The sequence below is a fragment of the Castor canadensis genome, chromosome 1 (assembly GCF_047511655.1).
Source record: "Castor canadensis chromosome 1, mCasCan1.hap1v2, whole genome shotgun sequence".
Classification (NCBI taxonomy): domain Eukaryota; kingdom Metazoa; phylum Chordata; class Mammalia; order Rodentia; family Castoridae; genus Castor; species Castor canadensis.
The window spans coordinates 27,022,967-27,143,120 of NC_133386.1; the positions used below are offsets into that span (position 1 = coordinate 27,022,967).

The 120,154-nt window shown below is 39.7% G+C and overlaps 1 protein-coding gene, 2 long non-coding RNA genes and 1 pseudogene across 5 annotated transcripts; 2 read left to right on the forward strand and 2 right to left on the reverse strand.

The window, feature by feature from the left end:
• Positions 1–62,877: 62,877 nt before the first annotated feature.
• Il20ra (interleukin 20 receptor subunit alpha) lies at positions 62,878–100,942 on the forward strand. 3 transcript variants are annotated; one of them, XM_074073683.1, is made up of 8 exons: positions 62,878–63,017; positions 63,107–63,567; positions 83,665–83,800; positions 89,461–89,639; positions 91,364–91,539; positions 92,313–92,457; positions 94,310–94,449; positions 96,877–100,942. In XM_074073683.1, the coding sequence occupies exons 2-8, from the start codon at positions 63,465–63,467 to the stop codon at positions 97,675–97,677; spliced, it is 1,680 nt and encodes a 559-aa protein (XP_073929784.1). In that variant the 5' UTR covers positions 62,878–63,017; positions 63,107–63,464; the 3' UTR covers positions 97,678–100,942. The 3 variants fall into 3 exon arrangements, with proteins under 3 accessions (XP_073929784.1, XP_020035992.2, XP_073929787.1); XM_020180403.2 differs by lacking the exon at positions 62,878–63,017 and having other exon boundaries at positions 63,051–63,567; XM_074073686.1 differs by lacking the exons at positions 62,878–63,017; positions 63,107–63,567 and adding an exon at positions 89,244–89,342 and having other exon boundaries at positions 83,679–83,800.
• On the reverse strand, positions 64,202–70,213 carry LOC141423286 (uncharacterized). The gene is made up of 3 exons (XR_012448017.1): positions 69,924–70,213; positions 65,155–65,282; positions 64,202–64,326 (listed from the first exon to the last, which is right to left on the reverse strand). It is a non-coding gene; the product is annotated as an uncharacterized lncRNA (long non-coding RNA).
• On the forward strand, positions 99,115–100,941 carry LOC109697039 (cytochrome c oxidase subunit 7C, mitochondrial pseudogene; annotated as a pseudogene).
• Positions 100,943–115,356: 14,414 nt separating the features above from the next.
• Positions 115,357–118,909, reverse strand: LOC141420684 (uncharacterized). The gene is made up of 3 exons (XR_012445213.1): positions 118,808–118,909; positions 118,543–118,621; positions 115,357–115,545 (listed from the first exon to the last, which is right to left on the reverse strand). It is a non-coding gene; the product is annotated as an uncharacterized lncRNA (long non-coding RNA).
• Between the last annotated feature and the right edge of the window lie 1,245 nt (positions 118,910–120,154).

Genomic DNA, 120,154 nt, shown 5'->3' on the forward strand with positions numbered 1-120,154 from the left:
CTTACTTTACTTTGACTTGAATTTCTATCGCTTTCAACCAAAAGATCCTTGACTAACAGAACAAAGGAACGAGTGATTATGACATGCATTATGTTTTGCAGTAACCAAAGTAAACTTTTTCTATGTCTCTATAGCCTTCAAATACTAAGAAGGACTCTTCTGGAAAGTGTTTCTTTCTGCAAATGACACAGTTAATGCAGTCTGAGCACCAGAAAGTCCTACAGAAATTTGTGTGGTTATTCTGGTCAGGGCTTTACCAGATATGGTATAAGCCAAGGTCTTGTGTTTTCAGAAAATTCTCATCTTGGTTATAACACTTGGTCCAATTTTAAGCTTTCTTGGCACTGAACACAAGTGGTATTTCATTTCTGCACATTTTAACAATAACTCAAGGTCCCATGTGATATACTTCAGAGGCCTTAGGGTTATATGAATATTATAACCAAAGGACTAGTATCTTTCTATTTTTTTACTCTGCTAATATAATCTTCAAGGTTGAAGCAGTTTTATTTTTGTTTTGTTTTGTTTTGATTGAGACAAGGTGTCACTATGTAGCCCAGGCTGGTCTTGGATTCACAATCTTCCTGCCTCAGCCTCCCAAGTGCTGAGGTGTCTGCCACCACACTCAGTTCAAAAGTCATTTATTTTCAATGTTCCAGTTCAGATCAGAGATTGTACTGACATCCTAATATATGGTCAAGATAGTGCTACTTAGGTGTACCATACCTATAATGTCCTCAGTACCTGGTTCAAATGCTTCCTTCCCTCTTCCTCTCTCCTTCTCCCTCTCCTCCCCCCTCCCCTTTCCCCTCTCTCCCAAAGGCACCTGCACCCACTACTGTACACTCCTAGCACACATCTCTATTGTTTTGAGAACAAGACCTTGTGAAGAAGTGGCTCTGCTTCATCTTCTTCTTTTTTTTTCTTTTTGAAAGTTTTAGCAGAGATTTAGTTTAGTATAATAGGATAAAGTATAGGCAAGGGGGGAGGGAGAGGAAAAGAGAAACATTTCTTATTCCCCGCACAGGAAACGGGAGCAAAGACTTCGTAGCTTGCTTTTTAATGTGGAGTTGCAGACTGATTGTTTCTCTGGATGATGCCTTAATCTATCTGCCCACTATGACTAGGTTTCCTTTCCTGCCTCAAGTCCAGCCAATGCCTGACTCCACTTCCTGCATATTGTGCAAACAACATTTTGCATTGTTTACAATTCATCTGATATTTTTTTTTGCCTTCTCAAAACAACTCTGGAAACAACTGGAAGCCATCAGTGATTTTGCAGTAATGGGAAGAATGGAGCTATGGAGGCAAGTTGCTGACAGGTAGCTGAGGCTTCCCCAAGCTGGCACCATGGCTACTAATAAGGGTAGTATTCTCGTGGTTCAAATTCATAAATAACACATCTCTGTCTTTAAAGAAAATGTAGTTGAGAGCATTGCTTTTATTTTTCACAAGTGTATAAAAAGACAAGTGAACCAACATCAGTCTGGAAGGAAAAGAACTTCTCAGACACTAACATCTGAAACTAATCTTTCAGCAACTGTGCTCTAGATGGACATGGAAACAAATTCTTTTTTTTCCTGGAACTGAGTGAAGAACAACAACAAGCCTAATGGGAATCAGCCACAAGAGATTTTTTCACCACCAACACAGCAACTAGGGTAGCATGGGCATGCCATAAATCTGTGTTGACTCATTGAATTATCCCTCCTATAAGAGCATTTGTTGTTCTTACAGGAGAGGTAATTTGGTATCCCAGGATGGCCTTGAACTCATATTTATCCCAGGCTTCAAATTTGAGATTCTCCTGCCTCTGCCTCCTGGCAAGTATCACCAGACCCAGTTCCAGAACTTCCTTCTAATGTTTGAAGAATTCCCCCAGTTTATGACAAAGTGGCAGATGTCCTCTCCCAAGCTTCCTTACAACTTACAAGGGGGCCAGTATGTGGGCCAGGTGGCAGGTGAGAGAACCTCCCAGCAAGTGACAGAGACAGCTGTGACTGCAGTTTTAGCATCAGAACCAGACATCGGATGTTGGAGCTCTAAGGGTGTGAGTTGCAATGGCTGTGAACAGTGGCACCATGAGGGTCTTCAAAAAAACCACTCTGTGGCACAAGTGGGACATTGTTTTTGATTATTCTAACTCTAAATCTGGTCCTCTGTGCTCCCAAAAGTCCTGTAAGTTACCCCAAATGCATTTATTTTCTTTTTAAACTAAGTTGTAATTCACATGTAGAAAAGCATGTAAGTCTTAAGAACATAAGGGAAGAATATTTTCCCTACATAGTTCCCTGTGTAACCCTGCCTAGATGAAGATACGGTAGCCCCCCCTTATCCATGGAAATATTTACCAAATACCTATAAATGTGGGCAAATTACTGTCCAATTTCTCAAAAATCTAAAAGCCTGGGCCTTCTAGGAAGTGATTTTTTTCTTACCCTGTAAAGCTGGATCTTTGTAAACCACAGACCCACTTCCTGGGAAGTATTTGAGGCATTTGTTCTGCATGGCAAATACATTCTTGTCCTTTAATGGTAGGTTTTCCATATTTATTTAAATAAATTTGTCGGCACTAAAAAAAAACCAATTTGGTTGTAGCATCAATTTTGTAAATTATACTTTAATTATTGTTATTGAATCTATGCAAATAGCCACATTGTTACTCCAGAGAAGGATAGTAAAAAAAAAAATATTATTTCTGAGTAATGAAGAGTCAGTGAAAATAAGGTACACTTTTTTCAAATGTTCCAGCAAATTAGAATTAGAGATAAAAGAGTTAGGGATAGATTAAGTTCCATTATGGATACTATATCTCTCAAATGTAATATTGTAACTAATACTAACATTATTTCAATCAAGAATCACAGTTCAGTGTTTTGCATCAGTTTGTTGCAATTTCTTAATTAACTCTTGTTCAAACTTAGAGATAAGGGAATAGTCCAGTTTCATGAATTGTCATTTAAAGAGTCATCATAACTCTCTACCAACATGTCCCTGATGTGTAAAGCAACTGTCATGAGGGTATAAGTTGTATAAGTATAAGTTTTTAAGGAATGAGAGTTCTTTTTTTGTTTCAAACTAGAGAAAAGGAGCAATGATACAATATTTCTCCTTTGCCCCAAGCTGAAATGCTTCCAGAAATAGTATTGTGTATTAAAATGATACAATTCTATCCACTCTCTTAATTTAATCAACATCAAAAAAGAGAGGGAAAAAAACCTTATCTTTATATCAGATATTTGAAGAATGTGTGGGAGTGTGTGTTAGCTTTTCATTGCTATGACAAATACTTGAGAAAAATAGTTTCAAGGAAAGATTTTGGTTCACAGTTTCAGATACGGCCAGCTGGATTCATTGGTTTGGGCCTGAATCGAGTAGAGTAAGTGTCACGGTGGTATGAGTACTTGTCAGAGGTTGCTCACCTCATGGCCAAAAAGGAGAGAGACAGGAAGGGACCAGAGACAGATACAACCTCAGCAGCCTACTTCCTTCAACCATGCCTGACGCTTACTAGTCTATTCAGCTATGATTTCATGAATGGGTTAATCCATTGATGAAGTTAGTGTCCATGTATTCCAGTCACTGTCAGTGACTGGATCCACAGCTGGCTATCAAGAAAGCTTCATATCCAAAACATAACAAAGGGTCATGTGTATCTTAAGCCTCAGACAATCTCCCTCCTCTCATCCCTAAACACCATTCATGAATACACACACACACACACATACGCACCACATATACACATATTATCATGTACAGACAACCACATGCACACATTATACACCACCTCATGCATACACACTACATACACAATACACTGTACCACACATATACACACATACCACAGAGACATTCACCACAAGCCCTCCATACTACACCCACACACCACTAGACCATTTAACATACACCCCACACACTACATATCACACCACACACACACACAGCCTAATGACATTATAGCCTTCTTAGTTCATTTAAGTGAGATCTATGATATTTATACGATATACACTTTTTCAGAGTATGTCCTACTGATACACAGAACTCTTCAAAGAGTCCATATGACAAAAAATAAAATCGGGTTAAATCTTGAGCATACTATTTTTTTTTATAAAATATCAGGGCAGAACTAAAAAAGCCAAGCAGAAGGCAGATTAAGGAGTTTCTCAACAGCCAAGTTATGCCAATTTGACAATGGGATTTTTTTAAAAGCCCAAAGGAGACAAATCAGCATAAAAATTGGTAGTAATATCAAACAAAATGAAAAGGTTATTTTAATTTTACTCACTTTTTAAATATACACAACTGGTAATATTTATGAAGGTATCTTTTCTTCACTTGACCTAAAGTATACCAATTTCAAAATGTGTGTATGTATTTGTTTCTATAAACAGAAAAATGTGAACAAAAGTGTATGATGAGCCACACAGTCCCAGGATCGTAGGAACTATACCAAGGACAGAACAGTGTGACCAGGCTGCATCAATTTCCTATAACAGTCATCAAGAGAGGACCTGGCACTTACCAGCACCTGTGGCTACTCAGGAAGGTCAACTACAAAGTCAGCAGGAGTTTCCAAAAAGATAGAGTCACCAAATGTCCTAAAAGAAGAAAGCTACCCAATCTCCCATTCTCCAGGAAAGGGAAACTACAACCCATTATAGTTACTGATTTTAATAAAATACTGAAAATAAATAATTGTATTATAAAAAATGTCAGCAGTGTGTATCTACATAATAAAATGAATAGCTACTCTCACGAAACTTTAAGGATACTCCATTTGAAAAAATACATTGTACTAGAACAGCCCAGTACCAATGTTTGAAAACAGGTTTCAAGGTGTTAGGAAGCCAAAGAAAAGAAGCATCTATATCCATGATTGCACAAAGTGCATTTTACTGGGTACTTGCTGATGAAAGCCTCATCCCAGGTAGCAGAACCAAGACTGTGATGCAAGACCAGTGGAATTCCTAAAATTTGGGTCAGAAGAAGGGACACATATAATGGTTAGGAAAAAAGTGATTTAATCCACGTTAAAATATACCTGGCTTATTTCAAGCTAATATCACATGTCAGCACTTCCTGGCTCTGATGGCATCAGATTACAGTCCTAAACACCACATATTGCTCCAATGGTTTTGTTTATTGATAGTATGTGAGGAAACTATATAGGGAAACCAATCAAGCACTCAGGGCAGCACAGTGGTTACAACACAGGATGGCTGAATCCATATAGACATATTTCAAAAACAGAATCTTCATCTAACACATGACCTCAGAGTTCTATGATGAAACAAATGAAAATGGTTTCATAAACCAGGCTCAGCCTGTAATCAACACTTGGGTTTGAATTGCTCTTGATGGCGCAATCCAAAAGCCTGCAACGTCAGCTGGCCTGCAAAGGGCTTCATTTTTCTTAGGCCTGATCAAGTTACTGCAAATAAGCAATAAAACAGTGACTGGGAAGATCATGAAAACCTCCAGAATATGTAAAAAATGGAATATGAAGGATAAAATGGAAAGTAATGTTTAATTTATACTATTTATAATCATTTTGATATAACAGCTTTAATCAGTTTTGTAAACTTCACAATATTATGTATTTGGTGTATCTCATGAGATTTATGGTGTTTGAGTCTACATTTTGAAAGGCCTTTGATTAAATTTTTAATAGATTTTGAATTTGTGAATAAATCTAATGGGTTGAACTCATAAGATTTCTTATTACTCATGTAAGTACTATGCAGTTATTTAAGAAAATATATTTTTAAGAATGTCAGTTGATTAATAAATTTAAAACATTTATTAGTTGGACATTAAAGCATTTACAATCATTAAAAACATTTTCTTCATACGCTGAAGCTCCTTCAACATTAAAAAAAACCATATATGAACTTCCTTCTGCTCCCTTCTGGCCTCAGTTACATGGCTAAAGATTCTGAGATTCATTAAAAACATATCAAACATGTTTTGTGTATCACATCCAATGTGTTGATGGTATAACCCCTATCTAAAACTTCTACTCCCTTGACCAACATCATTCAGACCACAGTGAAATGCTTCCCCACATTTCTTGCACTATAGCTAAAAACAAAATAGGGTACAAATGATAGGCTCTGCTACTAAGTAGTAAACCCAAGGAAGACCTGAGATGTGCTTAGTAAATGGCAAACTAGTTTGCTAAATCTTTCCTTTTCCACAGCATTAAAGTGACAAATGTTTGCATCACAAAGTATCATTTTCCAAAAATATCCATTTTCTTGCTTCTGTCCATGCTCCTAAAGGCATGAACAAAAACTAATGTGGGATATAGAGCTGTTACACATAGTAGTTAAGAAATCTCTTATGATATTGAACAATTAACTTTGTTTTCTTAAACTGCATCCAATATGTCTATATGAAATATCATGAACAGGAATACCAGCTGCTTACCTAGACAACTAAAAGGAGATGGAACACTAGACTTGTGAATTGTGTTATTTTTATTAATGTATGTAGTAAGTGGACCAAAAACCTTAGTATAAGGCCTGAAACTTTGAAACTAATGCAGCAAAACATAGGGACTACACTGGAACATATAGACATAGGCAACAACTTCCTAAACAGAATTCCAGTGGTTCAGCAACTACAAGAAAGTACTGACAAGTGGGACTGCATGTGCTAAAGAACTTCTGCACAGCAAAGGAAAGGTCACCAGACTGAAGAGGCAGCCCACAGAATAGGAGAAACTCTGCCGACTATACATTTGACACACACGAAGCTCAAAAACTGAACTCCCGAAGAATCAGCATCCCAATGAAAAATGGGTAAATGAACTGAACAGAGCTTTTTCAAAGGAAGAAATGCAAATGGCCAAGAAACACATGAATAAATGCTCACCATCCCTGGCCATAAAAGAAATACAAATCAAAACCACATTAAGATTCTACCTCACTCCTGTCTGAATAGCTATCATCAAGAACACCACCAACAACAAATGCTGGTAAGGATGTGGGGGAAAAAGAGCCCTCATACACTGCTGGTGGGAATATAAGCTAGTGCAACCACTCTGGAAAACAGTATGGCGCTTCCTCACAAAACTAAAAATAGATCTGCAGTATGATCCAGCATTCCATTACTAGGCATGTACCCGAAGGACTATAAGTCAAGAAACATTAAAGATACTTGCCTGCTTATGTTTATTGCCATATTATTCACAATAGCACACTATGGAAACAGCTTGGATGCCCTACAATTGAGAAATGGATTAAGAGAATGTGATGCGCACACACACACACACACACACACACACACACACACACATATTCAGCCATGAAGAAGAATGAAATTTTGTCATTCACAAGTAAATGGATAGAACTGGAGAACGTCATCTTAAGTGATATTAGCCAGGTTCAGAAAGACAAAGGTCACATATTCTCTCTCATATGCAGAAGATAGATGCAATACAAATATAAGCATTGCCATAAACACATATAAATATACAGAGCTTATTTCCAAAAGTGGTACTATTTGAGGAGACTAGGGAGGAGACAAGGAATGGTAGAGTGAATAATGGTGAAATACATCACATCTGTGTAGGAACAAGACACAGTGAAACACACTGAAAGCTGTTGAACAATACAAGGTAGAGGAAAAGGGTGAGAAGAGTAGTGTGTGGAGGGGGTAGATTGATTTAAGCACAATATATTTACAGGTAAAATAACAAGGCAAAAATCCCCACTGAACAAGGAACAGATAACTTAAACAATGAAAGACAGGAATGTAAAACAGCTCATGTTAAGGGGAAGGTACAAGTAGGAGCAGAAGGGTAAATGAAGAGGACAAAGGAGGAGGGCGATATGGTAGGTGTACCATCTATACAGGTACAAACATGAAACACTGAAACCTGTTGATGCTGTTTTTAAGAAGGGGAACGGGGTAGGAGAGAGAATAGTAGAGGGGATGAACCAAACTGGCGTAAAATATATGCGTATATGGAAATGTCACAGCAAAACCCCCTGTATAACTTTCATGTACTAATAAAAATGTTTTAAATATAAAATATGTAATAAGACTTAATTATAATTTCAAAACAGTGAAGTTTCAGCTAAATTTAAATCATCTTAACTTTAAAGCTTCATTAATTATAAATACGATTTTATTAATTATACAATAGTTAGTAATTATAATTTTATTTTACCTTTTATTTTAATAAGATATTCTGAATATTTGGGTGAAGTAACTTTTTCTTTCTTTCTTTTTCTTTCATGAGGCTGGAAGGGGAACCCAGGCCCTCACACATGCTAGGCAAGGGCTCTACCATTGAGCTACATCCATAGGCCAAGAAGTAACTTTTTGAAGATAATACTAAAATAATTCTTACGTATTTTGTGTTAACATTTATCTTATATACTTTAATATAATTTTCTTACCTGGCTGAAGATGGAACAACTTGATGGAACACATATCAAAGGAGGGAAAGGTAAAAGGAAATGATAAGAATATCTTCAAAGAAATTATTAGCTTAAACTTTTAGGGTGTTTTGGTAGCACTGGAGTTTGAACTCAGGGCTCCATGCTTCCTAGGCAGGTACATAGCTTAAATTTTAAAATCAGGTAAAAAGGAAAGTAACAAGACTTGACAAATTCTTCAATAAAAATATAATTAAGGTGAAATCAATGAAAATGAGAAAGAAAAATATTCTCATCAAACGCATGACTTAACTGGTTCAGTCAGAATCCCTGTGGCTTCTTCTTCATTACTAAATGAAGATTTAATTTTTGACCATAAACCATCATTTGCCCACATGCATTTATTAAGTTGAAAAGAACAAGTAAACAGCCATCAATAGGACTTGAGAAAGGAAATAGAGAACACCAACTGATATTCTTAAAAGAGGAAGACAGAGGTTGAAGGTGTGGCTCAAGTAGTGGAGTGTCTGCTTTCCTTTCCCACCAAAGGAAAAAAAAAAGAGTAATACATGCCTACTTATTCAAGTATAATGATGTTTATCAGGAATAATAGCAATCTTTTTAAGCAGTGGGAAATTTCTAAGCTCTGTAGAAATTGCTTTCAAAATTAGTGGCTCAATATGTAATAGTTTTTAAATACAAAAAGTTTTTTTTTTTGATTGGGCTTGGTAGCACACACATGTAATCCCAGCTATTCAGGAGGCACAGATTGGGAGGATCACAGTTCAAGGGCAGCCTAGGCAAAAAGTTAGTGAAACCCTCCTCTCAGCAAAGCAAGCTGGGCATGGTGGTGCACATCTGTAATCCCAGTCATGTGGGAGGCATAAGAAGAAGGACTGCAGTCTGAGGCTGACCCTAGACAAAAAGCAGGAGACCTAATCTAAAAAAAATAACTGAAGCAAAAAAGGGTTGGAAGTGTGGCCCAAGTGGAAGAGTGCCTGCCTCAGAAATGTGAGGCCCTGAGTTCAAATCCTAATATCACAAAAAGTATTCCTTTTTAAGGTAGAAAACTCAAACTAAGATAATTAACTAAATGGCCAATAAAAAGAACATGAATCAGACGTGACAACTGAAAAGGTAAATACAATAAGATTACCTGCAGCAAGGACAAAAGACATAGTAACAACAGACATTTATCGTGCATATTACTGAGTGAACAGACAAAGCAATCCAGGAAGTTGAAATTCATAATTAAATTATTTCATACCTATTACAAAAACTTACAAGTTTGAACTAAAAATATTTTTAACTAGAAATTTTAGTCACTATTTTAAAGATTATAAATAAGAAGCCTGTGTTAGTCAGCTTTTTGTTGATGTGACAAAATACCTGACATAAACAGCTTAAAAGGAGAAAAGCTAAGTTTGGCTTTCAGTTTTCACAGGTTTCAGTCCATGGTTGGTGGGCTCCACTGCATTTAGGGGAGGCAGAACATCATGCAGAGAGCGTGTGTTGGAGCAAAGCAGCTCACCTTATGGTAGCCAGAAAGCTGAGAGAAGGAAGACCCAAGATAAGGTTCACCCTTCCAGGGCATGCCCAGTGATCCATCCCCTCCAGCGAGCCTCTGCCTCCCAGTTTCAACCAAGCCCCATAACGACATCAAACTAGATTAGTAATCCATTGATTAGGTCAGAACCACATGATCCTATCACTTCCCCAAAGCCCCAGCTCTGAAATTTCACTGGGAACCAAGCCTTCAACACATAAGTTTTAGGGGGACATTTGATATCCAAGCCATACAAAGTCTATATGGCATTAGCACGGTTCTTAACGAACCTGGTAACACCTAGAACTTCGGCAAAGCATTTTGATGTACTCTCTGTGCAATATGTGAGAGGAGAATCAGGAAACAAAGCCAAATTGGGTCAATAGCAGTGACATTCTTTGGAATAACTTAGGTATTTCAGCAAATGTTTTCATCTGCCTAAAGACAAAGTGACTTGTTAAAACACCTATCATACTTGACCTATAAACCACTTTTGGACAAAAGAACGAGAGTAATGGGGAAGTGCTGTTAAATTGTTTGGTTTTTAATATAAACGAAATGTAAGAGGCCCTAAAAGAGTAGAATGAACCAATGAAGATCTCCAAAGAGCAAATCAAGCTCACTGGTGAGAAATAAATTAATTTTGAAATTTGATTCTCTACAGTTATTTGGCATGATGCATTGTACGCTCACAAAAGCTTCTAAAAACAAAACAAAGACAACACCAGCAATCTAAGTTTGGTTATTTCACTTTTTCAAAGAAATTCATAGGCCTCATCAGAGCAAATTTCTCCAACTTGAAATCAGTAAAACACTAAGAATTGTAAGCACAGTAAGAAGATGTTTAATTCATTTAATTTGTCATTATTGTCAGTGGAAACAAAATAAGTGAAAATCTTGATTAAAACAACATGACTAGTAATTGTGAAAAGAATTAGACATAAAGACATAAATAACGAATGTTATGAAGTAACTCCTATTAGTATTATATTAGTAGATATTGTGTTGATGAAGAGATGATATCATATTGATTATATGCATCTTGAGCTTCTCATCTAAAGAACATTGGTCCATTAATAGAAAACATAACATATTGATAACAATTACAGTCAGTCATCTTTGATAGTTGGCCAACTTGCAGTCACATTAAAAGTATAGTTTTAAAATTTCTGGTTAAGAAGTCACATTTATCAAGGTTGCAGAATAGGACATAACTGATTTAACAACTAGTCTGCTTTAAATGTTCAGGTACATGAAACATGGCATCATCAATGTGTTCTCCTGCCTCACTTCCTGTAAACGTTGAGAACAGGTCTGCTCATGGAACACAGGGCAGCACCAAGGGCCTCTGTCACACCAACCCTTACTTCCTTTCAACACACACCTAACATGAAGTGGAATGAGACTTCTCCCACGCTTGAGCATTGATGCATGGATGGATACCTCCATATTCTAAAGCAGAAGGTAAGGGTGCATTGAAAAGAGAGAAATTCCTGGTCGGGGTCAGGATGCTTCTGTCACCATGAAAGCTGAGGGGCACACCACACGTGATGGGAGACTGATGTCCCACTTGTCCTTTGTGACTTGCTCAGCTGCCAGAATGCATGGACTCACTCATGCTCCAGAGAGTTGGTTGGTGAGTGAACTTTTGCAAGAGTGCAGAGTTCTTGGCCCATGGGAGAAACTGGAATATTCCCAGACTCATAGACATGCATACGCATGCACACATATGGTGCCTACCTTCCTCCTGAAGAATTCTGAAAGCAGAAGCTAAAACAGCTCAGGAGGGCAGCACAGGGGAGAGGGAAGAAGCAGCGTGAATCTGTGCGTCTAGCACTCAGCATGGCAAGGAAGATGGGTTTCTCATGAGACAAGTGTGGTTCCAGCTATGTTGAAAAGACTCAGCGTGACCAAACTCCTGGAGGTAGAGGTCTCCAGGAGTAACTTGATGTAGGATGGTCTCCTGAGGGCTGAAACAAGTGTGACAGCCAAATTTCAATACTGTCCCCCAGAATCCCAGCCTCCTATAATTCACACCCGAGGTAATTCCTTCCCATATTATCATTATAGCAGAAGTGAGAGTACACCACTTTGAGAGTGGGTTATGAGAGATATTATATATTTATATCTGCAACTATTCTCTGTCTCTTTGATCAGTCTTCTAAGGAAAGCCAGTTGCTATGTCACAAACCGTCCCATAGAGAAACCCAGTGGTGATGAACTGAGGCCTCCCCACAATGGCCACTTGAATGGAACCTTGGGACAACAGCTAGACTGCTTCATGAGACATCCCGATCTCAAACCACCCAGCTGATCCATTCTAAATTCTTAACTCTCAACAACAACAGAAAACAAACGTTTGCTGTCTTAAGTTGCCAAGTTTGGGGATTATTTGCTATGCTGCAGTAGATAACTAGAACAGCCAGAGAAGGCACTGCTTGCATTGCTTCCCCCAAGGAATTGTGCACCGTGGACAGCCTCACAGACGCAAAAGAGAAATCACTAACTGAGCCTTACAAATGATAAGTGTTTGGAGGCCTGCCATGTGATTTTCATGGCAGTAAACACGAGAATAATAAATAGTCCCAACTTAGCAAAGACAAACTTGTCTTTTCAGTCTCTTTGTCTGAGCCCTGGCCTTGGAAAGCCCAGTATAAGAATCCAGGAAGAAAGAGAAACAAACAGAATCCAGGCCCCTTGATTGCTACAGGTGCTTGAGCCTCTGTTTGGTTCAGGGAAGCCAAGAGGAGGCAATGGGGTAGCGTAGGAGAAGCTTTGGATTCCATGAGGTTGTGGTTTAGTCTAGACTGGAGAGTTTGGATTTTATTTAAAATGGTAAAATACACATAGCAGGACTTACCATCTTAACTTTTTTTAAGTGTATAATTCACATCCACATTACTCTAACTGGAATTCTATACCCACTAAACAGCAACTGCTCACTTCCCCCATCCTTCTCCCCCTCACAGCCACCACTCTACTTTCTGCTTCTGAGTTGGAAGACTTTAGGTACATTATGGAAAGAGAATCACGCAATGCTTGTCTTTCTCTAACTGGCCAATTTCACTAACCATAATGTCCTGCAGAATTTCCTTCCTTCTTAATGTTGAAAAATAATTATATACACTTACCACATTTTTTTTATCTGTCGATGGACACTTGGGTTACTTCCATTTTTTTGACTGTACAAATAATACAGCCTTGAACATGGGTATACAATACTCCTTAAGGTGCTGCTTTAAGTTCTGGACAGAAACCCAGAAAAGGGATTGCTAGGTCATATGGGAATTCTGTTTAATTCTTTGAGGAACCACCAAACTCTTTTCCATAGAGGCTGCGCTCTGTGTCACTTTTCCTAATAGGCACAAAGGCTCCAATAGCTCACATCCTCATCAATGGTTATTATTTGGCAGGGGGTTGGGGGAGGGTAATAGAAGCCATCCTAAGGAGTGCAAGGAAGTCTCTTATGGTTTCGACTTGCATTTCTTTGATGATTAGTGATTGTATGTATCTTTTCGTGTGCTTATTGGTTGTTTGTGTATACTTAGAGAAATATCTACTCAAACTCTTTACTCATTTTTTAATCTAGTTGCGTTTTGTTTGTGTTGATGTAGTTCCTTATGTCTTCTGGATATTAATTCAGATTGGAAGCTACACCATTGTCTTCCCGGTTCTCAGGTCTACTGCTCCAGGATGAATTATACCACCAGATTTCCTGATACTTTGCTTGAAGATATTACAGTAAAGGACTTCTTAGTCTCCACAATCATAATAAATCTGCATTTGTCCATCTCTGTATGTCCTATTGATTTTGTTTTGCTAGAGAACTCTAGCAAATATAGTTTGCTATAGTTGAATATACTAGTATAGTTTAAAAATCTTTAAAATTTTAAGGTTCTCATTGCTCATTCCATTCAGTGTAGCTTGGTTGACTGATTCAGTTCATCCTTGGGTTTTAATAAGTTTATTTCATCATTAAGAACAATTTTTCTCACACATGCAAGTTACCGTATTTTGGTGATGTGTATGAGACAGAGACAAAAATAAAAATGATCTTTCCAGAGGACCTCATAAGGTCATGAAGTCATGTGGAGAACTAAGGGAAAGTAGCATAGTTCAGATTCATCCTTCAACTTTGAAGTAAAAGCTTCAGTTGCTGAGCGGTTATTTCCTTGCTGATAAATGCTTGTAGGTAGTTTTGTTCTTTGGGTCATCTATCAGAAAAAAGAGGCTGAAATGTCTATAGCAAACATGGGTTCGATCCAAAGTAACACATTTATTATGTATGTATGTCTGAGTGTCTCTGTGTTATGGTACAGGCACATCAGTATGCAAACGTATGTACATTTGTGAACTTTGCACAACCCAATTATTTGTTAATAAGAACTATTTTCTTTTTTGAAATATAAGAAATGTCAATCTGATTTTGCTTAAAATTTTTATTGTTTAAAGTTTAATAACAAATGCTGGCCAGGCACCAGTGGCTCATGCCTGTAATCTTAGCTAGTCAGGAGGCAGAGATCAGGCAGATCGCAGCTTGAAGCCAGTCTAAGCAAATAGTTCATGAGACCCTATCTTGAAAAAAAACCCATCACAAAAAAAAGACTGGTAGAATGGCACAAGAGGTAAGCCCTGTGTTCAAACCCCAGTACCACACACACACACACACAAAAGTGCTGGTGAGGATGTGGGAGAAAAAGGAACACTTTTAGACTGTTGCTGGGAATGTAAATTAATCCTGCCAGCAAGGAAATGAGTGTGAAGGTTCCTCAAAATCTAAAAATAGAACTAGCATATGCCACAGCTATGCCACTCCTGAGCGTCCCTGTGAAGGAATCAAAGTCAGCACATACTGCAGCACCATTCACAATAGCCAAGGTATGGAAACAGAGTAGATACCCGTTAACTAATGAACTGATAAAGAAAATATGGTATGTATACACAGTAGAGTGTTATTAAACCATATAGGAGAATGAAATAATGTCATTTTCAGGAAAATGGATGGAACTGGAGATCATCATGTTAAGCAAAATAAGCCAGACTGAGAAAGACAAGTACTGCATTTGTAGAATTTAGAGTTGCTTTTTAAAAAAAAAGACATGGAGGGGGATTATTTCAGAAGAGGAAGGGGACCAGTGGGAGGGGAAGGGGGACAAGAGAGAGTAATGGGGTGAATGTGATCAAAGTACACTATGTGCATTATACATACATGAAAATCTCATAATGAAATCCATTATTTTGTACAACAAAAAAATCCATGCATGAGTGCCGTGTAATTTAGGCCTAGCATCAATAGGTAAAGTCACCAGTCTTACCCTAGTGGATAATTTCTCCATATGTGCCCATTGATGGCATAGCGTGTTCTCACGGTAATGAACCTTGGGAGACTTAGGGGAAGTTGGACATGGGAAGCTTTGTATTAATGGGACTTAGAGTTTCTGTGTCTCTTCTAAATCTGAGATTTTCACTGACTGTGTATATACCATTCAGAACCTAGCAGTTAGAAGAAGAAAACTGTGAACAACTGCTGCTTTAGTGTGAAAAGGTTACTATTTAATTTGGATTTGGAATTTTCACCTAAGGTTTATGTATCTAAGACTTAGTCTCCAGCTCCATGGAGCTATTGGAGATGCTGAAATTTTAGGAGGTGGCATCTAGTGGTGTGAAGTTAGGTCATTAGGGATGTGACCTGGAAGGGACTCCGGGACCCCAGCCTCCTCCTCTTCTCTTTGTTTCCTGGCTGCCATCAGGTGATTACCTTCCTCTGCCACAGGCTTCCTCTCAGATGTGCTGCCTCAGCACAGACCCCAAAGCAATGAGGCCAACTCAACAAACACTGAAACCTGAGAAGCTGTGAGCAAAAATAAATCTTTCCTCCTTTAACAATAAATAAATAAGCAAACAATAACGTTTGTTGCACCTAAGGAATCTTGCAGAGCCTGGGTAACCAGACACATGTATTTGGAAAGCCCCTATGTGTTCCTCTCAAGACTTTGGTTTTGAGGTGGTTGGATGTGGAGGAAAAGGGGAGAGAAATGAAGAAGAGGTGAGAAGGAGCTGTGGGAAATGACCGTGCTGCTCTCTGCTCCTGGCTGAACTGCTCCTTCAGCTTCTGTAACCTTAAAAACCCCAGGAGCTTTTCCAAGCAATAGCTGTGCAGCCGCCAGCACTGGGGATTTTTTCAGAGGGTCTGGCTGGGACTAGAAAAACTTCTTTTTGTAACAACTTGAAAATAAGTAGTTTAGGCTCAAGGTCATATAATATTTGTCAAAACAGCTCAGCCTGGCCACTGTTGAGCCACAGACAATATGTAAAGACCTGAGGATGCTTATATTCCAATAAAACTTCATTTACAGGGCAAATGTGGCTGCCAAACCATAGCTTTCCCGCCGCTGGTATAGAAGGAGGCACAGGAATACTATATTTGGAAAGGTATTATGCATCTATAATGTGTTCACAAAAATTTATAATGAAAAACCAATAATCCAACAAAAATGGCAAAGATTTATAATAGGCAGTTTCCAAAAAGTATACTTTTATGAAGAAAGGGGAAAATTTTGAACACAAAGAAATGCAAACTAAAGCAAGACATCACCTTATGCCTAATAAAGTGGCCAAAACTGAAAAGTTCAATAAGATGCATTTTTGTGAAGCTATGGGAAGCAGGCACACGCCACACCCTCAGTGTGAGGATGAATTAGTTCATCTTCAGAAGGCAGATTGGACACAACCATCAAAAATTACAAGATGCAAACTGGGCATGGTTGCTCATGCCTATAATCTTGGAGCTTAGAAGAGATAGGAGGATTGATGTTCAAGATCAGTTCAGGCAAAAAGTTAGTGAGATCCCATCTCAACCAACAAGCTGGGTGTGGTTGTGCATGCCTGAAATCCCAGTTATGCATCCAGGGCAAAAGCACAAAACCCTGCCCCAAAAATAAAGCAAGAAGGACACAGGGTGTGGCCTAAGAAGTAGAGCACCTGTCTAGCATGAAGCTCTGATTTTACACCCTAATGTCAAAAAATTACAAGGTGTAATCGTTAAGTAAGGCTATGTATAATTCATGCACTATGTGTCATATATATATATAGTGTATATATAGTGTATATACATATATAGTGTAGAGTATAGATATACACATATGTGTAGTATAAGAGGCCTTACAATAGCAATAAATTGAAAATCTTAAACTCTCCAGAAATGCCATGGGTTGCCAGCAGATTTATTGGGTTATACACTACACAAATGTTGTACAGAGTAAGGTGCAACTGTGTGCTGACATGACAGACTAGTGGTCAGCCCCCCAGATCATCCTTTGGAATTGTCTTTCCTGTTCTTATTTCTGCAGCAGCCAGGGAGCCACCTGGAGACGATCCCGTCTTCTCTCAAATGGACTGTGCATCCACTGCCGAGGCTTGCTACCGACTTCCTGTTTGGTCTCTTGCCTAGTGTTGTCTCCTCCCGTCTAATATTCATACATAGCCAGGGGATCTTTCTACAACTAAAATCTGATCACTAATTCATTTCACCACAATCCTTTCAAGCATTTTTAATAAGCACCAAGTATGTGCCAGGTCTAGATCTTGAGGATTCAGCAAAGACCAAGGCAGAGGGCCCTGGAGAAGACTTCTTTCACTGAATCTTCAAAATAGGAGGTTGCCTCCCAATAGTCTTAAGGAGCACTACTCCCACACTGATGCTGAAAATTCCATTATTACATGTTAAATATCTTATTTTAAATTGGGTGCAGTGGCTACACCCATAATTCTAGCTACTTGGGAAGCTGAGATTGGGAGACTCTCAGTTCGAGGCCAGTCCAGGCAAAGTTCATGAGACCCTATCTCAACCAATCAAAGGCATGGTGGCTTGCATCTGTGATCTCTGCTATGCAGGAAGCATAAATAGGAGGCTCTTGGTCCAGGCCAACCTGGCATTAACACACAACCTTATTGGAAAATACCTACAGCAAAAAGTGATATAACGCCTGCCTGCCTAGGAAGTGCAAGGCCCTAATGTCAAACCCAGTACCTCCAAAAAACAATTCTTTTGGAGGATGCTACAATTTTTTAAGTTAATACTTTATGAGAGTTATAAATCCAAGCCCTTTGAATTTTTAAGTTCAACACATAAAACTTATTACTCTGCTAATATATCTGGGGGCGTTTACAATCACTTGTAATTGTAATTACAATTAAAGCCAGGCATGGTGGTGCATGCCTATAATTCCAGCTACTCAAGAGGTAGAGATAGGAGGTTCATGAGTTCAAGCCAGCCCAAGAAAAGGTACCTGAGAGATCCTGTCTCAAAAACAATACTAAAAAACCAAAATGACTGGGGCATGGACAAGTGGCTGGGAACTTGCCTAGCATGTACAAGGCATTGGGTTCAATTCCCCAATACTGAAAATAAAAAAAGAGATCTAGAAGAAAAAGAAGAAGGGGAAGGAGAAGAAGAATGAAAGAAAGCCTTTATAATTTAATTGAATTTTTAAAATATTTATGATGTTGGTATATTTCATATCATTTTTAATACTTCCATTGAATAACAAGAAAGTTATTCAGCACCGTAAGCGAGCTGATCTTTTACCATACTTGGAAGCTAGCTGATTTGCTGGGAAAATGCTGGGGATGTCAGAGATCAAGATACAAGCCTTTAATCATCAATATTAAAGCCAGAGAATCAGTGTTCTACATCAGCTCACTGTTCAACAAGTCTGGGAAGTACCCAAATACTACGTGATAACAAAACTTAACGTGGTATCCTAAATGTTACCCAGAAACAGGAAAAGGCCATTAGGTAAAAACTAAGGACACTTGAATTAAAAAAAAAAAAAAAAGATTAAGCCAGTGTAGTGGCTCATGCCTGTAACCCCAATTACTCAGAGGCAAAGCTCAAGAGGTTCATAGTTCAGGCCAGCCCAGGCAAAAAGTTATCAAAGACCCATCTCAACAAGTATTCAAGACATTGTGGTATGCACCTGTAATCCAGCTGTGAGGGAGCCACAAGTAGGAGGACCACAGTCCAAGGCCAGCCCTGGGCCAACACAAGACCCTATCCAAAAAATACCTAAAGCAAAAAGGGCTGGAGGAATGGCCCAAGTGGTAGAGCACCTGCCTAGGAAGTGCGAGGCCTTGAGTTCAAGTCCCAGCACTGCCCCACCCCCTGCAAAAAAAAACCAGCTCACTGTTCAACAGAACTTGGCAGTACCCAAATACAATGTGATGACGGAATTTAATGTGGTGCCCTAAATGGTACCCAGAAACAGGAAAAGACATTAGGTAAAAACTAAGGACACTTGAATTTAAGAAAAGACTTTAAGCCAGTGTACACTGGCTCACACCTGTAACCCCAACTACTTGGAGGCAAAGATCAAGAGGTTCACAGTTCCTCTGAATTAATTATTATTAATAAGAATATACCAATCTTAGGTTATTAATTATGAAAATTGCACCTAATAATGTACAATAGGGCAGTGTGGGCTATATAGGAGCTCTCTGTACTATCTTCCCAAATATCTTTGCTAATTGAAAACTATTGTAAAGTAGTTTCTTTTAAAAAACTGAGTAAATTAAAAATATGAAGCAAATACTAGCACATATTGCACTTGAATACTGGAACCATTATGAAAATTGTGGCCAAATTTCCAAGTTTGGCATGCTATGATGAGTGAAACAGCAATAGCTGAACTGTCGGCTGACCCCTCGTTCTTTCCCAGCCGTGTGACAGGAAGATGTGCGATTAACCCACAGCTGTGTCTGCCCACAGGTGACCATCACAGATGATCCTTCTGTGGTGCTAGTTAAAAGAATCTGACACCCACCACCCTGAGAATGAGTGGGGCTAACCACCAAAAGCAGAGCTGAAACTATCTGGGGTGTGAAGCTTGGTCCTCCCTAGAGGGAACTGGGGCTTCTTGGTGGCTGGGTTCTCAGGGGATTTCTTAGATGGAGAGTCACTATTAACATCCGAGCCCTGGTTTACCACAGGGTGTGGCTTTTCAGAAGCCTGTGGCAAACCTGAGCCTTTGTCTACAGACAAGACCCCTGGCTCTGGAGGCAAGAGAGGGGTTGAGAACCACACACTGAGGCCAGATCCTCAATAGCCTCTTTCCACCTGACTCCCTACGCTGTTCATAATCGCCTGGGGCTTACAGCACTGAACCCTCCTGACCCCAACATCCAAGGTCCCACAGTGAGCAAAAGGGTGCCAACATTCCTCATCCAGAAGACGAGAGGCAACAGGAAAGGGTTAGACCAGTGGTTCTGGAATCTTAGCCAAAATAAAGCACTTATTACCAACACAGGCAGCTGGGCCCCCCTCTGGGCTTCCTGTTGATCAAAGCCATAATTTGCCTTTCTATCAAGAACCCAGGTGATGCCCTCTGCAGTCACATTTGAAAACGACTAGTCTAAGTGATCACACTTTCTACTTTCATATTTATTAAATCCATGTGTCTCTGACTCGTGATCGTAAGAGTCATCCAGGTGTGCTTGGGCAAATACACGGGTTGGCAGGTCCCACCTGAAACTGCCTGACTCAGACCACCGCGTGAATACCCCAGATGACTCTTGTAACGAGAGGAGTTTGGAGAACTTCATTATTCCAAAACCCAGGGCACCTTCGATGAATGTGGTCTGAGAGCAGGATGTGATGGAGACATCAAGGAGTTCAAAACAATTCTGCAGGCCCCAGAAGGGCAAGGTTGGAGGACAGGGTAAGAAGGGGCCAATAGGGCAAAGTTTTGCCCCAACCCTGCCTGCTACCTGCACAACATTACAGACACCATCGCCACCACTCAGCATGAGCCTTTGCTACACCACTACCAGTACCCCTGGCAAAAGGCTCAAGGGAATATAAAGGATTGACATGTTTCTGGGTCAAGGGCAACACTGGAAGGCCACTGAATGCAACTTGAAAAGCACTGAGCATTTTCAATGTGCTTGGTTTGCTCAAATCCTTAATATACTGATGAAAATGCCTTTATGATTTTTGCATCCTCTCTTAGGGGTTCAGTGGTGTTCAAAGACAAAGCTGACATAATGACACGTGGCTTTGTCAACCTGAATGACAATCATAGAAAGATTCCCTACAGAATAAAGACACTTACTTTGGGAATGCAATGGTACTGAAGTGCAAATGTATGCACCATGAGTGTATTTGAAGAGGTGTCAGTGAGGGGATGTATAAAAGGTGAGATGAGAAGGAAGACATAAGATGTTTAGAAACAATGACCCTTGGCTACCAGGATTACTAACATGGATGTGTCAGGCCGAGGATGGACAGACAGTTGCTAGGCAGGGGTCCTTGCTGAAGAAGTACTTTTTATAAAAGGTTGTGGTGGCCTCTGTGAAAGGTCATGGTTCTGGCGGTGTCATTTGTGACAGTTACTTACTAGACAGTCATGGCCAGAATCCTTCCTTCATGATGTCCCAGCTCTATTTGGTTTTGTTACTCTTATTAGGGCTCACATAAGCAACTCCATTTTAATTCTGACAGCATCTAGCACCTTCTATAGCCAAGGAAACCAATATGTCCAGGTTTTCCTCAGTTAACTTACTTTCCTCAGTCTTCACTTTCTTCTTTCTCAAAAATGTCTTGGTTTGGATGATAATTATAAGATCACCTTACTTATAGCCCCAATATTCTACATGTCCATAAAGATCCAATGGCAGCTACTAATAACTGAACCATGTCTTATTTCCTAAGAGTGTTTTATACAGTGAGCTGGAGGTCCCCACTGTGAAGCTCTGGGAGCAGGCTCAGAGAGGCTAAGTGACATGACCAAAGTGACATGACATCACAACTGTAACCCAGAAAATGAAATCCCACCATTATTACTATTTTTATTCCTTTGAGACTTTTAACATCAGTTTTACAAGTCACTTTTTAAAGTAAAACTATTCTAAGCCTCCATCAATTTAATGAGGTTAAACAGAGAGATAATAGACAGCTGAGCCTAGTCTAGTAGATAATGAAAGCCATGACTCCACCATAACCTCAGGAAGGAGAAAGAAATGGAAGGAAAGTCTAATGATCAGAGACAGGCCTCTCAGCAGATTAGGGGAGGGCGGGTTTTAAGGCTAAGAGGGAGCCATAGGTCCTGTCCCCGTTTAAGCACTAGTTGACTTGAATTTAACAGAAATTAATAGTGACTCTACCTGAAGGCGATGTGAGACGTTAGTTTAATTAAAATTCTTCTCTTACAGATTAAGGGGCAGAGAGAAACTTCTCTTTGTAAAGAAAGACCTTATCCAGGTGGGCAGCCCAGAATGCTCCATGTGAAAGCGTGATTTCAGACTATCTCTAGCCAAAAGAGGAGGTTGAATCAGGGAGAGACCAAGAATCAGGCCTTTCTCCCCTTTCTTCTCTGACGGGCAGTATTCTGGACCATGTCACTTTTCTCTGAGGGTGACCCTCCCTTCTTTCCTGCACTATCGTGGGAGCTGCTTCCTTACACAAGCAGCTCATGGATAAGGCTGCTAGAGAATTGGAAAGAGAGGCAGCGGGACGGCAGATGCTCCTGCCTTATAAATTAGGAGAAGATTATGCATAGCCAGCTGGACCATATAAATGCCCAGTTTTTATACCACACCATGATCCTCTGTGTTCATCATATGGTCTAGCATCTGGTCAGATCTGCCCCAACTGCTATATATCTATTCAGCTCAAGCATTGGCTGGGGATTTATTCCTGTATGTGCCTCATGCTCTATCAGGATCCCCTCCTGAGGTCTCAACTTTCAGTGTGGCAGGGAATTAAGCCACCAAGTCCTTTATGTCATAACTGTATGTGCCTCACCCACCTGGAGGTAATCATTTTATTTGCTCTAGGTTTAGGAGGTGAGTGAATAGCCAAGTGAGAAATGTATGTATTGTAGAGGGAGGGACAGGGAGAGATTGAAAGACAGAGAGAGAGAGAGAGAGAGAGAGAGAGAGAGAACAAAAGAACTCAAAGTCTGTATGTACCAAGAGAAATTCTCTGAAAGAAGGTAAAAGTAATATATTCTTTGTTTTGTATAATTAAGAAAAAAGAAAAGAGACTTGCCTTTATTTTTTAAAAAATCTTGAACTTAACCTGATTTAAAAAAAAATCATGAGTTTCCTAAGTGTCGTTGCTTTGTAAAGATAGTGTTTTCAAGAACAGAATACATTTATTGATTTCCTGCCCCAGGGGTTTTACCTTAAGTATCTCTATTACTTTATTCTCATGGGGATGCAGGTGTCTTGTGGGCAGTCAAGGAAAATACCCTTCCTCCTCTCGTACTGTATATCAAAACAGATCCTAGATTGACCAAAGAATCAAATTGAAAATAGTAATACTAAAAATAAACTGAAAAGAGAGCTCTTTTTTTTTCTGATTCCAGAAAGCAAAGGGATTTTAGAGCATAAAAACAATGACTGAAGTCAGAGTGGAAAAAGAGGTATATATTTTGCTCCACGACACTTTCAATTTTCTAAATCATAAAATTTAACATAAGCTGAATTAAGAGACAGTAAAGTTAGAATTTTTGAAAGGATAATAAGCAAAGAGTCAATTCTTAATATGTGAAGAGTTCTTATGGATCAACAAGAAAAATACCAAAATAATATATAAATAGGAAAAAGACAAATAGTTCTCAAAAGAGGAAATACAAATTGTCAGTAATTTTTATGTTCAATTCATTAGCAGTTTTTGAACCTGAAATTAAAACAAAATGCCATTCTAGACCTACCAACTAGAAACAAATATTAAATTATAATATTCATTTTGGCAAGGATGACATGGGGTCAATAAATTAGAGAAACCAATTTGGAAAGCAAGTTAGCTTTACAATGTTCACATCATTTAACTCGTAATAGTATTTCTGGGCTTCTACAAAAATTTAAGTGCAGATAGAAATTCAACACAATGATATTCACTATCGTGTATAATATTACAGATCAAAAATATTACTTTATAATTATTATAACTACATTATTAATAATAATAACAAAGCAAACAAAAGTGAAAATACTCTCAGTATATAGTGAAGTGGTAAAGTACATGGGCATGTCCATTAGGCAATGATGGTCTCATTCTTAGAAGAATTTGTAATGGGGTATGGATGGAGATATAAATTCACATTTCTCTGGCCTAATTCATGACCTGCAATCTGTTACATGTGACCTGTGTGATGTAAGTCTATGTAAAGTTCTTAGACAGTGCTTGGCATGTGGGAATTGGTTCATGAATCTTAGGTATTATTAGCATTCTCACTTGGTGTTTGAAATCATTCTGTGATTTTGACATTGTTTGCCAATTACACCAGAGTCTGAGGTTCTATGAGTTCAAGTTCAAGGACACTTATCTGAGGTGCAATTTGAGCTCAGAATGGCCAACCTGTGCTGTCCACTTCTTCCCAACGCATTGTGCTGTCACAGGCTGGTGGATTCGAGAGTCCATGCCCAACTCAGCTTCACAAAAGCTATCTCCAGCTCTTTGGAGGGTTGCATTTTTGAACTTCATGATAGCTGTGGAAAGAGGCTGCTATCTACAGCTCTGTCATGAAGGGAACATTTTAAGATCTTAGTGTAATTCCTTATAAGAAAGAAGTATCATGCTGATAGGATTACTTTACTTGCAAAAGAGTTAAAAAGGAAAAATAGGTTTAGTACTTCTTTACCTTGTTTTGTTTTTCCTATTTAAAAGTTTTCTGATATCTGGAAGCAAGTGTGTCTATAAATTGCTTATCAGAAAACCCAAACCTGGCCTCTGAATTATTACAGAGAGGGATGCTATAAAAGTGCCCCAGCTGTTTACCTCACAGGCTACAAACAGAGGAGTTTCAAAATGGCTCACCAAGTGACTTGTAAATATCAATCATGCAAGAAAGAGTAGCTGGTTTTTGTACTATACCATGATGGTAACTGCATCATCTTTATTAGATTTTGTTGCCTACATTTTCCCTTTGTTTCGTGTCGAACTATCACATCATTTTTACCACCCTGCACGCATCATTAGGATGGAGGTTTGAGTGTTATTGTTGGTTAAGAGAAAGTGCTCTAAGATCTGTCTCTGCCATAGAACGGAACCAGTTCAAATTGTGAAGTGAGTTTGGAAATGTCCAGGAATTAAGAGGAAAAACTATTAGGCAAAAAAGCATTATTTTAAGTTCAAAGAGAGGGTTGAAGAAGCAAATAAGGTTGGGCTTCCTCCTTTATTCAAAGATTTTATTTCATTTTCATTTTTTTCTTCTACTCTGGGTTTAAACATATCTGTAAACATTACAAATTTGAAATCATACCTTTTGAATTTGAAGTGTCTTATTGAACAGAACACTGTAAATGTGATCACAGCTATTTCCTCACATGCTTCAAGACAGATGTCCCAACATGGTTGGTCAAGTGGCTTTTAAATATTGATGATGCAAGAAAAATCATCTTGGTTTTATGTAATTGAACGCCACTGAGATTTTGCAAGGCTTCAGATTTTACTGGTAGTTAAACTATAAATTGAATCTTCCCTCACCACCTATCTCTTTGTCTCAGACTTGCCCCCAAACCCTATTTTTCCAACATGATAAAACAGTTGAACCTCAGCATAATTAATCAGTTTTATAATATGGTTTTATTGTCAACCTTAAGTACAGATGATACAGATGTCTTTTTGTAATACAGGGTGAGAGGCTCATGTTGATAAATATGTATAAGCTGATCACTTTCCCTGACCATTTCCTTCCCAGACAAGGTTTGGGGGACACAAGTGGAAAGGATTTAGATGCTCTCTCACCAAGAAAATTGTCCTGGGGAGTGTAAAATCAAACAGTAAGGTCAGTTTGGAGAAGCAAAGACTGGTGGTTGGGCTCATTGTTGTCATTTTTGGTGGTGGTTTACTGTTAGTTATAGGCTTTCAGGCATAATGAAACTTCTCAAAAATAGATGACATTTAACTTTAGACAGTGAGCAAGTGATCCTTCTAATATCATCTGAAATCTTTACCTTCTGACACAATGGTCAGTAGCCACACAGTACTCTTGCATGACTTACGTTTAGGAACCTGAGTTTTAATGCAGAAGCATGTCTGTACATACACATGCAAATACACTATTCCTACCATTCTCTTTTCAGGGGATTTCAGAGGTGCTTATGGTTAGTGTCACTTAAGTTCTGGCCAGTGGGAGTCTAAGGGAGGAAGTGCCATTGGAGACCGAGCTTCCGTGCAGCCTCTCAAGCTGGAAGAAGGGGAAGCCACTGAGGACCTGGTTAACAAATCCAGGCTGTGGCCATGAGCACCTCCAGCCATTCTCAGACAACCTTGCTGCATGGCTTACAACTGCAGCACGATTGAATGCCTGCCCCTGACCTAGGAAATATTATTCCCATTGTCATGTCAAAAAAACAAAAACAAACCCTAGCCCTTTGTTGAATTATCTAAGTTTTCTTTTACAATCATTATTGTATTATGGAATAAAACTCAGGAGAAACTCTACAATCCACCAGCCAGAATCCTTCTTTAACCAGTAATTTTGCATATTTACTGTAAGCTTTAAGTTGAAATACTGACTCCTTTGTGTTTTGAGTTACCAAAAACAATAGCTTTTCTGGTTAATTATAATAAAACACGAATTTGTTAGAAAGATAGGCATGAGCTCCAGAGGTGTTGGAAGAACTAGGCTTACTTAGGCAGAAACTAAGGTAAGGGAAAGTCTCACAACATCCTGCTGGATTTTTCTGATCCCCGGGGCTTGTCATAGTGCCATAGCCACATACGAGCATCAAATAATATCCACATGGCCTGAGCCTTTGCCAAGCCCAACCCAGAAGGACCATCAGACTGTGCTGATAGAGCACAAAGAACTCTGACTCCCTTTGACTTTGACAGATAGGGAACTAGCCCTGTCTTCCACCCATCTTTGGATTCTCCTCAAATGAAGGATCCTGGGCACGTACCCACATTTTCTCAGTTAATAACAAGAACTTACTTATTTTTCACTTATGAAAACCTTAAAGATGAGAAGTCCAGGCTACAAGAAAATAAGCAACAGCCCACAGAAATGAGATCCAAGATGTTGAAGTGCCCTTCCAAACGTCAAAGAAATCTAAAACTCTGTTTAACATTCCAATGTTAGATTTTCTAACATTTTCAATGTTAGATTTTCTAACATTTTCAATGTTAGATTTTCTAACATTTTCAATGTTAGATTCCAATGTTAGTATATTTTCTTTGAAAAGTAACGATTTAAGTGTGATCAGTAACACTCTTAGCCAAAACATAAAAACACCCATTTCCTCAAACACACTGGTACCGTCGTATGTACAGAGTCTTAGATGTTTGCGCCCATTCCATTTACAAGCTAAAAGCACACATTCTTCAAGGCAACCTGTCAATGTATCTGGACATATGGAGGGAATAATGTTCTCCTAGTTTAGAACTGTGGATTTATGGATTAAAGCTACATTGAGGGGGCTCAGTTTTTTAACTTCTTGTAGCACACAGCACACTACTGACCTTTTGTGGCAATAGAGCAAGGGGCCACCTTCCAGTCTGTTCAGAAGACATGAATGACAGCAACTGCAGCAGAGGTCCCCTGGGTACTCTTGATCCAGATGTGCCATCATTGGAAAACTAGTTGCTATTGTACTCAGATGTGGAACCACTGAACTAATAAGTTCAATTTCGCTGTGCTTAATGGTTTGTCCAAGTCTTTGCCATAACATAACTTCTGTATGTATATATTTATTCATATATTTCTTTACATCTATTTTTTATGTATATTAAGCATAATTTAAGATTTTTTGATGCTTGGGACGGCACTTTAAGATCTTTGATAAATCTCTGTGGTCAGTTGCTTTTCCTCTTGCAGTGTGGATGTCTTGTCTTTAAGATAAAATAGTCATTAAGCGTTTATTTTGTTTGGACATCTGACAGGCACTTTGCCTACAGATCTCATTTAGTCATCACAATAATTAAATTAGCTCCATCTTTACAAAAGAGGAATTAAAGCTCAAGGATCAATAACTTTCCCAAAATCATGTGCACCAAAAGAGGTTTTGAAAAAAGGATTCAAATCCCACTCCATGTCCATCTTTTTCTGACATCTCCAATGAAGGCTTCTATGACTACTTTGCACACAGAAATATCACCTCCTCAGGACTATAATACTTAGCATATACTGCTTCATATTATTTTTATATGCATAGTAACAACCTTGGTCACTGGTCAGATGGAAGGAGAGTTGGTTTGAAAATCTCAAACAAACAAAAAAAATCTCTTCAGGCTCAGGATCTCTAATGTGGTGGGAGAGGGTGATGGTGATGGGTGACATTTACCCACACTTGCTGGGTACCACGGATGTCTCAAGTGCTTTGTTTGTTCTTAATAACTGAATCTTTGCTCCAACTCTGCAGTGCAGATTCTATCATTATCCCTGTTCTATCGGTAAGAAAACTGAGGCCCTGAGAAGTTATTTCAGTTATCTCATAGGTTGATGTGTGTCTCCCCAAACTCATATGTTGAAGTCCTAACCCCCAGTACCTCAAAATGTGACTTTATTTGGAAAAAAGTTTGTTGTTAATGAAATTAGTTAAGATGAGGCCATACTGAGAATGGTAGGCCCCTAATCCAATATGACTACTATTCTTATCAAATGAATGCTATGTGAACACACACACACACACACACACACACATACAAAAACACACACACACACACATACGCACACAGATATCACCATGTAAAGACTGGAATTTTGCTGCTACAAGCCAAGGAATGTCAAAGATTGTCAACAAACCACCAAAGAATAGGACAGAGAGTCTCCCTCATGGCCTCCAGGAGAAAATAACCATGCTGACACTGTGTCTGAGACTTTCAGCCTCCAGAATGGTGAGACAATAAGTTTCTGTTGTCCCACTCCTTGTCCACCCTGTTTGTGGTATTTTCATTACAGAAGCCTGAGGAAGACGATGTGTTTGTGTAACGTCACGCAGATACCAAGTAGGGAAGCCAGAAAGTATACTTGGGCAATGTGACTTGCAAGTCCCTGATTGTCACCACCTCTCTGTGCAGTTTCGGGAGAAGAGGAGGAAAAGGAAATAAAGACAAAAGAACAGGCTACAGGAGGGCTGCCAATACCTATACCAGGAGGAAAGGATCTTTGATAAAGAGCCCCACACGGTGGCTTCAGTTATTCTGTCCCCAGTCTCTCATTTGTACTTTTACCATGAGGATCCCCAGGGGGCCATGGGAGTAGCAACAACAGGGCAGCGGTGGCTGCCATGCCATCCTTGATTTCTAAGTTAGGCCTGGCTACCAGCTGTCACACACACATACCCACAGCAATAAAGACTAGTGAGTTTTTTGAGCTTAATGGATTTATTGGTACATAGTTGGCACATAATAAGCTATAGATATATGCAGTAGACAATTTGATAAGTTATGATATATGTTGCTATCCGGTAAACCATCACTGAAACCCAGATAAATGAATAATCTGCCAGCTACAATTCTCACGCCTTGTCTAAAGTCTCCCTCCACTCTCCCCTTCTCACCTATTGAACACAGGGCTGCTTCTCCTTAGGATCGTGGGGTTAACTGGGAGCTGTGGCTCCTCGGACTCATCTGTTGCCCGCTTCTTTTTTTAAGAAATTTATTATTGTTCTATTGGGGGTACATTGTGACATTTACAGAAGTTCTTACAATATATCACAGTTGAGTGTTCCCCTCTTCTTAAACTCAGAGGGCACCTGCATCAGGCCTGACTGTGCCCTTCCCAATCTACAATACCAAGTGGAATATACAGAAATAAGCTACTAAATCATATTTTGAACTTCCAGAGGGCATGTTCCAAAATAAAAGAAGAAAGGTATTTGGAGGAGAATGAAAGATGAAGAAATCACTTTAAAGAGAGAGAGAGAAGGCTGGGGATAGATCAGGGGATGGCTCAGTGGAGAGCACTTGCCTAGCAGGCATGAGGCCCCTCAGCATCACAAAATATAAAAGCAAAGCATAAATGCAGCTTTTAAAGGGAGACAAGGGCTGGTGGAGTGGCTCAAGTGGTAGTGCACCTGCCTGGCAAGCGTGAGGCTCTGGGTTCAAGCCCAAGGACTGAAAAAAAAAAAATTAAAGGGAGACAATTCTGTCACTGATGTTAATAGGAAGTACTTCCCTGGGAACTGGATACTGACTTCCTATAAAGCAATGCAGCTTGAGGCTAGCTCTAACCCTTCTACTAACTGATCATTCAATAGGAAGAATAACCAGGCATTATTTCCTCTTGGAAAGGAGCTAGCCTAAGCGAGCTGGAGCTGCCTTCTGTTTTCTAGCTAGAGGTCTCCTTAGGCCAGCATTGCCTGGGCAGGGGAGGTGAATGGCCTGGTGGTGGCTCAGAGAGCAAGCCCATTTGGCTCTCATGCCAAGCTACCTCCTTCACCTTAAACTCCCATCAGTAATGAAGGTGACACCTTTGCTTCAGTATTTACCTTTTCTTTTGTTTTCCAGATAGTTTAGGTAGTTTTCAGATAGTTTAGAACTCATGCACAGAGAGAGGATCGCAACACCTGAAACCATGATACAGTCTGTAGTCTTTTCTGCCTGCTCACTGTTGCATAGCCTCTGCCCACTACTCACAGTGAGGTGTGCAGAAAACGACTTGGGTATTTTCCAGGTGCTGTGAGAAATGCACAGCATCAGACTCTACCCTACACCTAGAGAGATGGAATCTGCATTTTAATAAGATCAGGTGATTTGTAAGTATATTAAAATTTGAGTAGCAAGGTGCAAGACAGCTAGTAAAAAATGCTAAAAAGAAAGTCAAGTATTGGGATTGGTGAAGTGGCTCAAGTGGTAGAGCACCTGCCTAGTAAGCGTGAGGCCCTGAGTTCAAACCCCAGTGCTACCAAAAAAAAGTATTGCTCTCTCAACTCAATCTGTCAGAGTAAGTTTAGCTTGTAGTGATTTGAGCAATTTTTATCATTTCATTTACCTTACTAATTATTTTTATGTAGTATTTTACAACAAATGTCACAAACTTTTGCAATAGTAATAAAATTGTATCAATACAAGCCATTTTCAAGTACTTATCACAGTTTCTATTTTAAAAGAAGGGCAAAAGAAAAACATTTTTATAAAAATATATTTTATATAGCAACAAATAAACTATATTAAACACATTCGTGTTTATTTCTGCAGTAACAAAGTTCAGAATCCTGGCCATCAGAGCACCTGTTCATGGAATAAACACCTTCATCCCAGTCTTTATGACAGCCTTGCTGTCTCTTTTGACCAGTGATTCACCAATTTCGACAGAAGCGGGTGAGAGGCAGATGAAGATGTGACTCATTTATTTCAGCAGAGTGTCAGCCTGGGTCTCACTGCGCACATTTCAAATCACACCACTGTGAGATAATAATACCTTACAGACGTGCAGTAAGCTACCATTAGCAGGTGCCTTCCTGGGAATTATCTCGTCTCTTCCTCCCACTGGCTGGCAAGGCAGTGGCATTACGCTTCTCCTGCTGAGGGGCAGAGCCAGGCACACTGAGACTGGCTTGCCTGGGATTACAGTAGTGCCCTTTATGTGAGGGGCTCACATCCTAAGACCCCCAGTAGATGCCTAAAATCACAGACAGTACCAAACCCTATGTATGCTTTGTATTTCCTATACAGACAAATATACCTATGATAAAACTTAATTTATACATTAGGCACAGTTAAGTGTTAGGAATAATGACTAATAACGACAATTATAACACTATACTGTGATAAAGTTGGGTGAATGTGAGGGTTCTCTCTCTCACACACACACCTACACAATTAGATTGAACGTTCAGCTTGTCATTTAAAGGAAGCATTTTGCAGCTTCTGCTTGGCATATCCAAATTGCCAGCGTCACTAGTCTTGCTTTGGGGCTGTTATTAAGTAAACTAAATGTTACTTGAACACAAGCACTGTGATATTGTGACAGTCAGTCTCATAACCAAACAACACCTAAGAGACTAACAGTCAGGTAGCACGCACAGAATGGATTCATTGAACACCTGCCTGGAGGAACAGAGCAGAATGGAGTGCGAGTCTGTCACTCTACTCAGAACAGCATGCAGCTTAAAACTTACAAATTATCTATTTCTGGAACTTTCTACTTAACAAACTGTAGGAAGCCAAAGTGTGATGAGGGGGCAGAGACTACCATACATGGTAAAGGGAAGAACTAAGAAGGACAGTCTGTTCCCCTGACTCTCCAAGCCACTGTTATCTCCACATAGACTCTACATGGGATTTATCCAAAGGCGCTCTATTCCACAGAATGACTCTGGATGTTAATATTAATAGAGACAATAATTATTATGATAATAATTTTAGTCTATTAATATTAACATTGATGGAATAATTAGCCTGTGTTGGGTACTACTATGAATTGCTTACCATTGAAATTTTAATGAAAATTTACATTCACTGATATCCCACAATAAGCCAATAATTGTGTTATTTTTATTACTCTCCTTATATGATCTGCATTTATACATGCCCTTGGCTTCAGCTTCTAAGAAACTTTATTGATATCATGTCAAAAATTGTCTTCTATGAAATTATAAAACCCAAGTGTTTTTTTTTTTTAAAGTAGGAGAGATACATCAGCTTTGGTGCTGGATAACTTCAGACATGAAATAACACACATTCAGTGGTGTACTGCTAAATGTCTCAAAAGCAGCTTTTTTTTTCTTTTTTTTTTTTGCAGTACTGGGCCTTGAACTCAGAGCCTCATGCTTACTACACAGGTTCTCTACCACTTGAGCCACTCTGCCAGCTGCTTTTGAGAGAGAAAACAATGTGATATATAGATTTGCTGATTTCTCCAATGTAAATATTTCTATTATGGTTGACTTAAGGTTATTGCCTTGACATCACTAAACTTGGAGTAGGGAAGTGATGTGTAGAATTCGCTGTTACACATTTTGATCCATGGACATCTGCAACTTCTTTTTAGGTTGGTGTTCTTCATATGGATCAATAAGCCCAGACTGCTTTATTAAATTTTAAGAACATTTTACAATAATTATGACAAGTTTTTCTGAATTACTGGTAATTAATTTTTTCAAACTTTTTTCTAGCATGGATTCTGCAAATAGTCTCTAGCCAGCATAGACAAGACAGTACATGAGATTCTAGACCAAGGGTTGACACACTTTTTTTGTAAAGGAAGGCACAGTAAGTATTTTAGGTTCTGAGGACCACATACTGTGTTGCATGTTTTACTTTGCTTTTACAATCCTTTAAAATATAAAAAAAAATTTTTAAGCCATAGGCAATTCAAGAACAACCCACTGGCTGTTGTCTGTTAACCCTTGCTCCCAAACCTTGAGAAGGCAAGTAAGGGAGAAAAATGAGAATGGTATGTGGTCAGACATTCCTGTCCTTTCCAGTTTATATGACATTGGCTGGTCATAGCCTTCTCCCCTATAGGAGTAAGAGGGTTTGATTAATCAATCCCCATGAAAGCTGTTTGTAAAGTACCACGTTTTAATAACCATTGAGTTTCCATCCTAGTATTATCTTAGATTGCCTATGAACAACTGCAACTATAATCCCAGTTTAATTAAAACCCCTACCAGAGCAGAAAATACCAGATCTTTAAATACCTGAAGTCTAGCAGCAGAAGTGGACTGAAACAAGCTCAGGCCATCATTCTAAGACTTCTTATCTGTTCTAAGCCACTCCCAGACCTCATTATTTACAAGTGCCTTATAATAATTTATCAATCAAGTATGTATTATGACTAAGTATTATAGAGCACTTAAAAACAAAGATTAATTACTCCAGAGCTTACAAAAGGTGGAGGCGCAATAAATGACTCATTAAACTTGTGGTGTGGGAGGCTTTACCCATCTCACAGATGGAAAGTCCACAGCACTGGGGGCTCAGGAAAGGTCACCCAAGAATTCACAAGCAGAATTGAAATTAGAATGAGTAGACTTTTGCTTCTTTACAAAAATATCATAGCTACGAAAATTTCTTTTCAATTTTATAACTTTTAAAAATGATTTCTATTTGAATTTTAAATCTTATTGTGCTAGTTAAAATCCATTTCTCTCAAATCTACAGTACAGCCTCAGAAAGCTTTCACCTCTCTACTGGGGTATGAGCTGGGACTCTCTTTTTAACTTCAGATAGGAATGTTTTCATCTATCTGAACGGTGTCTCTAATTTATCTTTTAAGGAAAGACAATGTATTAAGAATGATAAAGAAAGGTAGATTTAAGAATCTAGCTTCAGAAAAGAAAGCAAATTTTTTTTCAGATGCCAGAGAGAGGGAAAAAGTACAACTCCTTATAGCTCTAACTTCTATCAGTAAATCAGGAAAAAGAAGTTGGCAATGAATTACATGTGTTAGAGTCTGAAGAGACACCAGGAAGTCTCAGGAAATAGAGGAGCTAGAGTCAGTAGGAAATGGGTACTGACATCCACAGAAAGAAATCTTGATAGACCAATTCCACCTGGTCCTTAAGTTTTTACAGAGTTATGAAATCATGCGGTATTCAGTTAGATACCACTTTTACTCATCTCCAGTGAAGCCAAATTTGAACCAGGACATTCAATACCAGTAAAAGAAGGACAGAAATGTTACAAACTAATGATATTTAAGACAAATGAGGAATAAAGAAAATTTTAGACTAGCTCTGGTGGGCTGAAAGAATGAAACCAAAATGATTCTAATGTTACATAATTGATTCTAAAAGAGCTAAGAACTGATCCAGGTAGCCAAGTCTCACAATGGGTAAAAAAACTACCCTAGAGGTTGTCTTCCCCACGCCATTATGAAATTAAACCACAGTAACTGACAACTCCCAATAGCTTTGTCCTGTGATTAGCCATTTTGTGGATTATCCATTGCAACACTTTCCAGACCCACTTCTTTCTCTTCTGTTCTACACATTAGGAGGCATCTTCCCTGTTCATTAAGTTTTCTATATTGATTAAAAATTAAAATGATAATGTTTTGGATACATCAAATTAAATCAGTATTTTAGAAGTTTTCAGTCCATAGCTACATTGCAAAGCTAGACTGTAGAATAACACACATAGACACACACGATGCTAGGCCCCAGGGTTTACCAAGTCACGTGCTACTTCACACACCTTCCATATCACCATAATGACTCTCTCCTCCAGTCAGGATTGTTTTTTAAGATAAACTCTTTGGAGTTCTTTGAGCTTAAGTGAAAATTAGACTCCAGTCTTTATTTGGAAATTAGTACTGCTTTAAAAATGGAGTAGTCACATATCTAAACAAGATAAGAAATATGGGTATGTCTAAAAAAAATAGAATAAAGGCGCAAAAAGTGATTTTTTTTAAATGTCAGCTTTGGAGATATAGAATAGTTTTTGGACCAAATAAAGACATTATAATTATAACTGTTTCTCCACATTTTTTTGTTCAAAACACCAATAGGCAATTGTTGAAAATGACCAGAAATAGAAGAGAAGAAAGTGATGAGAGATAGCTATTGAATTCTACACTATTTCTTTCTGACAACAAAATAATAATGAAAAAAAAAACCACATCTGGGGAAAAGCTAAGAAAAGGTTGATTGTTATCATTTCCCTTCCCTTGTTCTCACAGCGTCCAGAAGTCATCAGACATGGACCCACTACGATTGTAACCCCAAGGTTCTTGGTGAAATCATTTTATGTCTGTCTCAACCACTTGAGTGTTGTCCTCATAAGAGGAAGTCCTGGGTCTGCTCTTTGCCCTCTGTGTCCTGAAGACTACCACAGTGCCAGCACTTAATGGGCATCAATAAAACATTGAGAAAGGAAAAAAGAAATTGATTGCTAGGTCCAGAGTATTGATGGATGTACACTCTCTTGCCATGGTCCAAGTGTAATCTGTGACCATGAAACAGGAAATAATTAGCTTGATAGGCATTAATCACACCATTGCTTTCATTCACACTGCATTCTAATCAGCCTTTGCAATAGAACAACTCATATTTTGAGAGAATTAAAAATGTAACTTTTTTTTTTTTCATTTTTCTTTTATTATTCATATGTGCATACAAGGCTTGGTTTATTTCTCCCCCCTGCCCCCACCCCCTCCCTTACCACCCACTCCACCCCCTCCTGCTCCCCCCCTCAATACCCAGCAGAAACTATTTTGCCCTTATCTCTAATTTTGTTGTAGAGAGAGTATAAGCAATAATAGGAAGGAACAAGGGGTTTTGCTGGTTGAGATAAGGATAGCTATACAGGGCATTGACTCACATTGATTTCCTGTGCGTGGGTGTTACCTTCTAGGTTAATTCTTTTTAATCTAACCTTTTCTCTAGTTCCTGGTCCCCTTTTCCTATTGGCCTCAGTTGCTTTAAGGTATCTGCTTTAGTTTCTCTGCATTAAGGGCAACAAATGCTAGCTAGTTTTTTAGGTGTCTTACCTATCCTCACCCCTCCCTTGTGTGCTCTCGCTTTTATCATGTGCTCAAAGTCCAATCCCCTTGTTGTGTTTGCCCTTGATCTAATGTCCACATATGAGGGAGAACATACGATTTTTGGTCTTTTGAGCCAGGCTAACCTCACTCAGAATGATGTTCTCCAATTCCATCCATTTACCAGCGAATGATAACATTTCGTTCTTCTTCATGGCTGCATAAAATTCCATTGTGTATAGATACCACATTTTCTTAATCCATTCGTCAGTGCTGGGACATCTTGGCTGTTTCCATAACTTGGCTATTGTGAATAGTGCCGCAATAAACATGGATGTGCAGGTGCCTCTGGAGTAACAGTCTTTTGGGTATATCCCCAAGAGTGGTATTGCTGGATCAAATGGTAGATCGATGTCCAGCTTTTTAAGTAGCCTCCAAATTTTTTTCCAGAGTGGTTGTACTAGTCTACATTCCCACCAACAGTGTAAGAGGGTTCCTTTTTCCCCGCATCCTCGCCAGCACCTGTTGTTGGTGGTGTTGCTGATGATGGCTATTCTAACAGGGGTGAGGTGGAATCTTAGTGTGGTTTTAATTTGCATTTCCTTTATTGCTAGAGATGGTGAGCATTTTTTCATGTGTTTTCTGGCCATTTGAATTTCTTCTTTTGAGAAAGTTCTGTTTAGTTCACCTGCCCATTTCTTTATTGGTTCATTAGTTTTGGGAGAATTTAGTTTTTTAAGTTCCCTGTATATTCTGGTTATCAGTCCTTTGTCTGATGTATAGTTGGCAAATATTTTCTCCCACTCTGTGGGTGTTCTCTTCAGTTTAGAGACCATTTCTTTTGATGAACAGAAGCTTTTTAGTTTTATGAGGTCCCATTTATCTATGCTATCTCTTAGTTGCTGTGCTGCTGGGGTTTCATTGAGAAAGTTCTTACCTATACCTACTAACTCCAGAGTATTTCCTACTCTTTCTTGTATCAACTTAAGAGTTTGGGGTCTGATATTAAGATCCTTGATCCATTTTGAGTTAATCTTGGTATAGGGTGATATACATGGATCTAGTTTCAGTTTTTTGCAGACTGCTAACCAGTTTTCCCAGCAGTTTTTGTTGAAGAGGCTGCTATTTCTCCATCGTATATTTTTAGCTCCTTTGTCAAAGATAAGTTGCTTATAGTTGTGTGGCTTCATATCTGGATCCTCTATTCTGTTCCACTGGTCTTCATGTCTGTTTTTGTGCCAGTACCATGCTGTTTTTATTATTATTGCTTTGTAATATAGTTTGAAGTCAGGTATTGTGATACCTCCTGCATTGTTCTTTTGACTGAGTATTGCCTTGGCTATTCGTGGCCTCTTGTGTTTCCATATAAATTTAACAGTAGATTTTTCAATCTCTTTGATGAATGTCATTGGAATTTTGATGGGAATTGCATTAAACATGTAGATTACTTTTGGGAGTATCAACATTTTTACTATGTTGATTCTACCAATCCATGAGCATGGGAGATCTCTCCACTTTCTATAGTCTTCCTCAATCTCTTTCTTCAGAAGTGTATAGTTTTCCTTGTAGAGGTTTTTCACATCTTTTGTTAGGTTTACACCTAGGTATTTGATTTTGTTTGAGGCTATTGTAAATGGAATTGTTTTCATACATTCTTTTTCCGTTTGCTCATTGTTAGTGTATAGAAATGCTAATGATTTTTCTATGTTGATTTTATATCCTGCTACCTTGCTATAGCTATTGATGATGTCTAGAAGCTTCTGAGTAGAGTTTTTTGGGTCTTTAAGGTATAGGATCATGTCGTCTGCAAATAGGGATATTTTGACAGTTTCTTTACCTATTTGTATTCCTTTTATTCCTTCTTCTTGCCTAATTGCTCTGGCTAGGAATTCCAGTACTATGTTGAATAGGAGTGGAGATAGTGGGCATCCTTGTCTGGTTCCTGATTTTAGAGGGAATGGTTTCAGTTTTTCTCCGTTAAGTATAATGCTGGCTGTAGGTTTGTCATATATAGCTTTTATAATGTTGAGGAACTTTCCTTCTATTCCTAGTTTTCTTAGAGCTTTTATCATGAAATGATGTTGGATCTTATCAAAGGCTTTTTCTGCATCTATTGAGATGATCAAGTGGTTTTTGTCTTTGCTTCTGTTAATGTGGTTTATTACGTTTATTGATTTTCGTATGTTGAACCACCCCTGCATCCCTGGGATGAAGCCTACCTGGTCGTGGTGAATAATCTTTTTGATGTGTTGCTGAATTCGATTTGCCATTATTTTGTTGAGGATTTTTGCATCAATGTTCATTAAGGAGATTGGCCTATAGTTCTCCTTTTTGGAGGTGTCTTTGCCTGGTTTTGGGATAAGTGTAATAGTGGCTTCATAAAATGTGTTTGGCAGTTTTCCTTCCCTTTCTATTTCATGGAACAGTTTAAGGAGGGTTGGTATCAGTTCTTCTTTAAAGGTCTGATAGAATTCAGCAGAGAATCCATCAGGTCCTGGACTTTTCTTTTTGGGGAGACTCTTGATTGCTGCTTCAATTTCATTTTGTGTTATAGGTCTATTCAGGTGATTAATTTCCTCTTGGTTCAGTTTTGGATGATCATATGTATCTAGAAATCTGTCCATTTCTTTTAGATTTTCAAATTTATTTGAATATAGGTTCTCAAAGTAGTCTCTGATGATTTCCTGGACTTCCATGGTGTTTGTTGTTATCTCCCCTTTTGCATTCCTGATTCTACTAATTTGGGTTTTTTCTCTCCTCATTTTAGTCAGGTTTGCCAGGGGTCTATCGATCTTGTTTATTTTTTCAAAGAACCAACTTTTTGTTTCATTAATTCTTTGTATGGTTTTTTTGGTTTCTATTTCGTTGATTTCAGCTCTTATTTTTATTATTTCTCTCCTTCTATTTGTTTTGGGATTTGCTTGTTCTTGTTTTTCTAGGAGTTTGAGATGTATCATTAGGTCATTGATTTGGGATCTTTCAATCTTTTTAATATATGCACTCATGGCTATAAACTTTCCTCTCAAGACTGCCTTAGCTGTGTCCCATAGGTTCTGGTAGGTTGTGTTTTCATTTTCATTGACTTCTAGGAACTTTTTAATTTCCTCTTTTATTGCATCGATGATCCATTCTTCATTAAGTAATGAGTTATTTAGTTTCCAGCTGTTTGCATGTTTTTTGTCTTTACTTTTGTTGTTGAGTTCTACTTTTACTGCATTGTGGTCAGATAGTATGCATGGTATTATTTCTATTTTCTTATATTTGCTGAGGCTTGCTTTGTGCCCTAGGATATGATCTATTTTGGAGAAGGTTCCATGGGCTGCTGAGAAGAATGTATATTGTGTAGAGGTTGGATGAAATGTTCTGTAGACATCTACTAGGTCCACTTGATCTATTGCATATTTTAGATCTTGGATTTCTTTATTGAGTTTTTGTTTGGATGACCTATCTATTGATGATAATGGAGTGTTAAAGTCTCCCACAACCACTGTGTTGGCGTTTATATATGCTTTTAGGTCTTTCAGGGTATGTTTGATGAAATTGGGTGCATTGACATTGGGTGCGTACAGATTGATGATTATTATTTCCTTTTGGTCTATTTCCCCTTTTATTAGTATGGAATGTCCTTCTTTATCTCGTTTGATCAATGTAGGTTTGAAGTCTACTTTGTCAGAGATAAGTATTGCTACTCCTGCTTGTTTTTGGGGGCCATTGGCTTGGTAAATCTTCTTCCAGCCTTTCATCCTAAGCATATGCTTATTTCTGTCGGTGAGATGAGTCTCCTGTAAGCAACAAATTGTTGGATCTTCTTTTTTAATCCATTTTGTCAAACGGTGTCTTTTGATGGGTGAATTAAGTCCATTAACATTAAGTGTTAGTACTGATAGGTATGTGGTGATTCCTGCCATTTAGTTATCTTAGTTGTTTGAAGGTTTGATTGTGTGTACCTAACTTGATGTTACTCTCTACTGTCTTGCTTTTTCTTATCCTGTGGTTTGGTGCTGCCTGCCTTTTCATGGTTAAGTTGGGTGTCACTTTCTGTGTGCAAGATCCCTTGCAGAATCTTTTGTAATGGTGGCTTTGTGGTCACATATTGTTTTAGTTTCTGCTTATCATGGAAGACTTTTATTGCTCCATCTATTTTGAATGATAGCTTTGCTGGGTAGAGTATCCTGGGGTTGAAGTTATTTTCATTCAGTGCCCGGAAGATCTCACCCCACGCTCTTCTTGCTTTTAATGTTTCTGTTGAGAAGTCTGCTGTGATTTTGATGGGTTTACCTTTGTATGTTACTTGTTTTTTCTCTCTTGCAGCCTTCAATATTCTTTCCTTAGTTTCTGAACTTGTTGTTTTAATGATGATATGTCGTGGAGTAGTTCTATTTTGATCTGGTCTGTTTGGTGTCCTGGAGGCCTCTTGCATTTGTATGGGAATATCTTTCTCTAGATTTGGGAAATTTTCCGTTATTATTTTGTTGAATATATTACGCATTCCCTTCGCTTGCACCTCTTCTCCTTCTTCGATGCCCATGATTCTCAAGTTTGGTCTTTTGATGGAGTCAGTGAGTTCTTGCATTTTCTTTTCACAGGTCTTGAGTTGTTTAATTAGTAGTTCTTCAGTTTTTCCTTTAATTACCATTTCATCTTCAAGTTCTGAGATTCTGTCTTCTGTTTGTTCTATTCTGCTGGATTGGCCTTCCGTTTTGTTTTGCAGTTCTGTTTCGTTCTTTTTTCTGAGGTTTTCCATATCCTGGCTGTTTTCTTCTTTATTGTTGTCTATTTTTGTCCTGAGTTCATTTATCCATTTATTCATTGTGTTCTCTCTTTCACTTTGGTGTTTATACAGTGCTTCTATGGTTTCCTTTATTTCTTCTTTTGCTTTTTCAAATTCTCTATTTTTATTGTCTTGGAATTTCTTGAGTGTCTCCTGTACATTTTGGTTGACCCTATCCAGTATCATCTCTATAAAATTCTCATTGAGTACTTGTAGTATGTCTTCTTTTAAATTATTCTTGTAGGCTTCATTGGGTCCTTTGGCATAGTTTATCTTCATTTTGTTGGAGTCTGGCTCTGAGTTTCTGTTCTCTTCGTTCCCCTCTGGTTCCTGTACTAATTTTTTGCTGTGGGGAAACTGGTTTCCTTGTTTTTTCTGTCTTCCTGTCATTGTCCTTGGTGTTGTTACTGTCCCTGTACTGTGTGTAATTAAGTATTTTCTAGCTTGTAATAATAACAATGGTAATATTGAGAATGGAAGAGTGAGCTGAGATGGAAAGCAAGAAGTTAAAGAAAAGGGGAAAACAAATATACAGACAAGAGGGAGAAAGCAGAACAAGGTATCAGACAAGAGAGTTTCAAAGGTATAAACAGGGAGTGTTAGTGTACTAATCGACAGTAAGCTGGTCCGCGTCTTCCCAAGCCGTATGGGCGCCGGCCACTGGCGGCCCCGGGGGCCTCCTCGGTTCTCCGTTTAACGTGAAGTGGAGATTCTCTGCGCCGGCTGGAGGTGTGGAGGAGTCAAAGTTATGCCTTTTCTCGGTGATTATGCCTGCAAAGTGTGTCTCCAGCGTCTCTCCAAGATTTCACTATAGGAGGGTCGCTTTCTGCTTCCTACCTCTAGCCGCCATCTTGGAATCTAAAAATGTAACTTTTAAGTGGAATTCATCTGTTTTTTATACAGAGTTGTATGGCCATATGAGGCCATTTGAGAAAAGCAACGGAGTGAGATGAGTTGAAATGTGGTGTTTTTTTATTTGTTTGCATGGAACTAAGAAATTCAAATTTGATTATCAGGGAAGAGCATAAAGGATGCTGCTTATTCTGGCTCACACTTCCCCTTTCTTTGTCCACGACCAGGTGGCCCACAAGAGATGCTGTATATTTTTCTTTTCTTTTTTTTAAAGAAAGACATGTGCATAGCTTTATTCATTGACTTAGATCTAACCTTTGCTTGGAACTTTGGCAAAATCAAGAGCTTTTCTAAAATGTATTGACCCGAAGCTTTTCAGTTGCAGGAGATAACAAAGAAAATAACAAGTCACATTAGGGAGAGTTCGGAGCTTTTTTTAATGATGAGAACCAAACAGCTTATTATTTTGAGACAATTGTTGCAGACATAAATTTTTAAAATTTTCTAAGCAAGGTAATTTAACAAAAATCTAAAAGTCAGAAGAGCCAATAACTTAGGTCAAAGCTCACACAGAACCTCAAATTAACATGGACCTCATCCTCTCCCTACATTTTGCAAACGACACTTTGGTAACACTACAGTGTTTGGAAGTTTCAAAGCATGAAAGCAATGGTGTCATCACATTGCTCGAAGAAGGTGCTGAGTGAGAAGGAAAAGGAGTGAAGAATCCTTTTTACTATTTCCACTACAGATCAGAACTAACAGACTGAAAAACAAAAAAGAAGCAATCCAAATATGTCAGTCACTTCCCAGCCTATTAAATAGTTCTGGTTGAGACTATCAATAACTTTAAACAGAGCCCCAGTCCCACAACTGGAACAGCTTGTCACACTGCATGAAAATGAGTGAGGTTGGGGGGTGAGGGGTGAGGTGTCACAAATAATGTATACATGTAAGTAATGTAAAAATGATAAAATAAAAGGAAAAAAAGAATGTACAAGCCACCATATTAACACATGAAACATGAAATGTTTGTTGCAGTTACGCACACAGAGCTTGCCATGGTTTTGTAAATATTAGAAGCAATTTTCAGGAGAAAATTTACTAAAGCTTATTTATACTGTTGTAGATGTTTAACTTTAAAGGCTATATTGCCATTTTGAAACGTTATCATGTATATTAGGTAATCAATTTTTGTATATACATAGTATGAACGTGAATTACTTTATATTGGGATAAATTAAATATAATTGCTCAAACATGGTGCTAAGACTGAATTAAATTTGGTTTTAAATATTAAAAAAATGAGTGAGGCGATAAGAACATTGACTAGCTCAAACATTACTACATGGCTTTTCCAAAATTTTCTAATATGCATGTTAGACACAGTGATACAAAAATAGATCTCTGGCCAACAAATATATTAAATAAGCAATTTTTGGCTCTGCAATATTGACATCAAAATATAACCAGAAAACTTTGGACCACATACTATTCTCATAGTCCACCATCTCATTTCGTGTCTCCCCCTCCCCCATTATTTTGGGTTCCACCTCCTTCACACTTGGATATGCACTTGAGAAATGATCTTTCCTTTTCTTAAGTAGCATTCCTACTGTACCTCAGTTTACTATAGTAAATATGCTGAGAAGCAGAAGAGTTAGGAGCTGTGATTGAATTTACTAAATCTCACTGGTTCGGGACAGCATCACGTCCTTTGTATACAAATTAAAAATAAGTCCCCAACTTATATAGTAGATGTATATACCAGTACTGATACATATATATATATATATATATGTAATGTTATTTATATTATATCATATATATTAGTAATGGGATTTGCGCTCAGGCGTCGTGCTTGCAAAGCAGACGCTCTACCACTTGAATCATACCTTCAATCCTTGTTTGGTTCTGGTTATTTTGGAGATGGGGGGGTCTCACAAACTGCTGGCGTCAATCTTCCTGATCTCAGCCTCCAAAGCAGCTAGGATTGCAGGTGTGAGCCATTGACATCCAACAACAATTATTTTCTTTCTAAAAGCTTAGCAACAAATCAATACCTCTACTTCAAGTCACTCTTCCAAATTCTTTTTAGACAGATTTGAGCTAAAATTTAAAATACTTTCTGGAGTAGAAGACATTTCCCTGTGATTTTGCTAAATGTGAAAACTGAAATTCAGTAGAAAGTATGACAGGATACAGAGCAGCAAGCACTGATGTATTGTTAACTGGCACACTGTATGGGATCACTGGAATATTCTCATAGAACAGGAGGCAGATACCTGTTCAAATACATTCCTACGCTGATCAATTTGAAGAAAGGAAAGTCACAAATGGACACACTTTTCATTATAACGCTCAGCAGAGTACAAAAAACAGTGCTGCTTCACTGAAGGTCTCAGATACTCTCAATATTTCTTCTCTGAGCCTGGGCTTGAGCAGGGCCGTTGCATCTGATTGTAATTCCTGTAGGTAAGCAGATGGTCAGGCAGCACGCCAAGAATTATAATAATCTTTGTAGGATGTTCCTAAGACATGAGTTAATGCTTTCAAACCCATAAAGCTTGGGAGTTTATGGAGATAAGTCACATTATAGACCCACGTGCAAGCGTGTGCTCATCAAAATTACCTCAGCTCAATCAGCAGCTCAGCGCATTTGTACCTTCAAACCTTCCAGAACTGACCTGCAAGATGCATCCTCAAACCTGTTTCCCGTTTTTAAGGTTTCAAATTAGATATAGAAAAATGCACGTCCCTACCTGTGCTCATGTGTACCTTAGGGTTCAGATTCCTTGATGTGAAACAATCATGGGGGACAAGGTAAATTAAATTTTAAATTGCATTTTAAAGAGATGGAAAGAACAAATGTGGACGACTCACCATTGAAAACTGATTTTCACCAATTACTCACATTAATAGAGTCAATTTTGGTACTGTGGAAAGAAGGTAGGGCTTCGAATCCAAAGAACAAGGTGTGAATTATGACTTGGATACTTACTCATTGTATTAGTTGGCTTCCCATCATTATAAGGAAATACTTCACGTAACTACTTATGAAGTAAAGACAGGTTTATTTTGGCTCATGGTTCTGGAGTTTCTAGTGCAAGATAAGACAGCCCCATTGGTTTGGCATCTACTGAGGAGCACAGAGGGGCACACATCATGGCAGAAGCATGTGTTGTCTCAAGTCAAGAAGTCAGACAGAATCCAAATCCAAACCCAAGCATTACCATCTATACACACATATATAGCATGTGTTTCCAACAGTGGAACTATCGAAGGAGACTAGGGGAGGAGGGAAAGGAGTGAGCAGAGAATGATAGAATGTGAATAATATTGAAATGCATCACATCTGTGTAGGAATAAGACACAACAAAACACACTGAGAGCTGTTGAACAATGTAGGGTAGTGGAAAAAGAGTGAGGAAGAGTAGTAAAGGGGTTTAGACTGACTAAATTTTTGTCTACAGGTGAGCCACCAAGACAAATCCCTCTGCACAATGAACACAACGTAACAACGGAGGACAGGATTGTAAAACACCTCATGTTAAGGAGAGGATACTAGTGGAGGTGAGGGTAAATGAAGAGAGTACGGGAGGGTGAATATGTTTATGTATTTCTACAAATGTATGAATATGGGACATTGAAATCTGTGGAAGTCATTTTAAGAAGGAGGGGAAGAGGGAGAATAATGGAGGGGATGAACCAAACTGGGGCACAGCGTATGAATATGTGGAAATGTTACAGTGAAACCCCCTGTACAACTACTATATACAAATAAAAAGGTTATAAAAAGAAGAAGCCAGACGGAGACCGAGAGGCCAAAGGCCCCACCTCTTAAAGACCCATAGCACCTGACACTACCACCACTCTGCAGACCAAGCCTTTACCGATGGACCTTAAAGAGATACACAGTTAAATCATAATGCCAGTTGACAGCATCAAGAAGTTACTTAACCTTTCAACCTCAGAGCCCTTATCCTTCAGATGGGGATAGTAATATCTGCCTCAGAGCACAGCTGTGAAATAACCTCAATAAAATACCAGGCACCCAGTCCATAGCCAGAAAACATTTTTTTCTTTTCTTGCTTTTCATATTTTTCTTCTTTAGTAACAATACTTCTTTTCAAACATCTTACTGTTTTCAAAGCTTTTCCATATAGATTTTCTTAACTGATTTCGCAGCAACATATGACATGAACATCAATTCTGTTTCATACATGAGAAAACTGAAGCTTATTCTAGAACACGGGCTATTTACTTCTAGTGCTGTGCTAGTCCTGGTAGACTGAATATTGTGATGGCTGAAATCATATGAGGAAATAGGTCAAAATGGTGAGCAGATTCTAAGATAAAAATGTAAACACCTAAGTTTTTAAAGATGATATTAGGTTGAATAGACAATGGCAATGCAGGTAATGTCATTTCACTTTGTACTATACGCTGGAGACCACAGAGACTAGAAATAAACATCTCATTACGAATTACAGGGCACATGATGTAGAGGTTGGCAAGCTTGTAGAACATTATGAAGTAATTCCTTTAAAAATTCATTCTTAGCCGGGCGCCACTGGCTCATGCCTATAATCCTAGCTACTCAGGAGGCAGAGATCAGGAGGATCTCAGTTCTAAACCAGTCCAGGCAAATAATTCACGAGACCCTATCTTGAAAATACCCGACACATAAAAGGGTTGCCAGAGTGACTCAAGATGTAGGCTCCTGAGTTCAGACCCTAGCACTGCAAAAGAAAAAAAAAAATCATTCTTGGTGAAATGGCTGAAATGGTAGAGCACCTGCTTACCAAGTGGGAGGCCCTGAGTTCAAGCCCCATAATGCCAAATAAATAAATAAATATTCATTCTTGGACTGGGGCATGGCTCAAGTGGTAGAGAACCTGCCTAGCAACCATAGCACCTTAAGCTTAAATCCCAGTATGCCCCCAAGAAAAATTCATTCTTGTCAGCAGTGATTGTTTGAAGAAATCCAGTGACTTTCTATCTCTCTCTCTCTCTCTCTCTCTCTCTCTCCATATATATATATATATATATATATATATATATATATATATATGCGTAAATATGAAAGACATTTATTTGCAGCTCTGGCTGTGGCAAATTTACCCTTAACTAAGAAGCATGCATCAGCTTTAACAACCTAATCATAATAGTAATATGGTAAGCACTACTAGGGAAATATTTTTTGGGGGTTTTATCTTTTTTTTTTAATTTCACTCTCACAGTATCCATGCACACTATCACTAGAAGTCTTCATTTTAAAATGACACTTTATGGTAATCTCAGAAATACAAAGGTGTCACAAAGAAATAAAATTCAAGATTTCAACCCATGTTGGAAGTGAACAGGAATGAAGGTTAACATTTGGAAGGAGGCCCACATAAAATGTCCAGCACCTGTTTGTAAACATTAGGCTTTTAGCGAAGTTTTCCTTTTCTGCTAGGTGAAGATATCCAGAAGAACAAAAAGCAGAGATAACGAGTTGAAAAAAATTAAATCTCAAAGCAGAGAGAAAAGCAAAGTAGGGCAGGGTACCAGGTTCAGGTTTTACAGAAATAAAGACCCCGTGAATAATTTCTTGAAAACCTGCTGTGTGGAAGCCTGGCTGGGTTGTCTACAGCTGCTCACTGCACCGCCCAAATCCACTTCGGACTGAGAAGTATCCAATTCCCAGCAGCCCCTGCGCTGACTGCCCATGGCTGTGTCCTTCTCAAGGTCTGCCTAAGGGGAAGGGAGCTGTCTCACCACAGCCATGTTCCCCTTTCTAGGGGCATTGATGGTAAATGCAGGCTCGCCAGGCCCTGTAACCCTTCCCCTCAACCTGGACAACTCTGAAGGGCCAACCCAGCTCTAAGTCCCCTGTGAGATTGGCCAAAGCTTCTTTGCGACGTTAGCATAGCTCAACCTCTCTGCAGAAAGTCTTCTCTCACTCCCTTACCAGCGCTGGTCCTCGCAGCAAGAAACTACTGCCAATAAACTACTGCCCATAATCCTCTGCGTCAGAGCTGTTTTCAGGGGACCCAGTCAAAGACACTTGATTCCAGAAATGGTCCTAGGAAGCAGGGATTTTGAAGACAGAGAGCTTGCTGATCCGTTAGCAATGAGGGTCCCCCTCCCAGGGTGCTGTGTGAACACTGAGAACCTGCCAGGTTCTAGGGGTCAAAGGTGAAAGTTGTTCAGCCATGGTGAACTGTAAGAGGACAGTAATGAAGGGGAAGAGAGACACGGTGGACACCAATGCCACAGGGGCCATAATGGGAGAAACCTGGTTAATCCAGGGGACAGGCTTCATTGCAGAAGTGACTGGAGTTCAAGCTGCACTAAAGAGTGAGTGTGCCTGTGCAGGAGAGGGAGAAATGGTTGCAAAAGAGCCTTCCAGTCAGAGGACCCAGCATGGGCTCTCTCTCTCACTGTCTTTCTCTCTGCCTAGGTAGCCCAGGCTGGCCTCAAACTCATGATCATCCTGCCTCAGCCTCTCAAGTGCTGGGATTACAATCAGGCACCACCACATTCAGATGACAGTGAATCTCTTGAAAGGAGAAATGAAGTAAGAAAAAGAATGATGCCACATGCATCTGGAGAAATAGGCAGGGACCAAATTACAACCATGGTAGAATTTTTGTGGTCATCTTAAGGGCAATGCCAAACCATTGAAGGGTCTGAAGATAGAAGCTACAGAGTGAGATTTGACTTTTAAAAACATCTCTTTGGCTATTTGTGCACTTACTAGAGAGAGCAAAAAAATCGAATGGAGAATGCACCTCTCAAAGGCTGACACAAGCCCAGACACAGAGCCTGTTCTCTGACTTACTAAACCACTTTCTTGATAGTGGGAAGGCCAAACCCACTTGCTCTCACTGGTGACACCTACCACATCTGGCTGGTTTGGTTTAAGACTTAAAGACTGGAAGACGAGCTCCACAGTAATAGGGACTTAGAAAACCACACTTAATAGATGTCTGTTCAATAACTGAGAAAACTAGCTTTAAGGATATACTTACTCCTTTATGTAGCCAGTCCCCGTGGATCACTCACACCATGACATAAATTACAAACGGGAACATGGGCTGGAGGTGGGGGTTAAGCAATGGAGGAGGAGGCTGAAGCAACTTGGCTACTTCCTGATGTTGCTACCGGTGGTAAGCAGGGGCAAATCCCTCCAAGGGGAGATTTCTGGGCAGTAGCTTCTTGCTGCGAGGACCAGCACTGATAAGGGAGTGAGCCTTTCTGTAAAGAGGCTGACCTGTAATGAAGTCACAACGATGCTTTGGCCAGTCCCACAGGGGTCCTGGAGTTGGGTCTGTCCTCCAGAGTTGTCCAGGTTGAGGGGAGGAGCCCTGGGGCTGGTGACCCTACATCTACTATAACTGAGCATTACTGTCCCTGAAAAGGACACGGCTTTGGTGATACAGCTTCCTTCAGCCGAGGCAGAGCCTTGGGAGGGACACAGGTAATGTTTGTGGGCTGGAACCCTCATGGGACTGACTAAAGGAAGACTTCTGAGTCAAGCCATGCGCTGTTAGGAAGTTTTCTTTCCTGCCAGGCACGGTGACTCACATCTATAATTCCAGCAGCTCCAGAGGATCATAGTCTGAGTCCAGTCCAGGGAAAAATGTGAGACCCTATCTGAAGAATAAATTAAATCAAAAAAGGCCTGGAGATATGGCTCAAGTGGTAGAGCACTGGCACAACAACTAGGAGGCTCTGAGTTCAAACCTCATTACCACAAAAAATAATTTTTTTTCTTTCAATCTGAGAACAACTGTCATGTGTCCACATAAACTGGTCATGGGCCTTTGTTTTTTCACTTCTTGTTTCTCTTGTTTTGTTTTTTTAATGAAACACTTTTGGTGTTGTCCAAATGTAATCTAAGCCAGCTGTAAAACTCAAATGATTTCTAGTCCTTGCTTTTAGGACTGGACCTACAGACTGGACTGACAGATGAATATTGTGGCAGCTGTGGTCCCCTGAGCACCACTGTAGGGTTGCAATAAAGCTGAGAGGCCCACTTGAGGCTGCTGGTGTCTCCTAAGCCTTTCTGTGCTCCTCGGAACCGAAAATCAGTTTTATGCAGGAACAATGAGTGATCCCACACTGAGGAGCCTGCACAGGTGAGCCTGTGCCCTCTGTCAAGTTTGTAGAACAGGACATTGCATAGTCACAGGAGGACCCAGACTCAGGAGTGTGAGATAAGAGTGACACCCAGTGGCCAAGCAGTGGCATTTCTGCTGTGCAGGACAGTTTGCTGCCTGGCTCCAGACTTCTGGTTTTGTCCTCCCAGGACTGGGAGCCCTGAGACACTCCAGGAAGATTCTGACCTCACATCAGATTCTACCAAAAATACTTCCCTCCACAGTCTCCACCAGGCGTTTGACTTTCAGAATAAGCACTCAGCTCACTCTAGAGTTAGCATGTTTTAAGCTGCGTCATAAAACTTAATAAATGCTGATGTTCGACAGTTAAGAAAATGTAAGATTCCAAAGTTAGACTTTTTCCTAGTTTTCAAAGTAAGGTTTATTGTGCAGTTAACAAATAATTACTGTGTACCTACAAGGAGCCAAGCCATGAATAAAAGAGGAATTCTTATCCTCTTATTGGGAAAGACAGACAGTAATGTACACACACACACACACACACACACACATTCCTCCCATTATGACTGGTTGGAGCAAATACTAAGAAAAATAAAACAAGGTAAGGGCATAGCGTTTGATACAGGATTGCTGTCATTTTGGGCAGGTGCCCACATAAGTTCTCTCTAGGAAACCAGAATCAAGTGAGGATCAGAAGAGGCAAAGAGCATCCAAAGACAAATGATAACTTTTATGCAGAATCAAGATTGGGGAGAAAATCTACAATAAGATCAGCAGTGTTGAAATAAAAATAATTACACCTGAAAACTTTTCATTGTATTTTTAGTTAAAGAGGGAAGAATCTGTGAGAATAAGGCCCGTTTTCATGATTTTATAAAGACAGGGGGCCCAAAAGATGGCCATTCTTTCAATTACTGTAATAGTAAGGTGAAGTAAAATAGCAAATACCAAAGTGTAATCACCAAATAAAATAGGATGTATAATAACAAAATGCCACTAGTTACAAATAATTTATTAGAGTGAAAAGATAGACTTTAGAAGTGTGGACTGCCCCACCAGAAGCAAACGCAGCAGGAACAAAGCAGCCACTGGACTTGCTCCCATCAGGGCACGTAAGGGCATTTCATACACATACACACACACATGCATGCACACACACACACACACATATGCACACATGCACACGCATGGGCACACACACACACACACGTGTGCACACACACACATACTATAGAAAGTTTAACATTCTAGTACTTGTTTACAGAAAAGGGAAAGACATAGCCTTATTCTTTTTCTTTCCTCTTTTTTGAAGTGTAGCTCACATACAGGAAAGTACACATATCTTAAAGGGACAATGCATTTAAGTTTTGCAATGCCAAGCTGAGCTGTCATGCCAGATAAAGGTACAGAAAGAACAAGCCAGCCTCTCAGAAGTGTCTTTCTTGCTCCTTCCCCCCAAAGAGGTAACCACTCTTCTGACTTCTGTCACTATTCATTTATTTAGCCTGTACTTTGAACTTTTGTTCCCTTCGACAAAAGGAACAAGTTTTTTATTTGAGATATATTTGCACAGCTAGCGAATGTAGTAAATAGTGTATTGTGCATTTCACAATCACAAAAAAGTAAATTTCACATGTTCTTATTACAAAAATAAATATTTGAAGTGATGGCTGTATTAATTAACTTGATTTAATTGTTGCATGTCACTTTGTGCCCCAGAAATATGACAACTAGAATTTGTCAATTTACAATTAAAATAAAAATTTAAGCTAAACCAGGTGCTGGTAGCTCATACCTGTAATCCTAGTTACTTGGGAGGCTATGATTAGGAGGATTGTGATTTGAGGCCAGCCCCAGGGAAACAGTTCACAAGACTCCCAGCTTATTTTGCATTTCTTGTAAATGAAATTGCATTATATATATTCTTTTTGTGTCTCGGTTCTTTTGCTCAACATTTTGCCTGTGAAATTATTCCTGTTACTGCACACAGCAGTAATTCTCTTCTTTTTACCACTGTCTTGAAATGAATGGTGTATTTTATACTTTTCATGAACTTTGGGGTTATTTCTTCTTGGAGTTATTATGAATAAATCTGTTATTAACATATATTATAATATCTTTTGATGAAAATAAGCATTTTTTTCTGGTTCTGAGGTTTGAACTCAGAGCCTACACCTTGAAGCGTAGCCCCCGCTTTTTGTGATGGGTTTTTCAAGATAGGGTCTTGCCAACTATTTACCTGGGCTGGCTTCGAACTGCAATACTCCTGATCTCTGCCTCCTGAGTAACTAGGATTACAAGCATGAGTCACTGGCACCCAGCAAAAATAAGCATTTATTTTTGCTGAGTATATATATCCATGATTAAAATTATTCATTCATAAATTGGATCAGTTATATAATTTGTAAGGCTCAATGCAAAATGCGAACCCAAGGCTACTTGTTCAAAAAAGCAAGAAAAAAGTGTAAATAAAGGTATGAAAACCTAAAGTTTTTCATTTTTATCATGATTTCTCTCTCTACTTGTCATGGCATTTAATCTGCTATTTAATTACATTCTAAGTAAAGAAAAATTGAAGTGTTTAAACATTAGCTTGAATTTTACCGTTCATTTTCATACTTTGCAGTGGCAATTTTAAATGCAGATGCAAAAGCATTTACTCTGTTTTCAGGATCACTAAATTATGTTAATTCATGCTCTGTAGCTTGCATATGCATATGCATTTCATTCTTGAAAATGCTACATGGAAATAAATTAATATTCATATTTCATTTCTTGATACTTGTACACTGTGCTAACACTTTCTGCATCCAGTTTACTCTTGATAAATAAGGACTAAAAGGGAAAAAATTACCATTTGGGGTGTGTGTCTGTGTGTCTGTGTGTGTGTCTGTGTGTGTGTGTGTTTCTTAAAATGGCATTTTCTTTTTTTCTACATTCAAAGCAAGTTCTGGTTAAACAAAGCCTCTGGTGACTCTCAGCACCCTCCACTTACTACTTACTCCTTTAAATCTCATGGAATTCCCAGACACCATGGTTCCACCAGAATTCCTGTGCTTCGGGGCAGGTAGAATGCCATGCATATGAATGAGGTAGCAAGCAGCAGCACCAATAACACCAATTGCACAGACCTCCTCTATCAGGTCCGTGCTCCACAGTTTTATACGACTTCATTTTCAAAGAACAAATTTAAAGATAAAATTACTAAGAATTTCAGAATGTTGACAGCAAAACAATAAACGATTCGTAAGGTTTTTCTAAGTCTGTCATCTTGAGCAATAGCATAGGTCACCTGTCTATGCAGCTGGCACTGAAAAACTGTTTTCTGAAATCGTTTTACCAACGTAACACTTCACCATCAGTAGAGGAGCTCCAGTCCCTCCTGTACCACATCAACACTTGCTATTGTTGAACCTTCAACATGGGAAAGTACCAGTATCTCCTTGTGGTTTTAATTTGCATTTCCTTGATGAGCAAGATGTTTCGAGGCCTGTTTTCTGGTTTGATGTCCAACTTTTGCATTTTTATATTGGGTCCTCTATCTTGATTATTTGTAGTTTTTTATACGTTCTTTGAACATACATTGCAAATGTAAGTCTACTAGTCTGTACCTACTCTTGTACTGTCTTAGCGGTGTCTTTTTATAATGCTAATGAAATCTGATTTACCAGTCTGATGCTTTAGAGTAAGCCTTGGTATCTTGGTTAGCTGCTCAATTTTACTCTTCTTCTTCAAGATCATCTTGGCTATCCTAGGCACTTTTTGAAATAAGGGCCTAGAATAGAAAGTTTTGAAGTAAGTTGCAAAATGGCCTATGAACTAGGATTTCAGAACTCTTCAGATAATAACTCCTTCAATTATTCAGATGAGGGAATTATGCTACATTTTAGGTGAAGCCAGACTATTGCTAGATTCAAACCAAAGCAGATGATTAATGTTGTGCTTTGTTTTTCCAAACCAGAAAAGAAGAATCTTTAGTTTTTCATGCGCCTTGGTTCATTAGCATGCCTGGCAGACACAGCTGTCAGCTGAATTATTATCAACAGTTGTTTCATGGAGAATACTTTTGGTGATCATGAATGTCAATGTCTTCTACATAGTTTTACTATGCTTTTGTAAGTTTTGATACATGTAAAGGAAAATTTCTAAACTTTTTTTAAATGCCTTATTTTTGGACCTTTACAATTTCATTTAAATTTTATAATCACTTTGTCAAGTTTCGCAAAAATCTTATGATTTTTATTGGACTTGTGTCAAACCTATGACCTAATTTTGGGAGCTATTGAGTCCTCAGTCCATAACCACAATATGTATCTCCCCTTTGGAAAAGGTCTTTTTCAGTGTCACTCAGTAGAATTTCATACATTTTTTCATAAGTCTTGCATGTCCTATGTATGTACATGCTGCTAACATGGCACATTTGTTTCATTTTCTATTTATTGTTGGTCTGTAAATGTGTGATTGCTTTTTGGACATTGAATTTAAGTCTAAAAACCTTGCATACACTTTCATAAATGTGTACTTTTTTCACTGTCACTGAATACCATCATATTATTGATGAGTGATAACAATACTATCATTTCCTTTCCTTTATTTCTTTTTCTTGTCTTACCATCATGTCCAGAACATACAGCATAATATTGAATTCAGAAAGAATGACGGGAGATACAGTCGTGTTGTTCATGACCTTGAAGAGATACTTTCACTATTTCACCATTAATTATATATTCATGATAATGTTTTGTTCCTCAGATCTTCATTATCAGGTCAAGGGAGTTTCCTTCTACTCCAAAGCTGCTAGAATTTTTTTGTTCTGCCTTATCAAAACAGTCACCTAAATTTGCTCCTGTATCTGTTTGTGGTAAATTATAATTATTGATTTTTTTAATGTCAAAACGATTTTGTATTTTTTAAATAAACCCTGCTTTGTCATGATGAATTATCAATCTTTTTTCTTAATGTAATTTTTGGCAATCGTTTTATTGAGACATAATTTATATACCATACCATTCACTATTCGAATGCATAACTCAATGGTTTTTAGCATATCCACTACATTGTACAATCATCACCACATCAGTTTGGGAATATTTCCATTATGCTAGAAAGACACCCTTTAGCCGTCATTCACAAGCCATTCTCAACTTTCCTCCATCTGCCCCAGCTTCTGACAACAATTAATCTATTTTCTGTCTCTATGAAGCTGCCTGTTGTAGACCTTTCATATTGTAGACTGGCCTCCTTCACGTAACAAATATTTTCAAAGTTCATCCCCCCACAAAATATATCCATATGCCATTCTTTTTTGCCAAATAATGTCCTATTGCATGTATACCACATTTTATTTATCCATTCATCTGTTGATAGACATTTGGGTTATTTCCAACTTTTGACTATTATGGATAATGCTGCTGTGAATGTTTGTGGTCAAGTGTTCATGCAGACACGTTTTCATTTCTCTTGGTTATATTCCTAGGGTTGGAATTTCTAGATCATATCATAAATCTTTGTTTAATCATTTAAGGAATGGACACACTGTTTGTCATTGCAGCTGTGCCATTTTATACATTCACCAGCAGTGTATGAGGACTTTGATTTCTCACATCCTTGACAAAAAATCATTGCCATTGTACCCTTCATCCTAGAGCTTGTCCTAATGGGGAGGAAATGGTGTCTTATTGTGGCTCTCAGCTTCATTTTCCTGGTGACTAGTAACGTCAAGCTGCTTCTTTCTGTGGGCTGACTACCCATTTGTTCTTCTTTTTGGAAGAACTGTCTCTTCATACCTGGTGCCCATTTTTATTGGGTTCCTTGTCTTTTTATTATTGAGCTATAACAGTTAGTAATATTTTAAATACAAGTCTCTTATCAGATACATAGTTTCTAAATATTTTCTCCCATTCAGATTGTGTCTTTGCTCTGTCAGTTTTATTTGCTTGTTAGTTTTGTGGTGTAGTCTGAAGCACAAAAGCTTTAATTTTGCTAAAGTACGATTTATCTGTGCTTTCTTTAGTTGCTCCTTTTGTTTGTATTTGTACTGGGGTTTGAACTCAGAGCCTCACACTTGGTAACAAGAGCTCTATCACTTGAGCCACACCTCCAGCCCTTTTTTGTTTTAGTTATCTTCAGATAAGGCTTTGAGTTTTTGCCCAGGGCTGGCCTCAGGCTGATCCTCTCACCTTTTGCCTCCTCTGTAGCTGGGATCACAGGTGCATCTTGCTATGTCTAGCTTGTTTGTTGAGATGGGATCTCTTTTCTTTAGAAACTTCTTCCAACAGTTTTTAGCTTTCATTGATTTTTGTATACTGATCTTGTATCCTGCATTTATTATTTCATTAATTATTTCAAATAGGTTTAGTAGGTTCTTTAAGATTATACATATGTATATATTCTTAAGATTGTAGGTAGGTAAGCAGATAGATAGATAGATAGATAGTTACCTATGAATAGCGATAGTTCTACTTCTCCCTTTCCAATCAACAGCATTTTATTTATTTCTCTTGCTTAATTGCCCTGGTTAGAACTTTCAGTACATTAATAAATAGAACTGGTGAGCATGGTGAGTGGTGGGCTTGTTCCTGATTTTTCACCACTAATTATGGTGTTAGCTAAGGGTTACTTAAATGTGTCCTTTATCAGATTGAAAGATCCCTTCTATTTCTAGTTTACTGAGTATTACAAAAGGGTACTAGTCTTAGTTAAATGCATTTCCTGCATCTCAGAGATGATTGATCATGTTGCCTTTACAAGTTTTCTATTTACAAAGTACAGAAATAAAAAGTTAAAAAGTGAGCTGATGGTATAGCTCTGTGATGGAGTACTTACCTAGCAAAGTCCTGAACTCAATCCTCAGTACCATAAAACAACAAATAAAAAGTTCCTTTTTTTAAAAAATGTGGTAATTAGTGCAAAGATAGACAAATAGACTGATGAGAATAATGTAAATCCAGAAACTACTACCTACGTATATCATCAATGGATTTTCAAGAAAATTGCTAAAGTAATTTAATATGGAATACAAGTCTTTTTAAGAACAGGACATATGTATGGAAAAAAATTAACCTCTAGTTTTTCCTCACACATATACACACAATTTAACTCTCCATGTATTATAGATCTAATTGTAAAAACCAAATGTCTATTTCTAGGGGAAAAAAAAACATTTCAACCTTGGATAAACAAAGATTTCTTAGATGGGACACCAAAACACAATCATAAAGTAATAAAAATTTAAAAATTGTACTTTATCCAAATTAAAAACGTTTACTCTTGCAAATATCATTGTAAAATGAAAAGACACACCAAGAACTGGGAAAAAATATCACAACATATATCAGACTTGTATGAGGTCCATCCAAGGACTTGCATGGAGAATACACAAAGGACTCTCACAGCTCAATAATAAGAATCACCCTGAAGGTCACTAACAGGGTAGTACATCTGAGTAGAATGGATAGATCTGAGTACATCTAAATACTGGGATGTCAGGGAAGAATGCTCCACGTTTCCATGTCCCCGGATGGCTTAGCTTTCTGAGCAAAGAAAATTGGTATGCCATGTAACATCCCCGTTTCCACAGTCTCATGTCTTCCTCACATTGTGAAGGTGTTACAGTCAGAGTCATCTGTTCCCATTTGAAAGGTCATAAAATTATCCCCTCCACAGCTGAATGTTTGCATTCCAGGGTAGGTACTTTCCCTTTGCCATCCTCAGAAGTTAATGACTTTCCAAATAATTTGTTTACATTAAAGAGCTAAGACTTCTCTTCCTCTCTCACCATGGGAGTTCAGCAGCTAAGCAGTCACAGCTTCTATAAACCCCCAGATTCATCAATTAGGGCGTCCTCTCCTGTGCCCCATGCACAGGATCCCTCTGGATACTGGATTCTCACAGCACCTCAGAAGTGGGAGAAGAATGGAGCCTGGAAAATGGATGCAGTTGTTGCTGTTGAGTCTAACTCTGGTCTCTGACTTATGTGTGCTACACCTTAATTTAAAAGTTTTCCAAAAATAGTCTCAGCTGACATGTGTTTCTAAAGTTTATATGAAAATGCAAGGGATGAAAAATAACTAAGTTACCCAAATAAGAACAAGGTGGAAGGACTAGCTCTACCAGAAAAAAAGGCAAAGTAATTAAATCTGTGCTAGTGGCATAATAATAAATACATCAATGGAACAGAATATTGTCCATAAATAGACTCATTCATTAATGATACAGAATTTATGAAAAAGATAGACCTGAAGAGTTATAGAAAAAGAAGGTTTTAAAATAAATAGTGCTGGGTCAAGTGGGCCATGAATTAAAAAATAAAACTTGAGCTCCTACTTTATACAATATACATATAAAATCAATTACAGCAGATCATAAATAGAAATATGAACATAAAATGATAAAGTTTCCAGATGTAACTTAGGAGACTATGTTCATGATTTTTAGAGCAGGGTAAGAGTGTTATTTAAATAGCATCCAAAGAACAAGCATAAAGGAAATAATTGGCAAATTAGACTGCATTCCATTTAAGACATTCTTTTTATTAAGAGATTATTTTGAGAGCAGAAAGGCAAGCCATGGGGAAAAGATATTTACAACATACATAACCATAAGGTCTAAGATTCAATCTCTGTGACAGATTCTTTCAAACTAATTAAAATAAAATTAAAAGGCATTTTAACTGAAGTCAGTCTAATCTAGTCAAGAAATCTGAGCAGATGCATCACAAAGAATATATCCAAATGGCTGCTAAATTTACTAAAAAGTCTTAATGTCACTAATTATCAGCAAAATGCAAATGAAAACCATAGTGGATACATTACATACCCTTGAAAATGGTTAAAAATATGAAGCCTGAAAATGCCAAGCATTGGCAACAATGTGGAAGAACTGTCTTTCACAGTTGATGGGAGGGTCACTGGCACAACTTCTTTGGAAAACCGGTTTGGCATTGATTGCTTAAGTGGAAATTGGGTCTAACCTATGACTCCATAATTACATTCCTAGGTGTACTTGGCAAAAAACATGTATCTAAGCAAGTAACATGTCCACAGCAGCACAATTGCTACTAGTCCTCAACTGGAAGCAATCTTTTTTTTTCCTTTTATTCATATGTGCATACAATGTTTGGGTCATTTCTTCCCCCCGCCCCCGCACTCTCCCTTCCCTTTCCCTCCCCCCGCCCCACTCCCTCACTTTCGAGCAGAAACTGTTTTGCCCTTATCTCAGTTTGATTGAAGAGAGAGTATAACATTAATAAGGAGGACAAAGGGTTTTTGCTAGATGAGGTAAGGATAGCTATACAGGGAGGTTCCTCGCTGGAAGCAATCTTAATGTATTCAAAAACAGAATAAATAAATAAACTGTAGCATACCAAAACATTGGGTAACTTTATAGCAATGTACCACAGCTATAAGCAACCACATGGATAACTTTTGTAGGCATAATGTTGAAGGAAAGAAGGCAGGCATGATGGATTCCACCCAAATTATTTGAGAGAACAGAAAGGATAATTGGGTGTCCTCTGTAGGTCTAGCATTGTCCTACTTCTTGGATGTAGGTGGGGTTACCAACACATTCACGTATCACGTTGGGGTAAGTCATTAAGCTATACCATCTACCATCCCCCATTTTTTCTGTATGTGTATTATACTTTACAATTTTTTTCAGCGCTGAGGGGATCAAATCCAGAGCCTCAAGTATATTGGGCAACACTACTGAGCTACATTCCCATCCCATTATCACAATAGTTTTAAAATGTGGACTATTTCTCCAAAAAAAAAAAAAAAAAAAGATTCGAAGAAAGATTTGGTAAGACAGGATTCCATAAGATTTCACATATTCTATAATATTTCGACTAAGTAGATAGCATAATATATCAATTGCTGGTACCCCCAAATAGCCACAAAGAATGTAAGAGGAAACTAAAAGGGCTTCAGAAGTGTCTTCAGACCTAAATGCTTGTTGTCCACTCAGGACTCTACTTTTCTGCATTTGCTCCCCACCCCAGGATTTTCAGGGAACTTTATCTCACCAACTCTCTCCCTCTACCTACCACCAATTCTCCAGGTTTGCATTAGAAGTAATCACATTCATACAGTCTAATCCCACCCTGACTGTACTTGAGTTTCGGTTAAGCACTCTCCCATTTGCCAAGTAGTTTACAATATGGAAGCCATAATGTCAGTGTTCATTTCAATATGCATGCTCACCTCAAATGCATTTGCTTTCTTTTCAGTAAAAGCCCAGGCTTTGGAATTAGATTAACCAGAACGCAGGTTCCAGTTCTGTTGCTTATAAGCAAGCAACCTGTCCAAGCCTGCCCATGAGTTTTGAAACTCAGGTAACGTGACTAATTTACAGAATTGTAAAGACTGAGGGAGGAAGGAAACATAAAATACTTAGCATAATACCTAACTCAAAGTAAGAATTCAGTAACTTCACATTAGCATTGTTACATCTCACCCCTGGAAACAATTTAAGAAGCTAGAATAGGAAAAATGTGTATTTTTTGCTGTGGTATTAGTGATTGGGGTAGAGGTTGGGGAGGTACTAGCTTATGGCCTTTGTGAAAGCTCAGAAACAAATGATTTATCAGTCTCAAAATTAAGATTTAATGTGTTAAATCATGGCAAAAGGGGCTGTGACATTGTTAAGTAGAAAACACTGGTTTCAGTGTGTTGAGTCATTTCAAAAATCTTTGAAGGATATATTGGAGTTTATTTTGACCTGGGAGGAACTAGAACTGTACTACCTGAACTTAACAGAGATGGATAAAAGGTTAGAATTTAAAGGTACTAAGAGCAAGCACCACAAAAATGCACACATACATACACACATATACACAGACATCCACAACTAAAGGTACTAAGGACGTTCCCTGAGGTGAGTTCTGGGTCACAGGGGAGATGACGAAATTCTTCAATTTGTGGGAAACGAATTGGTAAATTGTCAGGTTCCACTCCTTCCTGAGGACACAGTGGGGAGTTTAACATGGACAGATCACACCTTACAAGTGAAATTTGGATTGTCCTCTGACAAGTACTGTTAGCAGAGGAGCAGCCTGAGAAAGCAGGGTGCAGTGTCTCCTGTTCGGGACCCTGAGCCCCAAGACAAAGTTTCACAAGGTATGCTAGGAGCATGTGCCAGTGACCAAGAGGCAAACTTTACTTCATCTCAATACCAACATCTCCACCCAGGAAGACACAAGCCTCCTTTCCAAATCAAGAAAAGTATGAAGGAGCCTGTGGGCAGACTAGATCTATGTAAGATACTGGCCCGTGGTGCATCTGATGACACCTTTCCCCCTCCTGAATATGCATCACCTGCCCAAATAAACTGCAGCTTGCCCTTGCTCAGTGGAGTCATGGTTTTGGAATTGATTCTCCCTGGGCTCCTTATTTGCTGCACATAAATTTTGCTCTATGTGACAACTATTTTTGTTTTGATTCAATTCCTACCAACATGTAGACCTACTGAGTCCAGTGACAGGTCCAAGGGGAACTTGAAAAGGAAAGGAAACATGAGCCCTCAAACAAGGGATAGCCCCCTCATGGGGTTGGGAGGACTTCATGTCCCAGCTCATGTCCGAGTTCCCATTTCCTAGTTGGGGTAAGAGCTTGGTAGAATAACAAAACATCACTGTTCAGATTTAGAAGGGAGGCTATGTATATCTGCTGTAGCCCCTTTGAGGGCATGAATGAGTCATCTTTGAACAGAAATGCATACATGTCCTAAAGTTTAGATCTTAAAAAATGGTCGGCCAAACTACTTTTGTAGCAAATCTATACTCTATTTTACCTGCACAACTTAAGGTTGATAATGATGAAGCTAAACTAATAAAACTTAAACTAATAAAATTTAAAAGTAAAAACAATAGCAACTCAAGGTAATACTGATGATGTACTCATAACATAGAGTCTTTTCTAAAATGTTCAGGAATTACAACTGAATTAGTAAGAGTCCAGTGGGGAAAAATGAAACACAGTAGTTATTTTAACAGGAGGAATTTACTATAGGGGAATTGGAAAAGAAATGTTAGAGAAGGAAGAAAGTACAAAAGGCATACTGAGATTGAAACAGGTAAGTACTGGAAGCAACTGCCACCATTTGGGCTGAAAAAACAAAGGGTAAACAAGAGAGTTAAACTCCAGAAGAGGAGCCTCAAGAAATGGGGGACTCTGACTCCTGAGTTGGGCATGGACTGCACAGTGCTGGTCTTTCCTGGGGATGAAATGAGGAGGATTCTGGGAATACAGGAAGTAGTTGGGAATTAGAAGCAAATGCTGCTGAAACTATCTACTCCTGCCAGGGTAAAGAGAAATGTAGGGCATTACTACAAGACAGCTAATACAAAAAGCAAGGTCTGTTTTTCCTCTCCCAGCTTTCAGTCTTCCTGCAATGTCCCCTATCTGCGAGAACTGGAGGTACCCACTGGCGACCAGGCCACCAAGTTTGTTGAGTCCTAGCTTCAGCACCAAGAAGTCAACAATCCCAGCCTGGACAACTCCTGTTTCTGAGTAGAAATTTAGGGGACTCTGAAAATGTTACCCCATTTTCTTTACTCCCTCCCCACCAAACGTTTTTTGCTTTGATTATTGAAAGCTCTTTTTTTCTAGGATAAAGAGTAGTTGGTTCAATTTTGGGGTCATTTCTCTTTATTTGTGTCTTCGAAAACAGGCATTGATGGGCGAAATAGACAACACACCTGAAACAAATCATTTATTTCTGTATTTTCAGGCTGTGCCCAACCTTTACCTGAAGAGGATTAACGGTGAGACCAGCTGTCAGATTTTTCTCACACTACTTAAACGCTTTTCCTTTTATTTCTGTCCCCCTCCCCTCCCGTTAGAAAGAGCACGGGACCTAGAATCAGTCCTTGTGTGGAAGCTCTCGTGCCAACCCTCACAGTCTTGGGGGACTTCAAGCTGATTCTGGCCTTTGAATTTGCCTGTCCTCATCTGTAAAATGGAGACATGACTGCAGGTAGTGCTGAGTTGAATGAAATCCAATACAAACTATGGCAGAATGCCTAACGCTACGTAGGAAAATAACCAGAGATTTCATTTTCCCAGTACCTTCTCCTGATACCGAACCTGACATTTCAAGTGACCTCCAGGTAAGAGAGAATCGTCCAAGTCCCTACTGGAGGGCGCTGTCACCTGCGTAGTGCCCTCCTTGGCCCTGAAGCCGGGAGGTGGAACCGCTCGCAGTTTGGGAACTGAAACTCCGAGTGGCAGGACTATAAAGCGGCGGAAAGTTGTCCTTACGCAGCCAGCCAGCTGGGGAAGCCCGGTGTGTGTGACCCTGCGGGTCGCTGGCCCTGGGCACCTGGGACTCCAGGAACCCCGGGAAGGCCACACTGCCACCCACCGCCCGAGGGGGTGTTGGACACAGCCGGTGGCCCTGAAATGTGACCCAGCCCCGCCGCCCATGCGGGTCCCCGGATCCCAAGCGCCTGGCCGCCCGGCCCTACGGCTGCCGCTGCTGCTGCTGCTGCTGCTGGTGATGATGGCGGCGACGTGGGGACGCGCAGGTAGGTGGTCGCGCCGCCAGGTGCGGGTCGCAGACCCCAGGATCCCCGGCCCGGCGGCTTTCGTTTTCGGGCGCGTGGAGGGCGAAGTGCGCGCCCTGCCCGAGGTCTGCGCGCGGAGCCCTGGACAGAGAGCGCGGGCCCGCGCGCCCGGGTTCAAGGTCAAGTTTGCGCGACTCCGCGTTTCTCACCGTCCAGGGCGAGGATCCCAGGCGGGTGCAGCAAGTTAGCTCCGAGTGGTACCCACACCCTGTCACTTGTGCCGGATGACAGTGACGGACCCTGCGCAGTGCACTCGCCGCTCGTCCCGGGCTCCCGCCGCCCCTGCGCTTTAAAAAGCCAGTCTCCGGAGAAGGTCTGCTCCAAAGAGATGGGATCTGGAAGAGGCATCACTTCTAAAGCGCTCTCTCTCTCTCTCTCTCTCTCTCTCAACTGATTTATGACATAAGGCAATACAAGGGTTTTTCTTTGTTATTTTGAAGTTTAAACTCTTCACCTGTTAGAATCCAGTAAACCAGAACTATTCACTATGGTGTGTGTGTGTGTGTGTTTCTGTATATCTGGCATATGAGAAAAATATTTTTTAAAAAAACAAGATATCTGGGTTTTTTTTTTTAGTTTTTACTTAAAGACAACAGTCACAAAGCTTCCTGGAATAGTGTTGATTTGTGTAAACTTGGTTCAGGCGTCTGTGTCTTTTAACCTGGAACTGAACAGCAGCAGTGAATGTGGGAAGAACTTTATCCATGAACTTTCAGAGTCCTAAGAGTCAAACAAAAATGTTGTTTAAGTTAACCACAGTTGCAAAAGTAAGTAAGAAGAATGTGCACACTGCTCTTGGAGAAGTTTTCTTGAATAAAATATACAAAAAAAAATTCTCTTCTAACTCCTAAATTTATCAGAAATTTTAATTACTTTTTAAAAAGCCTGGTAGGTTGCCCGGAAAAAGATTGCTTCTGACTTATGCAAACATCGGGCCTTCAGCTAACAGATATGAATTTGCTGCTTTTTAATCAAAGAAGTAAAATTTGCTGGTTAATTGGGTCATGGGACTGCTGACATTAGAAGGTAATCTACATTAAGATATGTTTGCAAAAATCCTTAATGTCAGGGCAAATTTTGTAAGAAAAAAACCATAAACACACACACACAGAGATACTGTCTTAGCTCTTATCGTGTGCCTGTCCTTTCCAGGCACTCCAAGGACTGCTGGAAAAGTCAGGTTAGAAGGTGGAAGGGCTGGTGAAGTGGTTCATGTGGTAGAGTGACTGCCTAACTAAGCGTGAGGCTCTGAGTTCAAACCCCAATATTGGAAAAAAAAAGGTGAACATAGTTGCCTGGACACTAGGCCCCGACTTAATTGACAGACCATCTGCAATGTCCGTTAAAATGTGGACTTCCCTAGAGTTGTATGTTGTCACTTGAACTTTTTGCACAAAAATTCAGAGTCACACAAGTCAGTGTTGGATCAAACTGCATAACTCCAAACATCCAAAGAGAAAAATACTTCATTGAGGCATCAACATTTTATGAAAATCTTGGTGTTTCATTTCAAGTAAACTTTTACAGGAGTTCTGGGGGTAAACTTACGGCCATTCTCTCTAAGCTCTCCTGGGACAGAAGTTTCACCAGGTAGTTAGTTTATCGTGTGGCATATCAAATTATGGGCCATTCCTGTGTCTTATTCTTCAGGGAAGACAAAGAGCAGGTGGGCAGCACTGCATGGATAGACATTTAAAATCAGTGAGGATGGAAGACCATGACTTCCCTGGTCATGTGTCCCTGCTCAAAACCCTTCAACGCTTCCATTGCTTTAGTTGTCACTCTAAAGTCTCCTGCACAGTCCTGTGTGGCCCATTGCTCCTCTCTCCAGCCTTACCTTAAGTCCTTAATTCCTGCTACTGTGACCTTTTCCAGTTCCCAGAGCAAGCCAAATTGTTTCCCATACTCTCAGGGATTCATAACTGCCTTCTGCTAGACTGCTCCCTTCTCTGATCTGTCTTGGCTAATTCCTGCTGGAATAGGCATCTCACCCCATGCCGTGCCTTTCTTTAGTGCTTAAGCACAGTACTTTTCACTGAATAGGTACTCTGCAAATGCCTATTATTTGTTTAAAAGCACCTTTCATTGTATGCATGATGTTTTCAAAAAAACTTTCTACTTGCATCCTTTTCTTCAAAGTATAGTATTACCAGGGATCATTGACGTATGCGCTTATATGATGACATTATAAAAGGCTAAGAGAGTATATATTTTGTAAAGTGAAATCATTTCATTTATCTTAATTATAGCATTGTAATTTCACTATCATCTGACATCATTCTTTTTGTTTTTGTCTTTTGAGACAGGGTCTCATTGTGTAGCCCAAGCTGGCCTGGAACTCACTATGTATCTCTGGCTGGCCTTGAACTTGCAACCCTCCTGCTTCAGCCTCCTGAGATCTGGAATTATAGACATGAGCTACCACACCCAGTCCACATTTTTAGTTTTATTCGCCCATAGTTATGACTCCATGATACAAATGCTGAAAATATCAGAAAAATGAATCAAGTTGCTATTAATCAATTCCACGATATATCAATTTACATATAAAATTGAAGGGCAAGACAACTTCAGGAAAAAGAATGCTGGTAGAAGACATTAAAATTAAATACTTCCTTTTCTTTTGTCATTCCAAATTCTTTGATATAAAAAGCCAGAGTTGAGGGACCTTAAAGGTCATCCCATCCACCTGCTGCCCTCCTGGATCTCCTCTGCAGTGTTACTTCCAAGGAATTACCTGTCCATTGCTTTATCACCTCTCATCACAGAAAACCCAGTGCCCAGACAAGCAGGATGTCTGCCATTGCAGACATCCAACTGTTAGAAAACACTCGCATGAAATGAGCTAAGACTCAGTCTCTTTCATCATTGTTAGTCCTCATTCTAAGCTGAAAAGGTCACACAAGACAACCTGCTCAGGTCACAATGTGGTGACCACAGCCTCTGTCTCTTCTGTGCTCTCCACTAACCACCTCCCGGGTTATGTTGTACCAGGTTCCTTCTCTGTCCTGGTGTTTGTAGCATGTGTTCCAGTTTGTCTGTAACCTCTGGGGTTCAGACCCTAGAGATCATACTGAGGGTGCTCTCCTAAACATAGAACCTGGAAGGTTTCCCCTTAAATGAGTCAGTTTTCCTGACATGCATAAGGTCCCTCTTTTCTCATCTCTTTTGTCTTCTCTGAGAAACAAACTCTGACCCCTCATTCAGACTCAGAATTTCATACGAACACAATCTTACTTGGTTTAGGTGACTTTCTGTTGCTTCTCAACATATAGACTTAATGCTTTATCTAGAACTCATGATATCTGCAATGGTGGACTTTAGTGCATCTAAGGCTACTCTCCTGGAAGGAAACTTCTCATTGATTTTAAATATTATCTATACAAAATCTGTTCTGTTCTTTTAGGATGGTGATCACTGCTTGCATGCTGAGCCACCAAAATGGCTACTTCAGTCACTCTGCCCACTGTCTAATCAAATGTCAGTTCTGCCTGGACCCTAAAGGATGGGCATGCTTAGTCCTGCGGAGACTTCTTGATTTCTATATGTAAACTTCCATCCAGCTGTCTCTGGGCTGGAGAATCCAGAGCCTCCTTGCATGTCACTATATTTGCATTTTGGTGACACTGGATATTTTGGCCACATATGCTTACATTATTTCCACCATTGAAGTTTCCTTCTCCCCACATCACAAGCTTTTCTCCCCTACATCATTCTCCTCCTTTTCTCTGTCAGCTGACTCAGCAGTCCTTAGAGCACTCACTGGCTCAGCTCTCACCATGCACTCGTTTCTGTCATTGTGCTCATTTCTGAGGAAAAACGTGAACAAGCAACAGACAGCTATATTAATCTCTCAGGGCATTCACAAGCTGGATGGCCTAAAATAACAAAACTCAGTACCTCACTGTTATGCAAACTAGAAGTCTGGGTACTAGAGTCAGCAGGTTGATTCCTTCTGAGAGCTGTCAGGAGACTCTGTTCCATGCCTCTCTCCTCATTTCTGGTGGTTGACAATCTTTGGTATTCCTAGACTTGTAGGTGGATCACCCTGGCCTTTGCCTTCATCTCCACATGGTCTTCTCCCCCTATCTTTTCACATAGTCTTACTGAAGACTATGTATGTCTGTCCCTTTTTCAAAAGAACAACAATTATAGTGGGTTTCAACCTCACCTATGGATCTCATTTCATCTTGATCATCCCTGTAAAGACCCTATTTCCAATTAAGGGCACATTTTTAGGTACCGGAGGTTAGTATTTCAATGTCTTTCTTTTGGGCAACATGGTTCTACTTCTCACACCTACCAGACCCTCTAAGACCTATAGGCTAGTGAGCAGGATGTGTGGTCTTGGATTCGAAAGTGAGAAAAGCCTTCTTTTGGGTCCCCTGCAGTAGTTTCTGTTCTAACATGTTTGGTGGCCTATGTCTGCTGCTCAAGGGAAGCCTTTACAGAAGCGTCAGATCTGAAAGGCTCCATCGAGTGTTGAGGGCAGACAAGATCCACACCACAAACATAGGGAGAGCCACAAGTGGGTGCTTAATAAAGACTGGTGGTGACATTCCAGTTTCTTCAGCAGGGGGCTCCCCCTCCTCAGACCTCTGCCTCCCATGTCCGCTGCAAAAAGCACTTGCAACGCAAAATCTTTTCCCTTGCTCCAAGAAGGGCCAACTATCTGTGTTATTCCATCCTGTGCCCCGTTCATTTCACATTAAAATGTATACTTTGTAAAATGTCTAGTAAATTACTTACAAAATTCTGAGGATATTATTTTAAAATTCAGCTCATAGATTTTAGGTGAGATATCATATATCATGTGCAGGAAAATGAGGTATTTAAGTGATGAGATTTAACAAAACAGGGTTACCCCAGGTGTCCATTATGAATTTTCAAAATTTTAAATGTACTCTGACTCAATAATTTTCCTTGGAGTTCTTTTCATTCGCTCAACATCATTCATTTATACATATTGGGAACTGTTCTAGGCTTCCAGGTGAACAAGAAAACTATTTAATGTCCAAAGAGAGAGAGAAAGAGAAGTGATTTGAGTAGAAATGCCTGAAATGAGGAAAACAGGTTTTGGTAGAATCACAGAACAAGGCACCTGATCTAGTCAGGCCAGGCAAGGGCCTCCTATAAGGTAGGTCCTTTAAACAGACCTATAGGAGTTGTTGGTTAATTAATATGTACATATGTATATATTGTATCACTTTCTCCCTACTTTAGGAGAAAAAACAAATCAGAAGAGAAATGTAATGTCCAAATAAACATCTTGTTATGGATAAATACATTAAATTATTTTAGGAAAAAACATAAATTCAATAGTCATATTATTTGAAATATTTATAAGTCAGTATAAATTCTGGTCTTCTTAAGTATTAGCAAGAAAATAAAGCTAAATCCTGCTCTAAGTAAATTCTAGCTGTAAATTATCAGGTACTAATATTCCTTTTCACAACAGCAAAGCCCCACATAGAAGATGACCTTTCTGAGAATGGTGGCTGTCAAGTGGGTAGGAGCAGGAGCTCTGTGGCTAGAGACTGCCCTCAAGGTCATTGGCAGCCTCAACCAGTCACTGTGGCCTGTGGCTCTTTGCAGTACTGAGTCAAACCACAAACAGATACGAAAAGGCCCACATGTTGCAGCTGTGGTTTCTCAGGTAGGTGTTATTTCCCACTTCCTGAGTCAACACAGTTCTTTAAAGGCCCTGTCAATGTTAATGAACAAGAGCAAAGAGAATGCATGACTTGTTTGATCCAGGCTCCCTGTTGTTTCTGGAAAAGTTTCAATGCTGTCAATGCAACAGTACATTAAATAGTGTCTCAAACAGAAATTACGTCCACCCACAACCTCAGAACAAGATTTTATATGGAAACAAGGTCTTCTTACATTACTAGTTAAGGGTCTCATGATGAAATCATCTTAGAATTAAGGTGGACTGCTGTTCTTACAAGAAGAGGAAAGGATCCAAAATGTGATAAGAGAGGTAGGCACAAGCCAAGGGAACACCCCTAACCACAATCCTCCACAATCCTCCCTAACCCCTAATCTATAATCCTAGGATTATAGGCACCAGCACTGGTGCCTGGCTATGGATCTGCTCAGGTTTCTTGACTAGATTAGATTGACTTAAATTAGATTATCTTTTTATTTTATTTTTAATTTGTTTGATAAAAGTTTGTCATATATGCTGAACGTTGGGCCCTTAGCAATTATATGTATTACAAATATCTTTCCCATATGGCTTTCCTTTCTGTTCTCATCATAGTGACTTCTCCTCTTCCGGGGCCCCTCTGTAAGCCAGTGAGCAAGTCACTTACCTTGGAGGGGCGGAAGTTCCTCACCTATAGAAAGTGCCGTGAAGAGTAGGGCTCTGTGGTTTATGACGTCCAGAGAGGGTCATCATCCAGTTGTGGACGAAGCTGTATCAATCCCCCTCCCAAAAGGCCACTCCCTGCCTAGGCAGCACCAGGCCAATCCTTCACCTGACCGTGCCTACTCCAACTGCCTGAGACAACCTTCTCTTGTCACTACTTGCCCTTAGGGATAGCCAGTCCCAGAGACCTCTGCCTCTACACCCAGGTTCCCACTAGATCTCTCCTGCTGTTGACACCAGCCCTCCCCCACCCCCACTCAGCACTCCACAGTCTTGCTTCATTGCCTTGCCCCCTATGGGCCCCCAATGGGCTCCTGACAAGAAAAATACTACATAACCAGTAACACAGCAATCTGGGTTTTTTTGTCCACAGACTTCATTCTAAGTCACACCTCATGGGTGGATTTCCAGCCATTTTTGTCCATTTCCTTGATCACAGGCTGACATATGATTTATCAAAGACATACTTTTCCTATACAATTCTGATGCATGCTTCAGTGGTTTAAGTTGAGCTTTTAGCTAGCAGGGCACCATCACCTAGTTCATCCACTAATGCTCCGTTATCCAGCACCACCGGGACAGCACAATTTTAAGTTATGACAGCTGGTATGGGCTGAAGGGTGACTTGTGCAGAAAGGTCACCCAGCATAGGCAAGGGAATTAGATGTGACTGAAGGAAATGTACTGCACTGTGTGACTTTTTATATTCACATTTTCCTCATTCCATTGTTCTTTTCTCATTGATGAGCAATTCAGGTAATGTTTACTACACAGCAGTGCCGGTTATTTGTATAAAATAGTTATTATGAATGATGATGCATAGTAAATGCTCAAAATGAATGGTAAATATTTGAATAGATGTCTGGGAAGAAATAAGTATCGAAGGTAAAAAAAAATGTAGATAGGTGGGGGGGGGATAATGATGGGGACAGATGGGAAAATAATACTGAAAATATACTGCAGAGTTGCCAGTGAAATTTAAGGAATATTTGAATCATACATGTACTCATCCAGTGAGTAAACTGAACATTTACTACTTTTGAGTACAGGGAGATTATTTTCTACATTTTGCCCTTCCAAACAGAAATATAATCATTCTGTGGAGTTCATTGATAACTGACAATTATTTTTACTGCCTTTCTCAAATGATCTGTTAAGATTAAATCCTGTTCTTCTGTTTCTTTTTCTTTACTTCTATCCTTTATAAGGAAAATAATGTCTCATGTGAAAGTATAAATTAAACAGATAAATACTTAATATGCCTGTAATCCCATCTACTTTAGAGGTGACGATCTGAAGGATCACAGTTTGAGGCCAGCCTGAGCAAAAAGTTAGTCGATTCCATCTCAACAAAACAAACCAGGCATGGTGGTGCATCCTGTAATCCCAGTACACAGGAAGCATAAATAGAAGGATTGTGGCCCAGGCAAAAGGTGAAACTCTCTATGAAAAACAACCTAAAGCAAAAAGGGCTGGAGGATGGCTCAAGTGGTAGGGCCTAGCCTAGCAAGCACAAGGCCCTGATATCAAGCACCATCTTTTTCTTTATTAAAAAAAAATTGGGCACAAAATAGGGTACATACATTTTTGGTGGCTCGGACCCAATTCTAAACTCAAAATTCACTTTATTTCATATACACCTTTACATAACATGTAGCCCAAAGGTAATTTTGTACAATACTTTTAGTGCACCTGCACCTTGACTGAAACTTACTACGTGAGGTTGCCCTGGACCACTCATAGCACCACTGCCCATTCAAAAACCTCTAGGTGTTGTTCCATTTCAGATTTCAGACTTTCAGATTAGGGCTGCTCAGCCTGTATATATAGTGAAAATTCACAAAGTGTTGGCATTCTTCATTACAATTCTTTGATGAAAATGATAAAAGAAACAAAAACCTCCCTTTCCCTCCCTCTTCTTATTCTGTTCATCTATCATTTACCTTTCATCATTTCTGCCTTGTATTTTAATTTCAAATCTCCAATATGCAATTATTTTTGTCTCTCTTACTTTTCTGCTAATTTCTTCTCACATTTTTTATCTTGTTGACTTTCTGAAAATTTCAAGCAATGGAGACATTAATGAAAGAATTACACTGCCTCTAGCATGATAATAAAAAGTGCAAGGTGTGAAAATGATTTGAAAAGTAAAATGAAGATATATGTTGATATTTCTATGGGCTGAACTTGGGAGTTTCCAAATGCAAGTTTTTCCAGCACCTCAGTGATACCAAATGGCCTGTCCTTGACCCTGTTCCTCCTTTTGATGCTTTTCTTTCTGATGCATACCATCAAGTAGTAGAGACACCAATCCACATGCGAATCTACTTTTGCCAGGTTCTGTGATAATCATTATTGCTTTGGAGATGGCAAAATATGGAGAAAATTGAGGGCCTACTCTTAAAAGACTCCTTTTCTGAAAGGGAAGGGAAGACATTCATACACGAGATGGCACAGGGAGTGGACTGCTTCTCAAACAACAGAGCAGGCGTAGACAAATGAGTAATCATAGCTTCTAAACAGGCATTTGGGGAGGCTGTGCACAAAACTCTCACAACAATCACTTCTTAAACTGCTTTCTTCAGAGTTGCAGGTAGAGCAAATGTGGTTCAGAACATCCCAGTCATCTTTGGGGAGTGAATTGCATTTTCAAAAGCACTCAAAACTACTTTCAAAAACCTTGAGAGATCAAACTGGAAAAGCAAAATGTGACTGTTTTTTTTAAATGAGATTGAATTTTTTGCATGTTTAAAAGCCACCTCTGAAAATACGGTAATTCAAAATGCCATGAGCCAAGCAGTGCTAGGAAAACAGTCCTAAACCTCCCAAGGTACTCACTCTCCTAGATGGGTGAGTGCCAATGTATTTATTTTTTAAATTAGTGCCTATTTTAAAGTCTTACTGCCTATCAAGTACCAACAGCGAAATATATAAGAACATGTTTCAGCACATAGGTTTACATATTCAGGTGTGGCTACAGAGAAATAACACTGATTTTTTTCCATGACTTACAGATCACTCATCTGTCTAAATGCACACATACCTGGCAGGGGAAGCATGCATTTATGGTCATGTCCCAGACTCAGAATCTCTGGTCCAGAGAGCAGGACCCTCTGTGTGTTTCAGCTCCCAGTCAGTGCCTCTTGTAGTTTCTGTTACTAGTCATCATAGGTGCCCAGTCACTCTTTTTTTTTTTTCCATTTTTCTTTTATTATTCATATGTGCATACAAGGCTTGGGTCATTTCTCCCCCCTGCCCCCACCCCCTCCCTTACCACCCACTCCACCCTCTCCTGCTCCCCCCCCCCAATACCCAGCAGAAACTATTTTGCCCTTATCTCTAATTTTGTTGTAGAGAGAGTATAAGCAATAATAGGAAGGAACAAGGGGTTTTGCTGGTTGGGATAAGGATAGCTATTCAGGGCATTGACTCACATTGATTTCCTGTGTGTGTGTGTTACCTTCTAGGTTAATTCTTTTTGATCTAACCTTTTCTCTAGTACCTGTTCCCCTTTTCCTATTGGCCTCAGTTGCTTTAAGGTATCCGCTTTAGATTCTCTGCGTTAAGGGCAACAAATGCTAGCTAGTTTTTTAGGTGTCTTACCTATCCTCACCCCTCCCTTGTGTGCTCTCGCTTTTATCATGTGCTCATAGTCCAATCCCCTTGTTGTGTTTGCCCTTGATCTAATGTCCACATATGAGGGAGAACATACGATTTTTGGTTTTTTGAGCCAGGCTAACCTCACTCAGAATGATGTTCTCCAATTCCATCCATTTACCAGCGAATGATAACATTTCGTTCTTCTTCATGGCTGCATAAAATTCCATTGTGTATAGATACCACATTTTCTTAATCCATTCGCCAGTGGTGGGGCATCTTGGCTGTTTCCATAACTTGGCTATTGTGAATAGTGCCGTAATAAACATGGATGTGCAGGTGCCTCTGGAGTAACAGTCTTTTGAGTATATCCCCAAGAGTGGTATTGCTGGATCAAATGGTAGATCGATGTCCAGCTTTTTAAGTAGCCTCCAAATTTTTTTCCAGAGTGGTTGTACTAGTCTACATTCCCACCAACAGTGTAAGAGGGTTCCCAGTCACTCTTCATTGAATAAATGATATGACTAGGTACAGCTCCGGGAAAAAACTGAAGGAAGAGAAATAATTGGGTTTATGTCATTGGATTTCTTCTGTCTTCCTTAGGGGCTACCACCTGTAGCGTGCAGAATTTAATGATCACGTAAACCTTTCTTCCCACAGTTGCACTGTGGAGCAATTCTTGAGTATCTTAGCAGAGAGAGGCCTACTATGGTCAGAAGACTTGGGCCTGAGCATCCATATGGCTGAATATAACCATGGACAAGCCATCCAACCTTCCTAAACTTCATCTACCCAGCTGTAAAATGAGAATAGTAATCACGCAGGACTAGGCTAAGGAATAATAATTGAGTTCTTTCTTTATGCCAGACACTGTTCCAGGAGCTTTATCTAAACAATCTTACTTAATCATCCCAACAAGCTTAAGAGGCAGGTCTTACTGTTCCATTTTACAAATGCAGAAAATGAGGAACAGAAACTTACTTAAAGGCACATAACTAAGAAGTGGTAAAACAGAAGTAGTCCCCAGAACAAGCTAGAATGCTTGTTCTACAACCTCTTTCACCTACTCAAGTTAACAATTTTTAGAAGCAATAGGATAGGGAGAAACTGAGGCAGTATACAAGTATGGCGATGAGTAGTCAGAGATATCAGTGGGGATGATAATTCTGGGAAGAAATTAAGTTCAAAGGAACTAATGTTAGCACCAACCTGCTCACGTGAGTAGTTGCTGAGTCACATTTTAAACATTGTCTACTAGGCTCACTTTTCAAGGAAGGAGAGGGAGAGAGAGCAGTTGATATTTTTTGAGAGAAATGATTTACAACTTGAGAAAAAAGAGAATGCAATGTCTTTGCTTTCAGCATGATGAAGTTATACCAACATTTAAGACAGTCTACTTGAAGGCAGTCACACCTGTTTTGCTCCTCCTTGGACATTAGGATGTGGTTATTTATAACTTTTACTTCCTGACATTGGTTGATCACCCTCTGGTGCTTTTTGTACTTCAGTTCATTTTAACCTCATTTCCTATAGTAGCAAATTCACTCAGGAGTGGGAGGATTTTTGCTTTGTTTTATTTTTGTTTGTCTTACAAGCCTATTAAGGTATTTTCCTATTGAGAAATGTGCTTGTAATATGGAGCAACCACTCATCATGGGTTACTAATCCCCCATTATAAAGCACCTCCTAGCATCTGTGACCTCACTGTTCCTTGGGTGGCCTATAAGCTCACCCAAATGATTTCACACTATAAAGATTTGATGGCTCAAGCTGTCCCACCCCAGGTGGAACATGTGAATCTGGGTCCTGTCCTGTACCACAGGTCCCTGTCACTCCAGTTGCAAAGCATGTACTTGCCAAGTATTATGGATACCAAGACCTTTCAAGACATGGTGCTCTATGTCAAAAAGCTCAAGCCTCGTGTTCCTTCACTGCTCTGGTCTAGGAGGGCAGAGTGGGCTAGGGCATCTGGGGACTTTCTCTAGGCAAGGATGAGCAGGATGTCTTCAATGCTGAAGTTTCCCCAGTTTGTCATGAGTCTGGGCAACTTGAATGGCCCTGAAGAGGAAGTCCCCAGAAGTGGATGCATTTGGCCGTTCTGTCCCATAGTCTGGTTGTTTTCCACTGGATGAGGAATGTATCATCCTTAATGATAAAGTCAGAGTGCCTCCAAAGAGGGGGGTGTGGGTAACCACAAAGCCTGAGTACTTGCCACTTTTGTGAGTTCAGTCTGAGACCCTCATCACAAATCTGTACATTGTCTTTTTTCTGCAGAATAACAAAATGGAAATACCTTTTACTCTCAGGCATAAAATTAAAACTGAAATTACTTAGATGATCTTATGATGACCTTGATCTTGCTTTGAGGCTAATAGGAAAATGTTACATACCACTTTGCTATCTCTTGAGACCTGTATTCAAGCTACCTCTTCAAACCAACATAGATAGCAGCCACATTTTGTAAAACTCCACTAAGAAAATTGTCATAGATTCACTCATGTTAAATCTCATTTTTCCATTCTACCCCTCCCCCACTGTAAAGACCAAGAGTAAACATGGCACTTCTGCCTTTTAGTGCTGTGACATAGATGGAAGTAGGCTAGAATACTCCTCCCAAAGCCAAATGCTATAGTCCAGTCAAACTGCTATAACAGAATACCACTGACTGGGTGGCTTATCAACAACAAAAATGAATTTCTAACAGTTCTGGAGGCTGGGAAGTCCAAGATCGGAGCACAAGTAGACATAGTGTCCAGTGATAGCCCACCTCCTAATTTATGGACTGCCAGTCCTCGGTGTCTTCACATGGTAGAGAGGGAAGGGAGATTTCTTTGGGAGTCTCTTTTAAAAAGGGACACTAATCTCATTCATGAAAGTCTGTCCTTATGACCTCATCACCTCCCAAAGTCACCACTTCCAATCTAATCCTTCAGGGATTAGATTTTAATATGTGAAGTGAGGGGACATTCAGTATAACAAAAGAGAACTAAGCACTAAGACGGGACACAAATCTGAATGATGTGGCCCACAAGATGTGAGTAACCAATCACTACTTTGAAGTTCATGAGGTGGGAGCCTACTTGCCATCCCCTCACAGCTTTGTTGAGGCCAAGGCCATTTTATGACTCAAGGGGACTTAGTCCCAACCATGGTTAGGGAAGCTCATGGGGGGCCCAGAGTGCCTGCCCTTTCCCTCGGTCTTTGGAGTTCTGCTTTCTCTTCAGAGGCCAGTTTCCTACTCAGAAGTCGGTGGTCAGGAATGCTCACTTGCTAGGAGACCATGTACACCCCAGACAACATCACATCAGTCATTTTGCTCAAAGTAGCACAAGCCAATATTCATGAAATAGTGTACACATAGATGACCAAGAGATCTTTTAGCGTCAACAGGTATTGCAGGTAGGCGGGACCAAAAATGTAAAGGCATATAAGAGCAGTTTAGGTTGTGGTATTCCAGGTAACTAGGTGTAGGTAGTGAACTGATACATTTGGCAGAACTACCAAAGAAGCCAGACCAGGTGCCACAGACCATGAAGAATATCTAACCAAAGTTGTGAGGGTCCAGTATTCTCCAGACATATAACTGTGGGCATCAGTTCAGTTCTGTTGAGGATGTGACATCTGTTAACGATCAGAGAATCAGAGTTGTGCTTCCAGGCCATGAATCTATAGGAACAACTCTGCTTTTCTTACCTATAAATGGGCATTTATACACCTGATAAGGTGTAACTTATTTTCACTTTGGTGTCAATTCAGTTATCTTATGAGTACTAGCAGGTTAGAAAAAATGACTCGTCTCAATTGGAATGTTTATTCAAGATTGTCTTTATGGTTTCCAAACTTGAAATTTTGCCTAATTTTTTTTCAAAGTATTTTTTAAGTCACAAGAGAATGCTACTTATCAAGTTGCTTTTCTTTTTAAACATGCACTTTTTCTTCCTTTAAAACAAAGTGCTAATTCTATTTTTTTATTACTCCTTTGCATCGTTAAAACACATAAAAGGGCAAGGATTCCTTGACAAGTCCCATCTGTCCCTTTAGCTTCCACAGCACAGCACAGCTCTTCCCTTCCCTGAGGAATGAGGCAGCTCTGCTTGACCAAGAGGCCCTCGTCTCACCCATCATCACCTCCAAGCCTCCATTTTGGTGTAAGGTATGCCACCTCCCTGGGGCTGCCGCAATGATGTCCTTACTGGTCTCCACTTCTGCTCTTGTCCCCTTCCAATCTGTTCTCCCTTCTGCAGCAGTCATCTATGTGACTATAAGTAGGCTCATGGCTCCCCCTGCTGACCAAGTCTCACTACTCTCTGAGTTTCTAATCTCCAAACATCTTCCCAGGCTTTGCAGGGACTGGGGACATGAGGACTTTCTCTGGACAAGGCTGTACAGAGTGTCCTCAATATTAAGGTTGAATAACTAGAACACCTCAAAGAGAAAGTCCTCAGACGTGGAGGCATTGGGCTGTTCTGTCTCATAGTCTGATTGTCCTCCTACTGGTTGACAATCTCCTCCCTTGGACTTCTCCAACTTTGTCTTGGCCAGTCTCCACTGTTTTCCAGTCATTCCCATCTTTTGACAGTTCCACGTACTCTATCTACTTGGATGAGCTCTGTCCCATTTTGGGGGTCCCACCCCACAGCTGACACCCAAACATCTCTATCCAAGTAGATTCTGGGAGTCACCACCCTACCATATTCCCTTCCTCTATCTGATCATCAGATTTGTAGGTAGGTATCTGTTGTTTATTCATCATCATTATTTCTTACTTTTTAATGGTGTCTCCCTTCCCTTCTGGGAGCTATATGAGGGCAGGAACATATCTGTCTGCTTACCGTTAGATATCCACAGAATGGGCGTTGGTGTTAGATTCTTATCACTGCTGAAACAAACTTCCACAAATTGAGAGACTTAAAAGCTCAGAATTTATTCCCTCACAGTTCTGGAAATGAGAAGTCAAAACCAAGGTGTTGGCAACACCACACTCCATCTGCAATTTCCAAAAGGGGGCTCCTTCTTTGTTTCTTCCAGCTTCTGATAATCCCAAGCAGGTCTTGGCTTATAGCTGCATCACTCCAATCTTGGCCTCCATCTTTACATGGCATCCTTCCTGTGTCCCTATGTCTTCACACAGCTGACTTCCTGTAAGGACACCAGTCATATGGGATTAGGGGCCCACCTTGCTCCAGTATGACCTCATCTTAATATCTTCTACAACCCTATTTCTAAATATGAGCACATTCTGAGATGTTGGGGGGCAGACCTCAATATACCTTTTATTTGGGGGATGGCACAATTCAACCTATAACAATACTCATAAGTTAAGTTGAAAGATTAAATATGATGACTCGTGAGTTGGTGTTTCTTATCTATTGAGGTAGGATTGACAGTAGGTGTTCCACATGGGAGATAAGGAGCTAAAGCTGAAGGCTAAGGTGAAACTTATCTATGTACACATCAATAAGTTTTACTATACTTTCCACTTAGCAAAGATCCTATCCTTGGCAACTTAAAAGAAAGCAGAAATAGTATCAAACACAATGTTCTACAAGCCCCTACCTTTGTTGTCACCTCAATGTCTGATGAATGTGTCAAAGGAGTAGTTTCTGCTTGCATTCTCTAGAATCAGACATGAAAGGAAATATTCTAACAGAGAAAGGAAAGGTCCTCTTACTATACAATGTTGATTCCAATCTTGCTGACCAGATTGGTATTAAGTATCGTTAATGCATTATTTTATATATTACTATCTTAGAATAATACATGTTTTCCCATTAGCCTTGCCTTGTCTTTGTTTAGATTATAATTGTTTGCAAGCGTGACAGGAAAGGAAGGTTAAGAGTATGTGTTCTAGGCCAGGTGCAGTGGTTCAAACCTATAATTGCAGCTAACAGAGGCAGAGATTGGGAGGACTGCAGTTGGAGGCCAGCTTGGGTAAAAAGTTAGTGAAACCCCCATCTCCACAAACAAGCTGAGTGTGGTGGCATATACTTGTTTTTCCAGCTACACAGGAGGCATAGATAGGAAAATCTCAGTCACAGGCCAGCCCAGGCATAAATCCAGATCCTATCTGAAAAAATAACCTAAAGCCAAAAGGGTTAGAGACATGGCCCAGGTAGAGCACCTGCCTAGCAAGTCAAGGCCCTGAGTTAAACTCCAGTGCCACCACAAAAAGAAAAAGAGTGTGTGTTCTGAAGCCAGCTTCTCCACTTATTAGCTGCATGAATCTGTGTGACTTTAACTTCTCTGTGCTTCAGTTTCCTCATCTGTGTAACAGTCATGATAAAAATAGGACCTACCATGGGGCTGCTGTGAAGATTGGAGGAGTTGATTGCATAAGGCACATAGAACCATGCTGGATGCACAGTAAGGATTCAATAAATGTTTGCAACTATTGTTATTATCTTATACACTAGCCAATTTGTCTCACTCCAACTAAACACTATAACATACAAAGGTTTTCACAATATTCTAAGTCGTATGTGATTTGAGGTCAGGTAATACTATAGCCACTGATAAAACAGGGCCTCTTAGCCTGCCATTTTTAATCATACCCAAAGACGTTTCATGCTGTATTGAAATGAGACCCTGGGCAAGGGAGCAGGCAGTCCATGTGAGAATCCTTATGACTCTTTTTTGCAGAATGGTCAAACCTCACTGTAGTAAGAATCATTTATTCCCATTGGTCAAAGACAAATCATTAAAATTCCATAGTTAACAAAAATTATGACTGATACTGATAAACAGATTATTACAACTCACAGCAATTGATCAATATCCATTTTTGGAAATAAAATTCCTATGAGCCAAGAGACAAGATGTACTGAGCCTGAACCGAGAAAGACGACTAACATGGCTTAACTTGCTCTGATTAAGAAAAAAATGGTTCAGAAATGAGCAGAGCACATCACAACGAGGGCTGTAGTGTCCTGGGGAGATTTAGCGATAAGATGTGACCTACTTTGTTCATTATAGAGCTGCCCCCAAATAGCACTTTGATTCATTGACAAGATGACTCAAAACTGGTACCTTTTCTGCCTAGGCAAATAAAAAACATTGTTAATCTCAAAGAAGATACTATAGAACTAAAGGCTGTGTATTATTTCTGCAGAAATATGCACAAACAACAACATCCGCTTTAAAATGCATTTCTATGAAAAGCGTTTGCTCATTGGGTTTACAATGAGCTTAACTAAGCAATTGGTTTTTATAATCCAAAAAGTTGTTGCTGTGATCCTTATTTCCTATGTAAAAGAAAAACTTCTGGTCCTCATATTTGGGCTTTTAAATTTTTTCTTCATAGAGATAAATTTTAACTATTAAAAAAGATTTTTCAAGATTATTAAAATAGAAGTCATTTATAACCTTACTGGGAAGGAAGGGGAGCATTTTCCCCCTCCAGTTTAATTTTTTTTTAGTGATTGGTCTAATTTACTTTCCCTCATTTTTCAATTCTTCATTATACTCATTCTCTATTGCCATATAACAGATTGCATCAAATTTAACAGCTTAAAACAACACATTATCTCACCCATGTTCTCAGGTCACACACGTGGTCATGCCTGAGGATCTCCCATAAGCATAATATTTGTATAAGTTAAATAATGGGAAAACATGCCAAAACTAAATATCTAAGACTGGTTATGACTTATATCCCAAACTCATGTTACCACAAACCAAAATGTTCCATTTCCTTATCAGGTCTATAAAGCCATGTTTTAGAAATGTCTTTTGTCAGTGGCATTATAATGCACAGTCTATTTTAATTTTATTTCTTGCAAGATGCTAACCACTCTGCACATTGGGGCCATTTAAAAATGTGGAACCATAGCATTTTAGGAATAGAAAGATCTTAGAGATTTTTTATGTTAAAAGTGTCCTCATTTTGAAGGGCTAGAAATGATCATAGTCAATGTTCCCCATTACATCTTCAAAAGTCTAGTTAAAAATTAGGACTTAGTAATGCCACATGTAGTATTAAACCACTTACAATTATTGACCATATATAATCTCCAGAAAATGCCAATTCCAGCTAATACACAGTGTTTCCAAAGACTTCGAAGAATTGAAATGAAAAACATCCAGGCAGACTGTATCCTTTTGAAATTCTCCATACCCCTACCACGCACAGAGCTACACTCACCCTGTGCGGCTGTGGTCAGTTGAGTTAATACTGATTCTCTCTGGGTATTTAACTGTCTTCTTAAAAATAAAGAGTACTAAAGGAAAAAAGAAGGAAATATTACAAACATAGCACACATGTACATACGCACACACATGAACACATACACAGACACACACACTCTCACTCTACCACCTACAGGTTAAAAAGCTTATTTTGCTTCAAATCAGGGTCATATTACAAAGTTTAATTCTAAGATAAATAATTTTTCTTTCTTTTTATTTGGCTTGTGGTAATACAATACATCACAGAGAGCTAATCTTAGCTAAGAGATTACCCTAAGCATTAAGTTAATTCCTTTCTCTGACATTAGTCCCAGCTAATTTACACAAGAATTATAGCCATGGCCAAGAATGGACCAGCTTTCAGTGGCTGAGCTACATTTAATCCTAAATTTGACTTACAATATCAAAATTTGATATTTTCCAGGTTCATTGACTAAAATATTCATGTTTACAATAGGATAAGTTCTTCATAAAACCTGATTGATCATCACTCAGTATTTTGTGATCTCTGCAATATTTTAAATTAATATTTTGATTCCTACATGTTGCCACTAAACTTTTTCATTGATTTTAATTCAAGGATCATCCTTGGGCTGTAGGCATAGCTCAGTGGAAGAGTACTTGCCTAGCATGTTCAAGGTCCTGGGATTCCTTCCTCAGCAACAGAAAAAAAAAAAAAGACAGATCAACCTTATCTACTTTTATAAAAAAAAAAAAAAGAAAGGAACCTCACTTTCTTTTCTAATTTTTTTATAGCTTCTCTACTCTATCATTCCTTTCAGAGAATTCCTACAAATTTAATTTTTCTTAGTGTGGTTAAGCGAACATATCAGTTATTTAATTGAATAATTTAGCTTCTTTCACTGGTTCCTTTTCTGCTTATGGCTTTATCATATGCTTTAACTCCAACCTCAAACTTTGGCCTTCCAGAAGCACCTATCCTAAATTTTATTTTTATATACATAATCATATATGTGAAATTAAATTTTATTTAAATAAAACTGTGGATGTACAAATATAAAGAAAACTTTGCTAGACTTCTCAGTAACTTCTGAATTAGAATAATACCTACATAGACTCAAAACTCTAGCACATTTTTTCATCTTGTTCTTGAAAACAAGCCTCAGCCTGGAAGGTGGTTGGGTAGTTTTTAGCCCATTTTACAAAGAGAAAGTTGGCACCTTCGCAGGGCAGACCCAGACCCTGTGCTCCCACACCCAGCACTCTTTCAGTTTGCAGTGTGTGTACCCATTATGGGATGGAAAATTGGGAGGGCTATCTGCAGAGTAGAATCTCCTGTACAAGTTCCTAATTTTATGTCTATCTCCAAAAAAGGGATTGTTCCAATATCTACTGGTACTAACAAACTATCCCAAAACTTAGCAATTTCAAACATTTTATTGTTTCTCACTTTCCTGTAGGTTGCCTGGGTTTCCAGTGGATGGTTCTGCTGCTGGTCTTATTTGGGATCTCTTACATTCTTATTTGGGGTCCTACATGTAGCTTCAGTCTATGGCAGACAGAGCTGGCATAACCACATTCTGGCCCCTTAGTTGGAAGGCTGGGCTCCGTAGGGACACTAGGACAACTGAGCCTCTCCTTCATGTGACCTCTTGACATGGTCTCTCTTGCAGGTTAGATGTTGTATTATATGGCAACTCAGGACTTTCAAAAGCACCAAAATGGAAGCTTTCAAGCCATCTTCCAGCTTAGTCCAAGTCACTTCTGCCACGTGCTCTTGTTTGAAATGAGTCACAGGTCAGCTTGGGTTCAGTATGGGAGGAAGTACACAGCTCATGAGTACTGGAAGGCAGGCTTATTGGGGCCATCTTAGGAGACCAACTACTTACGACAAAGATAAAGCTTTCCTTTTCCTCCACTAATTCTCTCTACTCCTTTTTCAGTTCCCTGTGTCTCTGGTGGTCTGCCTAAACCTATGAATATCACCTTCGTATCCATAAATATGAAGAATGTCCTACAGTGGGCTCCCCCCGAGGGTCTACAAGGAGTTGAAGTTACATACACGGTGCAGTATTTCATGTAAGCTAGTTCTTCTTCTTTTGGCTGGTTTATAAACACAAGACTCAGATTGCTGTTAGTTGTGCAAAGATAAATCATCTACAGTATTAAATGTTTTGTAAAGGAGAAAATTTTTGGATATTTCATGTTGAGTTTTCTTGATATGTTTTGTTATATTAAATTAGAAAATAGTTATTTCATGGAGCCAGAAGCAATCAGATGTTCAGACAATGGGGAGTCATTTAAATGGATAAAAGAAATTGGTCAAAACATTATTCTCTGACTAAGCAAACAGGCAGTCCATCAACTCAGAAGCGTCTAGGCTTATTAGAATTATGAACATTTGTTGACTGAGTACAGAATTCTGTGCCATAGGCTGTTCTTAATAAACAGAGCAGTGAATGCACAGTTTTACTTTTCACCTCTCCATCAGAACTCATTGCAAGAAAGAATGCAGAACAGATAGGCAATGCCTATCTTCAGAGAACCAAAAGCAATAGCTATAACCCAGCCCACAACCATGAAGCATACTGCCAAATGTCACAGAGTCAGAAGTAAAACACCTGCAGAAACTGAAAGCAAACCTATAACTCTTTAAGCTTCCACAGTGGAAACTAATTTCACAAGAATAAGTCTCACAGGGCTGAGAGTTTGCCTAACACAGGACTGTGCTCATTTAGAATCTCCACCACCAGAAACTGAGGAAATGTCCTCACAGAGCCACGGTCAGTGCCACAGAATATCAGAGAAGGAAGATCTGAAATAGAAATGATGAGGCTCAAGTAACATATCCATTGGGGAGGCCTGGTCACAGCCCAGGAGAAAGCCTGGAGTGAGACAGGTGCAGGACGGGGTAGGGATAGCAATGGCAGGGAGGCAACCCAAGAAGGCTATGACCTTACCTAGCACTATGAGCTGCTCAGCCTCCAGCAGTTTTGAAGGCAGGCAGCTCTCCAGAGGAGAGAATAACATATTGGGTGAGAGAATGTTTGATAGAAACAGAAGTTTAAAATTCTGAAAAGAATAGGCTTGTGGCCTGATGCCTACTTCTACTCCCATTTGCCTAATATTCAGCCAACAAATGGCCACATTCAAAGCATATTAGTCCCAAAGAAATAATCATGGCCTTTATCCGTAATTACTGGAAAAGGGAAAGAGGGAAAAGCTTACAAGTAAAAAATTCCTGTAAAGCTTCCCATGGAAGTCAGAGAAGAATTCAGACAAATCATTGTCCGTATAATACATAAACATGATCGTCAAAGATGGGAAAACATGGAGGATGGTGGATAAAGGAAAATGATGGAGGGGGTGAATTCAGCTATGATGTATTGTAAGAACTTTTGTAAATGTCACAATGTACCTCCAGCACAACAATAATAAACAAGACCCTTAGGTAACATGGAGAATTCTTTTTCTTAAAACTAGTAGACAGAGCTTAGGAAAAAGTTAGAAAGCCAAAATATTTTTTCAAGATGAAAAACCTTCTATACCTAACCGTTATTTGTCGTGAACAGGTAAGAAATATTACCCAAAACTATGTATCATAAATTCATGCTATGTCTGGGAAATTCTAATAAAAACAATAGTGAGATGTACCTTCCTAAATTTAAAAAATGAAATTATTTATGGCCAGCAGAGCAAAGACAAAACTCAAATATGTGGGGGAGGGGGATGGTGAGGGGAATCTGTCTAGCAGCACCCAACATAATATATCTGAGAGAAAGGCAGGTGTGATCCAAGATGCCTAAAAAATTTGGTAGACTTTGTTAAGCAGGTGGGAACTCAAGAAACCACTCTCCTGAGTCCTTCTGGGACAGGTGGACCACAAACTAAAGATTATAACCAGCTAACAGAGATACAGATGAGCCCAAAAGAAGAACTTGGTAATCGCACAGTTACAACAGAAAGACGATGGCTTGCATAGAACAACTTCTAGACGAAAGAGCAATGGGAAACATGGTGATAAAGTTTCCTTGTAACTGTGTGAGCCTACTGTAACAAATCAGATGGAGAAGAACTATAAGTGTACTTGGTTTACATAACAGGAAGATACTAAATGTAATTCAAAATAAAAATACTGCCATCCCTTGACACCCACGGGGGATTGGTTCCCCCCCACACACACATTCCAAAATGCAGATTCTCAAGACCTTTACATAAAGTGACATTATATTTGCATATAAGCCACATGCATTCTCCCATATACTTTAAATCACATCTAGATTGCTTATAATTCCTACTACTAATGTAGGTGCTTTGTAAATAGTTGTGGTACTGTATTGTTTAGGGAATAATGACAAGATGAAAGTCTGTACATGTGCAGTAAAGATGAAGTATTTTTTCCAAATATTGTCAAGCCATACTTAGTTGAATCCACAAATGCAAAATCCACGGATACGAAAGACTGACTGTACTTTATTATTTTAGTAACCAACCTCGATATTTTTCATAATCCATTTCCTTAATTTAAAAGCTTCTTAGGAATCAGTATAACTTGCAGTGATGAAATATTTGAGCAATTTCTATAATTTTACTTCAATTTCTTTTTTCTACTACAGTTCAAATCAAGATACAGTTATTACTTTATTAGTGCCATATCCATGGAGTAATCTAATTTTCATCTATCTATTCAGCTACCTACTCATTCTTCTGTTTATGTAGAAGCAGGAGAAGAGGTCCACACTCATATTTCGGGGTAATGGGTCTCAGGGTGATTTATTTTTCTCTGGATTATACTTTTCTGAATTGTTTAATGATTTGGATTCTTTTTAAAAGCACATCCCACATTTATAAAAAAGAATAGCTATTTTTGTCATTAGGAAAAAGACAAAAATAAAGGCCATGAAAGCCAGTGAAAGACTTCACTGTGAAAGGGGCCACTCACAATGACCTCATTTATGTAGAACCCATTGTCTGTGTCCAAGGAGAGAAGATCCCAGTTCTGAGAGAGAAATGGCTCATGCACACACACTCACTTCTTTTCCCATTAGGTGGAGCAAACAGCCTACTCTGTCCTCTGTATTTTTATGTTGTTTTAGAAAGGACTTTTAAAAAATAGAATCATTCCTGCTCTGTGAGAGCAAATGATTTAGATTGTGCAACTTTTTAAAAAGAATAGTTAAAAAGCAGATTGCCTTATAGAAGTTCTGACATGCCTATGCATGTGGAAGGTGGAGAGGAACACAGGGCTGGTATTCCACTGCCAGAGGGTGCCCAGTGCAGCCTGGGGTCACTCAGTACTGGGTCCCTGGTCAGGCTGTGTAGCTAGCTGGGTAAGCTGAGGCAATTTACATGCTTTTCTACTTTTGAGTGGTTTGATTCCAAGGTGAAATTTTAACAAAAGCTTAAATTATATCTACCAAAGAACTTACTGCACAAAACAATACATAGTGCCAAAACCACAAGTTCTGGCATCAGGGAAAACTGGTTCCAATCTCAGGTATGCCTTTTATTAGTCATGTGAACTTGAATGAATCCCATAATCTTGCTGAGTTTCAATTTCCTGATCTTTAAAATGGATGAAAATAATGGAACCTTCTCCTAGGAACATTATGTAATTCAATGAGATAAAGTTTGCAAATCCTGAGCACTGGTCTCTGCGTGGAACAGGCAGTTGACAGGTGTTTGCTGAGATTACTAGAAATACTCAGAGACCCCTGAGGTTTCCCACAAGACTTTTTGCCATGGATATGAATCTTTACTAGAATATCTGTTGAATGAATCATTGTATATCTTTCATTCAGAATCCAATAAATTACATTTTCTTCTTGGTCAGCAAGAGAAGTCTGAGGAGGGAAGGTCCAAGAAGCAATAATAAGTTCTTCAACCCTCAAGTCAAGACTTGGTGGGTCAAGAAATCAATTCTGAGTAACATAACTAGCATTTTTTAGTAGAAAGGAATGGCCTAGTGTGGAGTGCATGAAATGGAAGATGATCAAATGACGATGGCATGCAGTGAAGCTCGGGTATTATCTTGTAAAACATTTGGTTTTGTATAATAACTATATGTATGTTTTGTGAGCTGAGTCAAAATGTATAATGTATTTTTTTATCCTGGTTCATAGTCAAAAGAGTTTGAAAACCCCTAGGAAGTGTTGGATCCAAGTCACTTGGATGGAGACCTTGGTCAACAAAACCTGACTGCAATCTAGTGTCTTTTGGCAGGCACGGTACTTACAGAACTGAAGCCATTTGCCTTCAGAACTCTGTTGCAATGTCCTGGAAAGGGAAGACATCCTTAAACTTTGGCAATACTTGAAAAAGATGCCATAGCTTCCTTGTCGAGATGTGTTCTTCTGGCGACTTTTGTGATGCCTGTTAGTCCCCCTTTCCTCTTCATCGCCTATTTCCAAATCTATTTTGTGCCTACCCTTCAAACACTCCTGAAGTTTGCTTTGTGTCCATAGACAGTTCATTTATGCCTATGGGCAATTTATGCCACTGACTCCAAAATCTCTACCTCCCACCCACACCTCTCTCTGGAATCCATTGCCTACTGACCATCTGCTAACTCTCACATACCTCAGCATGCCAACCCCGAACTTACCATCTTTCCCTCACCCTATCTCTCCCTTCCCCACTTCCCTAACCCACTCTTCTTTGGTGCTTTTTGTCTTGGTAAATATTACCACATTCCACCCATTTGGCCCAGAGACATCATCCTTAATCCCTCTGAAACCTTCATTTACCTTGTGTCTTACATGCACTCAATCACCAAGGCCCGATCGCCAATATTTTTTGTCGTGTCCTCATTCATTCTACTGCCACCATTTTTGTTCAAGACACCTATATCTCCCACCCAGACCACTTCAGTATCCTCTTAACTGCTCCCCAGTCCTGCCACTTTCAATCCATTACATTCTCCATGCGACCTCAAGCCATGCTGTCCCCTAACACCCCTGACTTAATCTCTTCAGTAGCCTCCGTGTGACCCTGTCTTTTCCACTGGCTCCTCACATGTTACTAAAGTGCTAGACTGCAGTCTCTTTTTATTTATTTTTTTCTTTTCTCCTCTTATTTTAACATTTTTGCAGTCTCTTTCACCTGAAAAGTGCTAAAAAATATTTTCCTTTATGTTTGTTATGAATGGTTTGTTTTTAACAAAGAAAAGAAAAAAACAGTATGAACAACCTAGTCAATATCATTGCCATCATCATCACTGTAATTACTGAAATTGCAGATTTTGGCATGTCCTGCAACCTAGTGAATTTTCCTCCAAACTCTTAATGCCTATGAGATTTTTGAAATTTTATGAGAATGTCAAGGTAATTTTTCTGCCAAGAAGAAAAATGACTAACTTTTCTTAAAACAACCCATCAAAGTGACCTCATATACATAGTGAACTAAACACTTAGATAATTATGGAAGAATTGATCACACAGTATATAAAAAATTTTACTGTAGCTGAGAATAAAAAAGTCAAATACATGCTTTCAAAGTGCACTCTCCACAATATAATTCACAGAAAAGAAAGGTGATTACAGAAACTCTGACTCATGCTCCTGACAGCTAATGAAAAAAACCGCCAGCAGCAAAAGTGGATTCTTTTTTATCTCAATGACAGGTACTTTTGTTCTTCTAAAGAGAAGGTCTTCCATTCAATTTTATATAATGACTGCTTTTTTTTAATTATAAAGCATAGAGGGCACCTCATTATTAATTCATAGTTTCCCTCCTGGCAGATACGGGCAAAAGAAATGGCTGAGTAAATCCAAATGCAAAAATATCAATAGGACCTACTGTGACCTTTCTGCTGAAACCTCTGACTATGAGCACCAATATTACGCTAAAGTTAAGGCCGTGTGGGGAACAAATTGCTCCAAGTGGGTTGAAACTGGACGGTTCTATCCTTTTTTGGAAAGTAAGTAATGCCATTGTTGGTTAAACATGTATTAATATAAAGCTAATCTGACCCCATGGTGTGACAGTCTTGGCCTCTTAGACCACCTTGCTTGGCTCTGTTCTGAGTAGCCAGTCTAGGTGCTTCACCTGGCTGGGCCTCAAAGTCTCATCTGTAGAGTGAAAGGTGGCTAAGAGATCACTCCTGGATCCAAAATTAAGGCTAGATACCAATTATATCAAATTTTGACTTTGCTTTACCATTGAGTAGAGGCTGTGTCCTGTGAGGAACAACTAACTCATTTTTTGATGTTGTGGGTTAATGAATCATTGATATGTGTTCTGAAGTTTGACTGAAGAGTGCTCTGATCACCCAACTGAGCCTCTTTCTATTATAAACTTGGTAGTAGGGTGTTGTCATTTCAAGGTGTAGCTCAGAATTAAGACAACATCTTCCTGTTGTTTGCTTTTATAATTTGCCTTCCCTCAATCTGTGGCTGACTCAGACGTAAAGGACTCAGGCATGACCAACCACAGTGAACTCTAGAAGCCTGGGAGCTGTGCCCTTCCCAGTGCTCTGCCAGATCTGAAGTTGCCAAACTATGGCCCTTGAGCCAGATCCAGCCCCCCTACTTTATGTTTTTCTACAAGCAATGAGCTAAGAATGCTATTTATATTTTTTAAAAATCAAAAAGAAGAATGTTGTGTGACATGAAAATTGCATAATACTCAAATTTCAGTGTCTATTCAAAAATAAAATTTTATTGGAACACAAGCCATGCTCATTTGTTTACATAGTTACTTATGTCTGCTTTTGTGCTCTAACTGGAGTGGAGTGTCTCTGTAATAGAGATCCTGTGCCCTGCAAAGTCTACAACATGTACTCTCTGGACCTGTATGATAGATACAAGTTTACTGGCCTCTGTTTGAGATCATTTGAATCACATCTTTGATTTTCCCACTTATCAAATCATGTTAATGCTATTTATCACCAACTTTTCAGGCCACAGGAATGTTACAAATGCTTTTGATTGTAGTTACCATCATCAAGTTCCATGTATGCAGGTGACTAGAAACTAAGTAAATGCAACATTATGAAATGATCATTTCAAGATTTGGTATAACTTGGGCCCAACTTAGTACTTTTTTTTTTTTTTTTTGGCAATACTAGGGTTTGAATTCAGGGCCTCTCTCCTCTCTTGCTAGGCAGGTGATCTAAAGCTTGAACAATGCCTACAGCTCTTTTTGCTTTGGTTATTTTGGAGAAAGGGTCTCACTTTTTGCCCAGGCTGGCTTGGACCATGATCCTTCTATGTTAAGCTTTGCACTGCCACTGGAATGACATACATGTGCCACCACATATGTCATCCAGGTTTTTTCTGTTGAGATGGAGTCTCCCAAGCTTTTTTACCTGGGTTTGGCCTACAGCTGCAATCCTCCTGATCTCAGCCTCCTGCATAGTTTGGAATGACAGGCACACATCACCACACCCAGTTACTGGTTGAGATGGGGTCTCACTTTTTGCCTGGGCTGGCCTTGGACCTCAGTCCTCCCAATCTCAGCCTCCCAAGTAGCTGGGATAACAGGTTTGCACCACCAGCACCTGTCTCTGCCTTAGTAGATTTTGAGGCATCTCCTATAAGAAGGCAGTTTGGGTCTTTGATCCAAGCAGGACTGTATTGTAACATTATCTAAGAAGATTTTTCACATCTGAACATGACAATACCCTCTCCCCTCTTCTTTAAGCACAAATTGGCCCACCAGAGGTTTCCCTGACTACCGGTGAGAAGTCCATTTCTATTGTCCTGACAGCTCCAGAGAAGTGGAAGAGAAATCCAGAAGACAGTTCCGTTTCCATGCAACAAATATACTCCAATCTGAAGTACAATGTGTCCATGTATAACACTAAATCAAAAAGAATGGTAAGCCTGATTTGGGATGGGGCATGGAATCTAAGTACCACTTTCTGAAGCTAACCCTGGAACAAGCAGCCCTGGTGTTTTGATTCTTTGTAAAGATCCAGGCTCTACGCCATTTAAAAGAGATGCTGTACCACATTTTCCTTGCAAAAACCTTCTGTTTATAGTACATGATGTTGCTACTGAAATGTAGAGAAGCAGTATACTTCACTTTGACAAAAAGCTTTTACTTGTGTAACATCTCTTACTCAGTCTCCAAGGAGAATTAAAAAATGTAGGCAAGCCAGGCATGGTGGTACATACCTGTAATCCCAGCTACATGGTAAATATAAATTGGAGGATCTCAGTCAAGACTGGACTGGGCAGAAACACTAGACCATATCTGAGAAAAATAGCTACAAGCAAAAAGGGCTGGAGGAGTGACTCAAGTTATAAAGCACTAGCAAGTGCAAGGCCCTGAGTTCAATCCCCAGTACTGCCTAAATGGATATATATATCTCATATATATATATATACATATATATATATATATATATATATATATGAGAGAGAGAGAGAGAGAGAGAGAGAGAACGTTATCAAGGACACAGGACAAAGTTAGTAAGAAATCCATCCCTGTGATATTATTGAAACTGTCCCTGGAAACAAACAAACAAAAGGCATACAACAATTGTAAAGGCTCCAATGCTATCGCAGTCTTTTGTTTCCTTCTGGAATTGTCTGGGGTGGTCCCAGGATCTTTGGCTCTAATGGCTGTTGGCAATTCCCTGCCCTAGTGGTCCCAGTGTATCACCAACCACACGCTGGTGCTCAGCTGGCTGGAGCCCAACACTCTGTACTGCATCAGCGTGGAATCCTTCGTCCCAGGGCCCCCTCGCCTCACTCGGCCTTCTCAGAAGCAATGTGTCAGTACTTTGGAAGGTAAGCTTTGAAACTCTGGCCTGCTCTGAGGAAAGAAGTCTGATAAAGCAAAAGGCAGTCCAGACAGGGTTTTGACAAATTCATCTCTAAGAGAAACAGGTGCATTCAAAGCCAGAAACAGCTATCACCCAAATTCATTGAACTGCCACTGCGCTTGGCCAATGTTGGGGGACTCTCGATAGGATCCCATGTCCACTACCATCAGTCCTGCGAGGTCAAAGGGCTTTCCTGCCTTGAGAAATAATATTTAAGAACTTGTATACATGTCTTTTTTCTTCTTTACAGTTGTAATTGCTCTAACCAACAGAAGTTCATTGAACTTCAAAAACACCCAGCTATTTCCTTGTGAGAAGCAAAGTATTATCCTGAAGACAATTTAAAGCAAAACTCTTTTTTTGCTCCCATTGGAAATTACAAATTACAGGCTTTTCGTTTGCATAAGGTTATCACTTATAGGGGAGGTCTAGGATCAGCAAATCCATGATCTTCCTCTCACAGTTACTCTCTTTCCTTTGTCTTTGACTCCTTCTTGTGTTTTCTGAGCTAGGCTGCAGGGAACTGTGGTCAAGATATCTATCCCTACTAGGGGACCTGGGGTTTTGAGCACATATTTATTTAATCTTTTTGCCCCCAGAGTGAGTAGAGGTTGAGCTCAAGCCCTGAAAATTGAAAATAAGTCCTAAGGTTTGCCTACAGCCAATGACTTTGTATCCTCTATTCTTCTGCTTCTCCCTTCCAACAAAAGCTCCAACCTTTTTGCCCCTGGCCCTTGTTCTTTCCCTAGCTCTGAATGGAAATCCATGGGCTCACTTTTCCTCTTTTGCCATATACCTCCCCTTCAAAAGGAAACTTTCCCAAGGAAAAGACAGGGAATATTGTGAATGCATAGGAAAAGTAACAAGCTTTATTGTTGAATCCCTGCCCTTATCATCCTTTTTCCTTTAAAATGAAGAGTTCTCTACCATAAAGCAAATAAAACAGAAATGCCAAGCAAGGGGAAAGCAAAATAAAGCAGACTGAAGAAATCATTTTTGTGTTGGGAAAAAGTGTTGTGTTTACAAATAGCTTGATCAGTGCCAAATTGTAGGAGTGAATTTCCAGTGGAAATCATTTACTCTGTTGGCAGAAACCAAGCAACTAAGCACAGATTACCTTAGATACTTCCCAGTAAGCAGATGGAGCCCACTTTCTCACCAGTGTACGAAAAGGAACAAAAATAATAGGGTGCCATTTCTGGTTCTGACCTTTCCTGTGATACCCTACCCATTAGATCACCAAAGATAACTTTCCAACCCACTGCTTTCTAAAACCTCAGTATTCCTTTTTGGAGACTGTTCCTGGAAAATATCTGTGCTCCCCCTAGTCCCATGACATGCTTGCTGTGTAAAGAATACCCTAGAGCTTTTGTCATTTGTGCTAAATTTACATACATTCTTTTTCTACTGCTGTATTAGTCAGAATTCTCCAGAGAAACAAAATCAATAGGACAGATAGGAGAGAGAGATTTTAAGGAGTTGGCTCTTGTAACTGTGTAGATTGGCAAGGCCAGTCATGAATCTCAAAGCCAGACAAAAATTGATAGAATATCTGATGGCTTGGATTAGTGTAAGGTATTCTTACTATAAAGATGTGAGCTGAGTCCAGGTGATTCCTTATAACCATCTATTGTCAGAAAGATGAAGAATTCAGAACCCCTTACAACATTAGTTCAAGTTTCTCAATCCATGGGTGAGGAAACTGAGCCTCTGAATGTAGTGATCCATCCAATGTCTTTGACAGCACCCGTTTCCCACCACACAAAATCACAACTGTCCAATTCTCCCACACACACTGCTTTTTTTTTTTTTAACAGATCAAACATCAGGATTAAAAGTTAAAATCATCTTCTGGTATGTTTTGCCCATATCTGTTACCATATTTCTTTTTTCTGTGATTGGTTACTCCATCTACCGATATATCCACGTTGGCAAACAGAAACACCCAGCGACTTTGGTGAGTGCTTGGAATGGGGGGAGTCTCTTATAACAGCAATATGCTCCAGGAGGATAGAAAAGGAGATGCTAGAACAAATACATTTCTATCTGAGGACAGAGTGGATTTAAATTTAATAGTCAATGAATTAAAAAAAGCGCATCCTGTGCTAGGAGTATAGCTCAGTGATGGAGCACTTGCCTAGCATGTGTGAGGTCCTGAGTTCCACCTCCAGCACTGCAAAAAAAAAATAACCAAAGATAAAAATTCTTTAGCTTTGAAAATATTTTATATTTAATGATCAGATTAGACAAGATCATGGGGTACACAGATAAATTAAGTCATGATCCCTATCTTTCTTAAGGTTCAAACCTAGTCAGGAACTGGAATTTCAAAATTATTCATGAACGCTATAAAGAAAGCAGGCAGTTGGGACTTGGAGGTACAAGTCCCAACTTGTACCTCCAACTCCCTGCATTGGGAATCAGTTCTCATGCTAGTTTGGTTAGAAAATGAGAGTTAGGACACTTACCACAGGCAGGAGAAACAGCAGGGCAAAGGAGGGAGGGAGGTGTGTGGAAAGTCACATCATGACTCTGCATATGGTTCATGAGGAGGACTGGACTGGAAAGCAGGTGTTGGGCCAGGCCTAAGATGCATGGGCTTCATTCTGTTGTCAAAGAAGATTCTCAGTAAGGCTTTTAGCATTGTCATTGTCATTGTCAGTGTTGTGTTGTGGATTCAACTGGATATTAGTTCTAGGTCAACTTTAAGGGGAATAAGACTAAAAACAAGAATAGACTTGGGGGGCTACGACGGTTATGTAGGGGAGAGAAAATGACAATCCAAAAAAGGAGAGTGAGACATCAGGGTAGAGATGAAATGGAAACACTTAGGAGGCCATGGGCAGGACTCAATCATTCATAGCAAGGAGAATAAACAAACAGAGGGCAAAAAAACCAAATGGCTGGATGTTGGTTTGCTAGAAGGTTCTGAAAGACCAAGCAGCACCTGTTCAACATTAAAATTTTTGCTTGGGAATTAAAAGACGTGTTCACCATACATACTTTTGTTGTGTTAGTTCCATGTGTACATTTTTATGTTATCCTCCTGGCATTTAGGGTTTTGCATTAGCTTTTTGTGGGGAGGGTGGCTCAGAACTGAGGTTTGAACTCAGGGCTTCACACTTGCTAGGCAGGCACTCTCCTGCTTGAGCCACGTCTCCAGCCCTTTTTGCTCTGGTTATTTTGGAGATAGGGACTCACACTTTTGTCCAGGCTGGGCTAGGATCCTCCTATTTTAGACTTCCTGCTGTAGCTGGAATGACAGGCACATGCTACCCCATTCTAGCCTTTTTCCATTGATATGGGGTTTTGCAGTGTGAGCCACTGGTGTCTGGCCATTAACTTTTTAATGGCACAGGGAGACCTATCCTGGGAGGAAAATTCACGGGAGAATTGACTTTGTGTGATTTTTTTAAACTGAAAATTTTATAAAAGAATGAAGCTGAGGGTCCTCTTTTGTAATGTTAAATGAAATTGCACCTTAAAGTGGCAATATGGGTTGTACCTTAGCTTATCACTGACTGATGTTTTCTTAAATAACAGACATCTTCCACACTCCCCCAGCAAAATTATTTGGTAGCACTGGGATTTAAACGCAGGGCCTCACACTTGCTAAGCAGGGGCTCTTAACACTTGAGCCACTCTACCTGTCCTTTTTTGTGAGATAGGGTCTCACAAACTATTTGCCTGGGGGATCCTCCTGAACTCTACCTCCTGAGTAGTTAGGATTACAGGCGTGAGCCACTGGCACCTGGCTCCCCCAGATAATTTGAATCTCCAGTTCTAATCCCTGACATGATTTAGAGGTTCCCTAGGCCATACAATAGCAGATGAAGTTCCTGTTTTGGCCTTATCCTAGCAAGATTACTGCCTCGAAGGAGGTATAAAAAAAAATCATCGTTACCCATGTCCTTATCTACCTTTCTATATGTGGTTTTCAAACCTATCCACAATTCATGTCCACAGCATATGCAAGAAAGGATTGGTAGCCCAGGCAACCCCTGTTTATAAACAAGTACAGAGTAAGCTGTAATTAACAAAGCAATTTCATGAATTCTGTCTTCATTTTTGCTACCCTTCCTCTGGCAAGAAGTCTAATTTTACAGAATTAAAAAGGTTTAAGAAATTAAGCAACTCACCTGCAATCTGTTAACCAGTAAGAGGGGCAGCCACCCTGATCTCCACACTGGATAGGCCACGTGGGAACCACAGTCACCTCTAATCACATTTTGTGGTTCTCCCCTTTCCTTCCACATATTTTCTAAGCATACCTTAGTAAGAATAGATCTTTCAAACTATCTGGTGACGCCATAAATTCTTAGCAGCTGTTTTTAATGTCTCTTTGAAGTGAAAAGGTGAAAATCATTCTCTTTTCTCTTTATAGATTTTGATTTATGGGCATGAATTTGACAAAAGATTCTTCATGCCTGCTGAAAAACTCGTGGATAACTTTATTGCCCTGAATATTCTGGATGATTCTAAAGTTTCTCAGAAGGAAAGGCTCAACAAAAGCAGGGATGGACTCAACCTTAATGATCCTGAGTCCTGCCAGAGCCCAGAGCCCCATCCAGAGGTGAAGCACTTGGGGTACACTTCACATGTCATGGAAATTCTCTGTGACACTGGGGACAGCAGCAGAGGTGCTTCCCTGACCCAGCAGGAGTGGCTGGGCAGCTCCAGACCCACCACTGAATATGAGTACAACGTAAGAGCTGACTTAGGCCTGCGGCTCACAGATCACCAGCTTAGTGTGCAGGAGGAGGAAGCCAGGCAAGGAAGTTCATCCGAGCCACAGGCAGCTCTGGCAAATGGGGACCAACAAATGCCACTGTATTCCTACACCCTTCAACTCAGTGACTTAGGCTACATGGCCCAGGAGTACACAGGCCCAGAAGAGGGGCTACAAGAAGAGCCATCGACAACACTGGTTGATTGGGACCCTCGGACTGGCAGGCTGTGTATCCCTTTGTTGTCTAGCTTTGACCAGGACCCTGAGGGCTGTGAACCTTACAAGGGTGGCCCTCTCACAGGAGAGGGCCTTTTGTCTAGACTCTATGAGCAGCAGGTCCCAGACAAACCACCAGAAGAAAATGAAAACTATCTCATGCAATTTATGGAGAAATGGGAGTTATGTGTACAAATGGGAAACGAACCGAGACATTCCTTTGCCGGACCCCTCCTGTGACAGGGCGTGTAAGTGCCAACAAACAGTGAACCATTCAAATTAGTGAACCTCTGGGCTCGGATTGGCCAGCATTGGAGAACGACTTGCCTCTCTCAGTTCTTCTTACAGTCATTTGGCCTGACCTCCTTTCAGTGGTTGGCTTATGCATGCAGGTCTCTTCAAATGACAGTGGGTCCCTGGAGTTCAGGGACCCCACCACTGCTTTAGACAGAGTCAGATTTCCGGGAATATTTGTCAGATAGGATTTATTAAGGAAGCTGTACTGTGGCCACTCTGCTTATTCTTTTCTAACAAGCATCCTTCTCCAATTATTTTCTTGGTATTAGCAGGCATATATAACACTGTAAAAGCTGTTTCATAAAGGTCATTTGTTTTACAAATACTACTTTTCCAGAATTTTTGAGTCTGAGAATGAAAGATATACAGGTACCACTAGGTTGGTACCTGTGTACTCAATCCTGATAACACGTGTTTACAGTGAGCAAATCAAGCACAACCCCTCATGGAATTTGATGCTTGTGTCTACCTTAAGAGGCAGTATTTCACATTTTATGAGTATTTTTGGAGTGTGACTATAAATGATTATTTTTCTGGAGTCAAGAAAATGCCCTTGGGATAATTCAATAGGGGCTTTTTGTGGTTCCCTCAAAACTAACCCAAAAGAAAATGCTACATTTTATAATAAAGTAGTACATTTTACTTCTGGAATTGTGTTGTTGGAAAGATATTTACATTATTGTGAACTAGGGAGCACTCAGCGATTGAAGCACTTTGTTACTATAATTAAATATTCTACTGGGGATGGGCTGTTTTTTGGAGTCTCTTTGGAAGATGTATGAAAGAACATCATCTATCCACATTACAGTAAAAGCAGTAAGCAAACACAGGACATAGAAAAGAAGTCAGTTAAAGCAATATGGACAGAGGAGTTCATTAAACGCTAAAGTAATTTATGATGAGAAATAAAGTATATCATAAAACAATACTTTCCTCGTTAAATGCAAGTAACTGTTACCCCTCTCTTTTGCCAGTGAAAAAAATTAAATTCTACAGTACACTAAAATGTGACAATCTATAAAGTTGAGTTAAAAAAATTAAATTCTACAGTACACTAAAATGTGACAATCTATAAAGTTTGAACGAAATTACTGATATTTCGTTCCTTTCACTCTACAGAAACAGCAACATCATACAGCTTACCTTAATAGATATTTGTTTTTGTCAGGAACTCATCATCTGCTAATGCTCCTTCAGGAAAACAAATTATTATCCATATTTCCTATTTTTTAGACAGGCAGATGATCCTGGTAAGAGAGATTGATTGTAGGGTCATGGTCTTTTGCAATTATCCACAAATCCAAACAGTTTCTGATTTAATGGTTGAATTTGGAACATAATTATATTAATTGGAGTGTTCTGTTCTTGATCTTTGTAGAAATGATTCTGCTGGTTTTGAAGAACCAATTTATAACACAAACTGTAGAAGAAGTTCTGGAGTGGGTGAGGAAGACTTGTTATTAAGAGCAAAAAAAATTGATGATAGTTTGCCTTATTAATTTCATTTACAAAGTATTTATTGAGTGCCTACTACATTCTTCAGTGCCCTTGTCTATGAGGTATAAATAACAACCTCCTCAGGGTTGTTTTGAGGATGGAAAGACTTAGACTATAGAAGGCACTGACAGCCCTGAACGCCATATAATGTCATCGTCATTGTTAACTGCCAGGTGACACGCTTAGCACCAGAAAGCAAAGCCACTTGGGTGCATGACTGTTTTGATTCAAACACAGACCTTACCTAACTTTGTTTTTCTTACCCGAAAGTACAATAGTAATTTGCTTCCTACTCTGTGCATTCAGATTGAAATCCTTCCATGGCTGAGCCACATTTTCTAGCTTTGTAAAAAGAAATCTAATTGAGTTGTTTTTTCCGGCTCTTGTCAGTCTAGGTACATCAGAAGTACTGAACATTTCTCTAATTCTGCTCCTTGCAACGTGTGCACTCACAGAGATATATTCAGACAGTGTCTGGCTTAGCAAGGGATCAACTTAGGATTTGTCAACTTTTCCATAGTGCAAAAACATATACACTCAGTAGAAACCACACTTCAAATTTTGAATTGTGATCTTTTCCCAGGCTACACATATGGGACATGATCCTCTCTCCTAATGTGGGGCAGTGGCAGTGAGCCACAGCTCCAAGTCAGCCATATAATCCCGAGGAGAAACCATCAACACTCTTGGGTTGCACTGACTTACCGTGTTCTGGAGGTTGGTGTGTACTACAATTGGGATGATTTCCTCCAAGGCCCATATGTTAAAGGCTTTGTTCCCAGGGGCACTATTAGGAAGTACTATGGACTTAGAAGGTGGGGCCTATTGGGAGGTTCTTGGGTCATTGGGATGTGCCCTTGAAGGAAACTGTGGGAGCCAGGTCTCTCAGTCTTTGATTTCTGGCTTGTGCCATGAACACTGGCTCCCATGTGCACTCCTACCATGGTATGCCACCCTAGAAAAAGGCCCAATCCCATAAGGCTACCCATTCTTGAGCTCAAAACTCTGGAACTGTGAGCCAAAATAAAACTCTCTTGATTTTGTAAGTAGCCTGTGTCAGGTATTTTGTTATGGTGACATGAAACTGACTAATACAGCATATAGTGTACAGATTCATTTTCAAGTTATATTTTTAGCTTTTAGTAGGTTTATGAGGACATAACCCCATCATAAGTCGAGGCACATTTGTACATTCAAGCACAAACTTATGATAGACATTTCTTGTAAGGGAAAGTAACATCTTCTTAGAGGTAGCATATCTATGTGGGACGCAGCTGTCATGTATCCTGACTTTTATGGCCAGTCCTCACCCTCTCCTCTTCTCCCTCATAGACTCCATCCCTAGGTATGAGGCTTGGTGGAGCTGTGAAGTTGAAGTGTCAGGGTCTTTGACAAACATCACTGGTGCCATGATGAGCCATTCCTCATGTCTAGGATTTCACATGAATGAAACATCCTTGTGAGGAAATGAGGTTAGTTAGTGCACCCATTTCTTCCACCTTTCTCCTTTGCACAACGGCATCGTGTTGGGGCAGAGCATCTGGAGGTTCAGACTTCTGTGGTCTCAGAGCCACCATGAGGAGGGCCCTGGGAAGAATCTGCCATTTTCAGTGGAAAACGTGCTGATTACTCATTATGATGATCTTGTACTTTGGATCTGGATTTGCTACACCTTTCTTTATAGTATGACACCAAATGCTTAAGAAATAAGGGTGTTTAATTCATCCATCTAACAGATATGAAGAATATTTTAAGAAGTGGTCTCTTTGGAAAATGAATCAAACTCTTGGACTCTTAGAGAAAATCATATATGTTTGCAAAGAAACTCATGACGTGGAAAAAGAAAAAAACAAACAACACCCATCTCTTAGTGGCTCTATTTCCATAGCCCATAAATCCTGAACAACTGATGAATGAAGATGGCACCCCTGGAAAGTGAGTGAAACCAAGTGTCACATCTTGCCCATGAGAAGAAAGTAGATGAAGGGAACTTGCTCCCACAGCCAGCAACAGCAGAAAGATCTTGTGTCCCCAGGCTGCACTCTGATCCAAGGAAATCGGAACAGCAAGGAAAAACTCTTTGTGCAGCCTGCAGCACAGGTCTGCTCCACAGTAAGTCTAATGAGAACATTAAACAGAGGTGGTTATCATGGACAGGTGCACCTGGGCCATAAATCAAATTCTTTCTGCTCCACGCGTTACCACCCCCACATCTCGCAGATGAATTTAAGCTAAATTATCTTACAGCTGCTTTTCTCTCTTTTCCCTTTTTGGTTTCCCACGTTGTATCAACCATAAATCTATCTACAGTTGTTTTTTCAAAGACCTTGCTCAAAAGCATATGCCTAGAATTTTAAAAATAAATAATGGGTATTTTAACAATGTTTTAATTTTTATTATTAAGATATGCATGTTTACATATACATGTTCATTACAATTAGCTAAAAATAAATGGGCAAAAAATTAGAATTATCTATGCTACTCCCACACATATTTAGCTGCTATAAGCATATTGTGATAAGAAATGATTCTCAACGGTAGGTGATTTTTTACCCCCCAGGGGACATTTGGTAATGTGTAGGGACTTTTTAAGACAGAGTCTTGCTATATTGGCTACAATGTTCTCAATCTTGTGGACTCAAATGGATATTGATATGACCACCACCATTCGGAGTCCCGACGGCCATGGCCACCCAGAGTCTCCCTGGTCGATTTTCCCCACATGGTTTCCAGCCTGCTGTGAATAAGCTAACACCAAGGGTATGCCTGATATCCTTGGTGTTAGCTTAAGATAAACCATCAGAGCTTCTGGCTCAGATGTCTTGACCACATCAGAAGCCCCCTACTTTTCTTCCAGATCATGGGGATCCACTGTTCTTGTGCCACCCAGGACCATGCTTCTGTCAGCAAGTCACTCTTTAATCAGTAACTTACACCCTACAATCATGGATCTGTCTGCCTGTTCTCCAGTCTCTCAGAACCTTGGATCCAGTTCTCACACACTGGGGCTGTGTTTTTCTGGAACACATTCTATGAGTACTTTAAAGATAACTGGACCTCTCAAAAATATTATTTCCTGAGGTCACTACCTTTCCAAGTGACGACATGACTAGCAGATGGTCATGTCTCTTTCCTTATGGGTGTAAGATTGCCTGTGGTTCATTCCTACTACCACTTCTCCTAAGGCCTTTTGACTTTCATAGACAGGGGCTTAAAGACAACCTTGACACTTCTCCTAAGGCCTTTTGACTTTCATAGACAGGGGCTTAAAGACAACCTTGACTGCTCAGGCCATTCCTGAACCATCTCTGCAGGACTCCTGTTCCTCCGGCCTCCTTGCATGTAACAGCTACAGGATTTTTATCCTACTTCATTTACTCATTCATTCATTTGAACTCAGGGACTCACCCTTGCAAAGCAGGCACTCTACCACTTGAGCCTCACCTTTAGCCATTTTTACTGTAGTTTACTTCAGATAGGGTTTCGCACTTTTGCCCAGGGAACACAATCCTCCTATCTCTACCTCCTGGGTAGCTGGAATCATAGACATGCATCACCATGTCTGGTCCTACTTGGGTAATTTTAATCTTTAACAAATCTTCCAGTTAACTTCCAGTTTTCACTCCATTAAGATGCCAGGTTAAGGTTCTTCCCGCATTGCTACACACAAGGCTCCCATAAGAGTGGTGTGAGCTGCACTGGTGTGTTACATGGTGGTGGTGTGTTATGTTTGCATTAACACAAACGAGACTCCTTCCACACCAAGGAACTGGATCTTTGGCCCCGTGCTACATCTGGAAGCAGATGAGGCATGCTCTGCCTTAGCCTGCTCAGCAGACTACTTTCCCTTTCTCATTCTGTGATGTCTCACTGTGTCATTCTCCAGATTAGGTGGTTTGGAGGCTTCCTACCAACTCAGAAGATGGACATATGGCTCATGTTTATGCTTCCAGACACAGGCCAGATGAACACTGATGGGGAAAATACCATCAGCCATTTTCATTCCTGGAACTGATTTCTGCAGGACATAAGAATTAGTCACTAGTCTGGAAAGTCTCATATAGTTAAGATAATTTACAAACACCCCCATTCGGAAATGGATTTGAAATGTAGAAACTTCAGGACATTTGATGGGGGTGGATAATGCCAGAGCCCCCCTCCCAAAAGAAGTGTCTTGTATCTCTATAAAATGTATTGATTTTTTTGTTTTTAAAAGAATTTGGCAGCGTTTGACTAACCTAAGGATATAAGAACACATGGAAATAAACCTCAGAGCTTTCCGTGTTGACTGACCAGATGACAGACAGCAGCAGAATCAGCGTGGCGCATTGATTGTCAAGGACAGACCGATGCTGAGGCGCCTGGCTGAAAGTCTAGCTCTGTGCTTCTTAGGCATCTCATCTCTGGCAGAATTTGGTCTTTGGACCAAATTCCCTCACAGGGTGATGATAATCATCCCTAGCTCATAAAGTTATGGGAGGTTTAAATGAATCACTTAAAATGCTTGGAACAGTGTTTGGCACAAAATAAGTGCTCAACAAATATCAGCAATTTTTTAAAAAGCACCAGGAGGCATAGATAACAACTCATAGAAGCATTACTCATTTCAAAAAAAAAAAAAAAACAGCTAGAGCAGGGCATGGTGGTACACACCTGTAATTCCAGCACTCTTGAGTCCTAAGGCAGAAGGATAGAGTTCGAGGCAAGCCTGGGCTACAGAGGAAGACAGTATCTCAAAAAGAAAAATCTAAAAAGAACACAAATGTTTATCAGTAGGAGAAAGCCTTGAAAATAAACTTCACGCAGCAATGTGAATCTCAAAACCAGTATTGAACAAAACGATTCCTAAACGGGATAATACCACTAATGTAAAGTCCCCAAACATGCAAAATTAAACCCTAGGGTGTTTAGGGTTGCAGATGTCTATGGTAAAACCACAAAGAATGGCAAAGGAATGATTAACCCAAAGTTCATGACCACAGTTGCTCCTGGGAACCAAAGGACAGAGCAAGGCAAAGCTTGTGGGAAGAGGGGGACGGAGAGGGCTGTCTGTGACTGGAATAGGTAATGGTCTCCTTACATGAGGTAGAAAACAGGGTGTTCCTTGATGTTTTTCTTTAAACTGAGCATGTTATATATGTACATTTAATTAGGCAAAAACGGTAATGGAGCTCCAAAGCCCCTTACTTTTAATATCATTCTCTTAAGTTCATTGCATTGGCTGAGGCATTTGGAATTACAAGAGCTATTACAAAATTTCCTTTGGAAGTCAAAAATAAATATATTTGTGGTTACTTTTGCTTGGTTTGGTTTTGAGATAGGGTCTCACTGCATAGCGCAGGCTGGCCTCAAACTCACAATCCTTCTGTCTATGTCTCCTGAATGCTGGGATAATAGACATGCAACAGTACACCCGACTACAAAACTCTTGACTACTCCTAAAATTCTAAACAGGAAGAAGTTGTTGACAATGTGGTTAATTGGGTTTCTGTGCTAAAGGGCATGAGGTAACACGTTGGCTTTCCTAAGAACTGATGTTATTCAGAAAAGCACACCCTGGCAGGAAATGAGGAGGAGGAGGCCAGGACACGTGAGTCACATAAACTTCTCAATTGCCTGCACCTCTTTTGCTACTCACAGGTGTTGAGTGAATAAGCAGCTCTCTGCGGTCCCACCAACAGAATCACCTAGCGTAGCCCAGGCTGGCCTTGAACTCCCAGTGATCCTCCTGCCTCAACTCCTTTAGCTGGTTGAGTACCTGTGTGCACCACCACAGCTGGCAACACACTTCATGAAACAGCTCAGAGTTGATCCCTGCTCACTGATTTTAGCAAGCAGGAGAGGAGTGTAGGAGTTGGGACTGTTTTGCATTTGCACTCAGCTAATTGTTCCTTTCTGTAATCCGCTTGCCTTGGTTACCAATGCTTAGAGACCTTCAGCAAATAGAAGGCGTTTGCTTCTTGTACGTCTCATATTTCTGGCTAGCTTGTGGCCCCAGCTTCCAAAATGAAAGATTTGTGAAATTACAAAGCTGAGCAACACTTTCAAGTAGAAACACCTTTAATCCAAGCATAAGAAAGAAATTTAGAAATTTTATCTTTGCATAAAGATAAGAATAAAAGTATAAACAGAAATATAAATAAGACATTTGTATGAACAGAAGTATAATTAAGTATAGTTGAGACATTTCTTGACATCAACTAAATACTAGTCTAACAAACCAGGAGGATGGGCTGGGCAGTGGCTTACACCTGTAATCCTACCTACTTAGAAGGTGGAAGTCAGGAGGATCAAGGTCTGAGGCTGGCCCCAGATCAAAAAGAGCAAACCTTAAGGACTGGGGGGCCGGGACTCAAGTAATAGAGTGCTTTCTAACAAACCTGAGGCCCTGAGGTCAAAACCTCAGTTCCAGGGCTGGCAGAGCAGCTAACAAGGTAGAGTGCCTACCTAGCAAGTGCAAGGCCCTGAGTTCAAACTCCGTATCACCAAACAAAGGGGAAAAAAAAAAAAGCCAGGAACGCTTTGTTCCTTCTGAGCATAAAACCTTAACAAGAACTTTAACCAACCAGAAAATGACTTTAAAAGGATCTGGAATCCATGGCAAGCTGAGAACTGAGGAGAGAATCCAGGATTTAGTGAAGCCCTGACAGCTATAAGTGAAGGGTTCTCCTGTGAACAGGAACGTTAAACAGTCTTGCTTCAGAGAATGGAAAAAGCACTCATGTTTGGGAATCACCAGAACACAGAGTTTAGTCACGTAAGGAAGGTTTTTCTATAATTAAGGGGTAGTTCTTACTTCTTAGCCAAAGAGGCATTGAGCGACCGTCACTGGAAGGGTTCAAGTATAGGCTGGTTTCTGCTAAGGCTTTGGCAGACAGAATTTTGCCATGGGGCTGAGGGTTAGGTGAGATGTTCTCTAAAGACCCTTCCACTTCCAAATGTCTAATATAATATATGAAAAAAAACCCAGATTTGGAATGATCTTTATGTCTTCTTCTTTTTCTCCTTTTTCTTCCAAACAAGTCACTAGCTTGGAGCTCATTCTCTGTTTTCTATAAATTACCATAAACCTGTGCTTTCTGTACAGCTACAAGGAGCCAGGTGGTGCCTTTCCTTGCATGTGACATGAGTGAGAACTCAGCACAAGACTGCCAGCTCTGAGATGGCATCCTTCCAAGGAATTACTTTGTGTCTGGAAACCTCATCTTCCCTTCCCTTTTTCACTACCTACCATGCTTAAGCAAGTCCCTTGTATGTACTTTTTCCTTAATGAAGTTTCGGGGTTGTCAGAAAAGGAAAGAGTAAACAAATAAGGCTCAGAGACAATCCTGTTACAATAAATCTCTCTCTGACTCTGAGACCAAGCCTAGACATTACGGAACAAGGATGCATCCAAGAAGTGTGAAATGATTGGTTTACAGCTTTCAAACCTTGCCTATCTTACCCTTCAATCTGAATAAAATTATCTGTTCTCACCCTAATTATCCAGAAAACCCCAAAGGCAGTTGTTGTGGTTTGGATATGAGGTATCTCCCAAAAAGGCCCTTGTGGTAAATGAAGGTTTGGTCCCCAGCCTGTGGCACTATTGAGACAGGAATGGACCATAAGGGCACTAAATTCATCCATTGATTAATCCAGTCATGAGTTCATTAGAATAGAGATGTCTTTGCTCTGATTTTGAGTACATTTTTTTTTTTGAAACAGGGTCTTACTATATAGCCCAGACTGGCCTTGAGCTCACAGTTCTCCTGCCTCTGCCTCTCAAGTGCTGGAATTGAAGCTTGTGGCTACCATATCTACCATATCTTGCTTTTTTTTTAGTGCTGAGGATCAAACCCAAGGCATTATACATGCTAGCAAGGCAAGCGCTCTACCAATTGAGCTACATCCCTTGCTGCAAATACATTCAAAATACAACCTGGCCAATATCCTATTTCTTAATGCACCAATGGACACAGGTATGCCTAAATTTAAAAATTATATTATTGCACTTTCTCAACAGGTAGAAAAAATGAAAGTGGAATGAAAAGAGGTAGAAGGAAAAGAGAATATCTTCATAGACCCAGCACCTCACTCAGAGTGTGTGTGATGACCAAATGAGCAAAGACACTGAATACAGAAGTGCACCATATATACTTAACTGGGAAAGAATTGTGAATAACTATAAAATATTCTCACATGTGCTATATCACTAGTCTTTTATTATGGAAACTCTACGAAGACAGGGATTTTTTTTGTCTAATTCTCATTTCTTTTGACTCTTAAGCCAGTGTCATCTTTTCAATACAAAAAAAGTAAGTATTTTTTTCTTTCTTTTTTTTTCATGTGTTCCCAGCACCTATCATCACATAGTGACTTCTCAATTAAATATTATCTGATAAATGTATGAATAAATGACTCTTTAAAATTATATTTATTAGTACCAGGAAATAAAACCTAACAAATCAACTGATCTTTGATAAAGGCACAAGGGTAATTCAATAGAATAATGGTAGTGTATTCAACAAATGGTGATGGAACAATTGAACATCCATTGCCAAAGAAGGAGACTAAGAGGAAATATAATAATAATAATAATAATAATAAAGAGAAGAAAAAGGAAGAAGAAGAAGCAGAAGAAGGAGGAGTTAGAAGGAGGAGAAGAATCTAAACAAAAACCATCCACTTTTCATGAAAATTGATTCAAAATACACCATTAAAAACCTAGGTGTAAAACAAGAAATTACAAAACTTTCAAAAGAAAACTTATAGCAGAAACTCTAGGATACCTTGGGGTTGGCCAAGAGTTTTTAGTTACAATACCCAAAGTATAATCCAGAGAGGATGATGGCCAAGGGAAGGGTAAGTGAACAGTCTCTGACTTGCCTGTGTACTGTACTCTGGAGGGAGAAAAGGCAGCTGGGAAGCTGAGGAAGTGAGGGGAGGAACAGGCAGAGGCAAGGTGGCAGGAGCCTCATGGCACCTGAGAGGAGTTTGGGTTACACTTTAATGACGATGGAAAGCCACTCGAGAGTTTTACACAGCAAACTGATGTGGTATGATATAGTCAATAAATGTCAATTCAACTTGAATCTTACAGTAATGGTGGATCAGTGGGAGCCTTCAACTTAAAAAAAAGGCAACACAGAAAGGGAAAAATCAGTTGTTTGGAATTCTTTAGGGGCTGTTTTTGTTTTGCTGGAAATTTGGAGTAAAGTATGATTTGTTTCTGGCAACTTCAAACTTTGAGATAACTGCACTAATGTCATGTGGAGATGCCAAGGAACTAGTGGGAAGATATGTCAAAGGACTGGGAGAAATAAGGAAGCTTAGGAGTGAATTGCTCTGATAAATTAGAGTCAGGGAATGAACTAGAAGGGAGGATATTGATACAGGAGGGGAAATCAGGACAGAGGCTGTTGAGAGACAGGAGGAAATAGAGAAATTATAAAGGTAACTTTGGCTAACCCCAGATAGCCTGTACCACAGAAAACCCAAAGTGAGAAATTTCAAGAGCTATAGCAACTCAAATGAAGACTCGAGGCCAGAAAAACTAATACGAAAAATCCGATAAAGGCAATATCACTGTCTGCATCAGCAAAACCAGCTCACCTGGAAGGAGACATGTTGAGGCCATAAGCAGAGCTGTGATCAAAAAGAATTGGGTCCCAGCAAATTTGTCTCACAAAAAAAATTGGGAAAAGGCATGGAACATAATTCTAAGATGTACCTCACTGCCTGAACAGCAGCAAAGATTTTGAAATGCTTGCCTCTCCGACAAAAGATTAATTAAGCCAATTTTATTGCATCTGTACAAGGCAAAATTAGGACACCATTAGAATAAAGAGAAATATTCACAGTATATCAAACAGGAAAAGCTTAAAGGGAGTATATCACATTTTATAAATACATATTTATATGTATAAACTTAAGTGTATGGTTTTTTCTTTCCGCTTACCTGTTTTCATTTTTCATCATGGATATGTATCACTTGTGACATCTAAAATGTATGTTTAAAGGAGAAGAGTGGAAATTCTATGATGAACACATTTACTCTGTGAATTGTACCACCCTCAGGAACACAGAAGCCTTTGGGCTAATGTTTTTTTAGTTTTGTTTGATTTATTTGATAGTTTGTTTTTTTCAGTACTGGGGATTGAACTCAGGGCCTCTCACTTACTAGTCAAGCAATCTACCACTTGAACCCTGCCACCCCAGACTTTTGGGTTTTTTTCAGTTCAATTCTCAAGTAGGATCTCAAGATTTTGCCTAGGTCATACCTGCCAGACTGAGATTCTTCTACCTCCATCTCATGAGTAGCTGGGGTTACAGACATATAACCGTGCCCAACTAGACTAGTACATTTTTAAGAACCAAAGCCTCATAGAACACGTAATTAGGATAGAGTGGTGAGAAGTAAATGAATGGAATCTTTCCAAAAATGTTAAAAAGATAGGCACAGCATACAAGCATACATTCAAAATGCATCTACAATGTGGAAGTGAAGCCAGGTGAATTCAGCTGAAGATAAACAATTCCTTAAGGAAGGTATCCATCTAGCTGAAATCAAGAAACAACAGTCTACTGTCAGCAAAAGCAATGGTAACTCTTAAACTCAGTCACAGAAAATGAGCTCATCCAACCTGAGAAACTTCACTTGTAATTGCTTAAAAGAAATGAAGGGCCTAGGGCTGCTGCTCAGTGGTGGAGTGCTTGCCTGCATTGCAAATGAACCAAAGTGAACCCTGTAACTCCAGGTTAGATGATTGTTTTATATTTAATACTGCTAGGTATAGAACACTTATGGAACCTGTTTGGGGTTTGGACAGAGCCTGATACCCAAATATATATTTGTATAAGCACGTCTTAACCTTTTAAACACCATTTGAGGCCATGCTTAGAAAACAAAATTATTAAGTTTTCAGAGTTCACATGGATTTTGTAAAAACTCTGATACCTGATCGGGGAACTGAGTAAACATAATATCACCTGGTCATACCTGTGTTTCCAGGGAAAGCACAGAAGTCAGGGCCTCAGAATTCAATTTTGGAACTCTGGGGCTGGAAGTATAGCTCAGTGGTAGAGCACAGTGAACTGACTTTATCCCCAGCACCAAAGGTAAATAAATAAATTTTGGTGACTCCAGCAAATTTTCAGAAAAGCACTGAATTTATCAGAACTCACAAAACTCAGCAGAAAGGGCTCCAGGTTTTGGTTGGCTCCTTGCCCTCCATCCCGGAGCTACAGGTTGTCCTTACACCCATGCAAATGTGTGCTTGGGAGTCCTCTGCTCTCAGACAGAAACTGGAGAAGGCATGGAACTGAAGACTGGCTGAGAGCATGGGAACCACACAGCCCACGGCCTCCTCTGCTGGGGCTTCAGATGTGCTGGGAGGTGGGTGGTGAAGTGCAAAGAAAGCAGCACTGGGAGGTGGTGCACAGCAATTACGTCTTCCTGATCTCCACAGCAAAGCCACAAGCTTTTATACCCAAAAATGGCTTGATGAGATCCCAGTGTTCCTGGAAAAGCCTGCTGTATCTTCACCAGCCTCTACCAGGCAAGGAAGTGGTCTTAATAGGCAGATTACGGTATCAGTGCCACCACCCAACTCAGAAATAGAGTGGCCTTGTCACTGTGCTGCCCTCTCTCCTCTTGCTGCACCCCCTCCTCCTTTGTCTGCCTATTTGTAGGCCACCTAGTCAGTTTTGATCTTGACCAAGTCCTTTCAGAGTTGCTATGGCCTCTTGACAGGGACACCAGGGAGTGGTGAGAAGGGCCCCAGCCACCAAGCGTCCTGCCTCCTGCATTGCTCTCAGGAGCCTTACGACCTCCCTCTCCCAAGCTGAATGCTCCCTACAAAGAATTGGCTGAAGTGGGAACCACTCATCTAAGGTTTGCAGAAAATCACAGCTAACTATTTTAAAATCACAGAAGGATTTAAAAGAAAAGGGAGAAAAACAAACACGTCTCTTCCCGCCAAGGGACAGACACCTCAACCAAGAGCCCACTGCCCAGTTTAGTTTTAGTTTGGTCATCAATATCTGGGCAGTATTACGTTCATCTAGTCAGAGATTTTGTGAAGACAAAATCTGCTGTTGACCCTCACAGACTTGGTGATCTGGTTAATATAATAAAGTATATTTCATATGCAAGTATGAACATTCTTGGGAAGGGTTTGGACAATTTGTTTCTGCACTTGCTGAAGTGTAGAAGAGCTCTACTACTTGAGCCATGCCCCCAGCCTTTTTGCTTTTAATTCATTTTTTGGAGTCTTGACTTTTGCCCAGGCGGGCCTCAGATTGATTCTCCTACCTCTCCCTCCTGAATAACTGGGATTATAGGCATGAACCACACTTGGCTCCAACCAAGATTTTAAAGCTAATATTTTTTCAGACATATCAACCATGACTCACAGCTATTTGATAAAGGCTAAAAATGGCTCTATTTCTCAAGCTTAGTTATGAAAATTGAACATTTATATGAAAAAATTTAAAAACATTGCTCCAGTAGATTTTAGTAATTAAAATCACCCAGTCTTTTCCAGGAAGCTCTATAATATAGACTGTTCTTTCACTTTGTCCAAACCTGCCTAATGCTGAGTTTTTTTGTTTAAGTGCATCTTGACTTATTTACAAGGGAAAAGGAGCTTCTTTTCTGAGCAGAAGTACCTGAGGAAACTTCTAGGGTCAGGAAAACTTCAGGGGACAATTTGCTCCCTCAAGTTGGCTGAAGATGGCCTCTCTTCACTGAGGCAATGACAGCCCTTGCCTGGTCCTGTAAGCCTGCCATGTACCCCTAGTGCACAAGGCTGCTTCAGGACTCAAGGGTGCCATTCCTCCTCCACATCCCTCACAAGCTGGGCAGCTAACTAGTGAGCTGAAACCTGCAGAGGTGGAAATGCCTGTCAGACCTTGAGAAGATCCTACCCAATACAACAACATGGATTTTTTAATTCCATGCAGATAAACAGTTTGAAAGAAAAATATGTCTGCTGTCAACCACTATTTGCTAACAGACAAAAGGCATCTATAAATGTCCTCAGCTCCCAACAGAAGCTGGCAAGAAAAGGTCAAGGTGACTTTAATTGGTTTTTATAAATCAAATAAATGCATTATTATTATTAAGCATACCCATATCTGGGCAGTGGGGAATTAGGATAAATGGTATGCGCCCTGCCCTCAGGGAACTTCCAAGGTCCTCTCTGTGTACTGGTCATTTGGAATGAGATGTTTTCTTCCCTGGCAGACAAAGTCACTACTAAATGGATTTCACACTTCTCTGACCTTTTGCCCATGATTCCCAGGTCTTCATTTCAAATGTCAGCTATACAAAAGAGGTGCCTTCCAGAGAGACAGGGGCTCTTAACACTTTGTTCACAGCAGCCAGAAATCTAAGTGACAGCCTGGCTCGTTCTTCCCCTCACCCTTCACACACAATCTGTCACTCTGTGGTGGGAGTTCTAGTTCTTTGATCTTTCAAGTCTTACACACTCCCCAGGTCCCCAGCCAGGGTCTTAGTTTAGGGCTTCAGCCATCTCACCCACAGTACTTCAAACGTTATTTTAGTCCATCACTGTGGCTTAAGCCCCATTCACTGCTCAGTCATTGTCCATACAAGAGTGGAACTAACTGCCTCATAATTTGTCGGTCTTTATGCTAGATCATAAACCCTTGAGGGCAGACACCAGTTTTTAACCTCTGCACCCTGAACACCCAGCACTGTGAAAGGTTAGTGGCAGACTCTTGACTCAGGCTTATTAAAAATATGAAAGCTATAAGCCCAGCTACTTGGGAGGCTGAGGTAGGAGAATCTCCATCTGAGATTTTGATAGGGCAAAAGTGTGAGACCCTATCTGAAAAACTAACTAAAAACAAAAGAACTAGAAATGTGGCTCAAGTAGGAGTGTACTTGCCTAGCAAGAAATGAATGAATGCATGCATGTGTGCATTAAAGTCTCCAAACTACTGTGCTTTTAGTCATTCCTCCTCTTTGAAATCCTCCTTGAAGGATGTCAATAATCACTCAATATTTTATTTGTTAATTTATTTTGGTGGGACTGGGACTTGAACTCAGAACTTTGCACTTGGCTGCTATACCACTTGAGCCATACCTTCAGTCCATTTTGCTTTGGTTTCTTTTTGGGAGATGAGGGTCTCTCAAACTATTTGCCTGGGATGGCCTTGAACTGCAATCCTCCCTATCTCAGCCTCCCAAATAGCTAGGATTACAGGTGTGAGCCACCAGGGCCTGGTTCAAATGTCAATATTTTAGAAGTACTCAACTGCTGTAAGAAATTGTTGGTTTAGTCTTCTGTAGGCTAGCACACCAGATCATCCAACTTATTTGGACAGTGTATAAAGTCAGCGTGCAGGCTTGGACCAAATCACTGTTCTATAATTGAAGCAAATGCTCTTTGGTGCATCAATTTTGTGATGTACTGTCTCAGCGCCTCAGGGAACTTTGTCCCATGGCTGTGTCCCAGGCTGTAGTTGTCACTAAGTCTGATTTCTAGGTTCCTAAAGAACAACTGTATGAATTTTTTTTATAATGAATGGTTTAATTTATACTTTTATTTCAATAAGAATCTTTCAAGTTTGCAAGTGGAAATGTATAGCAAGAGTCTGGTTTTGCTATATTTTTTATGATAAATATATAAATTTTACCAAAGAATATGTTCTTAATATTTCTTGCACTGGACAATTGTATATTTTTATTTATATCTTTGCTGTTTAAAGTTTTCAAATGTAATGTTAAATGAGACAGGATGTCAAAAATCCATGTTAAGAGGTTGAGGGGTTGTAGTTCAGTGGTGGGGTTGTGAGCACCAAGCACACATACACACACACACACACAAAAATATCATGTTAAAATGAGTTCATAGTACTCTGAGCTAAAAAATGCATGAGCGTTTATATTATTCTCTTGAAAATATCCCAGTAATTCCATTGTTAATGGGTTCTTTGTCAATGAAGAACTGAGCAAGTCAGCCCTAAAATCGTTCTTAGCACGGAGCATTGCTTTCTCCACTTCCTTTTTCACCTGCAGTTGGTTGTATTTATTTCAGAAGTGAAAATGGCGAACACCTTATAAAAAGAGATTGAGCTGGGACTGAAGCCGAGTTGTCTTTTCTTTTCCCATACTGAGGTTTGAACTCAGGTTCTTGTGCTTGGTAGGCAGGTGCTCTACCATTTGACCCAAGCTGCCAGCCCTTTTTTGCATTGGTTATTTTTGAAATAGGGTCTTGCTTTATGTCCAAGTCGATCCAGACTTTGATCCTTCTGTTTGTGCTTATCTACGTAGCTAGGATAAAAGGCATGCACAACGGCACGTAGCCATTGGTTGAGATGGGGGGTCTCACAAAATTTTTGTCTGTACTGGCCTTGAACCACAATCCTACTGATCTCTGCCTCCCAAGAAGATAGAATTATAGGCTTGAGCAACTGCACCCAGCCCAAGTTATCTTCTTTAAGTATCATAATTACCTCACTGGGGAGCATAAACCCAGCCTGTACCAACTCTCTTGGAATTGCCTTCCACTTGAGTGCCAGCAAATGTAGGCCTGGACAGCCAGGTATACCATGTGGCCACTGGAACACATTGGCCTAGTGTCACATATCCATGTGTTCCAATGGTCGGGAGCCACATGGTATACCTGACACTGGGCCAATAGTCTGACCTTAGCCAATTAGATTCTTTCTTCCAGACATTTAGAGTCAGGACTGTGAGACAGAATTGGTGGGTTGTAGTTGAGTAGTTGACCTGAAAGGTCAAGTGGCATAGTGGGAGCAACTGGCCTAGAGAGAGGGCACTGGGCGAAGGCCCCATGGGAGGCACACAGTGACCTTGATTCAGAGAGTGACTGGCTATATAACTTGCAGGGCCTAGTACAAAATGAAAACTTGGAAAATTGTTCAAAATAAGGTATAAAATATAAAGTTTTTCCTTTAACAGTATTTTATAGGTGTTGGGGGGCAGCTCAGTGGTTAGTACACTTGTCTCACTCATACAAGGCCCTGGGTTCAATTGCCAAAATTTAAAAAAAAAATGCAACGGGGATATACACATTGTCTTGGGCTGCCATAATCAAATACCACAAAAACTGTGTGGTTTAAATATCAGACATTTATTTTCTTACTGTCTGGAGGCTCGAAGTTCAAGATCAAGGTGCTGTCCAAGGTGGCTTCTGCTGAGGTCTTTCCTTCCCAGCTTGCAGAAGGTCCTCCACCCTCTCACTGCGTCTCACATGGCCTGTGATTTACTGAGAGAGAATGCTCTCTGGGCTCTCTCTGTGTCTCATAAGGACAGCTGTTCTGTCAGATTAGGTCGAGCCCCACCTGTATGATGTGATTTAAACTTAATTAACTCATTAAAGACACCTTCTCCAAATACAGTCACATTGGGGATTAGGAATCCAACATGATTGTGGGGGAACACAATTAAACTCATAGCAAGGGGAATAGTGAGACATAAACTTACAAATTAAAGAAACTATTTTGGTGTCATAATCTTATATAACAAGTCTTTATTCATATATCTTGGTTGATCATAAGATTTTTCTGGCTCACTTCTGCAAATTCATACACTAAGCCATCAAAATTTGTATTTGTGGCAACTTTATTTTCAATTGATATAATTAAAAGTAATGTGAGTTACTTTTGGAAAATACAAGATTGCAAACACTTTTTGACAGTTTTTAATTGGGGGCAGATCTTTCTGCTGATGTAATTATTACTGGAGCTGTTAAGAGTGTTTTATGGGCTGTAACCACACAAAGTTCTGATTATTTGAAATATGAATATCTGTACATCTAGGGCTAATGAGTTTTGCACAACAACCTTTCTAAAAAAGATTTAATTCTTCATCAAACCAGTTTCATGGAAGCCTGAATTTGATTTTAAATGCAAATTTGAACAATTGTATTTTGATGTTTCCTTTTACATTTCCTATAGTTTGTGGAGATGGTTCAAGAAGCTGATTCCATGGTTTGTGTATAATTCAAACACCTGCTTATGCATTCTATCCCTGCATCATCAATTACAAGAAAAAATTTAATTTTAAAATGGTCTGCTTCATTAATAATGGGCTTATCTGATGCTTCCTATGAAAATAGAGCTCTCTGCCATCAAATGAAATGGTGTTTAAATTTAATTTCTATTTCCAAGCTTCTGGATATTTGTTTTTGCAATATTGTGGTAGTTTTGAAAACCAGAAAATTTCAACTGAAGAATCCTAATAACTCCCTGAGAGAATTTATTACAATATCCATGTGCACATTTGTATATTTATTTTGTAATCACTTACTGGCAAAGTTCTACTGCCTGAGAAAATGCAATTCCTGACCAAAAAGCTAAGCTGTGTGTGGATGTTCCAGACACAGACTGCAGACTTGTCTCTGGGGCAGAAACTTGGTGGGGCCACATGGAGAAATCTAGCTTTCTCCAGGTTATGGCTGCTGCTGACACTGTTACCCTCATCACCTCCAATCTGGGACCAGCCCCAGCCCTGGAAGAGCATGCAGGCTCCCTATGAGGCATGCATGTTGCCTACTTCTGACCGGGCACCATGTCAAGAGCCTGAGCCACCTCACCAGTTTCCTCTGCACTATTGTCCAATGAGACATCACTTACAAAACACAAGTTTAAAGGTAGAATTATCTAGAATTTTAGGATGGCAAGAACTAAGCAGCAAACCAAAAAACAGGGCCCCTTCTGAGCCCAGGCCCAATGTGACTGTATGAGTCACACATCCATGTGCAAGCTTTGCCTCCATTCCTCACTCAGCAGCTCTCAACCCATCCTTCAGGTGTCCTAGATGATCTATTAGATCTTTCCAGAAAAATTAAATCCCCTGTTGGGTAGACACCCAGTCATTGCCCGTTCTCTCTTCTGTATTTCCCTCTTTGGTCTGTTGAGGCAGGGTCTCACTATGTAGCTCAAGCTAGCCTGGAACTCGCTGTGTGGCCCACTCTGGCCTCAAACTCATGGTCCTCCTGCTTCTGTCTCCTGGGCACTGGGATTACAGTGTGTACACCATGCCTAGATTATAAACTGAACAGTTTTAATTGAGGCTTCATTAGAAACAAAGGTATGACATACTCATCCTTCTTCACGTAGCCCAACTGAGACCAGCCCAGGAATTTTTGATAGTTCGAATATAATTTGATAGTTCAAGCAAACATGTATTAATATACCATAAATATTAAATATACCATAAATATCTTAGCATAAGAAGAGAATGCTGCCATCTTGATATAAACAAGATAAATGAGAGACATTGTTGCCAGGCATGGTGGTACATGCCTATAATCCCAGCTAGACTGGAGGAGAATTGTGGTATGAGGCTGTTCCAGGCAAAAGGCAGGAGACCCTTTTGATCTGAAAAACAAACTAAAAAGCAAAAAGGACTGAAGTGTGGCTCAAGTGGTAGAGCACTTGCCTACTAGGAGGAGACCCTGATCACCTAAAACTACTAATAATGACAACACTTGGTCAAGTGTTGACTTGGAGCTCTCTCACACCTCAGAGCAGTGTTAGTCAGGGAGCATTCCAGTATGGCATTGGTTCTAAGAGAGTCACAGTTTGACCCTGTCACCTCTAAATCACCTCAAGGCTGTGGTTTCTTACTCCTGAATTCCCACTCATCTTGTTGATCTTTTCTGTTGGCCATTTAAGAAATGCATTTCTGAGTTTTGTTTTGCAAATACAAGAACACTTAACAGCTTTATTTACGGTATGATTTTCCTATATCTTGATGCTGTGACATCACTTCAATGTCAACTAGGCTGAAAATTGTTTTTAAAGATCTAAACCAATTCTTTCATTGAGAAAATTGGCCTGACACTAGCTTGGAAACTCAAGATGAAAGCTTGAAGCCCTTTCCATCTGTTCCTGTCTGTGGGCTGAGGCCAGTGGCAGATGGCTCGGTTTCCCTGGAGGTGACTGATTACCCTTTCAGTTGGTGAAGAGAAGCACAGACAATGGGGACATCAGTACGAAACAGAGGTACTGTCTCAATTCACTGCCGGAAATACAAAATGCTCCTTCCGGTTTCAAAGAAAAAGGATTTCCTAAAACTGGGAAATTTCTTCCTGTCTCAAGGGGTCAGACTTAATAGCATATCTCTTCTGTTTCTACTTTTTATTAAATCTCAGTCATGAAAGACTTGAGGGGGTTTAGAAAATGTTCCCATAAAAAGTGCCACTCATTCTAAAGACTTATGAACTCTAGGGCTGGGAAGGAAACTTCCACTTTAGGAAATGGAATTAATGCTGCGCTTAACCCTTTTGGATTTTCTAGAAGGAAAAGAGTGATCCCCTGAACCAAGCACCTTACCCAGCAAGATGGCAGGAAGACGCAGGTGTGTCCAGTAAAGGATTTTTCAGTCACGTGATCAGAAACATTCTTGGAGCACCTTAAATAAAGAAAAGGAGAGCCTGCAATTGAAACACCGGGCCTTTCACAGAATTCAAGGACATGAGGCTCATTGGAAATGTCAGAAACTGAGAAGCCTGTGGAACCCACTAAGCACCTCTCACCCCTCAGGAACCACAGGCTTCCTGCACATATCCACATTCAGCCTGCACAAGGCCCAACGCACCTGCTGCCTGGTGTCTGTGACTTGAATTCTCAACTCAATGTCCTACTTGGCCTCACTCACTGTTGTGTCAGCCTGGAGCCGGGCAAATCTGCTGAGAAAACCCTCAGGTCAGGTGTCCAGTTCTAGTGCAGCACCTGACCTTGAGGAAGGAAGGGTCACTTACTCGCCTGCAGAACATTGCTGTGATGCGAGACAATGGGTGTCTCCAACAGCCTGAGAGGGCGTGCCCTCTGGAAAATACCATTAAATTCAAAGTTATTTCATGTCACAGTGGAGTTCATACAATATGAGAATGTTTCCACGTATTTTTATCTTTATTTCTGCAATAATGAAAATAAACAGAAAATGTTCAATAGGTAGCCATAAGACATTTGATAAAATCCAATAACTGTTTATTGCTTTTTTAACTGAAAATAATTTTTAAAACACCATTAAAAGGCAAATAGCAAGCTAATTGAAATCTGTAGTAGATTAGTACCTTTACTAGAGAAAGAATTCTTGTAAGTGAAGTTTAGTTGTTTGTTTTCTGAAATAGGGTGTTACTGTGTCCTTGAAATCAAAAGCTTTGTGCCTCAGTCTCCTGAATGCTGGGGTTAGTTAAGTTTTACTGAACTTCTCAGTAGAAAAAATGGACAGAGACTATGAAAAGACCATTTGTATACACAAAAATATTCCATTCTGTGAGAGATTAAAATATAAAAAATACTAAAATACTATTTTTTACTAAGTGTGCAAAGACTGAAATAATGACTATACCTAAGATTGCTAGGTGTGGTAAAATATACAGTCTCCTGATTAAACTTCTGATAGCCTTTTGGTATTATTCATCAAAATTAATGATGCTACTTCACTAGAAATGTATCAGATATATTCTGATATGTATGTAAGTAGCTTATTATTTTAATATCCTTTAAATTCAGGTAAATTACAAACAATAAAGTTTCATTACATTAGAAATTATAATAATTTATAAATTATAATAACTTATAATCCTATAAAAATACAGATAACATGAGAAGCTGAAAAGAAATATACACAAAATAGTTTAGAGGCTTGTTTTTAGGGGGAATTTCTTATACTATCTGTGACTTTAATTTTCTCCTTCGTGTTTTTCTCAAAGAAAAATTTTGTAGTGTAGAAGAAAAAAGGTAAGCATTCACAAAAATACAAAAAGAAAAAATAATTCTAAATAGAAAAAAAGGACAAACATTGCATCTATTCTCTTTAAAATCACTAGCAAAATTGTCAGTGTAACAATTATTATTTATTTTTGTATTCTGTCAATCCATGAAATAAAAAGAATGGGACAGAGTTCAGTCCTAATGAGATGCAGTAAAATAGCCTCTT

What these genes read in the sequence shown, in the direction of transcription:
- Il20ra (XM_074073683.1), top strand. Translation starts at nt 63,465, where the DNA reads ATGCGGGTCCCCGGATCCCAAGCGCCTGGCCGCCCGGCCCTACGGCTG. An exon ending in ACACTAAATCAAAAAGAATG is followed by an intron (nt 91,540 to 92,312) that starts GTAAGCCTGATT and finishes TCCCTGCCCTAG; the next exon opens with TGGTCCCAGTGTATCACCAA. An exon ending in ATGTGTCAGTACTTTGGAAG is followed by an intron (nt 92,458 to 94,309) that starts GTAAGCTTTGAA and finishes TTTTTTTAACAG; the next exon opens with ATCAAACATCAGGATTAAAA.